The 144,179-nt window shown below is 37.1% G+C and overlaps 2 protein-coding genes across 2 annotated transcripts; one reads left to right on the top strand and one right to left on the bottom strand.

Moving 5' to 3' along the window:
• Positions 1-2,307: 2,307 nt before the first annotated feature.
• On the top strand, positions 2,308-67,514 carry slc25a26 (solute carrier family 25 member 26). The gene is made up of 9 exons (XM_048173697.1): positions 2,308-2,379; positions 2,582-2,842; positions 3,991-4,095; positions 4,285-4,332; positions 33,427-33,471; positions 43,535-43,604; positions 47,949-48,013; positions 52,285-52,358; positions 67,027-67,514. Exons 1-9 carry the CDS (start codon positions 2,308-2,310, stop codon positions 67,121-67,123), a joined length of 837 nt encoding a protein of 278 aa, XP_048029654.1. The 3' UTR covers positions 67,124-67,514.
• Positions 67,515-71,592: 4,078 nt separating this feature from the next.
• On the bottom strand, positions 71,593-113,953 carry lrig1 (leucine-rich repeats and immunoglobulin-like domains 1). The gene is made up of 18 exons (XM_048171917.1): positions 112,768-113,953; positions 101,327-101,398; positions 99,876-99,950; positions 91,479-91,616; positions 91,222-91,365; positions 88,866-89,009; positions 88,552-88,695; positions 86,947-87,090; positions 83,724-83,804; positions 81,106-81,177; positions 80,653-80,724; positions 79,512-79,675; positions 79,094-79,414; positions 78,293-78,574; positions 76,669-77,100; positions 76,407-76,538; positions 74,914-75,192; positions 71,593-74,638 (listed from the first exon to the last, which is right to left on the bottom strand). The coding sequence occupies exons 1-18, from the start codon at positions 112,956-112,958 to the stop codon at positions 74,451-74,453; spliced, it is 3,075 nt and encodes a 1,024-aa protein (XP_048027874.1). The 5' UTR covers positions 112,959-113,953; the 3' UTR covers positions 71,593-74,450.
• Between the last annotated feature and the right edge of the window lie 30,226 nt (positions 113,954-144,179).

A 144,179-nucleotide genomic window follows, 5' to 3' on the forward strand; every position in this document is an offset into this window, starting at 1 on the left:
AAATATCTTTTATTTTCGCTTTTGATTAATTCAATGCATCCTTGCTGAATGAAAGTAGACTATCAATTTATTTTAAAATTAATAATAATAATATAATAAAATAAAATACCAAATTTTACACTTCTGGTAACACTTTACTTGAAGCTGTATAGATAATTTAAATCATAAAATTATTAAAATGAATTACTAATGCGTTATAATATGCATTCTAAAGTGTTATATCTTTTCCTTTTAACCACAGTTATGACAAATTACAATCTATTCTCAGTCACACCTTTAATAATGCAATTTGTAACACATGATGTAACACATTAGCATGTTTTTTTTTATTCATTACAGCCTTTAAAGGCATAATAGATAAGTTTCATAATTTATTATAATGTAAAATCATTTTAACTATACAGTAAAAAATTAATCATTGGTCTTGTAATTTTCATTAAAACAATGAAGGTGATAATTAAAATAGTGTGTATATTTTATTAATAAAATTGTGGTTCAGTGTTGTATAGAAAATATTGAGAACATTTCACTAATAAAACCAAGAGATACATTTTCTTAATTTTTTAACGAAATTTATGCAGTTTTGAGACTTGAATTGAGGAACCAACTAAGCTAATAAAATAAGGAAAGAAGGCTACTTATTTATTTTAAGAGAATTAGTTCAGTTATGCGGTTTTAATTTGAGACACCATTGTTAGTTCCCAGCACGCTTTGCATATGGCTGGAAATGGAGTGTAAATATTGAAATTAAGTGTTATTTTATGTGTTTTTATGTGTGTGGAAATATGTTTAATGTTCAGTTATGACATTTGAATGAGTTTCTGTTATGTTCAAGTTTTGATGACCATTGTGCAGAAGAGCTAATGGTTAGGAGAATAACTGCATATACTAATAATATGAAGCATGTTGCTTTGTTTAGTGAGCAATAACTTTGCTATTGCCAGTGCAATAACAAGTTTTTTCTTACTTGTTATTGCACTGGCAATAGCAAAGTTATTGCTCACTAAAGAAAAAAACATGCTTCAAATTATAAATATATAAACGGGTAATTTCCATTCACTCTAAATCACACACTTTTGAGCCAACTTAAAAAAGAACATTTCACTAAAAATATTAAATGAATTGTGTCATAGACTAAATAATTTAGGAAATTTTACATGATTTATTCAAGTAGATTCCCTTAAAGAAATCCAACCTTAAAAACTACTATGTGTAATATTGTTACCATAATTTAAGTACAGCACATAACATTTTTTTACAGTGTATAGTTGAAATTGTTAATTAAAATATATGACTTTACCATCTATTTTTATGGCAGGATATTAGAATCATAATTGTAAACAACTGATTATGTGATGTTATTGCATAATGCATGTTTTATAGTGATTTCTATGAACCTTAAAAATTGTTCATAAATAATAGAACTAAAACTAAATGTTTTTTTTTTTTTGTTTGATTAAAGTGTCCGAGGCAAATGGTCAGTGTGTATTCAGTGTGTGTGCTGTAAAGAACAGCGTGAGGACAAGACAAACGGCCCTGAACTGATTCACCCAGTGCTAAAATAAGCGATGTTCCTGGCTTTAATTGCCCCTGCTTCTTCACCGACCTTCCTGCCGTGGCTGAGTGCTGGCCTGTTCGTCGTGTTGCCGTGGAATTGAGACTTTCGTCCTCAGAGGGGTTTGTTTTTCCACCTCAGCGGCGCAGAGCGGGAACGGGAAGCGCGCGCTTGGATCAGAGGCAGCGACTAATTAATGCCACACCCTCCAAATGACTCGCAAATAAAGATAAATGGTGATGGGAATACAAAAACACACATACAAAATGTATCTCACAGCAATGATTATAACCATTACTCTTTCCAGCAAGGAAACCAAACGTTAATTAGTACAAAACTGCCTTTAAGTCAGCGGCAGTGCCTCGATAATCGCCTGACTGGTCACATACAGGTACGTCCATAAACACCGCGAAACTGTAAAGACTTCGACATCCACTTATTTTAAAATGTCCTCAGCTAGTTTTCCTCCTCACTGCTCTCTGTAGATTACCCAGAAATACACAATGTCGGTAATTGATCTGATATAATCTCTCGCCAGTCCTCCATCAACTCCCCTGCGAGATGATACGAAATTGCGCGGCGCGCACTCGCGCCCACCAATTCAATTACTGCACGAATTACTTGTCATATCCACTTCCCTCTCTATTTAGTGCAGTAATTTTGATCCTTTTGAGAATTACACGAGGGGACGTGATGTTTAGCGTTTCATAAATGTTAACCCAGCAAAAAGAGAATGTAATGAGCTTAGTAAAATGGGCCCTGTCACTTTCACTAAGAGACCGATGGTCGCAGGTCGCGGGTTTCACCGCTGGATGGCACTCTTGGTACACGTTTTTGGCTTGTTTAAAATTCTAAACCTACCCACTGATCTTACTTTTCTCAATGGAAATAACAATCGCAGAGCTGGATCTTGCACAATTGTGTCATGCCATACAGCAAAGTGTTGCACGCTGTTCTCTGTAAACCAAGTGTCCATTCATTCGGCAACTTCAGTGTGATGCTCTGCCGCCCGCCAGACTCATCTAGGCGCAAACTACCGTAGCTTGTTCACACACACCGTGCCTGCAGGCTGTCAGCTGGGCTCAGAGTGGTCCTAACCTCTCTCATAGTATAGTAGCACCCCACGCCCGCTCTGTCATTCAGGAGAGATTACTTCTAGCACCACAGATCCAGTGTGAGCCTGGGGGTCTCGTGGGGGGCCCGGTAAAACTCCCCGTGGTTGCGGAGATTGCTTTCCATCCTCGGTTCGCCCTGGTATTTCCGCCCCCAGCATGGAGAGGATCAGAAGTAATGCACCACAAGTGTAGTTTAGACTGAGGGGGGTGCGGCCGTGAAGAATGAGCTTGAATAATGCCACACTTCAGCTATCGACAAAGCATGTTTGCTGGAATTGACTGGGTCGCCATTTCAGCTGTTGTGCGCGCGCGCGCGTGTGAGAGAAACCGCGTTTTTGTGACTTGTATGATACGTGGACATGTATTTGTCATTTGTAATGGGTTGTTTATTAAGTCACATGAGCATATTAAATAATGAATGCTTAGTTGTAACTGTGTTAATGGTTAGGTGTGTTATTCTGATAAGTACAAACAGTGCAGTAGCCACATTTGACAATTAGTTTACATTTTCTGAAATCATATTCTTATTCTGTATTTTGGGGGGTAAACATTAGAAAAAAGTAAAAGAAAGTAATCTATTTCTCTTTCTCTGTCTCTCTCATGTTAAATTGTTCAGATTTTGACCAGGCTGTCATACATGTCAACATAGAAATTATGAACACATGCAAAAACAGGAGAGAACCAATGAAATATTAATAACTGATTTAAGTTGTAGACAGTCAGTGTATGTTTTTATGCATATTTTTTAAATTAAACCTGTAGCTGCTTGCATTTTTAGCCAAATAATTTTTCAGATGAATAAATTAGCCAAGATTAGTGTTTTGTTCTTCCCTCATATTTAAAATATTTAAAATATATAAAATATATTCTGTGTATTTTTATGGTTTAATCAAACTTGTAGGGTCATTAAAAACAAATATCCCTTCCGGACATCACTTTTGGCCACTACTGTATATAATTTCTCATTTCAAGCAGTACTTTAACTAAATTCTTGCATTTTTAACTTAAAACTTAATTTTTATACACATTTTATAATAATTGTATATATATTATATATTATATTATATATTATTTTTTATCTTTTTTTAATTCAAGTGCTTGGTTTGGAAATCTTACCTTTTTTTATCTTATTCCACTTTTTAAGTTTTTTTTTTCAGTCATTTTATATAAATCTTGTCTTTTAAACTATGAATTTATTTTATTTCCTGTTTTCAAACAGCTATATTGTTCAGTGTTCTTGAGTATTATTATTTTTTTTATCCTGTTTGTGTGAACAGTACTATTTGACGTGTTGATGAGTGTTCTCTTCCACTTACACAGGTCGCCTGTCTGATTCGTGTGCCGACTGAAGTGGTAAAGCAGAGAGCACAGGCCAATCCCTCCCTTAGTACCTACCGGGTACTGCTGAATACTCTACAAGAAGAGGTGCGTGTATATCATCAGCTTGACTTACAGTGAACAATGCACTTGAGTTCACTTGAGCTGTCGTGTTAAACACAGATGAACGGGTGGATTGACGGATAAATAAGTCATTTTGTAAAGCAGTCAGTCATGAAAATGCCATGTCTTTTTGTTTGCACAGGGATGACAACCCTTTTTGATTTGTCATTGCAGGGTTTCAGAGGGTTATACAGAGGTTATGGCAGCACAGTACTTAGGGAGGTAGGCTGGTTTTCTGTATACACAAAGTATTGGTACTCAATTATTTTACATAATTATAGAAATACTGTTGTATTAGCGTTTGATTTGAATATCTCTTAAAGGGATCGGACCCAATTTACATTAACTGTCTTTAACTATGTGCTAACACTTAAATTAATCATTTGATGCAATGCACACTTATTGCATACTTGTGTTTTTACATTATACTTATATTTTACCTACATGTATATAATTTCTGTAATTAGATATATAATTACACTGTTGACCCTTCCCTTACACCTTAACGCACCCTTATACCAAATCATACCGCCAAACCTGTCCCTAACCTACCCGTATCCCACCTCAATAGCAGCAAACGTGTTTTGCAATACAACACGAATACTGTAAGTGCATTGTATTTTTTATGTACAGTAAGTATACATGGACCAAAAGTTTTAAAAAATTATGTCAGCATTTACTTACCCTCATGTAATTTTGGTAACACTTTACACAACGGTTTCAATAGTTCACACAATTAGTTAACTAATTTATTATGAAATGAGAATGAACAATACTTTTACAGCATTTATTAAAGGGATAGTTAACCCAAAAATAGGGCTGCCCCCAATAGTCGACTAACCATTAGTCGACAAGAAGAGGCTTAGTCGACCAATAGTAGTCGCTTAGTCGCATGGGGGAAAAAATCCAGAGGAAGTGGCAAAGTCACGCAGTCTGTGACGAACAGATCGTTAACAGCTGGTCTGTGTGGTAAACACAGTACATCGGGCAGGACATCCAAGCGCTCGCCTATCATTCATCGACCTCAAATATGGCTTATCGTCTGAAACATGTAAGTAGTAGTAGCAACTTTACATGGCCGCTCGCTTTAATGTTAACGTAGATAAATGTGGGCTATTCAAGTGTTTGTGCAGAGTGTGAAAGCTGAATAATAGCACGCGTACTGCATGACAGCTAACATGGAGGCTCTGGTGCGATCACTTGCACTTTTAGTCATACAGATAAAAGTAATACATCTTTTGAATCTGTGAAGTCTTCTTTTATTTGTGTGCACTCACAATAACAACAAAACGTTGTGCAAATATTGAAAGCAAACAAGGTGCACTTTCTGCCATCTCTCTCTGTGAACTTGCGGCAAAAAGAAAGTGCACCAATAAAGAAAAAAAAGAACCGAAACTCCATGTAAACTTGCCTCACAGACATGAAAAAAAAAAAAAAAAAAAAAAAAAAAAAATATATATATATATATATATATATATATATATATATATATATATATATATAGAGAGAGAGAGAGAGAGAGAGAGAGAATACGGATTATGCCTATAGGCATGCATATAGAACGACTACTAGTTGACCAGAAAAATCTTTAGCCGAGTAGAGCCCTACTCAAAAATAAAAAATGATCCCATGATTCACTCACCCTCAAGCCATCCTAGGTCTATATGACTATCTTCTTTCAGATGAACACAATCAGAGATATATTTAAAAATATCCTCTTCCAAGCTTTATAATGGTAGTGAACGGGGACTGTTTTGAAGCCCCCAAAAAAGTGCATCCATCCATCATAAATTTAATCCACATGGCTCCAGGTGCTGACATAAATAAAATAAATAAATAAGTAAAGGCCATAAATAAAGGCCTTCTGAAGCGAAGCAATGCATTTTGGAAGAAAAATATACATATTTAAAACTTTATAAACTAAAATAACTTGCTTCCGCCAGACGACTGTATGCATTGATCTTAATTTTAGTTAGTTAAAGCTGCTGTCCGCAGTTTTTCCTCTTTGTCGCCATCTCTGTTTGAAACATGCGATTGCAGTCATATGTGGAACAGTTATCTGTACGTGCATTGTGCCTCAGCACAGCTCGTCAGCGCGGATGAATCTAATGCTTGCTGTCAGCACCGGTGTGGATACTGAACTTCAGAATCACAGACTCTACGTCTTGAAAGTATGACCAATATAAGAATTTTCACTGGAAAATATCATCTGAACAAGTAAGTAACATGTCTGCCACTTTTGTTTTGACCAACTGAGGAAAAAAGCATTAGGCTTACAATAAATCGTGCTGCCAATGATGATTAAATCTAACGATCGCTTAGCTCGGATCATGCCAAACCATGCAAATTATTATTACTGTTATATTGTTCTCAAATTGTTAATGTTAACAACATCAGCACTGCGTGACTGTGTATTTAGTGTGTATTAGCGTTACCTGTAGATTTCAATTTCTGTAGCCACTCCACAGTCCAAAGTCTTTTGCTTTTTGTCTACGGGTGAATCTCCAATTGTCACTGATGATTGTCATTTGGTCCTTTCTGGATTACAATCCGCCATCAAAATGATAAGTTTAATTATTTCAGCTGCTGTGAGAAAAGGCTATAAATGTGCCGCTACCGGCAGCATCCTCACATGATATAACTGACTCGACGGGACTCCTTCCTTTGTTTACGGACGTGACGTAATGACGCACAGAGGAACTGCTGCATGCTTGAATTTCCCGCAGAAATCCGCCATGTCGCTCTTATTATAAAACATTATTACAAGCTTACTGTTGTGAATCGAGACAAGATAATTAGATAGTTTTGAACACTGGCTGGTAATGTACTTGTTCAAAAGTTGACTTTGGATAATTTTTAACCAAAAAAAGTTGTGGACTGCAGCTTTAATTTCAACATTTATTAATACATTAATAAAATCAAACATTGTATTTGTTAACATTAATTTAATGCACTGTGAACTATACATGAACAATCAATGAACGATTGTATTTTTATTAACTAACATTAACAAAGATGAACCTGTTTGTTTTTGTTTTTTTGTCCATACACTGAAGGTTAAAGGAATCCAGTGTTATTTTTAACCTCACTTACTTTCATCATACACATAAAAAAAGTTGAAACATTCTTAAAACATTTTTTGTGTGTGTTCCACTGAAGAAAGTACGGTTTGGATCGACATGGTGATAGCCCTTTAAGCAAGACTTTGACCCCTTTCTTTTTTGTTCTGAATTTCAGTTTGCTTATTAAAATATCTTTTTTTTTGTATTAACAATTTATCTAGCTAATTAAACTAATTAGCAATGGAACAAGCGGCAGGTAGAGGAACCACAAGGTGAAGCACACTGTAGCCCTCCGACTCTAGAGAAGATGCTTTTTTTTTTGCTCTTATTCTCTTTGATTAATCATCTGCTTCCTCACACACCTGCATTGTATGATAATGCTTATTGAGTTCAGGCAAAGCTCATATTTTTTCATTTGTTTTCCAAATTTATTTTATCCTCCATGTCACGAAGACAAAGATAAAATGAGGGAAATATTCGAAATCAAAGAAAACTTGTCTGCATGAAGGTGACACTCATTTTTTCGTGAGGTGATATCGTCTCTCATCCGCCGGGCAATCTTGTACTTATTTTCCGCCTCACTTAACTCCCGTTATTCACGCAAACTCCATCTGGACATAAAGAAAAAAAGAACAACAAGCTTTTTCTGATTTCTCCAGGGGCTTCTGAATAAATGAATACATTTTGGATTCGAGCGGGCGGCTCAGGCGGAATACTAAGGGCCAGATAAAATAGAGGTGCCGAGAGGTGCCCCGCTTCTTCCTTGGGATTGGCTTTGACGTGTGTCAGGAAGCTAATTCATTTTCTCGGCCCGCTATCTTATCCAGCGCTGCAACCCTGTCAGGGTAAGTTTGTTTACCCTGGATGCCGAGTCCTCCTCGCGCAAGGATTTAATTGGGGTCTTCTCCATTATGCAGATTCATTAAAGAACCCCGGACAAGAGGTTGTGATGAGATACAGCCCGATATGCGCTAGTAGAAGAGAGAGAGAGAGAGAGAGAGAGAGAGAGAGGATGGCAAGCAGTTAAATGAAAAACAAAAAGGCTGGTGTAAAAAGTAATCCTGCATGCATGATACATGATGTCAATATAAATGAACAGTAGGTTTTAGTTTGATTATTACCTTTGTGACTAAAAAAATACAGATTGGGGTTGGTAAGAGGTACGTTTTATAAAATTGAAGTCTCTTATGTTCACCAAGTGTGCATTTATTTGATCAAAAATACAGTAAAAATTGTAATATTGTAAAATATTACTATACTTTAAAATAAATGTTTTCTATTTGAGTATATTTTAGAATTCAACTTTGCAAACACAGAAATAAATTGCATTTTCAATTTTCAGCAGCCATTACTCCAGTCTTCAGCCACAATATCCTTCAGAAATCATTCTAATATATATAATATATATATATATATATATATATATAGGGCTGTCAAATGATTAATCGCGATTAATCGCATACAAAATAAAAGTTTGAGTTTGCCTAAAATATGTGTGAGTACTGTGTGTATATTATTATGTATATATAAATACAAACACATTCATGTATATATTTGAGAAATACTTACAAGTATATGTATTTATTTATATTTTATGTAATTTTTATTATATATAAATAAAAATATTTTGTACATAAATAACAAATTTCTCTTAAATATATACATAAATTTGTGTGTATATATATATATATATATATATATATATATATATATATATATATATATATATACATAATAATTACACACAGTACTCACACATATATTAGGCAAACTCAAACTTTTATTTTGTATGCGATTAATCGCGATTAATCGTTTGACAGCCCTAATATATATATATATATATATATATATATATATATATAAAATCAGGATTCTTTGATAAGTAGAATATTCAATAGGACATAGTTTATTTGATGATATATATATATATATATATATATATATATATAATATTACTTGTAAATGAACTTACTTTCACGTTTGATCAATTTAATGCTTCTTTGCTGAACAAAAGTATTAGTTTATTTTTAAAAAAAATCTTATTGACAGAAAACTTTTGAGTGGTAATATATTTTAGCCATTATCCTTAAAATTTGTAGTTTCCTCAACTTGAGCCTACCAAAAATGGAAATTATTTACCCACCATCATGTTGTTCCAAAAACATATGATTTACTTTCTTCCGTGAACACGAACTTCCCAGCTGTTGGCCACTGTTTTCAATATTATAAGGACTGTGGCTATCATAAAAATATTGTAAAATTGGTTCATAAGACTCATTCACTATATTACAGGTCTTCTGAAGACATTCAATAGCTTTGTGTGGTGAACAAGCCAAAATAAAAATCATTCATATCTGACCGAATACAGCTCTCTGTAGCTTTGGTAAATTCTTGAGTGTTTATGAGAAAAACACTCAAGAACATTCAAGCACAAGAACCAGTTCTGAAGTTATCCAGTTACACGTTGTTAACAGGAGAGGATTTTCAGTAAAAAAAAAAAAAACATAAGTCATAAGTTTGGCAGTTTAATATTATTTTATAGAGTGTATCTTTGGTTTCATCCACTAGAGGGCATAACAGGATTTGGGCAAATCTGATAACCATCTGCATGAAAGCTGAAAAAAGACCACAGCACTCAGATTACTATAGGAACATCAAAGAGTACAACTTTAATCAACTTTATAAAAGCTGAATGGAAGATAAAACCATTTTCTCTGGCTAACACTTTTGTAACCTATCCCTGTATATCTTGGCCTATTTGCTGCAGTGAAACAGTGGTATTAAAAATGAATAATATGGAATTTGTTAGAAAAGTTTCTGTCATGTTGTCGGAGGGATCCGATCATAGCACTTTCTCATGGTCTGTGACACTCGCCCGAGAGAGAGCGTGAGAATGAGAGAGGCAGACAGACAGACAGAAGAAGAGTGCTGTTGGAGATACAGCTCACAGTACTGTTGATTACCATCTGACAGTACTCATTGTACATCAGCACAGATGTGAGAGCGGAGGGAAGGGGAGGAGAGGAGAACTGGCAATCTTGTAAGAATGTAGTTATGAAACACCTACGCCTTGAGCCGCGCTTCTGCATTAGTTGTTGCCGAGATGTCAAAAAATGTTTTTCCCTCAGCATTTGCTCAGATTCAGTCACTGATCTTAAGTAGGGCTAGGCGATAAAAAAGGGCCAAAAAAGTTATTGTGATTTAAAGTTTAAAAGAACAGTTAATCATCCATAGTGTCATATATTTAGATTGTGATAACCATAGGTAAAACCACGCATATGGCACATCACTACCATGGTTAAATGTAACTATATGGTTTCTATAGTATTTGTTATGAAAAACAGTAGTCTAAATACATTTAGTATAAATACAAATGCACAAATGCTGTAGCTTAATAATAACAAAAATATTTTCTTCACAATACCATCATGCTGTTAGTGTTACTATAGTAAATCCATGGTAAATGTTGGTGATTTGTAGATTGAAAAGCATTCTAACTGGATCAGTTGTGGCACAATGCTTCTCCTGTCTTCTCGTCAGTGCTGATGAGAATGTCAATGCTGTTTCATCTGTCTTTAAACTAGTTGAAATCACCGAGACATTTGTTTTCTTCACAGAATTCAAGCGTTTCTCACTGGATCTCACAGCACTGTTTTGTGGTCGCGTGAGTAATATTGGTTCTGCGAAACCAATATTACTCACGTATGGAGTAGAAACAACGCAACATCAGCATCAGTTTTCAGGTCTTCCCACTTAGGTCACTCCAGTGCTGGAAAGCTTTTCTAATATTAATGCAGGTCTTAAAGGGTTAGTTCACCCAAAAATGAAAATTCTGTCATTTATTACTTACCCTCATGTTGTTCCACACCCATAAGTCCTTCGTTAATCTTCAGAACACAAATTAAGATATTTTAGTTGAAATCCGATAGCTCCGTGAGGCCTCCATAGGGAGCAATGGACCCTTCCTCTCTCAAGATCCATAAAGGTGCTAAAAACATATTTAAATCGGTTCATGTGAGTACAGTGGTTCAATATTAATATTATAAAGCGACGAGAATATTTTTGGAGCGGCAAAAAAAACGAAATAACGACTTATTTAGTGATGGCCGATTTCAAAACACTGCTTCAGGAAGATTCGGAGCACAAATGAATCAGTGTGTCGAATCAGCTGTTCGGAGCGCCAAAGTCACGTGATTTCAGCCGTTGGCGGTTTGACACGCGATCTGAATCATGAGTCGACACACTGATTCATTTATGCTCCGATGCTTCATGAAGCAGTGTTTAGAAATCGGCAATCACTAAATAAGTCGTTAATTTGTTTTTTTGGCGCTCCAAAAATATTCTCGTTGCTTTATAATATTAATATTGACCCACTGTACTCACATGAACCGATTTAAATATGTTTTTAGTACCTTTATGGATCTTGAGAGAGGAAGGGTCCATTACCTATGGAGGCCTCACGGAGCTATCGGATTTCAACTAAAATATCTTAATTTGTGTTCTGAAGATTAACGAAAGTCTTACGGGTGTGGAACGGCATGAGGGTAAGTAATAAATGACAGAATTTTCATTTTTGGGTGAACTAACCCTTTAAATCTTCCTTTGGTCCCATTAGAAGTTTGCTGAACCCCCCTGATTGAGAACCAATGGCTTAGAGAGAAGATAACAGGATTCTGGAAACATACTAGCTGAAGTGACACTGTTTTGAAACTGTTTATTTACAGTAAATGCATTTTTACTGAATATTTTTATGCTTGTCAGAGTGTTTACCTTCATTCTTTTTTATTGCATTGTGTCAGTGTTTGACAGAATGCTAAACACATTTCTTATCAAATTAAATCAAATTCTTCTCAGTTTCTGTCCTCTCATTCTCGCTCCACCTTCTTCTGATCTCTAGTTGACACCGAAGCCAAAGAGCCCCAGAGGTCTTGGACCTGCCCGAGATCAATTTGTCTGACTTATCCCTGTGTTTATGTTGCTGTTGTTCATTGGTCACAGTGGACTGTGTAGCTAACAGGTGGACGTGTGTATGTTTGACCTTAGTTCGTTGTGGATTCACTTCTCTCTACTTTATAACGCAAGCAAAGAGAGGATAAGAGGCGGGGGTGTGCGGTTTCTTTATTCTTGTTCGGTGGATTTATTCTTCAATCAATTTCCTGTCAATTTTTCACAGTACTTTGTTCTCTCCATTTAACTATTAACTGTCATTTCCAATCTTTTATAAACTGAGAATGAGAATGTTATTTTGACCCTTTCAACAAAGTCCCTTTAAACAGGGGCTGTAAATTATTCAACCCTCAGAAATCCAGCAATAATATTGCAGGTCACGAAGAGGCTTTTAAATATTTTGGACACTTTGGGTATGTTAATGTCAGAACAGCCCTATTACACTGCCTAAAGGTCAAGTTCTGTTGAAACTCATTTGTAATTTGACGATGATTTATGAATGACTGTTGACTCAACTTAAAAAATAAATAAATAAATAAATAAATAAAGACTAAAAAGTCAAAAATCATTAACTATACATTTGGTCAAAATTGAGATCAAATCAATCAATATTCAATATAACATTATATAAATATTATTTCTATTACTAAAAATGGAAGATTCATACTAAAAGACTGAAGTTATGAATACACTGCTCTTCAAGAGTTTGGGGTCAGTAAGATGATTTGTGTTTGTTCTTTTGAACTTTCTGTTCATGAAACATTCCTCAAAAAGTGATCAGTTTCCACAAATATTACAGCAGCATAACCATTTTCAAATTTTATAATAAGAAATGTTTCTAAAGCACCAAATCAGCATATTAGAATTATTTCTGAAGGATCATGTGACACTGATATATATTAAAATATTCTAATAATATTTTACAATATTACTATTTTAACTGAATTATTATTATTATTATTTTAATAAATGCAGCCTTGGTGAGCAGAAAGACTTTCAAAAACATATAAAAATTCTTGCCGAAATGGTTATTGCTGCTGCTTAATTTGGTGAAAAATAGCTATCTAATTGCTTTAGGCAACTTTAGCTATGCTGCAGTGGGTCTCTGGGGGTTAAACTTTATTCATCAGGCCTGGATTTAATATAACTTCAATCAGATATTTTCAGAGTTCAGCCATCCAGTTCGTTAGCCCTGCCTCATTACTCTGTGATCCTTTCTATTGTCTTTATCTGATCTGATTAGCAGACATTAAACATGCTCGCCATGCACATTCCTCAGCATATTTCACAATGATGTGTGTGGATGTGCGTGTGTGAGCACATTATGTATATATGTGTTAGCGTTAATCCATACTGGTTTGTATTTATTGTCTCTCAGCTAGTTGGCTGACTGGCAGAGTTTCTGTTTATTTTACCTGTGGCACATACTGTATGAGTGAATGATTTATAGCACACGTGTGAAGGCACGAAGGCTTCGTTTCTATCCTCCACCTGAGCACATCATGCCTCCAGCTGAAATGTGAGAGTTTTGAAGAATGTGGTGTGGTGTCAGGATAAAAGTGCTGTTCCCATACTGGCTGTGTATTAACGAGGGCTGGTGCTGGCATGGAGGGTTGCATGTCAACCGTGACGCAGCAGACCAGCTGTTGCCGAGGCTGTTGGTGAGAAAAAAGCTTCAGCTCTCTCCAAACCTCAAACTAAACTGCTAATCCAGCTCCCACTGCGGCAATGAGCCTCATGTTCCATATCTACACCACTGATGACACTCTCACTCATTCAGCTGACTTAATGACAGCTGCCAGGTTCGGCACCATTCACAACCGAATAGAAAATGCCTTTTCAATTAAACTCATTTACACAATTTGAACTGAGGTAGCAAACAGGATTTGGAATTAGAATTTGAGTTGAAATTACAGGAAGTTGAATTAAAACAAAAAAACACAAATAGTTTTACCCATTAATATTATCCAGAAAACAGTACTTCCAGAAATATTAGGTGATATTAAAGGTACACTATGTAACTTCCTTTGACTCGTGTATGGCATGGGAGTGGCATAAGTTAGCTGTCACAACGAGCAAGAAAGGTTGACATGGAGCACGCTATATCCTGAATCTCTGGTGAATTATCCATTTCAAACAAAAGCAGAATAGAGGAGAGTCTGCTGGCAAAAAGAGTATGCGACAGAGCTTGTAATAAAACAAGAATCAACATTGACTGGGCTTTTCGGACATGGCGAGAACTGAAGGATTTAAAATGCTGTAAAAGCAATGCAGAGATGCGAGTTTTATTACTCAACAGGTGAGTAAGGTATTTTATTGAACAGATAAATTCCCATACAGTATGAAGCTCTCTAACAGAGTTCATTATAAAGCATCATCTATTGTGAAGGGTCATATTCATCCACAGAGTCACGCAGAGCCGAAGCACAACCATAACTATGTTTTTCCGCAAAAAGGGCCAAAAGTTACATAGCGTACCTTTAATAATGTTAATAACTTAAATTATAATGTAATTCAAACACTGTATTAATAAAGTGTTTGAAATGCTGCAATTAAGTTTAAGTATAAAATTTTTAACACCATATATTTTTTATAATAATGTTCAAATTTACCCAAAATTTATATATATAATGAGTAAAACTATTTAAATGGTCAATATTTATTTTTATATTGTTAACCCTTAAATGCATACCTCGGGTCTTTAGTGACCCGGGACGTCATTCACTACCCTCCTCCTCCTTCATTTTTTAAAGTTAGACATCAACCTTCTTGGTATTCCTCAATCAATTCATTATAAAATTATAAAATAATGCCTACTTTTGTATTCATTTTTTGTAAAAAATTGTATAGGGTCGCAAACGACCCGAGGTGTGTATGAGTGTACGTATATTTTTTCTGCACAACAATAACTGAATCTTAGATGATGGAATAAGTGCAATTCACTTTTATTCCACAAGGTGGCGACTCATTCAAACAGAAAACGAAATAATAAGCAAAACATGAAATGGCTCAGGGATTTACTGCAGAATAAGTACTGAATGCAATCAAATATGACTGTAACTGTTACTGGATGGATCTGGTGAAGCTGTTAGCGATCGAAATATTGATTTTGAAGATGTTGAAAATTATATAGTTTAGAGAATACGTTTGAGATCGCGAATGGGCTCATATTCGTGACCTCAAACATAAAAATAGCCTATTATTTGCTGAATTTACTTGGAAATGAGCTCTGACGAGGACAGTGATGATGGCAATAAACATCTGCTCAAACTGAGCCCTTTCAAGCTCCAAAAGGTAACAAAATACGATTTATTTTATTCTTCTGTAATTGTTACTCTAATATCAGAGGAGTTTTATATTATCGCGACAGGTAGAGATCCTTCCGTGTTAGATATAGATACGGGTCGATAAAGACCCGAATATGTAAGAATGATTGGCGAAACAGTCATGCATTTAAGGGTTAACTGAAAACAATGTGGAGGATGTGTTATTGTTTGACAAACAAAAACACAATTTTCTTAGCTTTTTGCCCAACATGTTGCCTTTTTTTATGAAACTTATCCATATTCAAGTCTTGATGAAAAAAGAATGCATGAAACTAGAATAAAACGTTTTTTGGTTTTGTTTTTTTTAAAGTTTAAAAGCAGAAGGTCTGTTTGTTTGTTTGATATATTGCATGTTTAGATATTCATTCAACAAAATATTCAAATGTTTTTGAAAATGATCAAAAACACTGGCGGTGGCTGGCAACTTTTTAAAATAAAAGTGGGGGGAAAAGAGTTAATTAAGTAAGCAAAATTAGTAAAAATGAATGATATAATTAATTATGTTTTGTTTGGTAAATGTTTGGTACTTTGTTAGATGAATGTAATTCCTGTTTTGTTACTTTGTTTGTTTGTTTTTGTTGTTGTTTTTGTTTCCTTTTTCAATTGCAATTCAGTAAATTCCACTTCTGTTATTCCAATTAAAATTACAGTTCAACATCCAGTGGTACAAGCTCAAAAATGGCCACCTCAAGTCTGATTGGTTGGCTTTATATGATTGGCTGGCTTTCTAAAGAGCTAGTCATGAAGTTTACAAGGTTTGTGGCATTGAATCTTAGATTGAATTTTAGTAGCAAGAAAAATACATATTCTTGAGCACACCTTTAAATGTTGTTGTAAGTATGTTTTGTTCTCTAACTAGTGGCCGTTTTTATGCACTTAAACATAATTTTGCATATTTTTTACATGTTAGTCATACAGAAACATCTTCTCTAAGTGGGCGGCTCAGTGTGGACCAGACTTTATGTCGACAGTCAGAAGTCTGGCTACGTGAGACTATTTGCAGCTTAAACAAAATGACCCAAGGAGAATTCTGTCTGGTTTGCAGATGGTGCTGATGTAGTGTAGAGATGTTTGGGCCAAGGTGTAGTGAGGTTTTGTGTGTATGTGTGTGTGTGTGTGTGTGTGTGTGTGTGTGTGTGTGTGTGTGAGATGAGTAGACTCTGTATGAGTCTTGTCCACTCTTTCCTCTCTCCGAGGGACTGTTTTTGGCAGGTCTTCTCACAAGGCTGTTGATCAGCATTAGAGGAATCCTCTTATGTGATAGCGCTGAACAGGACACTTCATTTATCTGGGTTTTCCTGAGGATTTGAATTGGATACAGACCTTTCCATGTGTAGAAAAGTCCTGGTTCACACGCACACACTCATGAACACTTCAGGTAGCGGCAGAATATACAGAGATTAATGTATAGTTCATGTTGTTGGTGTGCAGTTCAGACTCCCATTCCTGCTAGACTTCAATCTGTCATCCTTTTGATTCATATCTCATGCTGGGACTCCTGTCTAGCACTGCTGTTAATTTATCATTTTACCCACAATCCACTGCAGTGCATGTTACTCTTACTGATAGCGTAACAATCACAAGACTAGCTCCTCTAGGCTAGCTTTCTGGAATGGGAGGGACCCTCAGAACGGATTGAAATGTTGATATTTCTGCCCAGCGTCATACCGATCAGCTCAAGCACATAATAGTTTAGTCAATAAATATTTAGACTGCTTTACTCAGATGACTCTCCACCTGATACTCAGCAAGATTTCAAACATCCATGTGCATGTGGATTTCATGAGTTAGACAGCTGTGATGCTTCAGTCAGAAATAATCACTCAATGTTAACTTTTTTTATATCACATGGATACAGTCATCTGATCGCTGATTTTTGAGTGTGTTTAAAGTAAGTTCAAGTATCACTCACAGCCTCATGATATGATACAAGTTGATAGGATTGCATTTGAAATGGCAGAAAATGCACAACAATGAATCTTAGGGATGCGTTTTGGATAACACTTTATTTTACAGTGCCGTAGTTACTACATGCACTTACTATAGTAATAACAGTAAATTATACATAATTACAAGTAACTAACCCTAAACCAAACCCTAACTGTAACTCTATAGTAAGTATATTTAGGTATTTAATAGTACCCAGTACTTATTTGAGTAATTACAATGTAACTACGACACTGTAAAATAAAGTGTAACCGCGTTTTGAAATGCATAAATAATTTTGTTTGTAAAGACTCGTATATGCTGAGTGAGGATTTTTTTTTTTAGCATAATATTATAAAGACAGTACCTATTTAAATTTAATAATTGCCTAAATAATAGCCTAATAATTTTATAAATATTATCTGGCTAATACTTTTTAAAGCTGACATTATATTTTTTTGCGACCTGCTATTATAACCCTAAAGAGAAACCTTTTTAAATAAATTCATATATATACAATTCACATACCTTCAATTTATTTATTTTTTTAAAATTCCACAATGTATAGATGACTCTCAATAGAATAAATAGTTTTTTTATTGTGTAAAGACAGTTCTACTTAATACATTTTATTTATAAATATTGTTCTGGAATGAAGTTAATATTCTTATTCAGCAAGGATGCAATAACTTGATCAAAATTGACACTAAAGTCATTGATATTGTTACAAAAGATTTCTGTTTCAAATAAATGCTGTTCTTTTGAACTTTCTATTCCTCAAAACGATTCATACAAAAATATTAGGCGGCACAACTGTTTTCAACATTTATATTAAAGGTGCCCTAGAATTAAATATTGAATTTATATTGGCATAGTTGAATAACAAGAGTTCAGTACATGGAAAAGACATACACTGAGTTTCAAACGCCATTGTTTCCTCCTTCTTATATAAATCTCATTTGTTTAAAAGACCTCCGAAGAACAGGCGAATCCCAACATAACACCGACTGTTACGTAACAGTCGGGGTGTACGCCCCCAAAATTTGCATATGCCAGCCCATGATCAAGCCATTAGACAAGGGCAGAACATCTGGATGTGCACAGCTGAATCATCAGACTAGGTAAGCAAGCAAGAACAATAGCGAAAAAATGGCAGATGGAGCAATAATAACTGACATGATCCATGATAACATGATATTTTTAGTGATATTTGTAAATTGTCTTTCTAAATGTTTTGTTAGCATGTTGCTAATGTACAATTAAATGTCGTTAAAGTTACCATCGTTTCTTACTGTATTCACAGAGACAAGAGAGCCGTCGCTATTTTCATTTTTAAACACTTGCAGTCTGTATAATGCATAAACACAACTTCATTCTTTATAAATCTCTCCAACAGTGTAGCATTAGACGTTAGCAACGGAGCACAGCCTCAAACTCATTCAGAATCAAATGTAATACATCCAAATAAATACTATACTTACATGATCCGATGTATGCAAGCAGCATGCATGACGAACATCTTGTAAAGATCCATTTTGAGGGTTATATTAGCTGTGTAAACTGTGTTTATGCTGTTCAAAGCAAGCGCGAGCTCCGGGGGAGGGGGAGCACGAGAATTAAAGGGGCCGCAACCTATATATCGGTGCATAGTTAATGATGCCCCAAAATAGGCAGTTAAAAAAATGAATTAAAAAAAATCTATGGGGTATTTTGAGCTGAAACTTTACAGACACATTCAGGGGACACCTTAGACTTATATTACATCTTTTAAAAAGAAGTTCTAGGACACCTTTAAGAAGAAATATGTCTTGAGCACCAAATCAGCATATTAGAATGGTTACTGAAGGATCATATGACACTAAAGAGTGGAATGGCTGCTGAAAATTTTGTTTTGCCAGGAATAAATTGCATTTTAAAATAGATTAAATTAGAAACAGCTATTTAAATTGTAATAATATTTTCACAATAGTGCTTTTTTTTTTTTACACAATTTTTTCTCTCAAAGTTTCTGATGACCCCTTTATGTCCCCCTTGAGGATCCCTGGACCCCAATTCGAAACCCCTGATACTGTATGTAAATGATTGTGTCTGCACAGCACTAGTTTGAATTAAGTCAAATGAGACTTTTTTTTCCTAGGGGACCTTTGAAGTTCAGAGAAGCAAGTTTTTATTGTATTTATTTATTTTAACAGTAACTCAGTTTTCAGATTTTGTCGCTGTGGGTTTGTGTGCACGTTCTGATTGCTGGTGAAGTTGTTTTAATTAGTGTATTTCGCTAGGTCTTGGGGTTATGTTTGCTTCCCACAATTTTCTGCATGTTTGCCTCAATCCGAGCAGAAAACCATCTCAGCCCCTCACATATGGTTTCAATAAGGGCCGTCGGTCTGGCTGTGGACCCAGAGAGAAAGAAGGGCTGGGATGGGGGTAGGGAGGGGTCTTGTCCCTCTGCTGGCCCACAGACCTGTGACCTGAGCTTGAATATGCCTCTGAGCAAAAATGAACTAAGACGTTCACACTCACCCGAACAGTTTTTTTTTTTTCTTTTAAAATACTTTGATCCTCCGCACAGTGTGTGATTACATTAAAAAAACAACACTAAATGAAACTGCTTCATGTACCAAAAAAACCCCCCAAAAAACCTAATATAAAGATAATCTAATAAAACTTGCATCAGAAGGCAATAAGGGAAGGGAGTAAGTCATCCCTCCTTGAGGGTGATATGCATTGCCCTTTTCATGAAAGAGCGGTGCCCTTGTAAAACAAGTGTGAGGTTAACCTCTAATTGTAGGGTGAGTTTCGCTGTCTCATGCTGTGATTTATTTCCTTCGCACCATCTCTCCCTCTGTCCTGCTCTAAACGCATTTTCATCTTATTTCTCCCTCAATGTTATTTTCAAAACACTCTCTGCTTTTAATTCTGAAGACATCTTTTTCTTTTCTGGCTCTCCCCCGCTCTCAGTAGTTTATCTCAGGGGCAGCGATGCTTATGTGTCCTGGAGTTGTGTACTTAACCCTAGTCGTCTCTGGAGAAAAATGGAGTCTGAGCACCGAGCTGCATGATAATGGGAGGTTGAAGGTGAACGGCTTTGTGGGACAGTTAATGTTATTATTACAGCTTGAGAGAGGTTCAGACCGGGAGCTTGTTCCGATCAATAATTATTCCAGGTTTGGTTGTTGCATTTGAGGTTTTAACCAATTAGCATGTCTCAGATGTGAAACATTAAATAGCTCGCTGATTATCTTCCACATGTTTGACCCAACTATCAGCATTGACTTCAGTTTCAGCTTTTCCTGTGTCCAAATTTAAGGTCAACAGATGTTGAAGTAACACATATCTCATGCCAGATTTTATCTGGCAGGACAATATGAATGAACTCCCATTGTTTTAACACATAATATAAATCACGGAACACACAATGTCGTCTATTAGCGAACAAGTAATCATGGCCAATTCTACTACACTATTGCTCTCCTGAGGGATAGTATTGGACTAAATTGAATGAAATCATGGTGATGTCATTTCAAAGTGCATGCTGGGAAGGCCATAAATGCGGCTGTGATTAGTTTGCTAGGTAGAAATAGTTTTTATAAGTGTAAGATTCATCACGATTTCTAACCGCAACCATAACTAATATCAGATAAAAAAGCAAAAAACGATATCTGTGCAATGTAAAAGGGCTGCGTAGATGTTTGGTGGGTTGGGAGGACGCACCTGCTGAAGCACTGACTGCTGAAAGCTGAAGACTGACTGTAATGTTTAGTTAAGCTCACATAACAGCAGCCCACGGCTGGAAACATCTGTAGGGAGCCGTCAGGTTTGGGGGTGAGAGGATGATGTCACTGCTTCATGTCAAATACTGCACTTATTTAACCCTCAGAGTGGAGGAAAAGTCTTTCTTGAAGCCCTCGACATCTTCTGTTTCCATTGTCTATAATTTGGTTGTTTTGCTCATGCTTGGATACTTGACTACATTGGTTCAACCTTAATGTTATGAAACAACGAGAATACGTTTTGTGTGGCAAAAAACCAAAATAACGACTTTATTCAACAATATCTAGTGATGGGCGATTTAAAAACACAGCTTCATGAAGCTTCGAAGCTTTACAAATTTTTTGTTTCGAATCAGTGGTTCGGAGCGTGTATCAAACTGCCAAAGTCACGTGATTTCAGTAAACGAGGCTTCGTTACATCATAAGTGTTTCGAAATTTCAGTGGTTCACCACTGGGGGGCGTGACTTTGGCAGTTTGATACACGCTCCGAACAAAAGATTCGTAAAGCTTTGAATCTTCATGAAGCAGTGTTTTGAAATCGCCCATCACTAGATATTGAATAACGTTTTTTTTTTTTTTGGTGCACAAAAGGTATTCTCATCGCTTCATAACATTAAGGTTGAACCACTGTAGTCACATGAACTGTTTTAAATATGTCTTTAGTAGCTTTCTGGGCATCTGAAAGTGTTAATTATCTTGCTGTCAATAGAGGCCTCACTGAGCCATCGGATTTTATCAAAAATATCTTAATTTGTGTTCTGAAGATGAACGAAGGTGAGAAGATGAGTAATTAATGAATTTTCATTTTTGGATGAACTAACCCTTTAAGCCTTGTCTCTAAAACCGGGGGATATACTTACATTGAAGGACTTGGGCCAGTAATCAACCAACTAGTTAACACGACATGTTAACAATCACTCAGAACACCTTAGCAACTCCATAACAACCACCAATTATAATCAAAAAACATTGCTACCATTGCTTCTGTAAAGTCACCCTCATTGAATGTATTTTTATGCAATGCCTCATGTAGTAAAAACAGTTTGCTAGTGTGATTTTATTCTTTCAGGAGAATGTTTTGCTTTGTATAGTTTACCAGTACCATTATCATTCTGCATGATGGCAAGTTGTTGATCTGTTTTTTATCTTGCAGTAATTATTATTAGCCCAATATCAAATATGCTTCAAGTCTTCGGCTGTCTCCTTTCTCCAGATATGAAGAAGGCTTTGTAGAACAAGAACACTTTTACCAAAACTGGAGAAGTGTTTCATACTCACCTTCTGCACAGTGTCTTCCAGATAAGGTTCCAAACATCTTTATCAGACTGAGGTCGCTGAGTTTATACACAGTATTTATGCTAGTTAGGTAATGTCGGTGCAATTCAACAAGTGCGAATGCACCTCTCAAGCTCTCTCAAGTCTGGTTCACATGGCAAATTTTCTTGCCTGAAGATTAATATATTACATTTACATTACATTAATTTAGCGCTGTCAACCGATTAATCGTGATTAAAAAATATTTATATGTATATGTGTGTGTGTGTGTGTGTGTGTGTGTGTATATATATATATATATATATATATATATATATACACACACACACACACAAGTACATAATTTATATTATATATAAATATAATAAATATTTTATATATAAATGTATTTTTGTTAAATATATACATGCATGTGTGTGTATTTATATATACTTAATACAAAATGCCTACACAGTACTTCACATATATTATATAAACACAGACTTTTATTTTGGATGTAATTAATCGCGATTAATCATTTAACAGCTCTAATTATATTATTTACACTAAAGCAAATTGTTAAAATGTTATATGGACAATATTTCATGTTTCACAAAACTTTAAAAAATGCTGTAAATAGAATAAAGTAATCAAAATTAATCTTTTGACTTCTGATCTTTAGAAAGCAAAATGAAGTAGTCATTGGACCCCAGTGAAAACTTTTAGTAACCAATAGGAAAGCTCTAAATTTGAAAACCTTCTGTATCTCTCTCTCTCTTTTCCGGCCCATCTTTTATTTTCTTTCATTCTCCCTCTGTCTTGCTCAGACTTTCCGTGTTCCCCCAAGGACCGCTATCCATCTCGCCGCTGCTGTCAGCACCTAATTGGACCGGCCAGGGGGCATCCAATGTCACATACACACAGATTATAAATTGACTCACTTAAAGATTTCCTCTGACATCATGCCCTGCGTGTGAGGCCCCGCTCCACACTTTGGTGTCTCGCGTGAGAGGGCCTCCATGCCAGTCGGACAAGTTTCTGTGGTTGTTCGTGTGCACGCAGGCACCTGTAGCTTACTGTGGTCACTGTTGGACTTGAATTTCCTATTTCGTTGTCGGGGCATTCACCTGTTTGAAAGCGAACAAAGGAAACAAGCGGTTCGGCCGTAGACCCGGTAGCTTGTTGATAGGGGTGCGGTCTATGTTTTCACTGTTCTTTTGTTCACTTGTTGCATCAGCCTGGCACACTTGCTGCGACGGCACAATGCAACTCCGGCCAGAAAATCCCCCCACAATGTAAATATTATGTGACGGTTCTGGGAAGCGTTTTTGCTCATGTCTATGGAATTGCACTCTTGAATATTTGCCAGCTCACTGATTCCAAACAGTCCTTAACCACATAACCCCTCCCTCGCCTCTTCATTTTTTCTCCTTCTTCCCCCCTCCAGCCTTGAACAAGTCTTAATTTGTTTAGAATATTATTACCCAAAACTTTAACTTGCTTGTCCCTGGTGCTGATGGAAACCAGGGAGCTCCTGAAATCTGACTGGCTGGCTGCATCATTCCACACCTTCTGATTGGCCGATCGGAGCATTCTAGTGCTCTAGGCTTGTCCATGCACAGTCAGTGAAAGTGTTCATGTGAAGCATTCAGCCTGTCAGAATTCCACAGCAAGTGGATTCACATATCCAAACACAAAAGAGTATTGAACTCTTTAGCACTGCTGAGCTGATTCATGCTTTCTCCATACTTATGAGCCAGAAATGTGCAAGTACTGCGCCAAACATCTTAGATTTACATTCAAAATTTTTAAATATATGCCTCTCTTAACAGATTTGACTTTGATTTTACTATGAAGAGCGTGTTTTAGTCGTTGGAGTTATGCGTGTGTTTTCTGTATGAGGGAACAGGCCTCTCTCTTCTCAGCCAAGATTATATGACCATAGGGATGTGTGAAACATAACACAGCTTCTCGCTCACTCTCTCTCCTCTGATAAAGTGTTTGGGGCATCCCACTGGCTTGCTTTCAACGCATTGATTTTTCCATTATTTATGTGTTTATTTATTTTCTAAACTGGTTCCCAGAGGAGTTTTTATAGCAATGGGGTTTAAATCACATTTTCAAGCCTCACAAAAGATCAGTGATACTGATCCTGCTCCATTAATATCAACCTCTGAGAAAAAGTTGTGTAATGTCCCCAATTGAATTAGGGGTGCAAACTAGGTTTTTAAAATTATGCAGTTTTTATATTATGTGGTCCAAGACCACATTTCATTTATATAAATTGAATTAAAATATTAATTTTTAAAATTGTATTTAAAGTGCTCCAAATGTTTGGGGAATTTTTAAGATTTAAGCCTCTAATGCCAAGGGCGTAGAATTTGGTAGGCGCTCTATGGACATGTCCCTACTAATATCCAGCAACTACTGAATTGTCCCTAGTAATGATTTTGATAGGTTACCCTTTATTAAGTGTATGTGTTACAGTGTAATTATACATTTAAGTACTGAATAATGATAATTAACTAACTACTTTGTAGAGTTAGGGATTGGTTTAAGGGTAGTTGCGTGTAATTATGCATAATATATATATTTTACTACAGTAACTACAGGTACCGATTAACAAGGACACTGAAAAACAAGACACGTTGTCCATCCGTCTTGTATATATTTACCTTTATTTAACTAGAAAAAATATTAATAATCTCTTCTTCAAGACTACATTGGCTCAGATCTCGTTCTCCTCGCAACCCTCCTAATTAATGATATACGGCTAATAAGGCTTGGCCGCACCTTAAATAGGTCTTGCTATTGACATTAGTACCCGAGAAGTTAAAGTGCCCATAATATGGTATTTTAAAGGTTCCTAATTTTGTTTTGGAGGTCTCCTACTATTTTTCCTACTATGGTAGTAAAATGGGGTGCGAGACCTGTTTGGTTACAGACGTTCTTCCAAATATCTTCCTTTGTGCTCAGCAGAACAAAGAAATTCATACAGGTTTGGAACTACTCGAGGGTGAGTAAATCAAGCCAACACTGCTCTGATTGGACAGACGGCCCAGTCTGTTGTGGTTGGTCTACCGCTTACAATGCATGTCGGAAACAAAACGCTCATTACCATATCTGAATTTCAGCTCCAGAGGCTTCCTCAGCATACACAGTGATACAAAAAGTAATGACGGTGGAATTTCCAGTATCAATTCCAGCCCTATTACTCATCCTTTTGAAGTGCATGCAAAGTGGATTCGCAACGCTGAAAACATTGGCTTCTCGACATGTCGACAACATGAACCAAACTCTTGCAGGCCTCAGCTAGAGCTACAGTGTTTGAGAGTGGATCAAAGTAGATGTTGTTAGTGGGCATTACGCAAATTTGTTACATTGTTACGTAGGTATGTAACAGGAAGTAAGACTGGAATTACTGACGACTCCTTTCGGCAGTTCAGAATCGATTCTTTCTTTTAGGAGACATATATATTTGTTGTGCACTTACAAATTTACAAACAGCTATATTACACCATACATGAAAGGTAATATTTGAAAGAGCATAATAGGAAACTTTAAAGGAAATGCGCTAGAAAAGCCGGACATCCATTTATTGCATAGACGGAGCAAAAACATAATGCAAGTGTTTAAAATGCACATGCACTGTTAAAATGAATGAAGTTTACCCTTTTTAACATAATGTTAAACTGAATATACAAAGCAAACTGTTAAATTAACAACACTAAAATAATAAGAGCGTGCGGTTTATCTGTCAATCAGATGCACATGAAAGTTGCGTTCGTTACTATTGCAACAGTAGACTTTTGACGTGTTTTCTTTCTTTGAATGAGTGACTATACATATTTCATTTAAATGTATTAATATGATTTTTTTTTATATTAGCTATTTTATGTTTTTTATTTATTTATATCATATAATTTGTAATGGGGAACAGTATATTAAATTGTAGACTCATTTTACCCAGTCTATATGTTTATATTTATGTATGTGCTCTAATGGCGATTGAGAGAGTGATTGAGTTATCCGTTTCAAATTTATGTGTATTTTAGAGCTAGAAAGATTTTTTTGGATCCTTTCCATAATTACGAAAGTACTGTAAAGATAATAGATCTTATGAGGGGACTCTGCACTTCTGTCATGTGTTGAATACATATTCACACACACACATACACAGAGTATCGTGACAGTGGTGAGCAAACATGCCTGAACAAACACAAATGTGTCACACACACACGCGCGCAGACACCTGTGAAGAGGCTCATAAATCACTCAAAACGTAAACAGGTTTAGCGACATGTTTGACTTTGGCAGATGGCTTTGCATAATAAAACTGTCTTTCTCTCAAGTTTTCACCCCTCCTGCTCTCCACCTCCAATTTGTTCCTGTTTGTTCCACATCACAAGCTATCAATTAAAAGCTTTGATAAATATGCTTATGTTTTAAGTTCCTGCGTCAATGTTTGTTGTGTGTACACTCACAGAAAATCACAGGTTGCTGTTTGTACTTACAGATGCTTTCAGTATGCATTGCTACAATATGCATTAGGCGTGTGTGTGTGTGTGTGTGTGTGTGTGTGTGTACGCGGCCTTATGTCTCACACGGGACGAAAAGGATTAAGTAAGTAGTAAGTATGTGTGTGTGTGTGTGTTAGGAAGGGCCTGTAAGAGTGAGTGCTTTCCGCAGCTCTCAGTAATAAATGAGGGTTAGTCTGTGCGTTCCTCCAGCCCGTCTGCTGTTTTCATACCCAGTGCTGCTGAATCACGGCTCAGCTGATGACATATCCATCTGGCCCTCATCTACTTCCTGTCACTCTGTCTCACTCTCTTTTCTTCTTTCGCTGAGTGTCTCTGGAGTGGTCAGTATGTCGTCCCTCTAGAGTTGAGAAATATCCACTTTCCACTGTGCTTTAATAATTCTTCTTTTTATTTCATTACTGTACAGATGCTGTCTTCCCTCACATTGTAGACAGAACTGCAATATTAAAACCATTCTTATGTTTTTCCAATATAACTCTTTCCATTAGACAATATTTTCAATTTCAGTTTTTATTTTCTTTAATTTGAGCCTTCCGTACTTATTTTTTTCATTTTAACAACTTCATTTTACGATGAGTATTTCAACTTTTAATGACTATTTCCTCTTCCTCATTTATTTTACCTGTCTGTATCTCACTGTCCTTCACTTTTCAATTGAATATTTATATTTTTCTCTTAGTAAGCTGTTAGATTACTGTCTTAGTATGCTGCTACTTACAAAATATATACATATATGGATGCACTGTAAAAAAAAAAAAAAAAAAAATCCTGTAAAATGTATGGTAAAAAAAAAAAAAAAACAGCAGCTGTGGTTGCCAGAACTTTACTGTAAAAAATACGGTAGCAACATTTTAGGTTTTATGACACAGCACTTAGTATTTTACAGTTCAAAACAGTATAATTTAAATGTTTATGTTGTTATAATTATGGTTCATAACTGTCACCGTAAAAAAAATCTGTTAAATTTACGGTAAAAACCTGGCAGCTGTGGTTGCTGGAAATTTACTGTAAAAAATACGGTAGCAACATTTTAGGTTTTACAGATTTAACTTAAATTTACAGTAAAAAACATGTTTCATTAACTGATATAATGTTAATTTACCATTAATTTACAACAAAAATACATCAAATGTGAAGTGTCACGCAGGGAATTGTGGGATTGTCAATTTACAGTTTTTCACTGGAAATTATATAATGACTTGTTATTTTTCACTTTCAAAATCTGTAAATATAAGGGTATTTTACTGTAGAATTACACTTAAATGTACGGTTAGATCTATTACAGTTATTCACCGTATATAGTATGGAAACTTCCTGTAAATCAACTGTTTTTCATCGTAGCATTTTTACAGTCTTTTACTGTTCAAATCACAAACATTTTTTACAGTGTGGAATAAAAAACAGTTTATTATTAAATATTATTATTATTATTATTTATTAATACATATTTATTTTTTATCAAACAAGCTTTTGTTTTCTTGTGTACCTCTGTCCTTCTTTTACATGCCAATTATATTGATATTCAAATACATTTATGATACAATACATTTATGATTCTAAACACTTGTTTTACTGTTATTTGTTATTTATATTTTATTTTTTTCAAACAACCTCCTTTTGTTTGTGCCTTTGCTGTCTTTTTTTTAAAGGCCACATGGCTTGACATTAATTTAATGCAAAGACATTTATATAGTGTATTATTATTAATTATTAGTAATATTTTATTTATTTTATTTATCACATTATTTTATTTGGTTTTCGTGATTTTTTTTTTTGTGTGCATTTTCTTTAATGCTTCATAAAAAGTACATAAAAAGATGACAGACAACACTATCAGACATGCTTTCATACAAATTATAGATAAAGTCCAATATTTAATTAGCATATTTAATTTAGATTGAAATGAAGTAAAACGCATTGCATCGTATTTTAATCAAGGCAGATTAAAAATGAATGTGATTTGAATGAATCCAATCGAACTGAATCAGATTTCAGATTGATCTCTATCCCTTTCTCCTCTCATTAGTATGCATTCCAGTACTTTATGACCTATTAAAGCCATTTGTCAAATAGCATGCAAAGCACCAACCTTCCAATCAAGCCTCATTTAAATGCATTTTGACATCTGTTTTCCCAGATATCACACTGGCGGCCAGGAGCCTGACAGTGAAGAGCACTATAGAATACTAATATTCCCATGGGTAACCCATCACAAACACACAGCCAGCCCTATCTCTCAATGATAATGTACCTGACAGTTACACACTGAGAGCAGAGAGAGTGTTTGATTCACATCAGTGTGTTTGTTGTTTGTCTATCATCTCTAAATCGACAACACCACACAACACAAAATCTACCTTGAGCAGTTATGGCTTGGTTTTTGATGCTGGAAACCTAACAACATTATAAATGTACTTCAGGGAAAATGTGTGATGTTAATGTGCTTAAACTGATATCGGTACAGCTGGTCAGCAGTCAGACCACACATGTTAAATGTGCTGTCATCCAGTGGACCGACTCGTTCTTGTAAAGAAGCTTTCTGGCCTTTGGTCAAAAACCTGCTTTCCATCCTTCTGTCTTTCCATATCCGTCATCCACTCTCTTCTCATCCATTTTGGCCTTATCAATATAAATCTGACCATCTGTGTTGCTCAGGCGCCCCGTCTCTGCCATACGTGTTAAACTTATGCATAAATCAGCTGTGCCTCGTTTCTGTTTGCAGATTCCTCTAAGCGTTCCGCTCTTCCTGAGCACGGAGAAGCTGAATTTATCATGTTGGTAATAAAAGACAGGTGGCTGATTTAGTTTTTTGAAAAAAACACACAAAGACACTCACACTCCCCAGCATCGGGTCACATTGGACCAATCTGTTCTTTGCTTTGAAATCAGAGATGCAACATTTTGGCAGTGTGCATGATGCCCACGCAGCGTTTACAGTGCTGCTTCATTGTGTTCGTTATGTTAATTTTTGTCAAAACTTTGGAAGCTTTTCCAGCTAAAGCCAATGAGGGCTTTGTTTTCACAATCAGCCATTTTTATTGTATTAGATTACACTCTGTTTTTCCAACGAGATGTTTCCAATAAAGAGTTTTGTATGGAGCTTAAACTGACCTTAGTGTGTTCAGTATGAAGGTCTTAGTGAGAAAAGAAAGTCCAAATTAGGGAATTTGTCATTTATCAATTAGGGGGGCATGCTCAGTATCAGTATGCATCAGTATGCATCATGCATCAGCATTATTATTTATCATCAGTGGCGTAACTGTGTTTTAAAAAGTGGGTGGGTTTGTTTTAAAACAGGAATGTGTGTGATGGTTGGGGGGTGGGGGGTGTATTGTATTTGTATCATTACAATAATAAATGCACAAAATTTATTGACATAGACTTCATGTTTAATATGATAGTTTCATCCTTACATCTAGTATATACAATAGAATTCTCTAGCATCATAGTATGAACTACTCACTCCACCATAGTGATTGCCTGGCAATGCCCTAGCAACCACTCTGAACACCTGAGCAAATGCTTGGCAACTAAGAATCACTTATAACACTTTAGCAACTGCCTAGAAACACACCAACACCACCCAGAATTTCCTACCTACACCTTATCAACTCCTCACACCACCTTAGCGACTGCCTGGCAACACCCTAGAAACCACTCTAAACACCTTTTTAAATGTTTGGAAAAAGCCCTTAAAAATACCTTAGCAACTGTCTAGCAACCACTCTAAACACCTTATTAAATGCTTGGCGAACCCCCTAACAATAACCCTTAACACTTTAGCAACTGCCTAGAAACACACCAACACCACCCAGAATTTCCTAACTACACCTTATCAACTGCTCACACCACCTTAGCGACTGCCTGGTAACACCCTAGAAACCACTCTAAACACCTTTTTAAATGTTTGGAAAAAACCTTTAAAAAATACCTTAGCAACTGCCTAGAAACACACCAACACCACCCAGAATTTCCTACCTACACCTTATCAACTGCTCACACCACCTTAGCGACTGCCTGGCAACACCCTAGAAACCACTCTAAACACCTTTTTAAATGTTTGGAAAAAACCTTTAAAAAATACCTTAGCAACTGCCTAGAAACACCCTAGCAACCACTCTAAACACCTTATTAAATGCTTGGCGAACCCCCTAACAATCACTTTTAACACTTTAGCAACTGCCTAGAAACACACCAACACCACCCAGAATTTCCTACCTACACCTTATCAACTGCTCACACCACCTTAGCGACTGCCTGGCAACACCCTAGAAACCACTCTAAACACCTTTTTTAATTTTTTTTAAAAAACCCTTAAAAATACCTTAGCAACTGCCTAGCAACCACTCTAAACACCTTATTAAATGTTTGGAAAAAACCTTTAAAAAATACCTTAGCAACTGCCTAGAAACACCCTAGCAACCACTCTAAACACCTTATTAAATGCTTGGCGAACCCCTAACAATCACTTCTAACACTTTAGCAACTGCCTAGAAACACACCAACACCACCCAGAATTTCCTACCTACACCTTATCAACTGCTCACACCACCTTAGTGACTGCCTGGCAACACCCTAGAAACCACTCTAAACACCTTTTTAAATGTTTGGAAAAAACCTTTAAAAAATTCCTTAGCAACTGCCTAGAAACACCCTAGCAACCACTCTAAACACCTTATTAAATGCTTGGCGAACCCCCTAACAATCACTTTTAACACTTTAGCAACTGCCTAGAAACACACCAACACCACCAGAATTTCCTACCTACACCTTATCAACTGCTCACACCACCTTAGCGACTGCCTGGCAACACCTAGAAACCACTCTAAACACCTTTTTTAATTTTTTTTAAAAAACCCTTAAAAATACCTTAGCAACTGCCTAGCAACCACTCTAAACACCTTATTAAATGCTTGGCGAACCCCCTAACAATAACCCTTAACACTTTAGCAACTGCCTAGAAACACACCAACACCACCCAGCATTTCCTACCTACACCTTATAAACTGCTCACACCACCTTAGCGACTGCCTGGCAACACCCTAGAAACCACTCTAAACACCTTTTTAAATGTTTGGAAAAAAACCTTAAAAAATACCTTAGCAACTGCCTAGAAACACCCTAGCAACCACTCTAAACACCTTATTAAATGCTTGGCGAACCCCCTAACAATCACTTCTAACACTTTAGCAACTGCCTAGAAACACACCAACACCACCCAGAATTCCCTACCTACACCTTATCAACTGCTCACACCACCTTAGCGACTGCCTGGCAACACCTTAGAAACCACTCTAAACACCTTTTTAAATGTTTGGAAAAAAACCTTAAAAAATACCTTAGCAACTGCCTAGCAACCACTCTAAACACCTTATTAAATGTTTGGCGAACCCCCTAACAATAACCCCTAACACTTTAGCAACTGCCTAGAAACACACCAACACCACCCAGAATTCCCTACCTACACCTTATCAACCACTCACACCACCTTAGCAACTACCTGGCAAAACCCCAGCAACCACAAAGCATTTGTTGCATCACTTTTGTCGCTCATATACCCTCAAATCAACAACTCTCATTGGAAATAAATGACTCTATTTTTCCTCTCTCTCTCTGGTGCATGACAGCCAGCCACATGATTTTGGGATTTTGTCAGCCCACTTTTCAGCAGTGCCATCGATTTCCTCTCTTTTTGTTCCATTTGTGCCTGATTGGGTGAAGAGGAAGATTTCTGCCACCTCTCTCTCTTTTGTGCTCTGTCTTTTTTCTCTCTCTGACCACAGACTCTTCATTTATTTATCGTCTCGCTCTCTGTGTCTTTCACACACACACTCTATCTCATATAGCTCACTCTTCCAGACGTACAGACATCAGTATTAAAACAGTTTGACACATGAGATAAATGGGCAATGCTTGTGGTTTAACATGTTACCACAAGTCATCCATTTTCTTCTACAGAAGAAGAGTGCGCTAACTTAGAGATTTATTTATTATTATTTAATTTTTTTTGAACATCATAATGGCATTATTTTGGTTGTTCTGAAGGCAGTTTTTCATTAATGTCAGAACCTTTGTTTTTCCCAAAAAAACTGTGTGTAATCTATCATTGTACAACAGTCTTTGTATAGAGACTTGAGAGTTGTATTAGTTCACCCAAAAAAAAAAAAAAAATGAAATTTATGTCATTATTTATTTACCCTCATGTCGTTCCAAGCTGTATGACTTTCTTTCTTCTGTGGAATACAAAAGGAAAAATGTTAACTAATGATGATGATACTTTTATGGTGCTTTTTGTCATTTTGGAGCTTGACAGCCTGGATCTTCATTCACTTTCATTGTGCTGTAAAGTGCAGCTAGTGTATTCTTCATTTCTCCTGTTGTGTTACACTGAAGAAAGAAAGCCATTCAGATTGTGTGTATATTAAAAGTTAATTATACCTTTAACTCGGTTCTTGCCTATATTATAAAAAATATTTCTTTTAATTTCAGATTCCATTCTCTCTGGTGCAGTTTCCACTCTGGGAGTACCTAAAGGTATGAATCCACTTTTTTCTTTCACTTGCTCTCATTTCGCTCTAATTTGGCCTCATAATTTCCCTCAAATGAAGGAATAATGGCCTGGTAATGGTCTGACACATTTACAACTCAAACTACACACACTTTGCCTCCATATCGGTTAATAACTCTCTTTTTTAGGTGCTCTCAAAATGACGATGCATTTTATTGGTCGCCCTCACCGGTGGTTAAGCGAAATCGTAATTTCTCACAAACCTCGAGTCTTGGCCAAATGTCCATTTCCTTCTTCATTGTCTGGTCTGGGCCACATAAAAGTCATTTTTCTTCAAAAAAAGGCCCAGTTTGTGAGGATGACATCATGTCTCCAGGGCGAGAGCAGAAAATTCCATTAGCGCTCTTGGCCTAGCGACCAAAGTGAAGCAGAGAAGGAGAGGCATCGGAGGACAATAGCACGTGCAGCTGTGGGCGAGCGTTAACCGCGATTCTCCACCATAATAAGGAGTGTCATTCATGGCCGCCTCTTTGTGACACGTTCAAAGGCATTTTCTCACTCCTTCATTCTTCCATGTTTTCAGCCTCTCCGGCCATCTGTGTGGAGCTGCTGGAATGTGAGAGTCTTTGCTAAACTCTCTTTCAAAAGAGCATGGCTTTGAAAAGCAAGAAAGCGTAGATGAGACAATGGCATTGGATGCCAGTGTTGGTTTTAAACGGCTGCTTTCGCTTCATTGATTATTTCCAAGAATACCACATTCTTTCAATTGCATTCAGTTCTAAATGACCCTGGAAACTAATTTTTGTGACAAAAAAAAGTGTAGGCTTAATTCAGCTAATGTTTTTTTTTTTTTTTATTCAAGACACAGATTTTTTACATTGGACATTGAGGGGCAACCAGGCACCACAGGTACCAGTGGTTTAAAATTAAATTTCAGTGGATTTATATTCTTGGCTATGGATGAGTAGGATTGTCAATTAAAATAGCAATGTATTCAAGGGACGCTTCATCAAAAAATGAAAATTGTGTTATCACTTACATGTATACTCATGTTGTTCCAAACATGTGTTTAGACATTTTTTCCTTCTATGGAACATAAAAGAAGATATTTTTGACCACATAATGTAAGTCAATGGTCACCAAAACTGTTTAGTTACCAACATTCTTCAAACTATCTTATTTTATGTTACACAGAAGAGAATAAGTTATACAGGTTTGGAATGACATGAGGGTGAGTAAATGATTACTGATTTTATATTTTTATTTTGGGTGAACAATAGAATAAAATAAAAAATCCTTTTTGTTTTTGTTTTAAATTGACAGGAAAATGACATAAATTACACAATATTTAAATTATTTAATTTGTGTTTAAAATGTACTTAAAGGTGCCCTAGATTATGTTTTTAAAAGATGTAATATAAGTCTAAGGTGTCCCCTGAATGTGTCTGTGAAGTTTCAGCTCAAAATACCCCATAGATTTTTTTTTAATTAATTTTTTTAACTGCCTATTTTGGGGCATCATTATAAACGCGCCAATTTATGCTGTGGCCCCTTTAAATCCCATGCTCTCCGCCCACAGAGCTCGCGCTTGCCTTAAACAGTGCCTTAACAAAGTTTACACAGCTAATATAACCCTCAAAATGGATCTTTACAAAGTGTTCGTCATGCATGCGTCGGATTATGTGAGTATTGTATACTGTTATATTGTTTACATTGATTCTGACTGAGTTTGAGGCTATGCTGCGTGGCTAAAGCTAACATTACACACTGTTGGAGAGATTTATAAAGAATGAAGTTGTGTTTATGAATTATACAGACTGCAAGTGTTTAAAAATGAAAATAGCAACGGCTCTTGTCTCCGTGAATACAGTAAGAAACGATGGTAACTTTAACCACATTTAACAGTACATTAGCAACATGCTAACGAAACATTTAGAAAGACAATTTACAAATATCACTAAAAATATCATGATATCATGGATCATGTCAGTTATTATTGCTCCATCTGCCATTTTTCGCTGTTGTTCTTGCTTGCTTACCTAGTTTGTTGATTCAGCTGTGCACATCCAGACGTTCTGCCCTTGTCTAATGCCTTTCATAATGATAATGTTGGGAACATGGGCTGGCATATGCAAATATTGTGGGCGTACACCCCGACTGTTACGTAACAGTCGGTGTTATGTTGAGATTCGCCTGTTTTCCGGAGGTCTTTTAAACAAATGAGATTTATATAAGAAGGAGGAAACAATGGAGTTTGAGACTCACTGTTAACTCTTGTTATTTAACTATGCCAAGATAAATTCAATTTTTCATTCGAGGGCACCTTTAATGTAGCTATAAATAAGAAATTGATACTTTAATTTAAAACATTTTTTTATAAAGCATTTACAAATTTTGTTTCTTTATGCTTTTGCTAAATGCTTTTCTTTATTAATTTGAAGGCAAGTTAAAAAATGCAGTTCACTGGTAGGACCAATCAATGAGCTTACATTAAAACATTTTAAGCAACTACAATGAGTAATTAAACAGTTTTAAGTATGCCTATTTATTTGAAAAGTAATTTACACATTATTTTATTGTCACATTTATCTACCTTATTGAACATGAATTTAATAAACATTTAAAGGTGCCCTAGAATCAAAAATTGAATTTACCTATAGTTGAATAACAATAGTTCAGTACATGGAAATGACATACAGTGAGTGTCAAACTCCATTGTTCCCTCCTTCTTATATAAATCTCATTTGTTTAAAAGACCTCCGAAGAACAGGCGAAATCTCAACATAACACCGACTGTTATGTAACAGTCGGGATCTTTAAAATGTACGCCCCCAATATTTGCATATGCCAGCCCATGATCAAGGCATTACACAAGGGCAGCCAGTATTAACGTCTGGATCTGTGCACAGCTGAATCATCAGACTAGGTAAGCAAGCAAAAACAATAGCGAAAAATGGCAGATGGAGCAATAATAACTGACATGATCCATGATTACATGATATTTTTAGTGATATTTGTAAATTGTCTTTCTAAATGTTTCGTTAGCATGTTGCTAATGTACTGTTAAATGTGGTTAAAGTTACCAACGTTTATTACTGTATTCGCGGAGACAAGAGCCGTCGCTATTTTCATTTTTAAACACTTGCAGTCTGTATAATTCATAAACACAACTTCATTCTTTATAAATCTCTCCAACAGTGTAGCATCAGCCGTTAGCCACAGAGCATAGCCTCAAACTCATTCAGAATCAAATGTAAACATCCAAATAAATACAATACTCACATGATCCGATGCATGCATGCAGTATGCATAACGAACATATTGTAAAGATCCATTTGAGGGTTATATTAGCTGTGTGAACTTTGTTTATGCACTGTATAACTGCACTTATAGTCGAGAGCTCGGGAGGGCAGGGAGCGCGAGATTTAAAGGGGCCGCAGCCTGAATCGGCGCATAGTTAATGATGCCCCAAAATAGGCAGTTAAAAAAATTAATAAAAAAAAATCCATGGGGTATTTTGAGCTGAAACTTCACAGACACATTCAGGGGACACCTTAGACTTAAATTACATCTTTTGAAAAGACGTTCTACGGCACCTTTAAATATGTGTATTATATAAAAAGTGATTTCTATTTTTATTTCTAAATTAATACATAGATAATTTTTTTATTTATAAAGTCCCTTCACTGCAAGAATAACTGCAGTGAAAACTATTTATGGCCAACGTATGATAACATTCTGTTTATTGCTAGTGTGCTGCCCTTATGTCGGATTCTGATTGGCTTTTATTTTTCATTAGCTGGAAAAAAAATCATTCTGAAAGTGGGTTCCAACAATATCATTCCTCTGTGTCGTTATTGTTATAGCTGTTGTGTGGACTTCCCTGTTCAATTAGAGTGAATTTTCAAAATTTAGAGGTAACATTATAGTTATCGTCACTGGTGTGAGCAGGCCTTAAGTTGATTTCCTAATCAACCATAAATAGTGAAGTACAAAGTATTTTCCAAACTGAGAAATTTGAACCATTACACCTCTGTTTTATACAGCCATCCTTGCGTCTACATGTGTGTATATTTTCTGCTTGTCACATTCAAAGATCTTTGAGCAGCTGAATCCTTTGCCAGCATTGTAATAATAGATTGTAAAGCAGTGAAAAAATCCTTCAAGGGACCATATCAGGATTTTCTTTTCTTTTTTAAATTAAAAGATTTGGTGTACTATGTTTGTGTATCATGTGCATGTTTTTGTTTTTCAGCACATTGAATGCAATAAAGTGCAGTGGGCTGCACAGGATCCAAAAAATCCCGCAATCTACAAGCTTGCCAAGCATTTCATGTTGAGAAATCAAACCCCAAGTATCACCAAACCAGTTCTCAAGTCATTCGCACCAAAAACAACTTAAGCCCCAGCATCCGAGTGGCAGGCCGCGGTAAACCATCTGTTCTCTCCAGCGTATCCCACAATTCCCAAAGTTTATCTACCAACAATCCCCTAAACTCAGTGCTGCTCTGTTACAAAACCACTGAGCAGCTGTGTCATTACATCAGCTGGCCATTTATTTCCCACCGTGCCCACTCAACTCGACATTTATGTGTCAGTGGATCAAACTTTTTCCCATGATTAAGTGCAAGTGTGTCATGAGTAAGTCTTAGTTTGCTTTGAGTAATTGAAGCTGAAGCGCACATTTGGAGTAATGCCTGGCCAAGGTGGTGTATTCCGGAAAAAATAGTAAATAAATCTTACATTTAGTGATTAGCATGATTAGAAAGAAGTCCATTTGTCCACATAAATGTTTTTAAATTGATCTCAGGCATGTCTGAGGTTAAACAAAAGAGTTAGATGAGTCAGTCTTTATTATACTTATTATCAAATGAAAAGTTCAAGTGACGGTGGACTCAGCTGTGGGTTTAACATTGCCAGTTGGAATAATTAAGCAAGTCAGGCTCTTTCTTTACCGTTGAACTACCCCATTTCCCATTTAGGCCCAAAATATTTCACAACTACCTGCAACTCGCTCCTCATCCACTGCCTACTGCTCAGAGCATCTTTAACCTCTAGAAATCCTCTCTCACTACACCTTTACTCGCATATCTTCCGTAGCTGCCAGAATCATATTAAACACACTGTTCCTGTCACACAAGGCTGCCAGTGCCTGGCTCGCTGCTTCTCACAGTCCTTTATTAAAACATACAACCCACCCGGACCATGTCAGTTTATCAAGCTCCCCATCTTTCCACATGAAAGGAGCCCACCTGCTTGGGTCTACAAATGTCTCCATCCATGACCTTTCAGTGGTGAAACAAACTCATTCATATGAAGACCCATGCATTTCAATTTTTGTTCATTTTGATTTGAATGTGACTAAACGTGGTGTTGTTCACAACAAGGATAGTTTTTACATGCTGTTTTTTTTTAAATCGGCATGAAATTAATGTTTTTTTTTTTTTAATGCATGTTATTGGTCTTATTTTGAACAAATTATCTGTTTTTTTTTTTTTTTTTTTTTTTTTTACCTCACCTCAATTTTTAATCAAAATATCTTAATCTTGCGATGATATGCCGGACTTCTCTCTGGTGATGTATGCCAAACTTTTGCCCGCTTAAACTCAAGCTCGCGTTTATCTTCCTCTGTTTTTGAGAGCAATAGCCACACTTCAAAATCCAAAACAACCGATATATGGGACCAAAGCCCTCTCTTACTTTATTTTTCTTTTTCGCTAATGCGTTACATCACAATATGGAGGAAAATCTGCCACTACTTCCATTTCATTGTGACTTTAAGGGCCCTATCATGCACCCAGCGCAATGCGGCACCAGGCGCAACGCATGTGTTTTTTGCTAGTTTCAGCCCAACGCAGTTATCATTTTCACGTCCTGTGCCACGTTATTTAAGTAGCAAATGCATTTGCACCCATCTGTTCGCCCATGGGCGTGCTAGTCTGAAAACTAGGTGTGTTCAGGCGCATTGTTGGCGTGTTGCTATTTTGAGGCAACTGAAATAGACTGCACCATTGACCAACTGAAACCTGGTCTAAAGTCAATGCCACAATATTTTTTTTTTGTTATTTAGAGTATGTTAGTAATATGCGCCTATAGGTGGGTGCACAACATGCGTACACTATGCTTATTACACACACAGAGACGCACAGCAGCACGCAAACATTTTTAAATATTAATAAATATTCCTCTCTGGAGAAGCGTTCAGCTTTTTCGCTTGCAAGTTCTGCCATGTAAATAGCGAATCCACCATGGCGCAAGCGCAACTGGCTTTTAAAGGGAATGGGAGATGAGACTTGGATTGGTTTATTGCACATTACACCCAAAACACACCCATTACTCATTAAGAGAATAGAGACAACCCTTGTAGACCATGCGCCAGACACGCTGACCATTTTTCCCATTGTTAAACTAGCAAAAGTGGATTCAGACATGCCCACCATGTGCTTAGATTGATAAAATAGGGCCCTAAATGTTGAATTTTAAGTTAGTAACTAAAATGTTTTGTATTTTTTAGTTTTTCATTTAACTCTTTCTCATCAACAATTTTTTTTTCTTTGACCAAAATTATAGATAAAACACTAAAATGAATGAACATGACTTGACAAAATATTTACTATATTTGCGTCAATATAGACTCATCAAGCTGTTTCTCTTCCATGAAAGTAGTTGACATAGAAGAAGACGGTAGACATGCTAAGAAGATTTCTAAGCAGTCTAAGAAGAATACACGCTAATTTCCACTATAGTGCCCACATGTAGCAACATTGAGATGGCAACACATCTCATTGCATTATGAAGGGATTCTGAGATATTTTGGAAGGCAACGACATGATTTTGATGTCATTTTAATGATAGAATATAATCACAGTTAAATGTAATACCTGTCTTAGTGCCAAATGTAGTTCATGTCAGGTACATCCTGGCATGTAGTGCAGTGGTCAATCCGTTTGTTTTGAGGACAACTTGCTTCCAGTTTGTTTTCAGTGAGTGTGACGAGGAGGAATGGATGTTCTCCAGCACAAGCTCTTTGAACTTGAAAACAAAGACTCTTCCTTAATCTGACAGCTAATGAAACACACATGATGTACTGACGAAGAGAGCATTTATGTGTGTGTGTTCTTGTGCACAGAGTTGGAGTGGATCATTCATAATTACTTCATGCTGTGCTTCAATTGTTTTCCTTTCTTAGCCATCAGATGCTCCTGGTCTGAGGCTGTAGGAAAACTCCAGCAATTATTTGCAGCCTGGCTGCATAATAACTCCCACCAAACACAACATTAAACCAACAAACACGTGAAACTCCCTCCTCCTTTCTACAACAGTCCTCACACACACATTTCTCTTTAACTTACCACATTCCTTCCCTCCTACTTCACCTCTTTAAATACTAAGTTCAAACAACAATTAGCCATCCTAAAATTAGTACAAATTGTGCAAATGACTGAGATCCTGTCAAACCTGTCTTACCTGTCTCAGCAACACAGTAGCTCTGTTCCAAAACATAGTTAGCCGCATGACAGCTTTGCAAATACTCTTCTAAAAGGCAGCAACATTGTTTTATAATGTTGGCTATAACGAGACATATTTTGTATATCTCATTATAGCCAAACATGAAGGCAGCATTAGATGTATGATTTCCAGAGAAGACAATCCCAGAATGCATTGCAACTAAAATATGCAAAATGTAGTATCATTAAAAAGTTTGAATTCTTCCTTTTCTTCCCTTTTTTTAACAGTCCAATACTTTTATTTAGCATTAGATGCATTAAAATGTTCAAAAGTCACAGTAAAGGCATTTTATAATGTAAAAAAAAAAAAAAAAAAAATAAAAATAAATTTTTGAAGTTTCTATTTATCTGTTTCCACAAAAAGGATCTGAAGGATCATGTGACACTGAAGGCTATGGTAATGGCTGCTGAAAATTTAGCTTTGCCATCACAGAAAAACCCCCCACACATTTTAAAATATATTAAAATAGAAAACAGTTATTTTAAATTCTAATATTTCCACAATATTATTGTTTTTACTGCATTTTTGATCAAACAAATATAGCTTTGGTCAGAATTAGAGACTTAAAAACATTAAAGGGGGTATCACACACAGTTTCTGCCAATCTCATGTTAATCTTGAGTACATATAGGGTAACAATGCATCTTTCATATCTCCGAAAAGTTTTTAGTTTTGTCATATTTATAAAAGATAGATACGCTAAACTGAGTCTTTTCGAAAAAAGCCAGAGATCCTGAAGGCGTGTCTGCTGTTAGTGCTGTGGGCGGAGCTAAAGAGTCACGAGTGCGCGCAGCTTCTGCCTAGAGATATCGCATGCTAGCTGCGACATCATTATAATAAAAAGGGAACAAAAACATTTGTGTTGTTTACATTATATGCACTTGCATGGCGATTTCCAACAAAACACAGACATCGGTGACAGGAGCTGCGTCTCATTTTGGAGGCTGTGTCCTCCGGAGGTCGCATTTGAAGGCTGCATACGTCATCAAAGATGCCTTATTTAAAGGTCCTCTAAGTGATGTCACGCGTTTTTAGGCCAAAACATTTTTTGTCACATACTGCAAACATCTCACTATCCACTAGCTGCCTGTCCCCTGAACACACTGTAAAAAAACGGTCTCTGTAGTCGCTACAAGCTCCGAAAACGGCAACAAAAACAAACTGGTGCAGCCTGGACCATGAAACATAATAAACATGCTCCGGCCAATAACCGTCAAGAATGATTTTAAATGCGTGTTAATGACTGTTTCAGGAAGCACGGATGGGAGGGGAGGAGGAGGAGGGAGCTAGCTTACAACACTTCGAACGTCAACAGGAAGTTACTCCGCTCAGGATAGAGAACCTTTAAGAAAAGTTACCGTAATAAAATTGACTGATATTCATTGTGAGGAGTAAAATACTGTAATTTCTTTCTAACGTTGCAATCTAATGCTTATTTTTGTAAATGAGACTGCCTCAATGATGTATGCAGCCTTCAAAGGGTGCAGCTCTGAATTGGGACACAGCCATTGTTGAAAAATCTCTCGACTTTCGTAACCAGAACGAAGAGCGTTGATGGGCGTGCTCTCGCTCTTGTGCTCTGGGTGATGTGTGTGTGCGCGCTTATCAGGGAGAAGTGCCTATGCAAGGAATTCCGCTCTTTTTTGACGTCATACAGTACACATTTGAAAAAAAACGAATCCTGTACCGAAACCGGAAGTAGTGGATTTGGCACAGAAATACTCCGTCATACGTCCAACTCATGTTTTGAAACTTTGGCCATGTTTAGCATGAGAATGCAACTCTTTTAACAGTGTAAATAAGTCAGAATGCATGAAATAGCATTACACACCCCCCCCCTTTAAAATGTTTATTTACCCCAAACTTTAAACAGTAGCATAGAAAGAAACGTTGATTATACACATGCTTATATTTTGTTTAATACCAAAAAATAATACAAATACAAAATAAAAACTAAATAAAAATTGACCAGTTTGCTTTATATTCTGTGTGCTGTGTACTTTTATGCTAGATTTTGTTTGTTTTTTTGTTAGCTTAGCAACATGCTAACATCAAAGTTAATTGCATGCCACATGAGATGCACTCGATAAAAAGTTATCTTTGATCAGCTTTATTTCAGTTAGGAACACTTCTTTAGTAGACATAACAGTAGATGACAGATACGCAGCACACTAGGTTTTGGAACAGATCTAATATCTTAGCCAGCACTAGTATTTCCCCTTTTCACCATAATCTTCCATCTGTGACACTCATCAAAGCTCAATATCATTTTCCCCTTGTTTTTTGGAAAACTCTGAACCAGCATGAAAGACAATGTTTTTTTCCAGGGATTGATAGAGTTAACATGTGTGTACAATAGCACTGAGCTGTGGAAGTCAGGGAAGATTTCTTTCTTTGAAATTTTGTCACCGTTCCTTGTGTGGAAAATGAGACTTTTGACATCATACTGGAGAAGTGGACATTAGGATAGTTGTTCTGTTGAGTTCCCATACATGTAAACCCAAGGGATTTGGGTGTTTTTTTTAATGTGACTGATAAATGTAATAATCCCCAATTCTCTCTCCCTCTTTCACTCTGTAGGCCGTGTGGTGGAGGAGGCAGGGGGGACGGCTGGACTCTTGGCAGGCAGCAGTGTGCGGAGCTCTCGCAGGTGTGTGGGATTAGCCTCGGCACAGAGGTCTGGGAAAGAGAGCGAAGGAGAACGAGAGATAGGGAGTTGGGATGGGGTCCAACGCCAGGAATATCCAAACTTTACCCAGCCACATTCCTTTTTAATTCCACAGAGGTCAAGATGGTGACATCAGGTTGTTCATCAGCTGGTGTGCACCAACAGAGAGGCACAGAAATTGTAATTGTAGGTGGAGAGTCAGTAGAGGAAGTGTGCAACATTGACCTTTTATTGCCCCTGCATCATGCTCTGTAACTTTTGTAGCTGTGGTCAGCAGTCACTGAGTCAGAGTTTACTCTAAAGGAGCTCAAGTCTGGCCCAGGGGCCCTTGCAGCTGTCTAATTCCCCAGTCACCACTCAGGAAAACATCTTCGTGATAACTCATCAGGTACTGTGACACAATGGAGGGATGAGGATGCTTCACCTAAAGGGGAAAGATCATGGCTGCCAGCCACGCCACCTAGAGAGTGATGTTGGATTCGGATTGTGTGTGCACATGTGCTGCTTTGGCACAGATATATCATTTTAGGTGGATTGCAGTTGTTGGCGTCATTGTGAAATCACCCAAACAAATGTGAATTGTGACGCTTTGTATGGTTGTGTATGCTTGCCATCACTGCCACAGCTGCAAGCCTCAAGAGAACAAGAAACGCTTTATTTTCAAATCTTTCTCAATCCCCATTATTGTGTTCTTCTTTTACTTTTTTAAAGAGTGTTGTTCTGGGTTCAGTACAATATTGGGCGTACAATACAATTTCACATGTGTGACTTGCTGTTGATTACCACTGAAGACAATTTCATCTCTTTTCATTACTCATCTCGTCCCTCAGGAAACAAGCAAAAGCTGCCCCTACAGTAATTTGATTACAATGAAAGGCATTGCTTTTTTGAAAGTATAGCCATGAAACTTAAAGGGTTAGTTCACCCAAAAATCACCTTCGATCATCTTCGGAACACAAATTAAGATATTTTTGATGAAATCCGAGAGGTACAGTGGGTACGGAAAGTATTCAGACCCCCTTAAATTTTTCACTCTTTGTTATATTGCAGCCATTTGCTAAAATCATCTAAGTTAATTAATTTGCAGATTTATTTAAAAAAAAACTGAAATATCACATGGTCCTAAGTATTCAGACCCTTTGCTGTGTCACTCATATATTTAACTCAGGTGCTGTCCATTTCTTCTGATCATCCTTGAGATGGTTCTACACCTTCATTTGAATCCAGCTGTGTTTGATTATACTGATTCGGACTTGATTAGGAAAGCCACACACCTGTCTATATAAGACCTTACAGCTCACAGTGCATGTCAGAGCAAATGAGAATCATGAGGTCAAAGTAACTGCCTGAAGAGCTCAGAGACAGAATTGTGGCAAGGCACAGATCTGGCCAAGGATACACAAAAATTTCTGCTTAAGGTTCCTAAGAGCACAGTGGCCTCCATAATCCTTAAATGGAAGACGTTTGGGACAATCAGAACCCTTCCTAGAGCTGGCCGTCCGGCCAAACTGAGCTATCGGGGGAGAAGAACCTTGGTGAGAGAGGTAAGAAGAACCCAAAGATCACTGTGGCTGAGCTCCAGAGATGCAGTCGGGAGATGGGAGAAAGTTGTAGAAAGTCAACCATCACTGCAGCCCTCCACCAGTCGGGGCTTTATGGCAGAGTGGCCCGACGGAAGCCTCTCTTCAGTGCAAGACACATGAAAACCCGCATGGAGTTTGCCAAGATGGTGAGAAATAAGATTCTCTGGTCTGATGAGACCAAGATAGAACTTTTTGGCCTTAATTCTAAGCGGTATGTGTGGAGAAAACCAGGCACTGCTCATCACCTGTCCAATACAGTCCCAACAGTGAAGCATGGTGGTGGCAGCATCATGCTGTGGGGGTGTTTTTCAGCTGCAGGACGACTGGTTGCAATTGAGGGAAAGATGAATGCGGCCAAGTACAGGGATTTCCTGGACGAAAATCTTCTCCAGAGTGCTCAGGACCTCAGACTGGGCCGAAGGTTTACCTTCCAACAAGACAATGACCCTAAGCACACAGCTAAAATAATGAAAGAGTGGCTTCACAACAACTCTGTGACTGTTCTTGAATGGCCCAGCCAGAACCCTGACTTAAACCCAATTTCTCTGGAGAGACCTAAAAATGGCTGTCCACCAACATTTACCATCCAACCTGACAGAACTGGAGAGGATCTGCAAGGAGGAATGGCAGATCCAGGTGTGAAAAACTTGTTGCATCTTTCCCAAAAAGACTAATGGCTGTATTAGATCAAAAGGGTGCTTCTACTAAATACTGAGCAAAGGGTCTGAATACTTAGGACCATGTGATATTTCTGTTTTTCTTTTTTAATAAATCTGCAAAAATGTACATAGACAGCAATATAATCAACACTTTCAAGGTCCAGAAAGGTACTAAAGACATCGATAAAAAAGACGATGTGACTTCAGTGGTTCAACCTTAAAATTACGAAGCAACGAGAATACTTTTTGTGCACAAAAACAAAACAAAAATAACAACTTTATTCAACAATCGCTTCTCTTCCCTGTCATTATTCTTACGCAGTTGCCACAGTAAGCACATTGAAGGTCTTCCGTGTTTACGTCCGAATGCTGTAGTATTTGCCAAAGTTGCACTCGTGAGCTACACGACGCATGCGTGTGATGCTGAAGCAGGAGCCGGGCAATAATGAGTCCGTGTTCTGACGTAGAACTTGGAAGCGCTGAACTTAAACAACGTATTAGAATGACACCAAAGACGAGTCATATACCTCTCCGATTTCATCAAAAATATCTCCGAAGATTTTGTGTTCCGAAGATGAATGAAGGTCTTACGGTTGTAGAACGACATGATGGTGAGTAATTAATGACAGAATTTAAATTTTTGGTTGAACTAACCCTTTAAACATTATGTGGGTTAACATGAATCTAATGAAGTAGAATCGCATGTTAACCTTGTCTGTCCAGAGTTATTTCCTATTATAGATCCTCCTTCCATTACCATGATCATTTAAAGCTGATAAATCTGGTAACTTCTGCCCTATATGCACAAGAAAACTTGATTTTTCAATGTAGCAGATGCTTTTGAATTGAGTTTGTTCGGGGGAAATGAGTTAGAATAGTCAGGAAAGAAAGAAATTGTAAGAGAAGTATTTTTTCCCCCTTTTATTCATTTTTTTTTTAATTTTATGTATTTAAAATATTTTATTTATTTACAAATTTGATATATTACATTTAAATTGTATTTATTTATTTGTTTATATAGAGGATTCAGTCAAGTGCTCAAGAAATTGCAAAAGAAAATGGTGAGATACTCGGCTATTTGGGTAGGATTGAGAAGATCTTTCAGCCAACAAGGAACAAAAGAAGAGACCTCAGTCAGGGAAGCTCCATATTTATTTTTGACAGGAATGAAATACAAGTGCATTCAGTGGATTGTACTTTTGTTGTTTAACAACATTTGTTCAATTGTTCACCTGACGAAACGTCTTTAGAAAAAAACTTTCAGTAGACATGAACTCCATAAAACAGTTTTAAAAGTTGAGTTGTGAAAATTACATGATCTAGGACCTTTATACAGTGAGTGCCATTGTAAAGACTGTGCGTCTTTCCGTCACAGCCTCATATTCATCTGCGTTAAATTCGATATGGTGTCCAACCTCACTAAGGTCTACACCAGGGTAAAACTGTTTATATTTATATAATTATGTTGGTAACACGTAACCATAATTTATGCCAAGAAAATAATCCCAACTGCTACTAATGGTGACAACTTTACTGCTCAAAATATTACATTATATGGAAGAATTAACTTCCATTGTATACAAGTTTTTGCTTGTTTTTACAATCCGAGTTACGACTCAAAATTATTTTCTGTGGTAATTGACAGCCTGTTACTGGAAATTTCTCTAAAACACATCACTTGCATTTGGGACACCTTTAATTGTTGGTTAATGAAGTGAAATTAGGCATTATGGGGAACTAGTGGTTTATTTCAGTGTTGAGAAGAGCATGTTTAAAGTTTGATGCTGTTGTTTGTCCGAACCCTTTTAGAGAAGAGAGAGAACCTCTTTCTGTTCTCATTCACGCCAAAACAAGTTTATGAATGTGCATGAATGTTTACCGGTTCCTGACAGTGCCAGGCTAGTTTGAAAAATTCATCCGCATTCGCTCTTTTTCTCCAGAACGTTTCCATCGGGTGATCAGTGCTGATGTCATGCCACATATTTACATTTATGCTCGGTGGTAATTATAATATGATTAACACTGTAATTAGTGCTTGTTTGTGTTTATGTGCTGATACATATGCACAATATGTCTCTCTCCAGGTGGAGTAGCAGCGTTCGTCACAACTCCATTGGATGTGGCGAAGACTCGGATAATGTTGGCTAAGGTGAGACTCTGAAACTGTTGTTTAAATCTGTCTCCTGATGCCTCCCAGATGGAGTGCAAGGTGAGCAAACAAACGGGCCTAATGTAGACAAAAGCAACAGAAGAGAGAGAGTGAAGAAAAAGCCTCAGTAGACACACAGCTTGATCCAATAGCAGGGTTATCCAGGGACGCTACTGACGCACAAATGCACTCCCTCTTACTGTCTGCTGTCCAGTCGAGACTCAAAACAGACAGAGCTGTGTATGTGCATGTTAGATGTCAGAAGACGTTTGTATATTCAAGTGTAATTTCCAGTTGTCTATGGACTGGAACGGAACTGTACTTTAGAGCTGCAAGGCTGCAGACTTCGTATCTGGTGCAGATGCTCTGTTCCAAAATCTAGGCAGCATTATAGTTTGATGCAAAGGCTGTTCCAAAAGCTAAGCAACTTCAGCTTCTGCCAAATTTTGGCAAAAATCTAAAGCAGCATTGTATGTAACAGAGAAGGTAATCCCAGAATGCACTGTGACAAATAAAGTAAAAAAAAAACAAAAAAAACAATAATATTGTTGGCGATTAAACTTACTGTGTAGAAAAAAAGTGTGAAGTCGGCACACCACGGCTCCAAAAATATAGAAATGTATTAAAAGACTCAGCTGACATCCGAGCATACAGGCTCTTCATCAGACAAAGAATACCCTTTTGATTAGACCAGTTACCTCCCAGACCAAACCACCCACCACACCTTAGCAACCACATGGCAAAATCTTGGCAACACTCTAGCATCCGGACTGGGTATCAATAGAGATTTCCTGATACATTTGGATTCTGATGCACATGCTCTCAATATGATTGAAGATTTGATTTCTATTCATTTTTGTGTATCTATATATACTTACCTCCATACTATTTAGTATGTGAAAAACAGTACACAAAAAGAGTAGTATGTCCAAATTCATAGTATTCAAAAAACTGTAGGCGAAAAGTACCTGCATGACCGATTAACATACCATGATATCCGGGAGAGGACAGTGACATGGCAGTGACAACATGTCAGATTTAGTACATCCAAATTTCATCCATACTACACACATTCATACAATAGAACATACTTTTTTAATGGCCAAAAAGTTTCAAAACAAATGTAGTACCTACTAGACAGTATGCGATTTCTGACACAGTTTTAGACAATTTTGCCCTTAACATGCTAATGATAAGCAATGTAGAAATCAGTTGAGAACTGCTAATTGCTGCTTATTTAGAGCAGATCCCAATCTGTCACCTATGAGGTTCCATAATAGTTAGGATGCTGTCTAGAAATCAGCTGTCTATGTAGGTCAGTTTTATAACAGAGCTATAGTGGTGGACCCAACTCTAGAGCCATATTTAGCATTTGAATTTTTAATACAGGAACATATCATTAAAACAAGATTTTTTTTTTTTTTTTTTTTAAATGGGAAGGTGCAATGTTATTGTGAAGATACAGATAGATACATAGTCTTTGCAATGAGGGGAACCACACTCAGACAAATCTTCTGAAATGGTCTGAGTCTCTGTTAACATAGTACTCTGCAACTTGGCCCGGCCTCAGTGAAAAAATAAATAAATAAATCTGTGACATTTATGGTGAAAAATAAATAAAAATATGTGGTTGCCAGAAATTTACCATAAAAATACAGTAGCAACATTTAAAGTTTTACAGGTTGACATTAAATTTACAGTAAATTACTAAAAATCTGTAAAATATTTTTTCGAGCAACTAAGCTTTGCAAGCTTTATTTAAGCAGAGTTCGTGGTCAGATAGGCAATGGTAGAACAACAGCAAACAGGTATGGCAGAGAGCAGGCAGGATCATAGTCAAGGAACAGGCAATGGGTCAGGGCTGGCAGATTACAATCAAAAATCCAGGAAACAATAAACAGTCCAAAAGGGCAGGCAGCAGAGTATCGTACACAGGGGAACAAACAGGATCAGAAACAGGCAGACAGACAGGGTAGATAACGCTTAGAATTGTCACAGAAGTAAACAAGACCTTGCAAAGTATGACAGGATGTGAGTGGCTTAAATAGTCCAGATAATGTGCTGCAGCTGAGTGTGGTGATTACTGATTGGTGAAGTGAGTGCAGGTGATTGCCAGGGAGGATTGTAGGAAATGTAGTCTGGGAATGACTGGGAACGTGACATAAGCGATGAACATGCCTTTGAAGAGTGCAAATTGTTGTGCAGCGCCAGGTTGAGGAAAACCATGTACAGTCGTCTTTGTCTCAGAATTGTTTATTGTTAGTAAATCAAACCAGTGACTGTCACAGTCAACTTCTCATTGTTTCTCCTAGTAGGATGAAAATAATCTTATGTAAACTGTCATTAAATTGCACATAGAAAGCAATCAAGCTATCGTGAGTTTATCAGTGACTGAGTTCTGGACTCGCACCAAATCTCTTATTGACATTATGTTTGCACTGATAGTTATAATGAAAGCATTCGTTAGGGGCCGTTCACACAGAACGCGTCTTTGCGTCTAAAAGCGCGAGACGCAGCGCTCAGGAGTGGTTTTAAAAAAAGCGCAGCATAGAACGCGAGAGTCTCGAGACGCACCTTTGAGACGTGATGCAATAACGACAATAACGGAAATAATAGAAATAGGCAAACTGCAGAATTTACAGATACAAGTTTTGACATGGAAAAAAAGAAAATAAGATAATAATGAGCGCCTCCTCCGCCATGTTGCCATTATATAAAACAGTTGTCATGCCAACTCGCAACGCTTGCCCCGCCTCCAAGTTCTTCTGATTGGTCCACTGTTTTGGAACTGACATTGATGAGCGGCACTGCGTGTAAAAGTTGAAATTCTTTTAACTTGACACACCGTCTTAAAAACGCGGCGCTCATGTGTGAGGCGTTGCAAAAGACGCGAGACGCGAGCGTAACGTCATGCACGTCCGTCAAGCACGTGTTTACATAGAAAAACAATGGGAAAGTAGCGCATTGGAATAGAAAAACGCGTTCTGTGTGAACGGCCCCTTAGTGTGCAGAAATCGAGTTACAATGATGAGATCACTGCTTTCATGCGCTCAACATGCTACATGCTCATCACTGCAACCTTTCATACCACAATCTTTTCTTGAAAACACTTTTCACAATAAGTAAACATTGAGAGTTGTAATAGTAAAAACGTGCTAAAAGTTTTCAAGAAAATTCCACGTGTAATACTTAGCTATTTCATATGCAAAGATGTTAGCCAATCACAGCAGTGGGCGTTTACACTGAAGTCTCACAGCAGACACGCCCCAAAACAGCGTTCAAATAAGAGGACTAAAATCAGGGTAGGAAAAATGCCTTTTATTTCTAAATTATGACAAATTTTTGATGTAAAAATCATACTAACATTATAAGTGCACCCCAGGAAACATTATAAAACAATAAAACAACACAGTTTATGACCCCTTTAATATAAGGAGGTGCAGAGTAATATACAAGTGTAATATTTTTACATATAGAATTTTAAAGATACAGTAGCACAAACGGTTTAATTCTAATGGTCAGAGAGAGAGGATGGGAATGGTCAAGAAAAACTACATTTATACTTGACAAACATTATAAATGGAGTTGATTTTGCATTTGAATAAAATGTTGGCCGCTTTAAGAAGTAGAAGTCTGAGTGAAGGGTCTTTTTTGCACCTGTCTCCTCACGCCATTGGCTGAGAACAATGATGTGTTTCGCTGAAGGTGTTATGGTTCAGGTCATCACTTCAAGTTGCCTTGTGTTTGCCCAAATCTCTCTCTCTCTCTCTTTCATTTGACCAATCAAAGAAATTGAGACCTCATGTTCAGGCATGTCTGCTTTACTGTGTGTTTTGGCCTACAGACACTCCAGGCTGTTTTCCAAGCCCTGTGGGGAACTGCAGTGCACTGGTCTGCTCAATGTACAGTCAACTCATCAACTTAAACACTGAAATATGAAAAACTAACCCAGTCTAAATATAGAGCTATCGAAATTAGCTTCAGAAAGTGGTTTGTGCCAGAGTAAAACACACAGTTGTTACGTTAACTCTCCTTCACAGTTTCCTGATATAGATGGCTGTTTTGAAGAAGGTACTGTGAGTTTGCAGAAGAGAGACTATAAATATAGATTGAGCAGAAAGGGGAGCTGTTGAACAGGTGGAGATGGGTAATGTATACCAGGGACATAGCAGAATCGAAAGGAAGACAAAACACAGTGTGTGTTCACATGTTTGACAGGAAGCTTAACGACAGATCATCAGTCATTGCTGTGTTTTGTCTCTTTTTGTCAGGCTGGGACAAGCACAGCCAGTGGAAACATCCCAATGGTTTTGTATGAAGTGTGGAAGAGCCGAGGAATACCTGGGTGAGTGTAAATGACTGTGTCCTAATACTGCATTCCTCAGTCAACAATGTTTTTTCCCCCGTTCATTATAAGCTCCTTTTAAAGGGTTATTTCACAAAAAATAAAAATTGTCACAAATTAAGATATTTTTGATAAAATCCAATGACTCAGTGAGGCCTCCATAGACAGCAAGATAATTAACACTTTCACATGCCCCGAAAGGTACTATGGAATACTTTTTGTGTGCAAAAAAATCCCCAAAATTATGACTTTATTCAACAATATCTAGTGATGGGTGATTTCAAAACACTGCTTCATGAAGCTTCGAAGCTTTACGAATCTTTTGTTTGGCAGTTTGATACACGTTCCGAACCACTGATTCGAAGCGTGTATCAAACTGCCAAAATAACGTGAACTATTGAAAATTTCGAAACGTCGAAGCCTCGTTTACTGAAATCGCATCACTTCGGCAGTTTGATACACACTCTGAACCACTAATTCAAACAAAAGATTCATAAAGCTTCGAAGCTTCATGAAGCAGTGTTTTGAAATCGCCCATCACTAGCAAGGTTATAATCGTTAACGAAAACGAACGAAAAAACGAAAACTAGGTGGGAAAAAACATTGTCGTTAACTGAAATAAAATAAAAACGAGGCATTACAAAAAACGTAACTAACTAAAACTTAATTGTGTTTGGCAAAACTAACTAAAATAAAATAAAATTATAGATTAAATGTCCTTAGTTTTCGTCTTTATCAATGTCTTTCATAGAGCAAATATTGTTCAGCTGCATTTCCTTTCCCTGCGTCTCTCACATACACGCGCGCCCGCACGCGCACACACACACCCACAGCCCCTCCCCTCAGTGCACACCGCGTCTCCAAGAGAACGAGTGTTCAACTTTGAAAGCAAGTTCGCCAAAGGTGTTCTCGTGAAACCTAACAAACACACATTAAAAAGTGGTATAAAAATATTTTGAGGCCGGCGCGATCAAACAGCTGTCTTTGCAGGGGACTTGCCTCATCGTCATGGCAACGGTTCGTAGTCAGGTCAGATTACTTCAGAGTTTGTAACATGTTCAGTCCAGTGAAAACCGACTCAGACCAACGCCAACAGTGGTATCACACCGATCCAACAAACTCCAACAGACGAGTTTGTTGGCGTTTGTCGGTGCGGTGTGAATTGGCCTTTACACTGAATGTTTGCTGCTTCAATCCAGACGAGTAGGCTATTGTAAATTTAGTATAGGGTGTGAAAATTGTACAGCTGTGGTATTTGTATAGGGTGTGAATTCTGTATAGAAGATGTGTAGATTTTTGGTAGATTTTTTTGCAATTTTGTGAAGGTGTCACACACACACTAAAAAAATTGAAAAGCTGTATTTAAAGTTTTTTTTTATTTTTTATTATTATTTGTTATTTGTCATGTTCTTTTCTCAGATTGAGCTCCCTGACAATCTGACAGAAATGTCTTGTTGTGGCTCAAAAATGGGTTGAATACATGCGGTTCATGTATGTCTTCTTTAGTCTGTTGGCTCTTTAGGTTTTTTACTGGCACACGTCACTTACACATTTTGCACTTACTGCGGAGTGTTGAGACTGTTTACATATTTGTGCCCATATGTACATTTTCTGTACTGGTTTTATTTTTGAATGAATATTTTCTAAAATTATATGATGTTTTTGTTGAGTTATTATTACACAATACTTTTTCTGACCTTTTTGAATCTTGCCCCTGACAAATAACCCAAATTACAAAAAAAGACTAAAACTAACACTAAAACTAATAAAAACTAAACTAAAACTAAGCATTTTCAAAAAATAAAAACTAAACTAAACTAGCAAACCCACTTTAAAAACTATTAAAACTAAACTGAATTTGAAAACAAAAAGTCAAAACGAAATAAAAATAAAAACTAATGAAAAATGCAAAACTATAATAACCTTGATCACTAGATATTGTTGAATACAGTCGTTATTTTGTTTTTTTGGTGCACAAAAAGTATTCTTGTCGCTTCTTAACATTAAGGTACTCACATGAACAGTTTTAAATATGTTAAATAAGTACCTTTCTGGGCATTGAAAGTGTTAATTATCTTGCTGGCAATGGAGGCCTCACTGAGCCATCGGATTTTATCAAAAAATATCTTAATTTGTGTTCCGAAGATGAACGAAGGTCTTACAGGTGTGGAACGACATGAGGGTGAGTAATTAATGACAGAATTTTCATTTTTGGGTGAACTTACCCTTTAAGAAACACACAACTGCAATGCCTATTTTTTTTTTTTTTTTTTTTTTTTTAAGAAATTATAATTTTATTCAGCAAGGACACATAAAAATGTACCATAGCTTCCACAAATATGTTAATCAGCACAACCGTCTTCAACATATTATATATTATTAAGAAATGTTTCTTGAGCATCAAATCAGCATATTAGAATGATCATGTGACACTGAAGACTAGGAATAATAATGCTGAAAATTCAGCTTTGCCTTAAGAGGAATAAATTAAATTTTATAATATATTTAAATAAAAGTTATTTTAAATTGTAATAATATTTTACTATATTACTGTTGTATTGTATTTTTGATAAAAATAAATGCAGCCTTGGTGAGCATAAGAGAAAAAAATCTTACTGATCTTACTTGAGCACTGGCCACACCCTAGGACCCACCGGTGGGTCCGCGGGGGGGTCATACTGACCCTATAAAATATTTTTTAAAAATCTATAAACTGTGAAGCACAAAACTAGTCATACATGGTATTTTTTGAAAGCGTAGAACCTCTGCTTTCTTGCAAGTCCCATGAATTTGCATTAATTTTACATAAAAGAAAATAATAAGGTCTAAATTCGTTCTTCCGCAACAACGCCCCCTTGAGAAAATCAGATGAATAATGTTCATATTTCATATTTCTAGCACACAAACTCACCAAACCTAGACAAGTCACACATCAAATGAAAGCTCTCACTCTCAGGAATGTTACTGTGTACTTTATTTCACAGATCTTATACATTATAGTGACATAACAAAGAATAATTTTCAAAAGAATCACGAAAACTGAAATGACTCCTGTGAACAAGCAAACTTATGCATCATTTCTGCGCTGATAACTACATCTGTGCTCACATACTAGCCTAAAATATCCTATATCAGCTTTTACTTTAGGTTGTTTTCTTCAAAATGAGACCATTCTCGTGTGTCTGTGAGCATGCATGGCTAAACTGCACTATAATATGTCTCAGATGCGCAGATCAAAACACGCGATGCAGAGTAAAACATTTATGACAAGTATTTGACTCTCTTTGATTTCTGTCGACTTGCAATGACGTCATCACGCAGTGATGTCATGAAAGCTGACGACCCCCCCTCTCCATAGACACATCGATCAAGCTTCTAGACCATTCAGAGCCCGAGTTTTTCCTTTCCAAAGTTGAGGAGGTGGGACTAAAGAACACGAATCGCGTGCGCGCCATCAAACGGGTGCAGATGATGGATTTGATTGGAAGTTGGTTTGTGATTTTGGATGGCGTTTTTAGCGAATTATTGCGTGCTTTTATTATCTTGCACTTGTGTTAAACTTCTGAGAGTTTTCTGTAAAATAAGACCATTTTTATCAATTTATTCCAAAGTATGTGGGTAGGGCTGTCTTTTAAGTTCAGGTATGCCTACTGGTTTCAGAAATCAAAAATGGTGACTGTAAAAGTACACTTGGAGAGTCTAACGCCTCCTTTCGATTAAAGCTAAATAACTTTTGCTTAGAAGATGTTATCAAAAAAATTCTTTTTTCTCCTGTTTATTGCCACCTAGTGGAATCAAAAGAGATTGTCTGAAGCGACATAGACCAAACATGTCCTAAATTACAGACTCTTAAATAAAAACTTAATAAAAAAAATAATAAAATCTGACTTTTTGTTAGTGTTTATCACAGTATTGTAAACATATAAAATCCAAAATATGCAATATTTTACCCATGATTAACTTTTTCTGTAAAATGAGACCATTTTTATCTATTTATTCCAAAGTATGCGAGTAGGGCTCTCTTTTAAATTCTGGTATGCCTAATTCTGTAAAAAATTCAAAATATGCTACAGAGCTGAAGAGGTTAAAATCTTTATTGTTAAATAATTTTGTATTTGATTACACATTTTGCATTGTGTGACTGTAGTTCATTCATAAATATATTAAGTATTTTTTCCTCTGGTTTGCATACTTTTTTTGCTTCAAATATTGTATTTCCATGAAAAATACACTAAAAGGTCAGTGGAAAAAAGTGGGCAGTCACTATTGTTCTGTGCACAGATGCCCATTGAGTGATCCTGTGAATCTCTCTCTTCATAATAAAATTGTCTCTCTCCATCTTAAACTTTTCTGAAATTTCTTCAGTAAATGATTAACTTTTTCAGGCAGCACAAACAATAGGCTGTACAACTTCAAGGAATTCCTAAAATCCCTTCCCAGATTGCAATATTTAAAACTCTAAGAAAAGCTGGGGCTAAAAAAACAGAGAAGGCAAAGGGGCTCGGCTATGCTTGCATAAAGGGCAACAACTCTGGCAGTTTCACTACTGCATGCCTTCTACAAATTGCCTGGCTTTAAAGCTGTAATTACTGTAATGGCTCCAATTGCAGACTAGTGAAGCCAGAAAGTGCTTCCATGTGTGTCAGAGCTCTGCAGAGAGCTTCTAACCACACCAACCAAAACATCGGCAATCAGTGAAGCCATGTGCTTGTGAGCTAACCTTCCTCAAAGCTTTGAAGTGTTGCTACCCCAACCCAGACTACAGCCGCATACGGATCCCATGTCCGCAAGCAAGTAGGCCAGGATGATGCAGCAGCCCATTGATGGAGTAATGCTAGCAATGTTTACAATGAGCATGTTGCAGTGAGCTCATAATGACCTCCAGTTGCAGTGAAATCAATTGGAGCTTTGGTTAGATATAGTGTATGTTGCCTCCATTTAGAGTGTTGCAGTGGTGTATGACCAGCCTCTGATCACAAATCTACTTTAGTAAGCTTCTGGTAAGCGTGCAGTATTTTTAGAGCCATAAATAGGGGTGTTATTAGACCCGTCAACTGCTGACTAACTGGTGATCATGGCTGGGCAAGGTGATGTTGTCACAATGACCTCATCTGACTGTGACATACGGTTGGATATCGTTTAAATTTTAGTGATTTTGATTCCAATTCTGATTCTTATCAATTCTCAGTTTCGATTCCAATATGGTAAAAACATTTAGATGTTAAACCTATTTATTCTGTTTCTTTTTGCAAAACATTGTTGCAGCTGAATACCATGAGCAAAATCAGCAGCCTAAGGAACAACTAACTAATAAAAAAGACTAATATCAATTTCAAACATTATTAAATCAAGTATACAGCCTGTAATACAATAAGAACAAATTAGCAAATACAACTGAACGTAGTTTTCTTTTTATAAATAAAATATAGAATAATCCTTATATATATATACGGTTGTGCGTTTTCTTTCTCAATTATTAACGTTCACTTAAGACATAACCAACTGTGTTTACGAGGATATTTTAACAAAATTGTGTCTGTATTTGTCTGTTAAAGTGCAAGAAGATGTGAAAGAGAACTCAATTCAGTATTTGTACACTATATGAGAGGAGGTTTTTTGTGCGCGCACTCTGGGTGTGCAGAAAATGAGTACCAAATTGAATTCTTTCGCGCCTTCTCGCGCTTGAATGGTTTAAAACCACATTAAAATGCGCACACAGGAATCAATAAGTGGGATCGAAAATTTTATTGTGAAAAAGTGGGAATCGATTTTTGATTCCCAACCCTACTGTGACATAACTGTTTTGTCTTAAAGGCCCCGATATACTTCAAATGAAATCGAAGAACGAACTGAATGTGACGTCATTTCAAACAAAATCAGGCCAAAACGAAGTTCGTTTTGTGTTCTTTTTGGAAGTTCGAGGCGGCTTGCCAAAGCGAACTTTCAGGAAGAGTTTGCTCCAGCTGCAAAACACCTTCACCTTCATTTCGTGTGTTTGAGTTCGTTGAGGTAAGATCTCCGCGGGTGAAAACATGAACACACTGGATAGCCACTTTATAGTACAAAATGACGTAGTGCTTCTGATAAAATGAGGCACTAACACTTTTTTTCATTTTTGATACTGTAAAGCTGCATGATTTTAAGCAGTCTATTGAATAAAGTGCTATATAAACGTGACTGGAGTGCTAATTTGCAGAGCTCGTGCTAACTAAACATATCAATGTTGTTATGATCAGACACTTTTCTTATGCTTTCTATAAAAATGCTTGCAGTTTTCTCATTTTTGTTGTGTTTATTTTGTTACTGAGAAGAAAGTGCACTCCACATATTTATATATTCATCTAAATGGCCGCTTCTCAGCAGTGTGGGCGGAGTCAGGTGTTCGTTTACAGTATATCGCTGGTCACGTATTTCGAACTTCGTTTTACTCCTGAACGAAGAACAAAAAAGAACTTCGTTTGAAGTATATCGCGGCCTTTGTTTAATTTCCTGTTAGCAGATTGGGATGGTTTGTGGTTTGCTTGCAAGATAATAGGTAATAAAATGCATGGCATTCAAATTTTTATTACTATTGGTGTTGCAATCAGGCTTGTTTACATGCTGGATGATACAACAGAATAAAATCTCTCAGATGGACCTGAGCCATATGTATAGATACTTGAGAGTGGATTCTTATTATTGGACCAGTTAGAAACCACCCAGAACACCCTAGCAACAACCTGGCATCAACCTACACTCTTGCATCATGACTAGGGCTAAAGATTTCTTTATTCATTTTTATTCTAATTTATGAAGACTTAATTTGATTCTTTTCAGATGTCTTTTCGATTATTTGTGAATAATGCCAAAGATGTTATATATAGAAAGATGGTGCACTTGTATTATTATGAATGGGAGAAAGTGCAACGTGCAAAATGGCGGAATAAGTCCGCCTTCTAAATAAGAGTCAATCGCTAATTGGTAAAGTCATCGCGTCACTGTAGCGGCAGAGACGCGCACTTCCGATAGAGGCGCGCATTTAAGACTGCGCATGCGCGGTAGCTTGATCCAACCTGAAAAATATATTTATTTATTTTTTTGTTTTTTTGTCATGGTTTAAGCGGTGATTTCAAATGTGAAATTTAATTGAAAGCTTGGTGAACAGCTTTGGAGAATTTGATGTTTTCCCCATTCAAAGAGATAGGAGCTGCCCTTACATGCCCGAGAGGCGTTTCTAAGATGGCCGCCCAGTGAAATGATTTGTCTTAACCCTTATGTGTTGTTGGGGATGTTTTCATATATATTTTGGGAAAATGCTTTGAAAATTTTCAAAACCTCAAAAATACACTGTAGGCAAATTCACTACCCTTTCGTTATGTTCGTGGCTGAAAACATCCACTAAATTAAACTGCTGTAAAAATGTATCAGATAAATATTTTTTTCAAATTTTTTTGCATAAATCTGTTAATCAACCTCAGTCCTGATCAAAACTACTAAATGTTTTAAAAAAATCCAAGATTTTTACTTTTTTATTGCCAAGTTTATAAATGATGTCACTGATTTAGGTGAAAAAAAGTCAAAAAATGACTTATTTTCAATATAAAAAGTGATTGTGGACTGGATTTTTTTTTGGACATGTAACAACGTCTTGGACATGTCAAAGATTAGTAACAACATTGGTTTTTATGCATTGTTAGTTTTTGTGCAGCATCAGATTTTAATTTTTTCTCCCTCATTTATTGTTCGTGGCTGTTTTTGCCCCATTGACTTCCATTATAACGACATTTTTGATTGCAAAGCCATGACACCATAAAATCATGCATTCTTGATTGATGGTGGTTTTCCCTGTTGGGACGAGGTAAAATTTCTCATTTTTACAGTTGATCACCAGGTGGCGCCATTAACACTTTAGATAGGCCTGTGCAAAAAAAAGCTTAGTTACTGGCTTTTATATGGAATTATATGGAGTATAACAGCATATTATAGTGTGTGTGTGTGAGAGAGTAAGACCTTTGCGCACTTACCTTGAAAATATGACTCAAAATATGCACCTCAGCTCTCAGAACTACATGGAGTAAACAAAAACAAAGTAAGTGTATTTATACACCTGTTGCCTTTTGATGGTGAGAATGTGTGAAATGCTTTGTCTTTTCTTGATGGTAAAGCCAGTTTAAAACCATAAAAAATCCTTCAGTGATACACTTTTCCATTTTTTTCTGTAAAAAATCTACTCTGCATCAAATTTATGAACATAATTTATTATGAACCAAAGTGGAACAACTCCAGTTTCTCATTGTGAGGCGCCCATGGAGGTCAATCATCTCCTCTGTAAAAAAAAAAAACAGATTGAACACAGAATCCACGTTCTGGACCCTTGCGATGGCATAAAGGCAGGACCACACCAAGTCGACGGTCAGCCGTTGGGCAGATTTTGTTCCTCAGCCGACTAAGTTTTCTCAGTGTGTTCCTCACTGTCGGCTGAAGTTGGTCCCTCTCAGCTTTTTTTCGGCCAATTCGACATGTTGAATCGGCATCGGAGCTCGTCATCCGTGGGGTCATCTGGTCATTCTGATTGGCTGTTTAGCTACTGCCACCTGCTGGTACGGAAAGGCATTTCATCTTATGCAGGCGCTAAATGGACGTGCTACTTGGCCGTCAGCTGTCGAGCGTCGGTTTGGTGTGTCAGGGCAACTTTGGACCCAGACCTTGCCGACGTGAGCCAACCCCGCAGTCTGCTTTCCTCGCCACTAGTTCGTCGGTGTCGGCTTGGTGTGTTCCTGCCTTAATGCTTTGGCCCTGGAGTCACGCAGCAGGATGGCATGCAAGTGTTTAAATCCACTTACCTTGTTTTTGTTTAGTCTGTACTTCTCACCATCAAAAGGCAGCAGGTGCATAAATACACTTACTTTGTTTTTGTTTACTCCATGTAGTTCTGAGAGCTGAAGTGCATATTTTGAGTCATATTTTCAAGGTAAGTGCGCAAAGGTCTTACTCTCTCTCACACACACACACACACACACACACACACACACACACACACACACACACACACACACACACACACACTATAATATGCTGTTATACTCCATATAATTCCATATAAAAGCCAGTAACTAAGCTTTTTTTTGCACAGGCCTATCTAAAGGGTTAATGGCGCCACCTGGCGATCAACTGTAAATATGAGAAATTTTACCTCTTCCCAACAGGGAAAACCACCATCAATCAAGAATGCATGATTTTATGGTGTCATGGCTTTGCAATCAAAAAATGTCATTATAATGGAAGTCAATGGGGCAAAAACAGCCACGAACAATAAATGAGGGAGAAAAAATTAAAATCTGATGCTGCACAAAAACTAACAATGCATCAAAACAATTGTTGTTACTAATCTTTGACATGTCCAAGACTGTGATAAAAGGTAAAAAAAAATCCAGTCCACAATCACTTTTTATATTGAAAATAAGTCATTTTGTGTGTTTTTTTCCCCCAAATCAGTGACATCATTTATAAACTTGGCAATAAAAAAGTAAAAATCTTGGATTTTTTTTAAACATTTAGTAGTTTTGATCAGGACAGAGGTTGATTAACAGATTTATGCAAAAAAATTTGAAAAAAATATTTATCTGATACATTTTTACAGCAGTTTCATTTAGTGGATGTTTTCAGCCACAAACATAACGAAAGGGTAGTGAATTTGAACAATGCACAAGGGTTAAAGGGACTTTGATAATGCTGCATTCTTGTCATAATTACCATACTATGACATAGTGGACAATCTACTCTGAGCTTTTTGTGTCCTCAGAATTGTACGTTTCCATTGCAACACTTGGCTATACTGACAACTATGGCAAATTATTCTTGCTTGGTATACGTTAGAGCTCTCAGAAAGATGTAGGTCTAATTACAAGCTGTATAAAAGATTAAACAAAATCTTGTAATTGCAGTGATTTCAACATGGCTTGAATGCACCTCTACAGTGTGTGCAGAATTATTAGGCAAGTTGATTTTCTGATCATATTTTTTTCCCAAGCACATTTTACCAATTCCAATCCACATCAATCTTAATAACTACTATTAATATTGTTTTTAATCATTTATAAGTGATATATAATTGTTCATGAAGGCTGGAAATGAAAAATGCCTTATATTTAGGTGTGCAGAATTATTAGGCAGGTTTTCTTTTACAGGCAAAATGAGCCAAAAAAGAGATTTAACTCAGACTGAAAAGTCAAAAATTATTAAATACTCATGAGAAGGATGCAATACTAATGCAATATTAGAAATTGCAAAGTTAAAGCATGACCAAGGGACAGCAAAATGCTCATTGGGTCAGCGGGGTCAGACAAAAACAGGTGGAAAAGAAAAGACACATGTTAACTGCAAAATAATTAAGAATTAAGGTGAAGAATTAAGTGTGAAACCATCAGGAACCCTTTAGTCTCCAGCGCCACCATTTTCCAGAACTGCAACCTACCTGGAGTCTCCAGAAGTGCAAGGTGTTAGGATCTCAGAGACTTAGGTTAGCTAAAGAATCCTAAAAAATGACCCGCACTTGATAAGAATCACAAGCTGAAGTGTTATAAAATACATGAAGACTGGGTTTTTATAGGCCTTATAGACAGACAGCTTGAGAGTGACTCCTGATGGACCAGCACCACATCCTCTTGTACCACTGTTTGAAGAATTTATCCAGAATCTGGCAGTAAGGTGTTTGAGTTCACTTTTAGTCCATCTCTTATCCTGAAATGTCTGTCTTGCAGAGATGGACTAAAAATGATCTTCCAAAACTTACTGCCAGATTCTGGAAGATAAATTCTTCAAACAGTGGTACAAGAGGATGTGGTGCTGGTCCTTCAGGAGTCACTCTCAAGCTGTCTGTTTATAAGGCCTATAAAAACCCAGTCTTCATGTATTTTATAACACTTCAGCTTGTGATTCTTATCAAGTGCGGGTCATTTTTTAGGATTCTTTAGCTAACCTAAGTCTCTGAGATCCTGAGACCTTGCACTTCTGGAGACTCCAGGTAGGTTGCAGTTCTGGAAAATGGTGGCGCTGGAGACTAAAGGGTTCCTAATGGTTTCACACTTAATTCTTAATTATTTTGCAGTTAACATGTGTCTTTTCTTTTCCACCTGTTTTTGTCTGACCCCGCTGACCCAATGAGCATTTTACTGTCCCTTGGTCATGCTTTAACTTTGCAATTTCTAGTATTGCATTAGTATTGCGTCTTTCTCATGAGTATTTAATAATTTTTTGACTTTTCAGTCTGAGTTAAATCTCTTTTTTGGCTCATTTTGCCTGTAAAAGAAAACCTGCCTAATAATTCTGCACACCTAAATATAAGGCATTTTTCATTTCCAGCCTTCATGAACAATTATATATCACTTATAAATGATTAAAAACAATATTAATAGTAGTTATTAAGATTGATGTGGATTGGAATTGGTAAAATGTGCTTGGAAAAAAAAATATGATCAGAAAATCAACTTGCCTAATAATTCTGTACACAGTGTATAGTACACTGGTTGCTTTGTATTTTTATGCTATTTATCAGAAAATCTATATTTTTATTCAACTCTAATCGTATAAGCAGCACTCACTCTTTCTTCAGAAAGTATAAAACAATATTTTAACTGTACAAAGTTCCTGTGATGCATATTTGTGTTTTCCGTTGCTGAAGATAGGGCCAGAACTGACTCAATGCATGCATGCAAGGTTTCACATTTCTCTTTTAGTGCATAGTCTGAAATACCAACCCCACGCAGCACAGACAAACTGTCAGAATGCGTCCTTGCTAATTCGTTCCAGGATGAGTGTGTTTGCTCACAGGTCCGCACACACATGCTCACTCTCTCTGTAAAACACATGATCCCAGCAGAAGCATGCTGAAACGTCGAGTTCTGCGAATCACTGGAATAGTCAAGAGATCCCTGACATGCTTGGCACCTTGTACAGCTTTGCAGTTGACAAAATTGATGTATTAGAGGTTACACCACTCGTGACCTTATTTCTAATTTTAGATCCATCCCACCCCCACTTTCCGACCACCATTATCCCCCACAGGTGTCACACTGAAGGACTTGAGGAGGCTGATCCCAAATCAGTCTGTTTGGATGGCTCGACAGGGCATGAATTTGGTATGTAGGGTGAGCAAGACATGGATTTCAGCAACTTTCAAGAAAGACTAAAAAGAAACAGTAAGAAGAGTTGAGGAAGATGAAACAAAACGAGAAAGGAAGCAGAGGGAGCCGAAGCAAGAGAGTGTTGGGGGTGTGCTGGGAGCTCGAGGGACGTGTGTGGATGTCATCTGGCCATCAGTCATGCGGAGAGGCCCCGGGGGCCAGTGCTTATACCAAAAGCAGCTGCATGGAAAAGAGCCTTAGGAGACTACAGTACTTTCATGGCCTGTCGCATCCTCTAACCTCTCCAACATCAACAACCCCTACACTGCACATTCCTGCTCAAACGCTCCATAATCTGTCAAACAACACACTGTCAGCTGAGAAATACTGAATACTTGTGTTATTGAGCATGGCTAATGTTATATTTTATGCTGCTCTGTGAAATGAATCTAAAAAAGATACATCCAAGCTGATGTTGCTGATGTAGCATCTAGTTTACAAAATGTTCTATGACTAGCTGTCAATTTAACATGAATTTGTTAATTATATACATACATACATGTATGTGTGTATATATATAATGTATGTGTATATATATATACACAGTATCTCACAGAAGTGAGTACACCCCTCACATTTTTGTAAATATTTTATTATATCTTTTCATGTGACAACACTGAAGAAAGGACACTTTGCTACAATGTAAAGTAGTGAGTGTACAGCTTGTATAACAGTGCAAATTTGCTCTCCCCTCAAAATAACTCAACACACAGACTTTAATGTCTAAACCACTGGCCACAAAAGTGAGTACACCCCTAAGTGAAAATGTCCAAATTGGGCCCAATTAGCCAATTTTCTCTCCCCGGTGTCATGTGACTCGTTAGTGTTACAAGGTCTCAGGTGTGAATGGGGAGCAGGTGTGTTAAATTTGGTGTTATCGCTCTCACTCTCTTCATACTGGTCACTGGAAGTTCAACATGGCACCACATGGCAAAGAACTCTCTGCGGATCTGAAAAAAGAGTTGTTGCTCTACATAAAGATGGCGTAGGCTATAAGAAGATTGCTGGGCAAGACCATACAGCGGTTTAACAGGACATTAATCTACCAAAGAAGTTGAGTGCACGTGCTCAGCGTTATATCCAGAGGTTATGTTTGGGAAATAGACGTATGAGTGCTGCCAGCATTTCTGCAGAGGTTGAAGGGGTGGGGGGTCAGCCTGTCAGTGCTCATACCATACGCCGCACACTGCATCAAATTGGTCTGCATGGCTGTCGTCCCAGAAGGAAGCCTCTTCTAAAGATGATGCACAAGAAAGCCCACAAACAGTTTGCTGAAGACAAGTAGACTAAGGACATGGATTACTGGAACCATGTCTTGTGGTCTGATGAGACCAAGATCAACTTATTTGGTTCAGATGGTGTCAAGCGTGTGTGGCAGGAGCGTGTGTGAGGAGTACAAAGACAAGTGTGTCTTGCCTACAGTCAAGCATGGTGGTGGGAGTGTCATGGACTGGGGCTGCATGAGTGCTGCCGGCCCTGAATAAAATTAAAACAGTTCTTGGAAAAGGTGTTTACAAAGATAAAAGCAGTCCAATAATTTGCATTAACTATACATTTAATAACTGTGCTAAACAAATTAGATGTGTTTACATATTTTAATATGTTTTATTTTATTAAAATACCCCTGACAAAACTCATTTTGTGTCTCTTGAGATACGTTGTCCTATGAACAACTACACTGTAAAATGAATTGTTGGTTTAACTTAAAGTTACGTGGTTGCCTTAAAATTGAGTTCATTAAAATTAAAAATTTGAGTTAATACAATGAAGTCAATTGGTTTAATCAACAGAAACTGACATTAATTATCTAAGTTGATTTGACAAAAGAAAAAATGTAATAAATCATGAAAGTATTTTTTTACAGTGTAGTCATCTACATAATTAAACAATGGACAACATAACAGTCAGTGGTTAGCATGTTTGTTTTGTTTTTTTATTGGCTAAAAAGAACCGCTCATAAGAGTCATTCGTTCAGTAATAAGTTAGACAACACTGTTCACGGACTATATTGGTTGTGCTGTATGTTTTTATCCAGTAAAATGAAATTGCTCTTTGTTTGGGGATCGGACTGGTTACACACTTTGTTTATGATTCACTAAAAAGAAAAAGTTAAGAGTTCGGGAATAGTACTATACTTACCACTTCATTGGCGTCATTGGGTTCCAGTATTTTTTAAAAATGGAACCGGTTCTGAATAAGAGCAAGTTTACATAAACCAACAATTAAAAAATAACGCAGAAGGAATACAAAAATGTCCTCAGAAATCCAAAATGAATTGCTGTGGACTGCAGACCAATGATATATGAAAATGTATGAAAGCAAACAATATCAGTGATTTACTCCTGTGCCATAATAATGTCTTGGAATTATCTTCATTCAGGGGCTTTTCTCAGCAAACATTGACATGTTTTAATCACAATTAATCAATTAATCAATGTGTAATTATTAATAGCCTGAAAAGCTATTTCTAACTCTTGCTTTTATATGTTTTGTCATCATGTCTAAAGGCTGTTCGCCGGCAGCATCCCCAGAGTGACGTTCATCAGCATGGGAGGCTTCATTTTCCTCGGCGCTTATGAGAAAGTGCGCCGTACGCTTTTATAAACTCCATCTTCATGGAACAGTGTGGGTCGGTTTGTACTGGACCGGTTTCCTCAACCCAAACCCTGACTGTACGGCCAAAACTGCAAAACGAGGTCACAGACCAGCAAAATCAGCACTACAGATGAGTGGAGGTTGGTCAGAATCTGACTGAGAAACGCACCCTCTGTCCCAGTTTGAACCGCTGGTCTTGAGGGCCATGGCTAGGACACCTGGTGCCTGGATAAAAAGATCACATAACACATGGGTTTGCATTCCTGCTCATCAGTGCACAACAGATTGAGTTTAACTGCCTGAATTCCACTTATATTGCACCACAGATCGGGTTCAAACTCAAATGTCATTTTTGCAAGCCTATGTGAATCGATTAAAAAAGCTTTTTTACAAAAATGAATTGGCTATTTGTATTACAACACGGCCGAGTTAGTCTTTTATGTACCGAAGTCATATATGCGCTAATTGGTAACGGGTTAAAATGCGTAACCAGCATTATTCCGGTGGATTATCATTACATGTTGAGTCTAGACTTTTTATCCCCAAGCTTAAGCTAGTTGCTCTACCTGCTTCACTATTATTAGCTGAAAAAACACACACAAGAGTCGAGCAGAATGCAGAGAAAGACAGATTAGTCCACAGGTGTGAATGTTTGTCTGACCTGTCATGAAGCTTGGGGCACAAGTACAATACAGCGTGTTTGACTGAAGCAACAGTGGGCCGTTCCAGCCCTGTGGGCTCTCAGTCAACAACCACCTTAAACTGGTATGTGCTTTCTGTCCAAACACAAACTCCAACAATACAGAAGAATGAGCTTAACAAATCACGAGAGAGATTTCTGTAGCAGTAAACTGATCCATTCAAATCACAAAAGTACAGTGGAATGGGTAACAGGGTTGCAAATTTAAGTTGAACATAAGCTTTAACTATTTGAGTACTAGCAAGTTTGAGACCACTTACTTCCCATAAAAATTGTATCAGTTTTTCTTTCTAATCTGCTGTAAAAATAATTTACTGAGTCACAACTTTATTAAACATTACATTTAAAAAAAAAAAAAAAAAAAAAGGGTGCACACAATATGGGTGCTACAGCACCGGGTATACTTCATTTTCTGTGCTCTGCTTCATCTCGCACACAGTTCCACAGCGTGCAAAGAGGCATTCAGCATGTGCGCACTAACTAGTGGACTTTTGTTTTCAAGTGCTCAAATCACTTGCACATGCGGCGTTGTGCGTGCACTGTTTGCACGGACGTCAGCAGACCCCCCTGATGATGAAAACTGTTGCATGGACCGTCTTGCGAATGCCCTGAATATACATTGGGCTTAAAGTTAAATATTAGATTGATAAAATATATTTCAAAATTGTATTTTGTTTTTCTCAATTAAATACTTTTAACATAAAATTATGATTATTTTAATTGTTAAATACAATTGACAATTGAGCGATATGAGGCTAAAATCAGGAGAGTAAATGAAATTTGATTTAGTTAAAGCTTCACTAAAAAAAATTGCTGGTAAATTTCACAAACAAAGTATTGACAAATTTTATGATTTGTTTCGATTTCGATTCACAAGCCTGCGATTTGATTCAATTCGATTCAGTATTGATTGTGTTATGTATCAGGTACAGTACATGGAAAATTTTCTCAGGAACAGAAGAAATCTTTCAACTAATGCTGTAAACCAGTGTTTCTCAAACTGGGGTAGGCCTACGCGTACCCCTGGGGGACGTCAGGTGACAAAAGGGGGTACGCGAACAAAATGCGGAGTAGCTAGTTCATTTAACTCTGCCATATCTTAAAATAATATTAAAACCGAGCATGTATTTCTAACTGGCAAAATGCCGTAAATCCAATCAAATTACCTCATGTTTTGCAGTCTAAAATGACTGCATCCACAGAAGCAGCATGCATATGATACATTGCATGCAGTCTGCTGCCTTAAATCGCGCTAAATTACTGCCGTTCTCGACAATGCACCTTTGTAAAAGTGGGGATTTAGCACTTGCATGAAGAATATACACAGATAGTGGATTGATATCGATTTAAGACTCAAACTTTCTTCGATACAAAAACATACCTTGTGTGAGTTCTTGTAACGTTAGGCCTATTTAATGTTGATAACGAGGAAAAATGCAATTGTTCCCAAATATCCACGACTGCAAACGTGCATTATACAACAGGTCAAAAAACAAAACGTACATTTTAAACACAATACTGTCAGTATTTACCCTATTTTGCAACGAAAAAATATTTCTAACAAAAACCAGAGCAGAACTACAACACACATCTGTGTTTAGCGAACAATTCTGCGGCTTTGAACGAATCGTGAGAGTCAATGATTCAATGATTCATTCACAGCCACTTGCTTCATTACTGAATGAATGACTCGATGACTCACTCATAAAAACAGTGACTTTAAAAGTATCACTTTGTTTTACCATCATTGCATATTTCTCTATTAAACATTTTTTATTTAAAACATTTATTTTATAAAGTTATTTATAAACGTAAAAATATGCACTGGAAAATCAATTTAGAGGGCAAATATTGTGCCTTAATGGAAAAGGTGTGACTGCAGTTGAAGTGGAAGAGAGGGGGTACACAGAAGGATGGGAATCCCTTCAGGGGGTACTCCACTCTAAAAAGTTTGAGAACCACTGCTGTAAACTATAGAGAACTCCAGTTGGTATATTGCTATAATATTAAAGGTTAAATTAATTAAGTGAATAAAAGCATAAATGAATCTGTTTTATCATATGAATTGAGTGGTTTAGTCCAAATTTTCTGAAGAGACTCAACAGCTTTATATGGATTAGTTTTACAATCTCTTTGTGAACTTTTTGAAGCGTCAAAAGTTTCAGTTATGAAGGCAGTCTATGGATCTCTCAGATTTCATCAAAAATATCTTAATTTGTGTTCCGAAGATGAACAAAGGTCTTACGGGTGTGGTATGACATGAGGGTGAGTGATTAATGACAGAATTTTCATTTTTGGGAGAACTAACCCTTTAAAGAGTGGCAAAATGGTATTTATTATTTGAATTTCATTATAACAATTTACAGAATTTGAAGGCTGAGACGGTTTCATTACAAAAGAAACAAAGCTTATTGTAGTTTATTGGATGGGAGGCACTCTATAATGTTTTGTTCATTCATCAACTGAAAACAGAATAGACTAAAAGATTGATTCTTGGGATTTAAGAATTGATGTCGGTTCATCAAAATGAGAATTGATTAAAAGCCAGCCCTATTACAAAGCAACAGCAAGAAACACATTGAATTAAAATTACCTGAAATTTTGAAGTAGAAAAACTGAAATGGTATTTTCTTAAAACGTACTCCAATAATCATTTCTAACTTTGAAACAATTTATGACATTAATTTTAAAGGTGCCCTAAAACTTTTTTTAAAAAGATGTAATATAAGTCTAAGGTGTCCCCTGAATGTGTCTGTGAAGTTTCAGCTCAAAATACCCCATAGATTATTTTTTATAAATTTTTTTACCTGCCTATTTTGGGGCATCATTATAAATGAGCCGATTCAGGGCTACTGGCCCTTTAATTCTCGTGCTCCACGCCCACGGAGCTTGCGCTTGAGCTTGCCTTGAACAGTGCATAAACAAAGTTTACACAGCTAATATAACCCTCAAAATGGATCTTTACAAAGTGTTCGTCATGCATGCGGCATGCATGCGTCGGATTATGTGAGTACTGTATACGGTTATATTGTTTACATTGATTCTGAATGAATTTGAGGCTGTGCTCCGTGGCTAACTGCTAATGCTACACTGTTGGAGAGATTTATAAAGAATGAAGTTGTGTTTATGCATTATACAGACTGCAAGTGTTTAAAAATGAAAATAGCGACGGCTTTGTCTCCGCGAATACAGTAAGAAACGATGGTAACTTTAACCACATTTAACAGTACATAGCAACATGCTAACGAAACATTTAGAAAGACAGTTTACAAATATCACTAAAAATATCATGATATCATGGATCATGTCAGTTATTATTGCCCCATCTGCCATTTTTCGCTATTGTTCTTGCTTGCTTACCTAGTCTGTTGATTCACCTGTGCAGATTCAGACGTTACTGGCTGCCCTTGTCTAATGCCTTTCATAATGTTGGGAACATGGGTTGGCATATGCAAATATTGGGGGCGTACACCCAAACTGTTACATAACAGTCGGTGTTATGTTGAGATTCGCCTGTTCTTCGGAGGTCTTTTAAACAAATCAGATTTATATGAGGAGGAGGAAACAATGGCGTTTGAGACTCACTGTATGTCATTTCCATGTACTTAACTCTTGTTATTTAACTATGCCAAGATAAATTCAATTTTTCATTCGAGGGCACCTTTAATAGTTTATCTGTTGCTTAAAAAAAAATGTAATAGGGTACTAACTTACCCTATTCATGCAAAGTATTTGTTGTTCAAGTGCATCAAAATAAAAAGACACAAACCAGAGGGTGTAAAAGAGCAAAATGTGACTTTAATAAACACCTGCCATTTTGACACTTCAACAGTTTTAGCCATATGGGTGAACAGCTGTGATTAGAGTTCATTTCAATAAATTAATCTGGTATGAAACATCTGTAGAGTTAACATATATGAGCTAGTGGGGTTCTTCACAGAGCTAGATTACACAATTAACCAGTTACCCGCAGTATCAAAGTACTGCTATGGTCGAACTTTTGGGGGATAAACTGGCATTTGCTGTAATCTAACTTTACAAAACATTCCCCAAGTTTAGTAGTAGAGATGTTTCACTATTTGGCCTAAAAAACAAAACAAAACAAATCCTTGGCTTGTTGACATGAACCAGTTTGGCTCAGGATAACTAATAAAGACAATATGTAGCTTAGCATTAGCTGCTTTATTCCAAAGACAACGAGAGATTAGCTGATGAGGTGTTCACTTATTCCCGCTTTTTCCCTTTACATGAAGACATTATGTGTGTGGTTGAAGGAAGACCCTGAAGACCAGCACACGCAGCTTGAGTTTTTTTTAGAGACATTCTTTCCCTTTCGTGATTTGGCAGCATTCGGCTTTTCTGTTAGCTTAAAGTCACTGTTAGACCAAATCTCTCTACATGTTATTTTTTGGATCATTTGTTATTTTCCCAAATGTGTTAAAAAAACAAAAAAAACAAAGGCGGTCAACAAATACATTTAAAAATTCAGTTCAAATACCACAGGTATCGAAGGTGAGTGAAGCAGCTTTAGGTGAAGCGTACATTTGTTAACGGAAGAGCCTCGATTGCATCAGAATTTCAGGGTGTAAAAATGTTATAAGAGTACTCAAAGTGCATAAATTTCCCTTATGCCAATATTTGTCATTTCTGTACCATAAAGGACCTGAAAATTCAATGCAGAGCTTTTCCATCATCACAGACCAGAACATAAATATATTCTGACAAAGGAATATTCCAGGTTAAACAACAGTCAGTGAATGACAAATACATGACTTTGCTATTGTAAATGCCTTTCTGTACACACATTTTTTGCAAACTCAAGTATGAATTTAAATTAATTTTGTGGTAAATGACACCAAGCCATATATGTTGTGGGGAGAAATTAACTTTAGAGTTCCCATGTGTTTTACCAGTGAATTTCCATGGTTTTTCCAGTCATAAATATTCAAACATAATTTCTGGAGATGGAACTCACAAAAGAAAGAGAGAATTTCTAGCCAATTAAACCTTTTAGATATATATATATATTTTTCCCCAAAAATAAATTTATGGTGTATGTGGTACGACTCGGCTTGCTTTACTTTGGCTCGGTTTGCTTTTCCACTGCAGTTTAGTACCGCTTCAAAGTGGGTGGGATGATCGTTGCGCCGCTTCTACTGCCGTGGATCCGCTCCTCGGCTACCAACGAGAGGAACGTCTGCACCTCGTCTACTGACCACAATTAATTAAATTAGCTTGTGTCGGAAATCCAATGATGCTGGTAGTGACAATTTTCTCTGTCCAATCAGTGATCTGCAGTGTTTTCAGTTATTTTTTGGCGATTTTTGCCTTTATTGTGAAAGGACATTATAGAGTAGACAGGAAGCGAGGTGGCGTGACCGGTAAAGGTCCACGAGCCGGGACTCGAACTCGGGTCACCCAAAGTGCAACGATGCTACATCTCGGCGTGCTGCCCACGAGGCTACTGGCACTGACGTTTACTTGTCACATTTTAGTATCGGTATGGCTCACTTGGAACCTCACCCGAGGTGGTACTATTGCCGTACCATGCAGTGGAAAAGTGCCCTTATGCTACCGTTCAAAAGTTTGGGGTTCGTAAGATTTTTAAAATCTCAACGCTTACCAAGGCAAATAAATACAGTAAAAACAGTAATATTGTGAATTACAATTTAACTTTTCTTTTAATATACATTTTAATATATTTTGAAACTGATACATTTTTTCAGGATCCTTTGATGAATAGAACCTTCATAAGAACAGAATTTTCTTGAAATACACATTTTCCAACATTATGCATGTCTTTACTGTCACTTTATCAATTTAAAGCATCCTTGTTGAATAAAAATATTTTAAAAACAAAATATTACTGACCCCAAAAACTTTTGAACGGTAGTGTTTGTTCAGTATAAAAAGTCTGTAACGTTTTTATGAATTTTAAAGAGTTTGATAAAGTCCATGACTATTCTAGGCATCAACAAAAATTTAAAATTTTAAAAGTCCCTGATATTTCCAGGTTTTCCCTGACCATGGGAACCCTGTATCTTATTTAACCTAGAATATTCCTTTAAGATGGCCTATTATGATTATTGGGCTGTTTAAACTTCAAGTGCATGACAAAATTCCCATTTGCGAAAAAAACACGTGAAATCTTTGATCTTGCTATAAGGCACTGCTTATAAACTGGGAAAAGCAGGAGAGATCTGTAAAAAAAAAGAAAAAAAAGAAAAAAGGCAAGAAATAAAAATAAAATATAACCACTCTGATCTCACCATGCACCGAATAGAGTTAAGCACTCTTTTGTAAAAGTTCTAGAATACATACATTCATATATTTATATATGAAAACTCTTATGTACAGCTCAAAGCCCAACGTTATAGCACTCTGTCATACATTTTGCATGCGTCAAATGCAAGTCACATTTCTGAAGTGTGAACGAAGCCTCCCTGAGGAGGATTATATCTATATACATCATTAACGCTCGCATGGGATGCCAACATCCCACTCAAGCTTCGCCTTCAAACTCCGGACGCCCCTGTTCTGCATTCAGATAGATGGGGGCAGCTTTGTCTGTGCCCCTCAGTGTGAGGTAGCAGTTCTCAGTGCAAAAGGATAAAAAAAAAGAGTGATGGTGCGGTGTTAGTCACTGGCCCGCTCAAAGGATTCACTCTCGCTTAGGGTGGCATCAGGCGTATGTGCATGTCCGTTGGGTAATAGAGTCTGTGTAAGCTCGGACCCAATGTCACAGTCCCCAGACAGGAGCTTTACTGGCCGATGGTAGGTCTCTTCAAGTGAGGGAGGTGTGTCTGACCTATTCACCAACAATCCTGAGAGAGGATGAGAAATTAGAAGTGAAGTCAAACACTAATGTAGTTGTGAAAAACAGGAATATTATCGCTGTATTAAGTCAATGTGAAAGTGAAGATCATCAACCTGCTATAAATCACTCAGAACTAACATGACAGATAAACTGTGTTTTCGCCAAGCGATGATAGTAATAATGATTTATGGGGCATGAGTGAGTCTTATTAAATTTATGGCTATCTAAAGCACAGCCATCATGAAGCAAGGATTAATGAATCCGTTCCTTCATCATTCTCACCTTTTCGGTCATTGTATTGGTGCGAGGAGGGTGATATTGACACCCTGTCATGGTTGGTGGGAAAGATGGGAGTTTGGGAACTGTCTTTCCTGACCCCATTAGGTGTGCCATTGCAGTGTGGTTCACCAGTGTTGTGGCTGGTGAAAGTTGATGTCTGGTGTGTCTGCTGATACTCCAGGCCTGAAGGGGGTGCTATCCCATGAGGGAGGTAGTTGCAGTGTTTGGAGTAGCTGGTACCATTTTCCAAGCAGTCTGTACACACGACCGGCCCATCATAGCCTGAAGCGAGAGAAGCTTGTTAACCTATTATGTTTTGCGAAGATCATTTTAACGGACACCTTTCAAAGTTGGCGTGACATGAAAATTAACCTATTTATTCACCTATTCATCTATTTTGTAAATGAATGTTATAGATCTTATTGTGAACGATTCATACATTTCTTAAATTTGACCATGTAATGTTTAGTCAAAACTTGATCACTGGATACAGGACTTTTAGTCGCTTGAACCCTGCCCCTTTAAGCTCGCATTTATTTTTGAGTGCAATCCAATCAACACCCGACTGATAATTCCAAGTCCAAAGACTATATATATATATATATATATATATATATATATATATATATATATATATATATATATATAAGACGGTGCACTCATATTATTATGAATGGGAGAAAGTGCAACGCGCAATATGGCGGAATAAGTCCCGCCTTCTAAATAAGAGCCAATCGCCAATTGGTAAAGTCATTGCGTCACTGCAGCTGCCGTTAGAAGCTCCGGTTGAGCTTGATCCAGCCTGAAAAATGCCATTTTTTTGTCATGATTCGACCATTTAGAAACTAAATTTATGAGTTTAAATATGAATTTAAATACGAAAGCTTGGCGAACAGCTTTGGAGAATTTGATGTTTCCCCATTCAGAGTGATAGGAGCTGTACTTGCATGCCTGAGAGGCGTTTCAAAGATGGCCGCCTAGTGAAATGACTTGTCTTAAAGGGACTTTGACCAAGTCCCCACACTAGATTTTGTACACATTTTATAGAAGCTACATTCACAACGAGAAATTTCTAGTCATTTATATTTTAGACATGAGAATCACTACAAAAACTTGAGATTTCCATGATTTTTCTGGATCTAATATATTTCTACAACTTTTACTTTTCAAATTCCTTGGGATTTCCAGGTTTTCAGTGACCATGGGAATCCTGTATTAAATGATTGTTCATATTTGTATGACTTTTTTGAATCTCGTATGAAATAACTAACACTTTGATTGTATGTTTTAGCTAAAAAACTGGAATCCCAAACAAAATCTGCAATAACAGCAATTCCGAATAATTCTCAATTCCTAAAGATCTACATATTTTTGACTGCAAGTAGAATATATTACCATTGCCTTTACTCTCCATGTAACACATTTTGCATAGCTTAAATATATTCCACAATTTATTTACTCTCAAAATTAGCTTGGAAAAAGTCTTTATACTGTACCATTGTTTTCTATGCGTCCGTTGGGTTGAGATCCGCCATTGGACTCCACTCGTATACACACATCCTGTCTCTCTGATAAAGTGCCCTGAGAGGACAGGTAACTTGGGACATCAGGAGGGACAATTGTCTCATCTGTAAAAGGCAAGAGCAATGGTTTTAGGTAAAAGTATTGCAATGTAAAAAAAAAACAAATAAATTCCTTCTGCACAACATGCTGAGCCTTAAACAAAACAAAAAACGAAATCTGTGTGAATAAAAGCACCTGTGTTTACACTGCACTCCTCGCTCTTCTTCCTCGTCTGGTAGATAATACACACCCAAACTAGTGATGTCACCACAATACTGGTCACCACAGCTATGACAATGATTCCAACAGTAACAGTGCTGGGGCTTGTAAAAGGAGCACAGTCCTCGAAGCGCTCGTAAACATTCAGCTGGCAGTGAGCGCGCTCTGTGCCGAGGGTGTTGGACATGACACACGTGTAGCGTCCTGCGTCCTCTAAAATGGTCGTGACGATCACCAAGAGCTGATTCCCTGGAGTGAAGTGGTGACGGTCGCTGGGGCGAAGAGGCTCCTCCCCTTTTAGCCAGGTGATGCGAGGAGGTGGGCTGCCTAAAGCCTTGCACTGCAATGCAACAGTTTCACCCACCACCACATTTCGATCCTCCATTTCCTGTGCCAGATGAGGGGTCTCTGCAGGAAGTTTACAGGGAATAGTTATTGAATTACATACGGACATTGGTAGAGTTGCCCAAGTACAAAGAATCCCTTTAGGACCAAAAATTCTCCTCAAGGACAAGAGGAGTCTTTTTGGAAATTAATTCAATTTAAAATTTGCTTAAATTTATTTTGTAAACTTTTAGGACTACACTAGCATTATGGTTGTTGTTTCCATAAAAAAAAAAAAGTCTATTCCTAAACAAATTAGTATATTTTCTAGTGAAGCAATAATGCAACAGGGCCCACTCTATAAAAAAAAAAAATATATATATATATAAAAACGTGACCAGTGTAGTTCGATTCCTGAGTGAATGATTTCTATGAACTGATTCTTTTCAGTGAATAAAAAACACAGTAGAACCAGCATAGTCCAATTCCTGAATGCATGACTCTTTATAAATTGGTGTGTTTTAGTGAATCAAAAACATACATCACCAGTGTAGTTCAATTCCTGAATAAATGACTCTTATAAGCCTGTTCGTTTTCATTGAATCAAAAGAATACAGTGGGACCAGTGCAGTCTGATTTCCAAATAAATGACTCTAATGAACTGGTTCATTTTAGTGAATGAAAAGCATGTGTGACCAGTGTAGTCCAATTCCTGAACAAATGACTCATATAAACTGGTGATTTTTAGTGAATCAAAAACATACATCACACCAGTGTAGTTCGATTCCAGAATGAATGACTCTTATGAGCCTGTTTGTTTTTAGTGAATCAAAAACATACGGTGGGACCAGTGTAGTCTCATTTCCAGATGAATGACTCTTATGAACTGGATTTTTTCCAGTGCAAGTAGTATGAAGTCTGATTCATGAAACATTCGACTCTTGAGGCAATTGTTTTTAGTGAATCAAAAACAAAGCCCAGTTTAGGTCGACTATACCACATGTTATCTGACTGTTCCTGCCTAGCAATTACTCAGTTGAGAGCTCAAAAAAAATACCACTATGTGAGCCCTCAGCACTTCCTCTACTGCCTGAGACCTCTTTCTTGACCTTTCACCTTCAAACCAGCACATAAAGCCCAGCTGCTTCAGATGGGGAAAGAAAAAAAAAAAAAAAAAAACACTCTTACGTAGAACTAAGCAGCGGTTAGCAAAACTCCCAACAGCTTAATAAACAAATCTGAATTCCATAATGTAAAATTATAAAAATGACCTTACCTAGCACCGTTAGTGTGACATTGGCGGAGATCATGCCCGCCGTGTTTTTGGCCGTGCAGCTGTACACGCCCATATCCTCAGGCTTCACGTCCATGATGAAGAAGACATCATCATCAGGCATCACGCGCATGCGGCGCTCTCGGGCGGCAGGGAAATCCGTACCACCGTCTTTCTGCCACGCCACCTGGGGAGTCGGATGTCCTTCGGCCGCGCACTCCAACCGCGCCTTCGTGCCCGTGCGGATCGTGATGTCGCGTGGGGTCTTGACGAATGAAGGCAGCACTGTGCGCATAGAAAGGCAAAGGGAAATTAGCCCTAGCAAGGATTATTCCCATAATGTTGCTGCATCAGCACCAAACAAGCCCAGCATTCATAGCTGTGACTAACTCAATTGGCAGTGGGAAATGGCTTGATTTGGACGGGCATGAAACCAAAAATGCCTCAGGACAATCAATTTGCATCTGTTGCTTGAACTGACAAGGCATGTAATCCAAGTGTACTGCTAACAGCAGAGAAGCTAAAAAGTTCCCAAATTCTAGCAGCACAGTTTGGTCTGAATGTTGTTATAGTTCAGCCAATGCTATCACTGAAAGAAAAGCTCTGAGAAAATGTTGCATGATGAGAACTGGTGTGATTTGTATGTTTAAAGAATTACAGATAAGACGGCCTTAAAATTGCTTTTAAAAGATGGCCATTTTGTGCAAATGGTATGATTTACAACTGTAGATGAACCAATCACATACCCGGCTAAAGAAGAAAACTGAAAAGTACAGCTAAGTAGTTTAGGTTTGTGAAATGTACCGTTTACAGTGACGCGGGCCTTGTTGGAGTAGGAAGAGCCAAAGTGGTTACTGATGATGCACTGGTAGCGGCCCTCGTGGTTGAAGGTGACGTGTCGGAGGTGGAGGATAGTGGTGTACTCCATCACCCCTCCGTCACTGGCCCGAACATGGGCGAAGTTCTCCACCTCAGCTTGGCGTAGCGTCTCCTGGTCCTTGCGCCAGGTGAAGGTCATGGGTGAGCTGCTGCTGCTGGCAGCCGTGCAGGTCAGACGCACATCTTTGCCCAATACTGCTGGCGTTGTGACAGGGTGGACTGTGATCTGGGGTTTGGGAAGATCATCTGGACGGAAGTGAATGCATAGACGCATTTTAACACCTTCCTTTTTGCGACTGGTTTGTTTGTCATAGACTATGGATTTGGATATAGCACTGCTTACCACAAACAAAGCTCTGTGGTGGGGCCTGGTAGATGCTAGTGCCCTTTAAGCTTTCTGGGTGGGCACATGTGGCCTGAACGCCAGGCTGCAGCCCTCGTGTTACCAGCCACTCCGGAAACCAGTGCAGCTGGCAGTCACACAGAAAACTATCACTCTGAATATGACTGAAAAAGAGGGATCGAAAGAGAGAGATCAGGAAAAGCCAGTTGGCATGATTAGACAGAACTGAATTACTGTGTGCTTTTATGCCGTCACATAGTAGCGTCCAAAAAATGGCTCATTTAATATTAGCATAATGTCAATAAATATGTCAATAAATGCACTTTTAGACTGAAATATAATAAATAATAAGTTTTTGAAATCTTATGCTCACCAAGGCTGCATTTCATTTCTTCAAAAATACATTGAAACAGTAATACTGTGAAATATTATTACAATGGAAATAAACAGTTTTCTATTTCAGTATATTTTAAAATGTAAATTTATTCCTGTGATGGCAAAGCTGAATTTTCAGTATCATTACTCCAGCCTTCAGTCACATGATCCTTCAGAAATCATTCTAATATGCTGATTTGGTGCTCAAGAAACATTTCTTATTATTATCAATGTTAAAACAATTTTGCTGCTTAATATTTTTGTGGAAATTGTGCTGCATTTTTTCAGGATTATTTGATGAATAGAAAAAAATTGGAAATATAAATCTTTTGTAACATTATATATGTTTTACTGTCACCTTTGATCAATTTAATGCATCCTTTCTGAATAAAAATATGAATTGAATCTTAAAAACCCAAACTTTTAAACAGCCTTATATATAAAAAGAAAGTATATTTAAATAATAGTATTATTATTAATGAATACTCAGGCACATGGGTTTAAAAAAATCAGTATGAATTGAAAGTAGACTAATGTTCACTTAAAATAAATATTTGAATATTTAAATTGTCATTAGCGATGGCATTCTATGATTTCCTTTAAGCCTTAAAAGGAAACTAAACTTTTAATTCCTCAAGTATTCGTATTAATCACAATTGTCTGTATGACTGTTAACCGTCAGCCAAATATTCATGATGTCAAGAAGCATTATAACCACATGAGTGGTGGTGCGTGTAAAAAGGAGCATGTGTTTAATGGGACTCACAGGTAACGCAGGTTCTTCATCTTACTGAATGCCTCTGGTTGGATGGAACGGATGGCATTTTCCCCCAAGTTTCTGTTGAGAGATTAAACAAGGCCCTCAGGCGTGACAGAAAGAGGACACGAGAATGTTCACATACAGCTGCTCTCGCATGCAAATCCGTAGCCTATATTTATATGGGATAACTCCGAACAAGGTGGAAAGACCCTAATATCAGATGTGGAGTTACAGCGTCTGCAGAAGTGCTTAAAAATTCCATTTCTTCTACGAAACTGACCATATGCTCCATAACTGTGCAAGTTAAAGCTGGCTCTAACGAGACAAGAGCAGCTGGCCTTGCAAACCACCCCGTCCTCTCCTTTTACAAAGACACTATTAAATTGCTAGCAGCCCTCTTAAGCATTTACTTTTGGCAGCCACTGCTGTAAGTGCCGAACGGCATTGTGGGATACTCACAGGTGCTCCAGAGCCTCCAGGCCCGAGAAGGCTTTCTTGGCCACCGACTTGATCTTGTTTCCAAACAGAGTTCTGCCGTTTCCAGACACGCAGGGCGAGATAACCGAGTGGGGAGAGAGAGAGAGAGAGAGAGAGAGAGAGAGAAAGAGTGCACAATTAGTTGGGCAGAATCTGATAAGAGAGGGGGATTGTGGGATTGGAAATCCGAACTGTGTAGAGATTAGGAGGAGGGCGAGGAATCGGGGCCCGGCGCAGCTCTTCAAAGCTTACTTTTATCTTTATTAGAATTTAATAGCGATGACAAGGTGGAGCCCAGAGCTCGAGGTCACATGAAAAGGAGCTTCAGTGGCTGGAGGACGACACGGCTTGTAAAGTAATAAAAGTGGCCTTGTCAAGGCTGTGGTTCAAACCCCTTGTAGGGGCTAATCCTGCTCGCTCTTCAAAAGCAGCCGTACACACACACGCACCGCGGGACGGCAAAGGGGAATGGGCTTTTTCGGGGATGTAAACCCACCCCCAGATGACACGATTTCCATTCTTAAGCATGTTGGACCAAAACAAGCCCCTGATCAGTGCACTTCCTGTCCAAGAGGGCTCAAGTCTACTCAGTCAGCACCATGAAAGCCAGCACCTCCTCATATAAACCAGATTTGACACCTGACAATGTTGTCGTTTCAATCAGGGGATGATCTTCCTGACCTTGGATGGGTGGATATTGGCTCACAATCTTGAGGCGTGTCTGGGGCTGATGCATGCTGTGATAAACAAGACCTTCACAGCAGCAGAATGTTATTTTCATGTTATGACTGATAAAAAAAATAAATAATTAATGTTAAAAATCTATATAAATCTATAAAAATCATAAAAACTAAAATAATTTTAATGCTACAAGGCATCACAACATTATAATTTTAGATTTGTTAGACCAGTAGATTTTTCTCAATTGATTTTGAGATTTGCTAAAGATTACAATTTTACCTTTGTTATTATATTATTATATGATTCTAAACATTAACGATGACTGCAAAGGTAATCTAAATGTAAAAATAGGGGAAATTAACATGCAGAATTTATACTGATGGATATCAATAAATAAAAAATAAATAAAAATAAGAAAATGGTAAGCACCATTTTAAATAACAATGTGCAATACATTTGGTACAATATTTATTAATCTTTGTTAATGTTAGTTAATAAAAATACAACCGTTCATTATTAGGTTATTTTAGCTCAGGTCCATTCAAATTAACAGATAGGCCTAAAACTTTTGATTTTTGGAAATGTATTAGCAAATGTTGAAATTAACATGAACTAAGATTAAGAAATGCTTCAGAAGAAGTATTATTTGTTGTTAGTTTATGAGCTTATTTTAAAGTGTTACCAAATAATATATAAATAGTTTTATAAAGTATACAAATGTACATCCTAAAAAAGATATTATGCCATTATAAATGTGCAAAAAATATTGTATATTCAGTAATGGCTCTATTAAATAAAGCATTCATTTAATTGTCAAAAATGATGATAAAACTAGAAAAATAAAAAAAAAATCTCACCACTATAGTAAAGTTTCATGACAGTTACCTAGTTTATTCAATACGTGAATTGGGAATCACTGCAGAAAACCCAGCCCTTGCCATGTCTGTCAGCAGACTGATGGTCTGTGTGTGTGCGACAGCATCTGTCATCTCCTGAAAGACTAAGACATCACCTCCACTCATCTCCTCAGGCCCCCCCACCATTTCTGAAGCAACCACCCATCTGCAGGTCACCCTCTGGGCAGCCTTGAGCCCTGAGCTTCCATACCAACCCCATCATTCAAAAGCTCTATCAGTTCGCTCCGACAAAACTGAGGTTCCAAATAGAAACCATTGAAATAGATGCTAACTGGATTAACATCAAGAGCAGGTGCACACAGAATCTGTACATGAAGATTTGGAGCGTACAAATGATTCGCAAGCAAATTCTCAAAGAAAAATCTACTAAAACTTAAGTCATTCTCCCATTTTGAACGATAGGAATGGCTACGTCCCCGTCTTGTGGTAACAGAACAATGGAAAAGACTTTGATGTTGTGCACGTCGCTCTCTAATTCTCACTCGCATGTTCCCAGGATGGGTGAATAGGCTTTCTGGCAGGGTGGCTGTCAGGATTTGGCCAGGGATGTGCATCAACAGGCGGCTTCCGCAGATTTGCGAACCTCTGCTCCCGTAACAAAAGGCACAGAGCCGGGCGTTTGATGTGTGTGAATACACCCCCTCCTCCGCCTGACTCCCGGTTTACGCCCTTGCTGATTCCATCACAACAGCAAATCCAAGAGCTCATCTCCTTTTGGTCAATGATGAAAAGTGTTCGCCCCAGTACTCAAATTCAATTGACCTTCCTTTACCAAATCTGCACTGCATGAAATATGAGCCTCGTGTAAGATGCGGGTTGAGGTTACCTGCGCTTCCTATTCTTTTTAACTTAATATAAACAGAAAATTTTCTTGGAAAAGTGTGGCCTGATTTTGTACTATGCAATTTGATGTTTATTGTGAAGCAGGATTTTGGGGATGTCACTCAACTGGTTTAAGAATATCCAGAATTGAAGTGCAGAGGGAAAGAGTACGATACTCACAGTTTGTTGAGGTTTTCGAGGCCAGTGAAGGCCCCATTGGTGTCCTCTATAGTGCCAGAGATGTCATTGTGATCCAACTCCCTGCAGAGAGAAAAAGAAAAAGGTTAAGAAAGAGAGACAGAGAATAAAGAACAATTGACATTTGCTAAGCTCCGCCCACCTTGGTTAGTTTTAGCTCTTCCCAGAAATATACTGGAAATGATTTTTAGTAAATATGTTCAAAAAATGGAAAAATAATTTTTTTGGAAAGATATGTATTCTTTTGTGGGCTGGAATGAAGTGTGAAGCACTTTTATCTGCACTGTATATAAAATAAAATCAGTTTTTTCTGCAGAAAAAAAAATGAGGTAGGATTGGTAAGTAATGTTTTAAAGGCGGTGCTTAGCCGAGGGTCAATTCCTCGTCCATATACCGCTGACAGATGTTCAGCAATGGCACAAGCTGCCCTGGACACCTGGTTGAAAACGAGAACGTCCAACAACACTCTCTTTCTTGCTTTCTCTCCCTCTCTTTCCCTCTGCCAACCAAGCACATTCTTTTCTTTGTGAATTGTGACATTAAGGAGCACAGCAACGCACAGGCTAATGCATGAATAATGCAGGACAGCTGAAAGCGTCTTGCACAAACACAACTCTTTCACACAGTTGCGCACATATACTCACTCTGACAGCCGTTTGAATCAGTCACCGCACCAACCATGTTGGCAGGTAAAGGCATATGGGCACATCACATAATACAACTTCAGACGAATCTCAAACAAGCCTGTACAGTGCCAGCGGTCTGCCTGCACGGCCCAAACTTTCTGATGCAAATTTCTAAACATGAAGGATGTGGCTGGCTTATTCCTCTAATTTAATTAATCATGCTTTTGAACACATTTCAGTGAAACCTGTCAGTTAACGCCTAAAGTATACTTTCAGTTTTTGCATGCAACCGCTACAAACAATAGATGACTGTTTGTTTGAGGGGATAAAGATATACTCACAACGCAGACACTAAACAAGAACGAAACTTTCTAGTGCGCATGTGTCGAGCGCCTGTGTTCGCACACGCTCTCAAATAGAGTATACTTTGTAAGGCTGTGTACGCATGTGCTTAGCATTTGCATCAAATCTCATGTATACTTTAGGTTTCAGATGGTATTAAGGTGGGGTCACATTTACCATTGTTCTATTAATTTTCGCAGGTGAAATCCAGTCATTTCGATAGGAATCCCCTCACTTTGGAACGTCATACGAAGGGCGTATGATTTAACTACATAGATTTTGCATTGTAAATTTGCGAATGCGCCACAATTGACCAGCAGAAAGCTTGCTTGATTTGAAAGTGAATTCTGTATCACAACTTTACACTGTTTTGGTAGACTTTTAATGGAATTCTTTAAAGTACTATGGTATATGAATAGTAAGTGATGTGACGTGTAGCCAAGTATGGTGTCCCATACTCGGAATTTGAATATGTGCTCTGCATTTCACGCATCCAAGTGCACACACACCCGGAGCAGTGGGCAGCCATTTTTGCTTCGGCACCTGGGGAGTGATTGGGGGTTAGGTGCCTTGCTCAAGGGCACCTCAGTTGTGGGTTAATGAGAGTGGAAAAAAGTGCTGTTCATTCACTCCCACACATACATTTCCTGCCGGTACTGAGACTCGAACCCACAACCTTCGGGTTAAAAGTCCAACTCTCTAACCATTAGGCCACAACTGCCTGCCTTATCATCTCAAAGTACCATGGTATTACCATCTAATGCAATTTTTGTAAGGGGTCCCTTTGTTTCTACGCCATTAAAAAAAGATTATTGTTGCTGAAAAAGAATAAATGTCTTTTTGAGGTGAAAGAGTGGAGGGATTGTGCCCATTCCCTCCAGGCTGACAACCGCCCCTTTGGCTCTTTCTGTTACTTTCCCTCCATGCCTGGCCTTTGGCTGCCAATTTCCTATTCTTTCTGGCTGGCTGCTTGTGAATGGACCCTGGCTTGTTAATGACAGTAGGGGCGGAGGCCCCCAGGCCTGACCCCCACCTCCTCGGCTCAAAGACGGTCCGGTTCTGGTCTTTCACACCCGACCAGGGCTTCTCTCGCCCGGCCAGAAGCGCGTACCAATTAAAACCTCCCCTGCTTCTTTTCAACGGGAGCCCCAGCAAGGCACTAAGGCCATGATTAGATTAGAACTGGCTCAGAGGAGAGCGAGAGAGAAAGTGAGGGAGAAAGAGAGAGAACGATATAAAGGAAATCAAGCAAGTAAGACATAAAGGAAAGAAGGAACAAAAGAAAACAGAGGCCCTCACAATCGCACTTCACAGGCCCCTTCCCCCCACACTCTGCCCACTGCCAGCAGCGCTGAGGGCCGTGTTGTGCCTTGGCTTGTCACCCTACTGTGAAAAAGCCTTCATCTAAGAAAGTAAAGGCAGAATTCTTCTCTCTTTTCTCTTTTGAGACACTGAAAGAGGGGGGCATGAAGTGGCGGTTGAGACTTTGTGCGTCTATAGAAGTCAGGCAGGAGAGTTGGTCTCCCATAATGCCTTTCACTGTGCGGGAAAAAAGAGGTTGCCTCTTCTAGGAGGCCTTGAGCAGGGTGCACATGTTGCATCCAACTTTGGTGGGAACCAACATGGAAACAATAAGGAAAAGAAACCAAAAAGCTTTCTCACCAGACTTAATGGCTAACGGGTACTTTAGCAAATGCCACTAAATCAATCAACACGTTCTTCTGCCACAGTTTTAATTCATTTAGAAAATAAGACTGTTTTGTTTACCCATTTCAAAAAGCAAAATTCTGTCTAGAACAATTGATTTCAATGGGGATGGTGTGTTGCCTTATGTAGGCACTCTTTTTTTATTAATTTTTGACAGGCAGGTCTCTTTTTTAAATTTAAATCTATGTATTTTTTACTATTTTAATTATATTCTATTTGTTTTTCTTTACTTTTTTTATTATTTTAATTTCTTTTATTTTCATGGACTTTTTTTTAACATATAGTAGAGAATGACTTTTGGGGTATTATTGGGTAGAAAGAAAAAGAAATGTAATCAGAGCAGATTGGACTGGAGCCTGCTTACCCCATATGAGCACCATGACTCAGTGTGACAGATCTGTGGAATAATGGTTGGCATGTAGACTTTCAAACCACTGTGCCACAGCTTTAACACAATCAAGAGTTTTTCACATGCAGGATCACTCCCATTATGGATCCTAGAGGCTTCCTCACAGAGTAAGAACACTTACAGCGTACGTAGGGAACTAAGGCCTCTGAACGCTCCCTCTGTGATGTGACTGATGGAATTGTGTCCCAAACGCAGCGAGATCAAATTCACCAGCTTGGCAAAACTACCCTCGGACAGCTTCGTCAGGTTATTATAGGACAAGTTCCTGAAAAAAATGGAAAACAAACAAGAACTGCATTCAACTTTTGCATTTGCATATTACGTTATCCTCGATTAGCATTTGAAAACTTAGGCTTTTTCACTGTTTATCACAGAAGGTTGACGTCCCATCAGGCAGTCTTGTCCAGAATGCAATAACAGCCGTGTCATAAACCTATCTGCAAAATCACGGCGGACCACTCAGCTGATACCACAGTCAACATGCCCTACCAATAAAGCCCTGTTACCTCCACAACGGACAAGAGTGTTAGCTAGAGGAAGATATTGCAAAATACGCTTGACAGGACTGAGCAGTGTATACACACATTCACCCAGATAAGATCACTTTCACTCAGGTACAGATCTCTATGTAACACTTGGCAGACATATACGTGGAGGATTACGCTGTTTTCTTTAACTAGCATCAGGAGAGATGAGTGAAAATGGGGCTGAGCTCCTAAGCGCTGGCAATCCCGTGCATCATTAGGGGATAAACAGAGCTTATCTACAGCAAGACGAGGAGTGCTGTGCGTTTAGTGCAGTAGGTGATACTGCGGACAAATGCTTCCGTGTAATGTAAAGATTGGGCGCGATTACATTTTGACCAGGTGTTAAATTTGAACATTAACCAAGATTATATTTTATGTTATATACACTACCGTTCAAAAGTTTGGGCTGAGTTAGATTTTGTTTCAAGAAATTAATACATTTATTCAGCAAGGATGCATTAAACCGATCAAAAGTGAAAGTAAAGACATTTACAATGTTACAAAAGATTTCTATTTTTTCTATTTCTATTCATGAAAGAATCCAGAAAAAGGGTTTCCACAAAAATATGAAGCTGCACAAATGTTTAATAAAGTTACTTAAGCACCAAATCAGCATATTAGAATGATTTCTGAAGGATCATGTGACACTGAAGACTGAAGTAATGATGCTGAAAATTTAGCTTTACCATTACAGGAATAAATCACAATATATTAAAATAGAAAACCATTATTTTAAGTTGTAATAATATTATACAATATCACTGTTTTAACTGGATTTTTGATCAAATAAATGCAGCATTGCTGAACATAACATCTTTCAAAAACATTTTTTTTAAAAATCGTACCAACCCCAAACCTTGAATGGTATATGTACAAACATCTGAAAATCAGATTAAAAAGAGCAGATTTACATAGATTCTAAATCATAAATGTCATTCTAGCATTCATCAAACAACGTTGTAGCAATGTATTTCAGAGAAAAACTACATGAAATGCACAATCTGACTGATATTTAAAATAAATACATATTTTAATATAATAGATCATTAAATAAAATGTATTATTCTTTTAAAGAAGAAATGAATGTACATTTTTTATTTATTATTTTAAATTATATTTATGGTTTATTAAAGTTGTATTTATTTATAAAGAAGAACGAGGAGGAGATGGTTGAGGAGAGGAAGAGAGTGATATCTCACAGTTCTCGCAGTCTCTCACAGAAGCCCCAGCCCTCAGGGTTAAAGTTAGAGATGGAGTTGTTGGAGAGGTAGAGCTGCACGAGCGACTCCAGACCGTAAAGGGAGCCGCTGTTCACCTCCTGCAGACTGTTATAGTCCAGGTGCCTACAGATGACAAAAAAGAAAAGCCAAATGCTTCACTACATGTGGTGGATGTATATTTTATTGCAAGTCAATTTGGTAAGAAATGTCAGTTACAAATAGTCTATTGTGACAACAAACAAGAATTATGTAGCAGTTGTTTAGGTTGTGGTAATACGAAAGTTTGGACTCACAGAACCCTCATCCGGGCCAGACCCCAGAACGCCCCATCCGTCAGCTTGCTGATGTTGTTTCTCTGAAGCTTGAGAACTTCTAAACTGCTCAAACCTTGGAAGGTGAGTCCCTCGATCAACCGCAACCTGTTCCTGCTTAGCTCCCTACAAAACAACAATTAAAATGTGAATAAAATATATTACCAAAAAGGTACTTGAGGAAATGTAGTTCACAGCATGATATTCTGAAGACATTAAAATAATGTTTTTTTATTGGCATCTGTGGTTTCAAAAACAACCTTTAACATCCAAGGGACCTTTCCATTGCACAAAAGGTTATTCATAGTGGAAAAAGGTTATTAAAATATTCTTCACACTGAGGAAAAAAAATGGTTCTTTTACTGCAAGGTTCTTTGGGAACCCAAAATGATTCATATATGGCATTGCTTCGAAAACTCCTTTTTAAGAGCGTAGAATTGTAAACTGATAGAATGTCCGGCTGACCATCAGGTCAAATAAAGCAGCTCTGCTCCCTCTTCGATGTCATTACTAACTAACATATTGTTCTCGCTCACCAACATAGCTGTGGCTTTGTGGTTGCTGAAATGCGCTCCAGGTGTGTGTGCATGTGTGTGAGAGGTTTAATATGAGCTTATGTTGCCTCATACATACATAGATTCAGTATCACTCTGTCCACCTGAAGAACAAAGCATATTTTTGATGGAAGTCTGATATGAGCAGAAACAAAGAGCTTAGGCACAGATGGTTACGCTTGGGGCACAGAGGTATCCATGGATCTGCAATGGAGTGAAAGAATTGTCCTGCTCTGATGTTTATCAATGGTCTTCTGATCATGAATGCTGATACGTTTAATATAACATGTGGAAATAAGTGTTAGGGAAGGTATTTGAAACTGTAGCTTCTAAAGTTGCTGAATAATTTAAAATATAGTTTAAACTACTCAACTAATCATAAATTAAAGGTGCCCTAGAACGTTCTTTCACAAGATGTAATATAAGTCTAAGGTGTCCCCTTAATGTATCTGTGAAGTTTCAGCTCAAAATACCCCATAGATTTTTTTTAATTAATTTTTTTAACTGCCTATTTTGGGGCATCATTAACTATGCACCGATTCAGGCTGCGGCCCCTTTAAATCTCGCACTCCTTGCCCCCAGAGCTCTCGACTATAATACAGTGCATAAACAAAGTTCACACAGCTAATATAACCCTCAAATAGATCTTTACAAAATGTTCGTCATGCATGCTGCATGCATGCTTTGGATCATGTGAGTATAGTATTTATTTTGATGTTTATATTTGATTCTGAATGAGTTTGAGGCTGTGCTCCGTGGCTAAAGCTAACATTACACACTGTTGGAGAGATTTATAAAGAATGAAGTTGTGTTTATGAATTATACAGACTGCAAGTGTTTAAAAATGAAAATAGCGACGACTCTCTGGTCTCCGTGAATACAGTAAGAAACGATGGTAACTTCAACCACATTTAACAGTACATTAGCAACATGCTAATGAAACATTTAGAAAGACAATTTACAAATATCACTAAAAATATCATGTAATCATGGATCATGTCAGTTATTATTGCTCCATCTGCCATTTTTCACTGTTGTCCTTGCTTGCTTACCTAGTCTGATGATTCAGCTGTGCACAGATCCAGACGTTAATACTGCCTGCCTTTGTCTAATGCCTTGAACATGAGCTGGCATATGCAAATATCGGGGGCGTACATATTAATGATCTCGACCGTTACGTAACAGTCGGTGTTATGTTGAGATTCGCCTGTTCTTCGAAAGGTCTTTTAAACAAATGAGATTTACATAGGAAACAATGGAGTTTGAAACTCAATGTATGTCTTTTCCATGTATTGAACTCTTGTTATTCAACTATGCCAAGGTAAATTAAATTTTTGATTTTAGGGCACCTTTAAATATATATTAACTACCCTTTTAAAAAGCATTTGCGCAATAACATTAATTGAACAAATGAGTCCAAAATCAGGAGTAGTATAGAGATTTTGTCACATTACACTTTGGGTTCACAGTGGAAATGTTCTTGTGTTCGAAAACAGCTGGACGAAGTGCAATTAAAGGGAGAAAAACTTGGGGGTTGAACTATTGAAAACAGTTGTGTTGCTTAATATTTTGGTGGAAACTGATACTTTTTTCAGGGATTCTTCATTGAATAAAGTTCAAAAAAGCAGCATTTATTTCAAATAGAAATCTTCTGTAACATTATGAATGTTCTTAACTGTCACTTTTGATCAATTTAATGAGTCCTTGTCCTTAGAAAGTACTAATTTCTTTCTTTCTGACCTCAAACCTTTAAAAAGTGTATATGGACAGTATAGTGCACTCACAGTTGTGTGAGCTTGGGCAGCTCCAGGCCTTTAACAGGAAGGTGGGTCAGTCGGTTCCGGCTCAATCTGAGGATCTGCAGACTTCCGGCGAGGTTCTTAAACGCCCCAAACTCCAGATGAACAATCTTATTACTGCTCAGGTGCCTACAGAGATGAAATATCACACTTCAGATTATGACAGAATACAGTGTTACATGAAAACGCAGATGTTCACAGTTATATCTATTTGAAAGAGAGAGAATGAGAGTGTTTCTTACAGGTCCTTGATTTGTAACCCCGAAGGGAAGCAGTTCTCTCTCAGCTCTGTGATGTCATTATTACTCAGATCTAGCGTCTCCAGAGCAGAGAAGTTCTGCAGCAGGCTCCCCTCCAGTCTGCGGATTTTATTATGGTGCCTAGAAGGGAAAAAAGAACACATCTATTATAACTAACTCTATACACAGCTGTACAAACCTTCACAGAGTGTTTAATATGGTTTCACGTGACACTCTGGACAGATTACATACTAATCTATTGTTTAATGTCTACAGAGATCAGGCAAACAAATGGAATATCCTGACAAAAAACTAAGACTGTAGATCTGTCCTTGGTTACTCTAGACTTATAATTCTCACGTCACGTTATCGCAGTGTTTTTCGGTATATTAGTGTATAGGCAACTATGTGAAGCCATATGTTGACCCACATATCCGCGCTGATAGGCGGCTGGCTGCTCTAACCACATGAGGCTCTTTCGGAGAGAATGTGTCAATAGGGCTTTGAAGCCCAATGGAGGCTTGTTTCCACACACGCCTTTAGAAGTGCCAAGTGACTGTGGCTTGATACGGTAACTTGATTTGTCAACACACACATGCAAACGCACAAACACATACAGGCCTGGAATCCCAAACAAAAACCCAGCAATGGTGACAAATATCAGTCAGATGAAAGATTCATCTAAACCTGTGTATGTCTGTTTCTGTACATATAGCTTTGGGTGCAACAGAAGAGATTAACAACTGACTAAATATATTGTGACTCAAATAACTTTTGAATGTTAAAATACTTTCACCCTATTCCAGTTTAAAGTGAAAAGACAACTATATGCCACTTCATTTCAGCTTTAAAACAATTTTTCACACCAAAGATTTTAAACCAAAACAATGCTTTTCTATGATATGCATCACACCTAGTTTTTGCACTGGACTCTGTGTTAATACTTTTGGTGCAAAAAAAAAAAATGTTATGTTTGTGAATATTTTATACTTTAGTTTTGTTTAGTCAGACAATAGTGTGACTAAACAAAAGGCCTGTTCAAACCAAGAACGATAATGATAAAGTTCTAAAAATCGTTCTAAATATGAAAGAATAGCACTATCCACACAATATCGATGGGACCACTTTCAGAACAATTTTTTTGTCAGCTGTTTAACGATAAAACACTGACAACCAATCAGAATCCATTCTAATTTAAGTGGTCACGCATTTAAAATGGCAGACGACATTGCGGAGAAGTTAATTGCCGAGGTCCAGAAAAAGCCACCACTGTCTGACAAGTCAAACCCCCTTTTCAAGGATACTTTAAAGAAAATGGATATATGAAAAACAATCGGTCATAACCTCGGAATAAATGGTGAGAAGTATTAACGATGAGATCATTATGTCAGGCTAACAAACAGTCTAACATAAAAATTACCTCAGATATCCAGCGCTAGTTTGACAACATTGTCTTGCTTCCTTTGAAGTTGCAGTGAAAAAGACTAGGCATTGTTTTTATTCCACTATATTGACTTTGTCAGCTAAATTCACTGTTAGATTAGACCAATTACACTAGCTATTCACTCGAAACATAGCATGCTGAAGACATCTGCTGGTTAAAGCCATGTAAATGCAACAAGAACTGCAAAAACTGTGTACACACTTGTACACACTTTTTCACGTCTACACCAGACGTGAACGATGCGACGTGACGCGTAAAACGACAGTAGAACCCAATATAATCAGTGATATTGTCTACACTGCAACAACAAATTACCGACAGTAAACGGATTCTCCGTTCTATTTTAGACATAGTCCAAGTGCTTTGCAACGGTCGGTTTGTCGCATTCAGTGTAGACAGCTTTTAGCTGTTGCGGCGCGGTGTGATGTAGACACGGTGTTAGTTATCTTTATAGTTACTGTTCTTGGTGTGAACGGGCCTTAACAAATCCGATATTTAACTTTTTTCAAATCTTAAATTATGCATTGGATTTCGAGTAGATTTAGTGTGAAGTGTTATGGCTAGTTTGTAAATATTTAAGTTTAGTTTTGTTTAGTCAAAGAAGTGTGTAATAATTCGGTATCCAACCTTTTTCAAATGTTAAAAATTCTGCATTATATTCAGATTAACACTTTCATTTGATTTGAAAATATTTCATATTCTCGTTTTGTCAATTCAGTCACGCAACCTTTTTCAAAGAATAAACTAAAATGAATACGATTTCCACACAGGCCTTGTTTTTAGAGTAAACATTTTGTTTTGTTTGTGAATATTTTGTGTTTTCTTTTCGTTTAGTAGGAAGTAAAGACAAATCAATAACAGTTTTCTCTCAAGGGGGCTTTGGATTTCTGTCCTTTCCCCTTTTTTCTTTGCTTCTATTTCTCTTTAGGGTTGAGGCATGAGAAAGCAGCTGACTTAAGAATCACACTTGTTTTTGCCGGCCACGGAAGGAATGGCGAGGTCAAGCTCTCCACATCTGGAATTTGTTTTGGTGTAGTTTCAGAGTAAGCCATCCCCGGCACTGGAGGATGGGACAGTACTAAAGAAAAAAAAAAAAAAAAAAGACAAAATCTCCCTCTATGAAACTTGCTACTAGATAACAAAAAGAAAGAGAGTGGGCTTAAGGAAATGACGGTGCATAAGATGAAAGCTTGGGGTACAAGCTATTGGGCAAATACCATGGGATATTAATACGGTTTATTCAATACCAAAATATATATCAATGAACCCAGGTATTACTATTTGTTACCATTTCTATCTCAAAGTACCGCCACAGTACTTTTTTGCAAGGAGACAGTGGGCTTACTGAACCTCCAATTCAAATATTCACCATACTAAATAAGACAGATCTTCGGTCGTAGCTGAAACAACCTCCACTGAGGCTAACTAGTCATGCTCAATGCTTCAGCACCTGCACTATGATCAATACTAGCAGGAAACCCTACAAAGTCCAGGCAGACAGGCCCATACAGCAAAGGCGAGTCTGTGCTAGAACAACAAAGCCTCCTTATTCGGATTCCCAATTCTGCGTAAATCTCACGGTAAACACATGGTCCGCTGAGACCAAGAGGGGATTTCTGCTCTGGTTGTCTGCTGGCAGGTGTTCTGTGGGAGCCTGATAGACCAGCAAGGCCTTTCCCAGTGAAGACGGGACCCGGCCGACACGCAGATGCTCCCTGGGTTGACCGTTTAACTGGAATTCTGGGTGGGAATTGTGAGGGGGGAAAAGAAAGAGGAATGGAAGGACAGAAGAAAGAGCGAGTGAGAACGACGGAAGGAAAAAGAAAAGGAGGGAGTACCCCCACTGTCCCACCTGAATAAACAGACAGAGGGTATGGATAAGGACGAGCGCTGTGCTTACCGCCCTACAGGATGTTCCTGTGACTAACAGAGCACTGAGACTCCACTGAGTAGCAGGTCAGCAGCTGGTGACCTTCTCCGGGCAAAAAAAAACATGCTGACGTTAACGAGAGAAACGGTCCACTCTCATGCGCTGGCTAACCCAGGCCTGAATCCACAGAACATTTTAATATGGTACTGCTGGGATCTGCTCGGATCTAGGATCAGACTTACCACATCTGGGTTACAGCAGATCCTAAAACAGACCCAAGCCAAAACGACATTTTACAAATAGTTTACAAAGACTTTGCTTGTGGTTTAGTTGTTTTTTTCTAGCTTGTTTGAGTTAAACTGAAATGCTGTAGCTGGGTTCCAGACCAACGTCTGGATTAGTGTCTGAATCAGTTGTTGTGGAGAGAGAGAGTGTGGGAGCTGAATGTCTTAGCCAGTTAATCCTACCAAAGCAGCACCACACAAAGGATTAGCAGGTTAGCTGCTTTAGGCAGCATTGATTGGCTTATCTGCTTGATGAACTCCAAAAATAAGGAAAGGTTTGGGAAGGTTTGTTGGGAAGGGTGTTCTGAGCCCTCAGAGACTGTTTCAGGTAGGGATGGATTGGAATGGAGGAGTAGACTATTTAGTCCAACAACCAACTAGTCTAAATTTGTTTATTTTTTGTTTGTTTTAAAGGGATAATTCACCCAAATTACCCATCATGTCACCATCGCCCATTTATGTACCACAAAAGAAAGTCATACCGGTTTGGAACGACATGAAGGTGAGTAAATGAATGCAGAATTTTAAACTATAGGTTCAAAGAATATAATTCCATACCCTTAAGGCCCTGATATACTTATGGTGAAGTTCTTTTTTGTTCTTCATTCAGGGGTAAAACAAAGTTCAAAATACGTGAGCAGTGATATACTGTTATCTGATGCCGCCCACACTGCTGTGAGCGAAGTTTAGATGAATATGTAAATATGTGCTGCACGTTTTCCTCTCAGGAACAAAATAAAAAAAACAGCTAGCATTTTTGTATAGAAAGTATAAGAAAAGAATCTGATCATAACAACATGGGTATGTTAGCACTCCAGTAAAGTCACGTTTATTTTTATGGCATTTTATTCAATAGATGATTTAAAAGCATGCAACTTTACAGTATCAAACATGAAAAACAGTGTCAGTGCCTCATTTCATCAGAAGCACAACTTAATTCTCTACTATAAAGCGGCTATCCAGTATGTTCATGTTTTCACCTGCGGAGATCTTACCTCTACGGTCGGTAGAGGTAGTCGGTACTGAAATTTTAAAAATGTGACGCTTTGAGCACTGTTGAGCGGATTCATAACACCTCTGGCCATTGTGTCAACGCACTCATCGAATATGTACCAAATAGGTACCTAAGTCGGTACTTTTGACAACTCTAGCGCTCACGTCCTATTACGTTATCGTCATGGACCAATGGTAGTACGAAAGTGTTTTGCAGCTGGAGCAAACTTTTCCTCAGAGTTCACTTTGGCAAGCTGTTTCGAACTCACAAAATTAACTTTGATTTGGCCTGACCCTATTTCGAAATGACGTTACATCAGTTCGTTCTTCGATTTCATTTAAAGTATATTGGGGGCTTTATAGGTACCACTGCTATAGCCAGCAAAAAAAAAATAGATTTTGCAACAAATTCATTTCAACAATAAATTTCAACAAATACTTCAGAAACATGTCTAAATTACCAGTTCTTCAAATAACCCACCAGTTAAAGGTGCTATAGAGGATGTTTTGATTTATACATTTTTGCAATATTACTTGAAACTGTCTTTACTAACTGATAAAAGACTGCACTTAGGTGCACTGAAAGGAATAATATCAATATACATCATCTGTGTATGAGGTAGGGCCTTAAAAACATAGCCAATCGTTTGTGCGATCATCGCATAAACGATTGGCCCTTCTGGCTTGTCAATCACTGCCATGACGTTCCTTGTGAGAGACGTGCGCTGCAGCGCGCTCCAGTAACTTTCCACACTCCACAGGCGCCGCATGCAATGTTTTTGTCAGGAGTAACAACTGCAGATTATGAGTTACCTGCGGTGAGTCCGACATAATGAATCCACTAACACGACACAGCGAATGCCGGTGGTAAACAAACACTCCTGTTCCAATACTCGTGCACGAGTTTTGGGAGGCGTTCCCTCGAAATGGAAGGAAGGGGGTTGTTCTTACGCATGCGCTCATTTCAAAAACTCAATAACAGTCTTTGGTTTCTCAGTCATCGAAAACATCCTCTATAGCACCTTTAAGTCAAATTCTAATATATAGGGAAGCCAAACAATTGGTTATTGGTGGGTTCATAAAGCAGAAATAGTAACAGGTCTGGCCAAACCAACAGAAAAAGACACATGGTCGTTTAAGCGTTGTCACACACTAAAGGCCTGCACACACTGGGACTAATATCACACGCGATTATCGCTGACGTTTAACGCCTTGTGACTAAACAAAGGGCGCCAATGTGAGTGTGCACACCGACGCGAAAAACGGCAGGCATAAAAGCGTCATTAAAAAAAAAAAAAAAAAAAACGCATCGGGTTCGTTTTTTTGGTTTGACACGCTGCATTAAAAACTGGCAAACCAATGAGAGTGGCGCTTTTGTTCACGTGCCTGGAGATGCTGAAAGAAAACACGACTTGGTGACTCAAGTTTTTGTCTTTTAAATTCAAGAAATATAGTTGAGAATGTCTATTTCATAAATATGTTTATTTGCACTACCGTTCACTTGCACTAGTCATTGTGACAACCGTTTCTGACTACCATCTCTCATATATCATATATATGCCATATATGCCATTTTATATCTGCATTTTTATCTTCTTTAACTTTATTATTATCATAAATATGTTTTTTGCACTACTGTTAAGCACAAGCTCCATATACTGAATTTGCACATTCTCTGCGTATCGCCAGTGAAAATCGCTTGGGTATGAACACAAAAAACGTCCCAGTGTGTAGAGGCCTTAAGACTCACTAAGATATGAAACTTTTTATTACTTATTGGCAATTTAATATTTAAGAATATAACTTTTACCTTCAAAACCAACATTTTTAATATTTATTGAATTTGGCTAAATCATATAAATATATAAATTCTTTTTTTTTTTTTAAAAGATGAAAAATATTTAGGTTTCTTTCATATATCAAAAAATCATCAAAAGATATTATTAAAAAATAAAAATATTTAGATATATCAAGATAAATGTGTCAATCAAACGTTTTAACGTAAATAAATGTGGGCTCTGGATACCCCCACCCTCAGCCGTGCCATACACCTCACACAACTAGCAAGAGTAACATCTGTTAAACACTGCCCAACAGCTGACAATCACAACGAACTAAAACAGCACTATATTTCAGTGTGCATTTGTACTATATGGCCTGCATTGCTGTAGCAGTAAAACGTGAGACCGGATGTCCCACATCTCACTGTTTGAATACGACTGTCAGCAGCCGAAGGAAAAGATTAAAATCAGTAGAATGCAGACTCTGCTGTTTAAACACTTCACTAGAGAGAGAGGGGGAAAGAGAGAGCTACTGTTTAAATGGCGTACTCAGTTCAGATGAAACGGAGCATTGAGGAGTTTGGTGTTGGTGACAGACGAAGCAGTATTTTAGTGCTGGCTCTGTGGCCGTATCACAGGGGGCTGCTGTCCGACAGCATTCCAGCTGGTGAACTCAGAGGGAAGGAATTCTGCAGCGTTCCGAACAAGAGCCACGAGCAGGAGCAGGGTCAGGTGTTCCTCACAGGTGGAAATCGAGAACTCTCGCTCTTTCTGTTCCTACCCCTATCTGTCTGTATCAGTAACCATCCGATCTCGCCCCCTTTCCGACTGACCCCTCCCCCAATTTTTTTACAGTAAACCATTTGATTGACAGCTACAGCTGGGCGTTCTACTGCATTCAGCTGTGCGGCTCAAAAAAGACGAGCCCTTCACGATATGCAGCGGCCCTCCATAGCAACAGGCCTCGAACCAAGGCCAAATAAAGAAGCGCCCTTCCATTTGGACCCACATTCCCTGATCATCACCCCCCATTCCAACCTTTCCCGATATCCTCCAAGCACAGCTCGGCAGTGTAATATCAAACGTTCGAATCCTGTGAAGTGAACCGAGCAGTCGTCAGGTTTTTCATCATTTCTGGGAGATGGTGATTAACTGTGAATCAATGAGGTCACACCATGACAGCACAACTGCCCGCTATAAAGACACCGATCGCTTTACCGCTCAAATGAATGACACATTTGGTAGTGGAGAGATACATTACAGATGGGAATGTGATCCATGCAGAAGACAGATTAATGCTGGGATATCAGTCTGTGTGAAGGAGATATAGGCAAACTGGTTCTCTGAAACAGGGATATACAGACTTAAGTCTATAACCAAGCATTATTTAAAGCGTGTAAAGGTAAAACGTGCACTTTGATATTTTGATACTCTGATGTAAAGAAATCAATGCTTGAAAACTTTTTTAAATTCTTCAATCATTTTGCAGTTCTCTTTGGTGACACTTTAAAATGACGCGCTTCGCCTTTGATATTAGTTTAAGTATAAACCTGATACTCATTACTAACATTTGTATCTTGTGCAAATCTATCTATGTTACTATAACACAGTGAAAACTCATATTCACAAACCATAAATGTGTACCTGGATGCTGAGGAAGGAATGGGCTTAACCGCCAAGAAACAAACACAGATACACATGATCACCCCAAATAAGGTAGTAATTCTCCAGGGCAACGCTAGTAAAGGCAGTCCCACCATTCTGAGTTTCACTACCACAGCCAGCAACACTAAACACCGTCCAGAGGTGGGAATTTTTAGGCTTGCACAATCCGATTCAATAACTACAAAAATATTAAACGAGTAACAAATGGAAAGGATTTACTTGAAACATGTTTTCACTAAAACTAAAAAAATCCCTGAAAGAAAATACAACAGCTCACACTGTGCAAACATTAATTTGTCTCATGTATAGAAAGTGCCAACTCAGCAGCAGGAGTCATCATAGCACACACTGATGTTTACTTACAAGAACAGTGTAACGACTGTTGCTGCTGCGTCTCCAAATGAAGGGATGGATGTCAGCTCATTGTGGTCAAACCTCCTGTCAATCAAAAAAACAGGACAAAATCCAGATTAAACATAGCTTAATATAATTTATTGGTAACACTTTAGTATGGGGAAGACATATTATTCACTATTAACAACAACTTTTCCCACAATAAACTCCCAATTTACTGCTTATTAATAGTAAGTTAGTTCTTAAGTTTAGATATTGGGTAGGATTGAGAATGTAGAGTAGAAAGGCATTAATATGTTCTTAAAAATAAATAGCCAATATTCTAGAAATATGCAAGCTAATAAGCAACTAGTTAAAAGACCCTAAAATTAAGCGTTACCAATTTATTTATAACATTTTTAATAACATTTCTTATAATAAACCTCATAGATGTCACATTTGAAATATTGTATGTAGTGTATATTTTTGAATATGTATTTTGTGATAAACATATTCATAAATAAAATAAATTTGATATAAAATAAAATATAATATAATATAATATAATATAATATAATATAATATAATATAATATAATATAATATAATATGCTTTTACCATGGGAACAGGATTCAAGTAATATACAAAATCTCATATAGAAATAATATATTTAATAAACATTTCTGAAAATGTTTTAATGTATTTTGCATTACGAAAGTATTAAAGCAAAGAATTATATTGATAAAATGTGTGTGTCTGTGTATATTATAATTTTTTTTTTTTTTTTTTTTTAAATTAATTAAATTACAAATTACTGACAGTGACCATCCACACATCGAGAGAGAAAGCAGGCCCGTCTGGCTGAGGGCCAGACACAGTCCCTCGATGTATTAAATATTTACAGCGCAGGTTAGTGGCTGGTGTCGGGTGATGATGGAAGGCGCTTATAATAGCAAACCTCTTTATTCCCAATCTCCGCCACTTTCAGGACAATAGCCACCAGCAAAAGTACTTAAATATCCAATAGCACTGACAGCACGCTTTAAAATGATTTATGACCGATTGTGGCTAATGGCTGTAATTAACATTATTACACCATTTAATGTACTTCATTCAATTGCCTCTCTCTGTGGGGCTTTAGCTGTGGGAATGTTTTCTAGCCGGGATCAGAAGTGGTTTATATATTGCACATAAAATTAACCAGCTCTTCAATTCAGAAACAAAGAGCTGTCTATTAAATTATATGCTTAAAGATGGGAAATAAATGAACACGAATTAAGATCAATTTAAAAAGACATCAATGTCCTGAAAACAAATGTTGGCCATAAAGTTTGTGAACACCCTAGAACATTCTGTTACAGCCCTGGAAAAGCTGCTAGCATGCTTATTGATTTCATTAAACAGGGACAGATTAACAGATGACGTTGGGCAGATCTACAGGAGGTTTAGACATGACAGGGACATGGGACTGTTCTACTCACACTTCTCTCAGGTTGGGCAGATTGGAGAGGATGTCCATATCAACTGCTGTCAGCTTGTTGTGGCTCAGATTTCTGAGTGAACAAAGAGAGGGAGGGGAAGAGAGAGAGAAATTTATTAAAGCACTTTAGTCAGGCCCTCATAACGGTGGACAGGCTCTACTTCTTCAGTAAAAAGCGGCGACGTGAAAATGATCGCATTTCTCTCATGAGCAAACCCATTCAAATGTCCTAAATCTCTCGCCTCGCTATATCTACTTTGCCAGCAGCAGCTTTCAACAACACACCGAACAGTCTATCAGTCTGGTTCATCACTGAAACGTGTCATATCGACACTTATGGCCCATAAATCAGAAACATCAACAGCCTCCTTTAGCGGGACGTCATCTTCATTTCAGCGCGGTTCAGGCGAGCACTCATCCAAGGGCTTCGGATTGGGCTTGGCAGAGCGCTGACCTCCTGCTCTCCCTGCTGAAATGTCAGAGATTGATGGCGCTGTGATCTATAAAGCTCCTGTCAGCTCTGTGGTTTCTTCCTTCGCTCCTCGGCTACTGCATGCTAAGATTTTCCTTTCGGATGGGCTGCACCATTCTGCATTGTTTATAGTTGGAGTCATTGATTTAAAAAGGGACTGTTTGAGTGAATTGATATTTCATTTTAGAAGAGTATTGAAATTGACATTTTTTCCATTTTAATTTATTTTTAGAGAAAACGAGACAACCACAAATTATGAGCAAAGAAAGCAGGAATGGTATTAGAAAATGATGCAGGTGAGCTGGATTCGAAGTGGAATTTCCCAAACAAACACCAAGGCTCAACATGTACGGATCACAAAAAATTTTTTATTTTTGAAAGAAGTCTCTGATGCTCACCAAGGCTGCATTTATTTGATCAAAAATACAGCCAAAAAAAAATATATATATTTGTAAAATATTATTCCAATTAATTTTTTATTATTCCTCTGATGGCAAAGCGGAGTTCTCAGCATCATTACTCCAGTCTTCAGTGTCACATGATTCTTCAGAAATCATTCTAATATTCTGATTTGGTGCTCAAGAAATATTATATATCAATGTTGAAAACAGTTGTGCTGATTAATATTTTTATAAAAAACTTTGTTCTTTTGAGGAATCCTGAAAGGAATGATCAATGTATTTCAAATAGAAATCTTTTGTAACATTATAAATGTCTTTACTGTAACTTTTGTTCAATTTAATGCATCTGTGCTGAATAAAAGTATTAACTTTTTTTTTTCGATATATTTTACAAGAATAGGTCAAATACTTATATTTTAAAGGACTAAGCTAGCTTTAAATGTATCATATATTTTGTAAAGGAATATTGCCGATTAAATATTGCACTATATTTTTGTAAAGGAATTTTCCAGGTTGAATTCAAGTTAAACAACCGACAGTTATGCACTTAGAATGGAAGTCTATGGGGCAATAATTAGTGACTGGGCTTTTGGAAGTTCAGACTAACAGAAAGTGTAATAAGAAGTATCCACCTATAAAGTCCGTTTAGAAAGCTATTTGTTCCCGCAAACACAAACTATTGACTTTCGGATTATCTTCAACTCCCTGACTAACAGATTCAATGACGCACCCATCTAGTTCCACTTATTAGAGTTAGCCGTTTTAATCGGCAGCTCATCTGTGCTTGTAAAGAAACAATTGGATAATTGTTTTTCCATCTGCTGAGTTGAAAGTGAGTGAGGTTTTGTGGAGCTAGCTGGTTGTAAAGAAGCGGAATTACACCTAATGTGTCTGTTTTTCACTCAGAGCTGTCAACCGCAGACCATGATGTTGTGTGTATTCAAACTTGAGATAGAAAAGACATGGAATATAGTTAACATTTAGTATGGTTGTTCTCAATGTAGCATTGTGTACCGAAAAAGGAATAAACAAACAGGAAAAATATTTTAATGATGCATTGCAGACATAATAAATCACTTTAAGTAGCTCAACCTGTCCCTATTCAAGCAGTAAAGTTAGCAAAAGTAATTTACTCTAGTACTTTATTTGGTCTGAACAGGAAAACTGTCACAATGCTTCTGTGGTGCGGCTCATGTGTGTGTTTGTGTGGAGATAATAACACAGGGTGAGCTGCCCTGAAGGCAATCGTCTGACGGGGTGAACACAGCAAAATTGCAGTCCTGTACCATGAGGCAATTACCTAATTATACCGAAGCAAAGTGAAAAATTACAGGCTTTCTTAAAAGAGCCTCGCCAGGGGCACGAGAAAAATCATGTACGGCGTGTAGAACGGCAGTTGCTAATCTGCTTTAGCCGTTTCCAAACTGCAAATTGCTGAAAGTGAGCGTAATGAAACAGACAATCTCGTCTTTCACGCACCGATTACTGACTGATGTTCATATTAGTTTCCACTACAGAAATGTAAGGGCTGAAAAGGAGACCAAATACAACGTTAAACAACTCCACAATTATATGAGCTAAGATATAATGTGTTAACAGCTCTGTCAATCATTAGTGGGTGGAGCTAATAAAGAGGTGGGAAGTATTAGAGTCATTTAAGTGTTTTAATGCCCATTAGACTAGATCACCTCGGTCTTCATGGGGACCTAATGTTTGGAAAACTGACCTATTCCTAACCAGCCAAAAAGGAAATGAGAGTGATTATATAATCACAGTGTTTAATTCTCAGTCACTCCACTTTGTTTAAGCCTCTTTATCTTATCAGATAACACTAACTTTCACACCTTCAGGCTGACCTTTGGGGGTATAAATCACATGGCCGTTGTAACCGTACAGCAGGCTTAACTAATGCTCCAGTTTTCCAGTGAGGGTTGATTTAAATGTGAAGTCCTTAAGACTTAAATCTTTTGTGACTTCTGAAGTCCATAATGTGAGGTTTGTGGTTTTCAGACCATGTTATCTATATGAAATTTTGTAGTCAAAGAAGCTTATTATGCTCACCAAGGCTGCATTTATTTAATGAAAAATACAATAAGAGCAGTAATATATTAATATATTTTTAAATAAATAAATGTAATTTATTCCTTTAATGGCAAAGTTGAATTTTCAACAGCCAATACTTCAGTATCTTCAGTCTTCAGTGTCACATGACCCTTCAAAAATCATTCTGATGTGCTGATTTGGTGTTCAAGAATCATTTCTTATTATTATAAATGTGAAAACAGTTGTGCTTGTTAATATTTTTATGAAAACCAAGAAAGTAAATAAAGAACAAGCCCTTCGATATCTCACTCCAAGTTCTTGTTAGAATAACAAATATTTCAAGATGGACAAAACATTGAGTTGGTCTTTAATGATTTCTCTTACTAGGTTTGAATGTTTCAGCTTACTGCAAAAAAAAAAAAAACTACTTATGAATGAAAAAGCTTAAATTCATACAGAAATATTATACTAATAAAATATTGAAAATTATCATTCAGGTCTGACATAAAATCAACAATGATGATAAAGCTATATGAATACAGCTATAACTTTATATTATATAAAAATATATTTTCATATTTTTTATCATTATATTTTTATCTTACATATAACATTTGTATATTTGTGATTACCCCTATATTATCAGACTAAGTCAGAAAGGCCAGAAAACCCAAGAAATTAATTAGTTTAAATATATTTGCGTAACCTATTTGCTTTAATGACTACTATGATTCAAACTATGAACAAAGCCATTGCTCTTAACTCTGAACTAAACAAACATCTCCTCTTCCTCAGAGAGTCTTGCTGGCCAACTAGACCTTTAAGTGAAAACCAGAAACACTGTTTTTGGATCACTAAGAAACTAGTTAGTGCAGCTGAAGGTGAGCGCATGCTCATCTGCTTTTAGATTCACAGAAAATTTCAGAGTTAAATCAACTCTGCTCGGAGTACATATGGTCCCTCTCTAAATAGTGTTAAAGTAACACTGAAGCAGAGTTAAAGTTATTGAGATAATTAAGTGATTATGTGATGAATGAGCATTAGTGATGAACACCTGCTGTTAACAAGCAGAATCACTGAAGAAAAGATAATCCTCCTCTACTGAGATATTGAGAGATATAATGTCTTTTATCTTCAGTTGATTTCATCTAAGATTGTGGCTGAAGTCTGTTGTAGTTCTTGTGTTCTCTTTTTCTCAGACAATAATGACTTCTTAATTATTTAATTAACAACCTAACCACTATTTAGAGAGGGACCATATGTACTCCGAGCAGAGGTAATTTAACTCTGGTGAGGTGTATCTATAAATTAGTATCTTCAATTCAAATCTTCCTCTAACAGCTCTCAGATCAGCTCAGAAACTTGTACCCACTTCAGATTCAGAACAGAGAGCTTACACACTTTTACATGCTATTCAATCATTTTATAGTCATGTAGACAATAATGATTTCCAACCTAACCACGCTAGTACAGGCTAGTAAATTCAGCTTCAACTAACAGGCATTGATGTCTATTTTTTCTCTTTTCCATTAAACCTGAAGGCAAACGGCCAATGGCTTCCTATGCCAGGAAACCAGGCTGAGAGAACATTCACACCTAACAAAGGTCAAAGTCATTTAGGAAATGACCAAAGGGGGAAAAAAAAGCAACTAGTACAAACAAATTGGCAACAACATACTGAATTGTGCAGCTTTTGATTTATGCCAGAATATTATCAAATTATTAAGTTTTGTTTTGGTCACTTAATGACATTCTTTGGTCAAGAACCAGTATATATGTTGAAACCAAGCCGAGCTCTGATATGCTGGTTCAGATATAGAAAATAATATCAATGTTATAGTTATATAAACAATAAAAACAACTGTTATATCAGTTTTTTCCCCTCAAAGGGCCATATCATGAGTAGAACGCCATAGAGACAACTTTTATCTATCTGTCTATCTTTATCACTGATAAGCAGAGTGTGAACTTTGGTCTTTGGAAGTGTGAAATGATGTCAATGATGAAGCTTTATGATGCAGCTGGAAGACAGAAGCATCTTTAATGCACCCTGTTTTAGAGGGCCATAAACTAGTCAAAGAATAACTCTTCTGTCACAGCACTGAACGAAGGAGAGCACGAGAGACCAGACGGACAGACACTTGCTTCTCTAAAGCCGCACAGCTTGTGCTCCTCTCTCTCTTTTTCCTGCCATAAAGACCATTTACAGCCGAGCAACACCACTGATAGTGAAGCCAGGAGCTTTTGCCGACAGTCCAAACAAAGCAGAGAAAAGGGAGCGAGAGTATCAAATCTGGAGTGAAGATCATAAGATAAAGATCATCAGGAAGTGAACGCTACACGGTGGGAGAGAGAAAGAAATTAAATATGAGAAAAAAGGCAACAAACAAAAGAAAACGAAGTAACATGAAGCTCAAATCCAAGACAAACCAGACACATTTTAAAGACATGTGACAGAAATTGGGCCCAGGAGCTTGCCCTGGGCTGAGCCAGAACCAGATCTACAGATGGAGGGCTCACATTTGATTACATACACATTTGTTTCAATTGATCGTTTTCTATCGTTTAATGAAAACCCTGAGTTTAGACAGGGAGTGTAAATGTGTCCTGCGTAGTTACAGACCAGCTTGTTCCAGAAAACTTCAAAGTGAACAGAACAAGTGATTGTTAGATTACAGATTTACCCTGCATATGGTTTATTATCTTAACAGAAAGGAAAACACTTGTGTAATTGCACTACTAAATCAACGGAAACATCAGAGTGGTCAACATCAGCAGTATATTCATCATGTACAGTATATAGCATATATTAAAATTAATTTTGTGGAACTGTATGACCAGCAGGGTCAAACTTGCAAATGTATGAGAACATTCAAACTCACAGAAAGAGAAATATTATCAGTGTCAGGGGTAACATTACAAGTAACTTGAGTTATGTAATCAGATTACTTTTTCAAAAAACTAGTGTAGTAACGTATTACTTTTTCATTTTACAACAAAACATCTCATTACTTTTTCACATTTATTGACTGACAGCTCTCCTGTCCAAATGCTGAGAGAAATAAAGTGCAGAGGTGTTGTGTGTGCTGTGTAAACATGAAGGTTATTGTAGATCTAGATTTAATGTGAACAAGCATTTACTCATTTCACTTGCAATAAAACATTCATTATTCCTCAAAATGAATAAAAACAGTGAAATGCAATCTCAGAATTTTACGCAAACCTGTAGTAATTAACTATATTAAATTACACAAATATTCTTTATGCATTTTAATCTCATTTTATAAACCAATGTCTTTACTGCTGACCTTCAATGATCTAATTCAACCATACAAATAAGCAAAAATTACTTTAGATTAGATTTAGAAATAAGAGTGTTGAACTTCCTACTCCTGTATCCTATTCTTCTTTAATCCAGAATGGCAGTTTGAGCTGCGCCCTCTACTGTACAGGCATAAATATGCTTTTCCTTCAGCCTGAGGGTTAATCATTTCACTTTTGAGTGAAAGAGCCTTAACATTTGCCAAAAATACAACTTTTTTTGTTGTTATAAAAAAAACAAAAAAAACAAGCAAGCTCTTTTTCTTACCTGAGCTGTAACGCAAAAGTATTGTAACTAGGGCTGCAACGATTAATCGCGATTAATCGTTTGCAAAATAAAAGTCTGTGTTTACGTAATATATATGTGTGTGTTCTGTGTATAATAATTATGTATATATAAATACACACACATACAGGTATAAAGTTTAGAAATATATGCATGTATTATAAATATATATATTTATATATATTTTATATTACATATAAACAAATATTTTATATATAAATATAACATTTTTCTTAAATATATACATGAATGTGTGTGTATTTATATATACATAATTATTATACACAGAACACACACATATATATTACGTACACAGACTTTTATTTTGCAAACGATTAATCGCGATTAATCGTTGCAGCCCTAAATGTAACGCATTCCTTTTCATAAAAATTAACGCAATTAGTTACTTTTTTAGGGAGTAACTCAATATTGTAATGCAGTACTTTTTTAAAGTTACTTTCCCCAACACTGATTATCATTACCACAAGATAGCAGCAGGGCAGTTAAACACGGGAAAGGTGAAGAAAAAAAATATATATATATATATCGGCGAAAAAAAACAAAAGCACTACATTAATTCTCATGATTACAAAAACTGCTAAATCCTGGATCGACAGAGTATACATCTACCTATATGCCTGCACATTAAGGTATAATGCCAAAAAAACTTAGAGGGGTTAGTAGGGTAGTTGTCAGTAACGGTTCCACAGAATGTTAAATGGTGATTTTAGTCTCCAGACCAAATGTGCAGGGGGTGCTCTATAAGGCCTGTTTCTCTCCAATTCTCTCACCCCTCCCCTTTCTTTCACTCTTTTTTTTTTTTATGTCTTTTCCAGATCTCCAAACTCTTACCAGATGTACAGAATTCACAGATGAGTCATCAATCACTTCGTAGACACTTAAACAAAGGAGGGGAGAGAAGGAGGTGCTCAAATGTGTCTCAACAGAAAGAGAATCTGGAATATTTGTTTGATCCTGTTGGAATTTCAATTCTGGTTCTAGTGTGGCTGCCATTCCCCCAACCGAGACATAACAAACACTCATCTTCATCTAAACTAGTCCGAATCGCAATTACGCAGTGTTTTAGAAGATATCCGCTCCTAGTTTTATGTTTTAAGCCCGTTAACAGACAAAAAAACGACAAAAAAAAAAATCATTTAAAAAAGGCCAGGGCATAAATCAATGGATAAAAAGTCCTTGAATTCATGGAAACTCCTCATGAGCGGTGCTAACGGAAGGTGCCGTTAACCTCTGTGCCATGCAGGCCAAGCTAAACACGGCAAGGCACTCCTTTAACTCACAATCCGATAACGCAAGCAAACTCCGCTCCAGGCTACTGCACACACCTGGAGCAAACCAGCTCAGCTTTTACATATGTTCTGTGTTATGCTGTCAAAAATCTAGAATGTGAGTTGCTGTATTTGAATGCAGCCCAAGTCTACAGCAACGGGATTAATAAAGCATACTGCTCAGATAAAGAAATGAACAAGCATCAAAACGAGTTCAACTGCTGATGACATACTGCTGACTGGTTTCCACACGTTGAAAGAATAAACAATGGGTTGGAGAAGCAGATCAAGATCTAGAAGTTTCGTCAATGGAAAGCAATGGACCGTGGCATTGAACTAACTCTTGTAGCCTGGCCAAAGACACACCGCACCCTTAACATACAGGTTTACGCAGCGGCTCCACAACAGGTGACAGGGACCACAAAGAAAAGACACAGGGTGGTGAGAAAAATCGGGCGGGCTGTTTACCAACCCTAAAGAGGGGACCAAACTAACCCAGGTTGCACATACAAACCAACCACCCCCTCCGCCTTTTTATTTTTTTTTTATTTTTAAACAATCAGGAGGGCCACCAAAGGGTCGTTGTAGTTTACTTTGAGAAATAAGACTCATATGGCACGTTATATCGAGCCAAACTGTTTCCATCACCTCGGTCTTCACAGCGCACTAAATAAACAGACAAAATCAAAAAGCTATTTAATCAGAAATGAATCTCATTTATCCTGAATGTTAAACGGTCAGTACAAAATTGCTTAATTTTTTGCCATTTCTATACTTCAGATGAATCAGATGCAGGAAACATTTTTAATGGAAAATAATTCACAAGTTATTCAGACGACTTTTTCAAATTCGCAGATGGAGAGTTTGGAGGACTCTGTCATGCAACAGTGAAGCCAATAAGATTACTCATAAAATTCATCAGTTAATTCAACCGTCTCCTCCACTCTCAGATTAAAGAGATAGCCTAGTTCATCCAAAAATGAATTGTGTTGTTTTAAACCTATAAGACTTTAATTCCTTTGGAACATAAAAGAAGAGACAATGGAAGTCAATAGTTTGGTTACCAACATTCTTCAAAATACATGTTCTGCAAAAGAAAGTTTGGAACAATATGAGGGTCAGTAAATGATGACAGAATTTTCATTTTGGGTGAACTATCCCTTTAACCCTCACCTTGAGTAACTCCATCAGCCTTTATCTTAATTGAGTCTTAACGCCCATATGTCAAAGTTAACTTAAATCCATAAAGGCTCGTGCGCGAGTTGGTGATGCCAACACCTCGCTGCTTCCTACTCGCCATCAAGGTCTCTGCGAGCCACGGGGGAACCATTAAATAAAAGAAAGAAAAAAATGGGCAGTATGGAGAAACTATTTGGACAACTGGAAGGTATTAAAGCTTGATTTTATACTCAGGCTATGTCCACAGGGTTTTTTCCAACCAAAGCCGTTTCTACTCTTGATTGATATATTGCAGATGGACAACCCAAAAAATATCTCTTGCCTATAACTTTAAAATCCAGCTTCTGTTGGATCTGTCAACATGAAAGCGGATTAAGATGCTGGAACGTGCCTTTTTTGTTCATGGAAACGCTGTTTGACGCTACTTGGGAGTTTGTGCCACATGGTTATGCAAGCAACAGGTTTGGATGTCACAAGCGCCTTGACTACTTGTGAATTGCCAGAGAGGCGTACAAAAGCTCTGAACATGAATAGTGACATGTGAATAGGGATAGTTGTAGTTGTTAATCAGCATTTATGACAAACCACAGTTGCTCTACGCTTTTGAGAGAAAAGCAGCCACTGGTTAACAACACAAGCCAGTTGTTTGGCTTAATGCTGTTGTTGTCAATAAGTTTTGATTATTTAAAAAAGGTTATCACCTGTAGAAATAAAAGTTTTCATGAAATCAAAACTGAATTTGAGACTTTACTTTCCTAAAGCAAGTTACTGGTCTTATGATGAGAATTCCTATTTCGCCGACGTCACCAAACCCTCTTATTTTTCAACCCATTCCCTCCAACCACCTGTCAAATAGAGACCACTCCACCAATTTACTCATTGAACTTCTAATTTTGCTCAGAAATATGTCACATTAGCTTCCCACCAAAATCGCTTTATGCATTTTAATGGTATATTCGAGGGCCACGGACTGAAGCACTCAGGCAGACCGAGTCAAATTACTCAGCAGTAGGTTAGACAGTCCTTGAGGCAGAACATCAACAGAGCTACCTGCCCAATCATTCCCATCTAAAGCCTGATATCATGTGTAATGAATGTTTCACAGTCCTATCAGACAAAGAACGATTATGCCAACCACCCTCGGTAGCCTTTTCGTCTTCATTAAGTTATCTGTGTTTGTATTTGTCTTCATAAATTTCAAATAAGGCCCAACAAAGTATCTAAAGCACCAAGCCTGACTAAAATTTGACAAATCGGATCATATACAATGCAAAACAGATAGCTTGTGACTTCAGTTGATGCTTCCGTGTTGAAACTTGTATGCGATAACCATCTTTTAAACCTGAAAGAAACAGTAAGGGAGCTGCCTTTGTCAAATTGACAGACAAACTATCTTTGCAGCGTTGAAAAACAGGCAGTAAAGGTGTTAAAGATAATACTGGGCAGTAAAATCTTTCCCTTTGAAAATGATATGATTGCGATCTTGAACATACAAACAGATAAAACCTTTGTGACTGTCTAGGCTGTAGAGATACATTAGACTAAAACCGAACACCCAAAAAGACATCTTTAAAAGTGATGTCAAGTTTGTAGAAAAATGTTGAAGAGATATGATTATTAAAATGAAGTTTTCTGCATGATGTTTCCAACAAATATAATTTTTTTCAAAAAAAAAATAATAAATAAATAAAAAATCTTTAAAATATATCTGGGAGTTTAAACTATGTCAGATAACCATAAAATAGCTACTGCTGCTGATCTACCATCTAGTTAATATAGGGACACTTTTGAGAAAAACAACTAAATTTTAAGTTATAATCTATAAATCAGATGAAATAAAATGTGATAAATCACTAAATTGTATTATTATTGCCACATGACTAAACTGCAAAGTATAACTGAAGGTAACATCTTTCAAAGATATAGACAACTGAAAAAGAAGAAACAGAGAAACAAACTTTCGGAGCGCAGCCATGGAGAAATATTGAATTATTATAAGCTTTATCATTTGTTTCTTAGTACAAATCTGTAAATATGACTTCAAGGGCCATAATTACATCCCAGAGCAAATGCACAACTGAATATATTGGTTGCTTCATGACTTTGACTCATGATATCAGCAGGCCTCCCAAAACTATCTGTCAGAGTTTCCAAACTTATGACAGTAACTAGCAAGTCATAACCTGGCAGACCACAACCAAGTCGGAGACTACTAATACCTTCTTATGATTTTAATGAAAAGCAAAAACCTCTGTTAGTACTTAAAAGTAATTTAAATACGTATGTAACATTATATATAAGACATGAGACATGTCATTTGTTATTCTCTGACTTTTGAGTCAGTTTCTTCCCTGGACAACTTCAGTTAAGGGTGTTTAAGAACTTAAAGCGTGTTAATTTGAAGAGAATGTGATTTGAACTAGTTATGGACCGGATAGTTTGTGTACTTACAGATGCACAGTGCTCTTAGGCAAGTCTTGAGGGACATCAGTCATGTCCAAACGACTGCAGTCGGTCGTATCAAGCGTACACGTACAGTTTTGAGGACACGGTGCGCCATAATTGATTAACAGTTCCAGCGTCAAAAGCCAATAAAACACATGATATGAAAGTGATCCCATCTGTCCCAGCCACGCCGCCATTTTGTATCCAGTTGTCTCAGCGCTTAACGACTGATCTCTCTCTCATCCACAAACGGACAGCTCGAGCTTATTGAGTTTCTCACAGTTCGAGTAATTCGCCTTCATTAAGTTGTTTGTTTACCCAACGGTAATATCAAATTATACTGCGTTGTTTTGGGGCAATGCATCAGTCCTGGACTTGAAAACGGTCTCCAGTAAAATTTTATCTCCCCTGCTGCACCACGCAAGTAAATCAAAGGTGAATCACGACGAGGCAATAGTAGAAACTTGTCCAGAAGCCAAAACTAAATACAGTTGTCCTTAAAAGGGTGAAAAGTGGGTCTGGATCGGAGATCGACAGACGCTTTGTTTTGGCAAGAGAGATCCAATGTAGTTTTAGGAGTTTAAATCGTCAATGGCGTTTCTAAAGTTCTTATAATGGTTTGATCCCAAGTGATTCATTATTATGAAAAGTAAAAACATAGTAGATGGTGTCCATTAACTCCATACGAGCGTGTTGAAGGAAAATCTGGGATCATCGGCGCTTTAAAAAAAACTTTTCCTCAAGGAAAACCGCACTCTTTAAAAAGTTTGAGGCTCTCGCTTCTTCGCGGATTTGATATAAAGTTTCCGAACTGCGAATGCAGGGTTTTGGATCACTGTAGTGAATTATAATAAACCACTTTTTAAGCGTAGCAGTTCCAGTAAATCCATCCGACTGTTGTGAACTTTGCGGCTCGCGTTCGTTCACTCTCTCTCTCTCTCTCTCTCTCTCTCTCTCCAGCAGTCCTGCTCGCGGTTAAAGGAACTGGGAAGCTTTTATCTTGATCTCGTTGTACGGTCTGAAAACTCCGATAATTCACAATTTCAGTTCGCACTTCTGACCGCTTCCACCGCTTGTTTTCCCCTCCCGGACTTTACTTTCTTTTTAGACGTTCTTTCGTCCCACGTTGGATACATAAGAAATGATAAAGATTCCCTCATTTTGCTTCCCGATTGGTGCTTGGAGGATGATTGACGGCCGAGCTCCGGATCTCATTGGCTGCTTTGGAGCGCTCAGGCGCCACGATTTTGGACGTGCCAGAGCCCAGCTGTCAGTCACCTTGCGTTGGCTCCGCCCATCTTTCCCACCCTGAGTGCGAAACGGCACCGCCTTCTTTCATTCTCATCTCTTCTTAAAGGGACAATGTTCAGAGCGAGATGTCTGTTTTAATATAATATAATATAATATAATATAATATAATATAATATGAATGCATAATATAAAGCAGGATAGTGAAACTTTTGTTTTATTTATTATTCAAATACAATTAACATTTATAAATATATATATATTTTTTATAATTAAATAAAAATACTTTGTCACATAAAACTTCTATTTCATGTTGAATTCCTTGTCAAATAGGCATAAATGATGTTGCAGCCAAAAGTTACCTCAGCTATGGTGACAAAAAGATGTAATATGAGAATATCCTTACTTTAATACAAATTGCTGATAAATACATCTATTCAAATAAGTGATTCTACATTTTGTCCTCTTTAACCCAAATGGTATTTGACTCGGGTATTTTGGCTTTCTATTCTGAGGGAGCTCTTGACATGGTTTTACATGATTTATCTGTCAGTGTGTCGACTGTAAATCATTTGCTTTACAAATAACTTGTGACACAAGTGTCAAGAGACCATAAAGAGCCATAAAGAGACACAGGTTAGTGCTTTGAAGGGTATCAGTAGCATAAGTGCACTTGGAAAAACATCAATACTGCTATATTTCAAATCTAAAAAGGAGAAAGACAGTGACAGCATGTGAAACTTTAAGGTCACATTATAGTGAGTATAGAGATAGTGTTGTTTGTTTCTACTGATTTTATGGGACATAACTATGAATTCTCTGCAATAATTTGAGACAAATAATTAGTCTAAACTACCAACCCTTTAATACATAACATTTCATTCAGAATCGCACCTGAGAATTCCAGCAAACGCTCTCTCTGGGATCTTTTTGGATCAGCTATAGTAGTGCCAGTAAACTAATGTGCGTATCAGATGAGAGATCCTTACTTCTCTTTCTTGTTCACAGTGCACATCCACAGCTGGAAAAAGATAAAAGTCCTTGTGGTTTTGAACAGATGGTGCAACACATAAAGACGTTTGATTTGGTGCTTCTCCGAAAGAGAGAGAACTTAAGAGAGAGTGACGTGAAGTGGGCCTGAACCAGTTTTCCAACGGTAGAAACTTCAAGGTTTGAAAGGATGCCGTTCCATCTGCATGAGTTTGGTTTTGTGTGTTTTTGTCAGTGTGTCTATGTGTGTTGCAGTCCACTGCCAATTTATCACGCTGGCCGTGCAGGAATCTTCAAAGATAACGAGCCCATCTGCTCAAGCTATTCATCAACAATAAAACAGAGAAGCGTGAAATGAAGCCAGCACGTTTTGTGCTATCTCTGGATGTTTAACGGGTGTGGAAATGCCTGGGTTAATAGGAAGCAGAGACACGTCTCATCATATCTCTGAGTCCTGGCTAAAAAGTGAGAATCCCTTGTACATTTACATTAATACATCCTGAGAAGTACATTTTTAGACAATTATAGTTGCATCACATCTTCAGTGGCTGGGATTTTCCAGCAGTGCTGGCTAAAAAAATGTTTTACTTTGTCAAAGTGACCATAAGTCATGCATTTTTAAAGACACTTGGTTTTTCAGTGACATGGGCGACAACAGGGCTTAACCTTTTGCGAATGAGCAATGTGATGCAGAAACTGGGTCAATAATGTTCATTAGCACAAACATTAATCCAAAAACATTATTTATGTTGTTCATGGAATGTTTTTGCCTGAAACGTTTCTGTTGGATGTTTTGGTGCATTCAAGTCCTACTGGGAAGTTTGTATTTAACAGGTGGGAAGTTGTGTTTACGACATCAGGAGCAAGATGGCGGTGTATGTTCTCTTCATTAACTACACAAAAATACAGCAAGGTTTTTGAAATCTACTTCTAGAAAATGAAGAACAAAGAATGTGCATCAGGTGTGTTTTGCTTTTTCATGTTTTTAATTTATCGTTACATATTATATTGCTATATTACAATGCTATTATATTTTGAGCAGGGAATTCACTTATTTTGTTATAAATAAAAAAGCCTGACGATGTTGGTTTCATTTAAAATTTTATAAAAATTTATACAAATTTTCAAAAAAAGTTTACATTTAATTATGTGACCAAAATATATAAAATTAATATAGCATATTTTCCAAGGTTATATATATATATATATATATATATATATATATATATATATATATATATATATATATATATATACACACAGACACACCAAATACAAAATTATTCACATTGTACAATTTGACCATTGGCAAAGACCCGACCCCTTTAGTTACTGTTGCTATGTCCGAGAAGCCACACGTTCTCATGCTGTGAAAAATACAACGCGGAGCAAAGAGGAAGCTGACAATGCGTCGACAGACAAGGCAGAGCAGATTACTTTTGATATGAAAAAAAGTATATGTTAAAAATATGTAATTTTTTAAAGAAATTTAAACAATAAATACTGTTTTGTGGCTCTTTAATGTGTTGTGACAGATTGCTGTAGCGCTTCAGATCAAGCGGCTCATGGACTGGTCATCTCTTAAAGGGCACCTATTATGTAAAATTCACTTTTGCATGGTGTTTGGCTATAAATGTGTGTTGGCAGTGTGTGTACACAACCACCCTATAATGATAAAAATCCTTTTTTTTTTTTAAATCCCCACAAATCATAAGCAGTGTCTCAGAACAAGCCGTTTGCAGGTTCCTGGCAGTATGATGTCACATTAGCCACAGGCCCCGCCCCCAAATGTTGACAGACACTGCCGTTTTAACATAGAACGCCCTGAGCGAGTTCACAGCGAGTTGTACACAGTCCACCATTGCTGCACTGACGAGAATGTCTCCCAAGCGTTTTAGGTGTTCTGTAGCTGGATGGATTAATCCACATAGCTCTCTCCATTTACTCCTGAAATCTGAGCCGCTGAAGACGAGGTGGATTCATTTTGTTTTTGAAGAAAATGCTCCCTCAACTCTACCGAAATTTGTTTATTTCCACACGAATCATTTCACACCGGACGGCTTTGTGAACAAATGTTAATACATAGGGACAATACAAAGCAGAGGTTGTGCTAAAAAGTTGTTACTCAAGGATATGTCAGTACAAACTGTTCGTGATCCAGCTTACAGCCTCCAGAGTGGTACTGGATACGGCAGTAATGAAGGTGAGAGCACTTTATTACAGTTCATTGGAGTTGTTTTACGGATATAAAGTTTACCAGTTTATTAAGCACCACCCGAAAAGGCGTAAGGTCTTTATATATTTGTTTACTGTAAGGAGTGTTTCTGTGTACTTTGCTGTGTATGCTGATGATAATGCTAGGGAGAGAGAGAGAGTTTATGGATAATATTTGAATGCACACTTGCACTGTTTTTTAAGCTCTTACAGTGATTTTCTAGAGTGAAAACAGACGATTCATATTTTGTATGAAGTACAATAAACATCATAAAACTAAAGTTTTAGCCATCATTCGGACGGGGTCCGGTACAACAGGCTTGTACTAATATAGTGGAAGAAGACAAGATAAGTTATAACTGTAATTGAACTAAACTATACCTGTTTTATCTCCAAGCAGCATATATTCGCAGTTTCTGACATTGTAGTGCATCCTGACTGACTCTTGACACCAGAGAATCAGCTCTTGAAGCTCCGCCCTCTTAGGCCGAGCGCAGCAGCTCATTTGCATTTAAAGGGCACACACTGAAACAGCGCGTTTTTGCTCAACCCCAAAAAGTGGCAATTTTAACATGATATAAAAAATTATCTGTGGGGTATTTTGAGCTAAAACTTCACATACATACTCTGTGGTCAACAGAGACTTATTTTACATCTTGTAAAATACAAATGCCCTTGTAAAAAGGGCATAATAGGTCCCCTTTAATGTATATCATCAAATAAACATGAATGACCCACATTTCAACCACAGAAAGATGTCAGTGCACATCATTTTTCAAGTTCAAGTCCACCAAATCTACTAACTGCCCTGACTGCTTTGTCAGACAAAATGGCGGATTCGGCGATATGATTGGTTAGATTGCCTGTCAATCAAACTCCCGGCGAAGGGTCAATTGATCTGCCATGTCATAAAAAGATCAAATGATCTAATATTACAAAAAAAACGTATGCCAATAATAAGGTACTTAATAAGGTTAAATAAAGAAAAATGACCTTTCACATCATTCTCCCCACAACCAATGGGAGTCCAAATAGTCCTCAGTCTAGCTACTACTAATCAACATCTGAGAGACCCTGCAGTGATTTAAATGTTGTCAGTATGAACGTCCCTTCTGAAACACTTTATCTCAGGGTGAGTGACATGAGTCAAGCAGACCTTTGCACAGCCTCTCTGCAGGTGTCCAAACAAGAAGGTAGATTTTTTTTTTATTGTGTGTGTACACTAACATTTACATTTCTCACTGTTGTTTGTTTAATAAAGTGAGTGGATCTCACCCACTTCTGCCAAGTTCCTTTCAATTCCCAGAGCTCGACGCTTACCGGCCAAAACCGTGCATGTTGAAAGATGTCTCCTCCTTGACCTGTTCTTGAGTGTTGCACAGAGTGCCCATCACTTGATGTCATCCCTGGAGAAGGCATACCTTGTTGCAACAGCCTTGTGTTAACAGCTTGCTTCTTTTGAAGTGTTTACCTGGGCAACGTCTCCCTGGTGTTTATACGTCCTCAATCAGCACACAAATTCAGGTGAGATGTAGCCTATAGACGCTGCCTCCCATATGCTGGCAGGGTGGAGAACACAAACCCTGCACAAACGCCGTGAAGCTCTTGTTTATTTGAGCAGGAGTGTTTTAATAGGGCCAAGTACAGAATATGTGATAAAAGAAGCGATGGTCTGGAACGGGTTTTTTGTGTGGTGCAGGGCAGGAATGCAGCATGTGAAAGGTGACTTCTGTATGGCCTAGCTTAAGAGGTGATGCATCTTTTGTTTAGTAGGATTCTTTTGTTACAGTGTTTTTTTTTTTTTTAGGTTCCCTTGTAAAATGAGACAAGGTGAAATCAGTTATTTTTAGTATTTTAAACTATAATCTTATTTGTGTAGATAATCTAATAAAATTGTCTTTTAATTTAATTTTAATTTAAATATGTTAAATGTTTAAAGATAGTTTAACATTTTAAATGATCTTTTAATTTAATTAAATAAATAAATACAATATTTTATTCAATTGTTAAAATACCAAGGTGAACTATATGTAAATGCACAGTCAGGGAAACTGGGATCAAATGTAAATTCATGCAGCATATTGGAAGAAAAATGGTCTAACATGACATATGGGTTGATGACAAAACTTTTCAGTGTAACTTCAAAACCTTACACTGCGTGTACATAATCTTATCAAGCTGGTAAATCTACAGAAATGCCAGTACGTATATTAAATTACGTCTGTTGAGCATGGAAGCCCAGCCGGGGAAATTCAATTTATTTAAAGTTACATGATCCTCATTCTCATCCACTACAAATGAGCGCATGGCACATGCTCGGGGCAGAGATTTATGGGTAATTTATCAACGTCATTACATTATCTTAAGTGGCTGATGAGCTGTGGGGAAGTGGTCATTATGTCTTTGCAAGGGGGTTATGGTGAACAGGGGCACACTGATTCACGTAGACTAAGAAAGTCTCTCAAGAGATAAAACTGATAAAGTGGCCTGCTGGGGATTGAAATGAAGGCAAATTCAGACCTCACTTAAAGGTGCCCTAGAATCAAAATTTGAATTTATCTTGGCATTGTTAAATAACAAGAGTTCAGTACATGGAAAAGACATACATTGAGTTTCAAACCCCATTGCTTCCTCCTTCTTATGTAAATCTCATTTGTTTAAAAGACTTCCGGAAAACACGCGGATCTCAACATAACACCGACTGTTACGTAACAGTCGGGAACATTAATATGTATGACCCCAATATTTGCATATATGCCAGCCCATGTTCAAGGCATTAGACAAGGAAAGGCAGCATTAACGTCTGGATCTGTGCACAGACAAGGTAAGCCAGCAAGAACAACAGCGAAAAATGGCAGATGGAGCAATAATAACTGACATGATCCATGATAGCATGATATTTTTAGTGGTATTTGTGAATTGTCTTTCTAAATGTTTCATTAGCATGTTGCTAATGTACTGTTAAATGTGGTTAAAGTTACCATCGTTTCTTACTGTATTCACAGAGACGAGTCGTCGCTATTTTCATGTTTAAACATGTGCAGTCTGTATAATTCATAAACACAACTTCATTCTTTATAAATCTCTCCAACAGTGTAGCATTAGCCGTTAGCCACAGTGCACAGCCTCAAACTCATACAGAATCAAATGTAAACATCAAAATAAATACTTTACTCACATAATTCGAAGCATGCATACAGCATGCATGACGAACATCTTGTAAAGATCCATTTGAGGGTTATATTAGCTGTGTGAACTTTGTAAATGCACTGTAATATAGTCGAGAGCTCGTGTGGCAGGGAGCAGGTGAATTAAAGGGGCGGCGCGCTGCCAAAATCAGTGTATAGTTAATGATGCCTCAAAATAGGCAGTTAAAAAAATTAATTAAAAAAAATCTATGGGGTATTTTGAGCTGAAACTTCACAGACACATTCAGGAGACACCTTAGACTTATATTACATCTTGTGATAAAGCATTGTTACAACCCCTTGACTCGAGGAGAAGCAACATGAATGGAGAGGCCATACAAGTAATCAAATTTGCAAAATAATAAATGTTTAATCACAAAGACAGACATAACTACATTTAAGGATTAAAATAACAAGGTTTACAAAACATCAAGCCTTGGACTGGAGAGGACGAGAGCCAACGGGATCACCAACTTCCAGGAGCAACAATCACGCTCCCAGCCTTTTGTTCCAACACAGCATATCCCAACCCTTGTCAACTCTCAGACTTCTTATAAGCAGCATGGTCAATCACCGTCAATTCTCCACACCTGTGTCACAGCGCTCAACCTGAAAACACACACAACATTTACCCAGAGACCCCTACTGGACAAATTAACGTACTACACCCTGTGCGTCGTCACAGCATTCTTAGGCACCTTTAAAGCTCCAGTCTGTAAGTTTTGCCTCTTTGTCGCCATCTCTGTTCAAAACCTGCAATTGCAGTTATCTGTGGAATTATCTTTACGTGGGTTGTGCATCGGCAAGGCTCCTCAGCGCATGTGAATCTTATGTTTTGAGGAGAATGTGTGGCTGTCAGTCACCGCACTGGTGGATACTGTACTTCAGAATCACAGATAGTCTTGGAAGTATGACCAAAATAAGAATTTTCACCTGAAAATGTCATCTGAACAAATAAATCTGCCACTTTTGTTCTGACCAAATGAGAAAAAAAAAATCATTACAATAAATCGCGCTGCCAATGGTGATTAAACCTAATGATCGCTTAGCTCATATCACATCAAACCGTGCAAATTATTATTATTGTTATACTTTGTTCTGAAATTGTTAATGTTAACAAAATCAGCATTGCGTGATGTGTATTTAGTGTGTATTAGCATTACCTGTAGATTTCAATTGTATAGTCTAATCGCTAACGTTAATTTGTCATACCATAATCCGCAATCAAAATAATGTTTCATTATTGCAGCTGCTGTGAGAACAGGCTATAAATGATCCGTCACCTGCAGCATCCTCACATGTGAAATAGCCTACTAGCTGGGACTCCTTTTTTATGTAAACAGACATGACGTAATGACGTAAAAACGAATGGCGGCATGCTCTAATTTCCTGCGGAAAGCCACCAGTACCACTCAAATTAGTACAAGCTCACCGTTGTGAATCGGGCTAAGGTAAAGAGATCGTTTTGAACACTGGCTGGTTATGTACTTGCTCAAAAATTGATTTTGGATAATTTTAACCAAAAAAAGTTACGGACTGCAGCTTTAAAGGCCTACTAACTTCTCTCACAATCTGTGATTAACAGACATCAGTCCAACAGAAATCGTATTTTTAGATGTAATGTCATATACCAAGTTCTGTCAGTAAACTCTAGATGGCGAAGAATGATGAGTCCTTAATGCAACCTGATGACATTTACATCGTTTACTATGTGGTACAAGCTGATTGGTTCCTGTCACATGTGCAGCCAATGAGCTTGCTGCTCAACATTAAATTGCTGGTAAGCGTTTACTATATTATCCTCTGAACCCCTCACCTTCCCCAGCTCCACCTGTATAGATCTGCTATGGGTAATTTATATATGCTATTTGTGCAGCAGCAGCATCTCTTACATGCTACAACAACACATCAGTGTTTGTATTGGCAGTAGCAAGTCTCGTACTTGCTCTGCAGCAGCAGAAATAATCTACAACAGAAATAATCAGTAGCAGCAGTGTACCAGATCTATTCCCCCAAGACCAAATACATTAACATTGTCATATCCATTACCATGCTATAAATATTTAGAGAGTTTTTATGATAGAAATAAGGGTAGCACTTTATTTTACAGTCCTGTTTCGCATGAACATATATATATATATATATATATATATATATATAAAACACTAACTAGATACTAACCATGAACCTACCCCAAACCTTAATTTAACCCATGTAGTTACCTTACTCAGTACTTTTATGGGGAAGAACACCGTAAGTACATTGAAAGTGCACGTACTGTAAAATAAAGTGGGTTACACTGTATTTTAAGGTGTCTTTGTTACACTGTAATTATACATTTAAGTACTGAGTAATATTAAATAACTATGTACTTACTATAGGTTTAGGATTAGGTTTTGGTTTGGTTTAGGGTTAGTTGCATGTAATTATGCATAATTTATAGTTATTACAATAGTAACAGCATGTTACATATGTAACAATTCCACTGTAAAATAAAGTGTTACCATAAAGTGCAACTGAAATAAGTACAATATTAAATTATTACATACCATGTTCAAATGACAATGTCTGACTCATGGATGAAACATTCTTTTGAGTTGGATCTTTTCAATGAATGCTTCATGATTTTCTGAATGATTCATTCACTAAACAGACTGGCTGCATCCGAAATCGCATACTTCTCTACTATATAGTAGGCGAAAAAGAGTATGTGACAAAAGAAGTATGTCCAAAGTACTCATAAAAGAGTAGGCAAAAAGTGATGAACTACTACTTCCAGCGAGATTCTGAAGTGTGCATTTGATGGACACTTTACTATCCCACGAGGCCACGGGTGAGGGTTTATGAATGGCAGTGAAGCGAACGCAACTGACGCAGGTCACATGATAAAGACAGCATGGCGGATGTAGTACTCACTCATACTATATGTACTTTTTTAGTGGTCATGAAGTATTCAAAATAAGTACCTATACTCAAGAGTGTGCGATTTCAGACGCAGCCACTGTTTTGGTACTTGAGTTTGGTGATCTTGAGTGGACCATTTCTCTCTTCATCCCAAAGCTATTGATTGATTTCAGAATACTTGGAATATGTCACATAAGTCTTATGGACTACTAGTATATTACTTTTATTTTATTACACTCTCATTTTATTATACTTTTAAGCTGATTTTTAAAGCTTGAATACACCAGGCCCCATTCATTGTCAACTGTGTGGAAAAGAGTGACTGGCACATTTTTCAAAATTTCTTCTTTTGTGTTCTATGAAGAAAGGAAATCATACAGGTTTGAAACAACATGAATAAGTAAGTAATGACCAGATTTTCTTTCTTTTTTTTTTTTTCTTTTTGTGAACTATTCCTTTAAAATAAAGTTGAACTAAGAAAACCCCTATTCAAATGACCCAGAACACCATGTTTCTTGTTTTCTTCCTCTTCCTCCTCCTCATTCTTCTCGTCCTTTATTAGGCACAATAAAGGAGGGAAGGTGAGAGAAAGAATGAAGAGGGAGATGAGAAGCTGGGGCCAAAGCCCTTTAGAGGTCTAAAAACCCACGCATGCTCCGCAATCCCAAACCCTGCGTTTAGCAGCTGCAGCTGTGAAACCTTTCTTTCTCTTCCTTTTTCTCCTCTCTCTCTCTCTCTCTCGTTCTTGCTGGCTCTCTTTCTTTTCCCAGACCTGAATAGAGCTGCGCTGAATAGATTGGGCCAGGTCGGCTGAATAGTTGCACCGGAGGGAGGGGTGGGAGTGGAACCCAAATGAACCGGAACCCCTACAGAGAGCTCTGCTCCTGGCGACGGCTATGATAGGGAGGAGGAGGGAGCTGCGTTTAATCGCTCATAATAGAAATTAGCATGGTGTAATGAACCCGTTTCAAAAGTCCATTATTTGCGCGGTTCAAAGAGAGGGGTGACTTTGTAGTTGGAATCCGTGAGCTCAAGCCAAATATCAAAAGGAAAGCATTTGTCAAAACTTTGTACAACTTTGTCAAAGCAAACAGCAAAATTTCTTTTTGCTCAGGAAAGAGCGTGTGCATTAATCTTGTTCGGTTTAAGGAAAGAAATCTGATTTTTTAAGTTCTGTGTACACAAAGCAAAGTGTCACTCGGTTACGCTGACTAGGAGAACATTGCTAAAGCGATCGCATCGCTCTGGCATGTACATCCGACGTGATTCTACGTATTTATTTAGCAATCTATCAAGTTGCACAAAGCATATTTCAAGTTTGAGCTGTAAGTTTTCATCCAAGCAGATCTGTCATGACGCCACATGTGTGCAAAGAAATCAATTTTGTTAGGCATGATTCTTTTAACCTTTTGACCTGGTTTACACCTGGTAATCATATCACAAGTTGTGAGCTGAAACACATTGCTGTTTACTCCTGGTATTTACATGCGACCAAATTGTGACAGCTTGTGAATGAATTTTGAGGGGAGGGTCTCTGATTTTGTGACCCCAGTGTTTTTGGAACCCCAATTACATTCAATGGACAATTTTTAAAATATCTTTTGTGTTCCACTGAATAAACACATTTACTTGTATGCATTTGGCTGACTCTTTTATCCAATGTGACTTATATTTCATTTAAGGTGTATAGGCCTACATTATAATTGTTTTGTTTGTTTGTTAGTTTGTTTAAGATCAAATCATGATTCAAACAGTTTGGGAATGACATGAGGGTGAGTAAATGATGATAGAACTTTCTTTTTGGGGTGAACCATCCCTTTAAATCTATGAAAAGATCAATTTTAAAAAGCCTATTTAAAAAAAAAAAAAAAAAAAAAAAGTTCAAAACGGACATTTTAATAAAACAAAAAATATAAAAATATATAAGGAATAAACATAAATTCACAAAAAAATAAAAGAACATTAAAAGACTTAGAAATAAAATATTAGGAAAATGAAAATTTATTAAATAAATGAATAAACAAACAAACAAACAGTTCTTGTATCTTTACAATGAGTCATTTTTTTTTCAGTTGAAAAGATCTCAAGTTTCTATGCAGGAATGAAAGATACTTCCCAGAGTGCACTGCCTGTCCAATTGCTTGACCTCTTCACCTCATAATCACGGCACCTCTGACAAGACAACAAGTTTGGCCCTCCCTTTTCACCACACTGATCTGAGACCTGTTACCCTGTTGATACCTGTGATCTGGTAAAACACTCTCAGTAGTTGTGATTTTGCCATTGATTGCTGCAGCTGCACAGCTTATGGCCGTCTAGCCCTGAGGCCCCTGTTCTAGATAATGGGATAATGGTTGCCACCTTCTCAACACTCGTGGCCCACAGCGGTGTGAGATCGTGCACGGATCACAAACATTTGCTGGAAATTGGTGAATAGAGAATATGTGTAGGTGTGTTTGGAATTTATTCTGAGAATGCACATGCATAAATATGTTCTTACAAAGAAGTTTTCTCACTATCTACACTGGTTTTATCTATACTGTAATTTCCTTTGTTTTTAATTTTTATATTTATATATATATATATATATATATATATATATATATATATATATATACAGTACAGTCCAAAAGTTTGGAACCACTAAGATTTTTAATGTTTTTAAAAGAAGTTTCGTCTGCTCACCAAGGCTACATTTATTTAATTAAAAATACAGTAAAAAACAGTAATATTGTGAAATATTATTACAATTTAAAATAACTGTTTTCTATTTGAATATATTTCACAAAGTAATTTATTCCTGTGATGGCAAAGCTGAATTTTCAGCATCATTACTCCAGTCTTCAGTGTCACATGATCCTTCAGAAATCATTCTAATATGCTGATTGCTGCTCAAGAAACATTTAATGTGTACAATTGTACAAAATATTTGTGTACAATATTTTTTTTCAGGATTATTTGATGAATAGAAAGTTCAAAAGAACAGTGTTTATCTGAAATCTAATCTTTTGTAACATTATAAATGTCTTTACTGCCACTTTTGATTGATTTAATGCATCCTTGCTGAATAAAAGTATTAATTTCTTTCAATTTCTTTTCAAAAAAATAAAAATAAAAATTCTTACTGACCCCAAACTTTTGAACGGTAGTGTATAATGCTACAGAAGCTTTGTATTTCAGATAAATGCTGTTCTTTTGAACTTTCTATTCATCAAGGAGTCCTGAAAAAAAAGTTTGACTGAAAAGAAAACTGTTTTCAACATTGAAAATAATCATAAATGTTTATTGAGCAGCAAATCAGCATATTAGAATGATTTCTGAAGGATCATGTGACACTGAAGACTGGAGTAACGATGCTGAAAATTCAGCTTTGCATCACAATAAATTACTTTGTGAAATATATTTAAATAGTACACAGTTACTTTAAATTGTAATAATATTTCACAATATTACTGTTTTTTACTGTATTTTTAATTAAATAAATGTAGCCTTGGTGAGCAGACGAAACTTCTTTTAAAAACATTAAAAATCTTAGTGGTTCCAAACTTTTGGACTGTACTGTATATTCTTCATACAGTGGACTACCAGTACAATTTATAAAAATTTGGAACCAAAAATTATTCAGACACTTTGACCTGACCATGTTTTGCTTAAGTGTTATCTGTCATAATTAAGATTTTTTTTTTCCTGACAGAGTTTAACTCTGAGATTATTTGTGAAATAATGTTCAGCTTTTCTTTTTAATAGTCAATTTATTTTCAGCAGTCATCAAGCTTGTACACACTGGTCAGTGTTTACAGACACGAAGATATACCTTTAATTTCACCGCACTGATTGCTCACTAAAACCCCCCGGAGTCATCATGTTTTCTGCCATTTCAAGTTTGGTTTTGACATGACATAAAGCGGTGATATCTAAGTGACAGTTGTTTACTTACTTTTTAAGTAATCTTGCCATTAACACCATCATTGTCTTCACTCAGGCGATTTGATGAGATCGCGCACAAAAACAAGAAGCGGAATTTATCGCACAAACCAATCATGTCCAACCATAACCAATCATATCCAATCATAGTGTGATGGAGGCACTTTCTCCTCTCGCGTGACTTTCCCCCATTCACTCTCAATTACCCCTACCAAACCCACCGCACGCTTTAGGGATTCTGCTTTATTTCTATATGATCAAGGGAGGCACGAGAGACACGGACTCCCCACTGTAACTTCACCTGCGGGTGTCGCTGTTGGACAGAGTTTCTTTAGAAAAATTTGTGACTTTTACATTTTTTAATGTCAAATTTTGTAATATTTATGTTGTTTTATTTTTGTAATATTGATTATTTTCTCATCCAGTTTTTTTAAGGAGGCACTGCCTCCCTTGCCTCCTCAGAGGAAACGCCCCTGATATATATATATATATATATATGTGTGTGTGTGTGTGTGTATGCTAATAGATACACAGACAAGCATGTAAGATATACTGCTGCTGCATAAAGAGACATACAAAAATCACGTGACAGATCTTGGCAGGTGGAGCTGGGGGAGGTGGAGGATTTCAAAGAAACTCTGATAGCATGCTACAGGACCAACTTAGAGCAAACAATAAACCAGACTATTATGCTCAACTATGAATGTTGAGCAAGCAATCTCATTGGCTGCAAGATCAGCAGAGGCCAATCAGTGCCGTGCCATGTGGTAATGATGTGATTGCATGCGCCCTCTAGGGTTTCATGACTGAGCTAATATATATATATATATATATATATATATATATATCAGTAGATATATTATATGGAAAATATAAAGAAGAAAAATTACAAACAAAAGAAGTTACAAAATGAAACTTTCCAATAGAGTAAGAAATTTTGATAGAGTAAATAGAGTAAAAAAATTTGTAATGTACTATAAATATAATATTTTTAAAGTATAAATAATATGTATGAAATGTTTATTATATCTGTGGCATTATTATTCTTACAAAAAGAACACACACACATGCACACACAAATATATATATATATATATATATATATATATATATATATATATATATATATATATATATATATATGTGTGTGTGTGTATGTATGTGTGTATGTATATGGAAATAAAAGTATTAATTTAATGAAAGACTGAACTGTGGGAAACCAATCACAGCTAATTAATTTTTAACAATGCCAAAGAATATGACAAAGAATCAAGCAAATAACCAATTTCCAAGAACGGGATGAATGGCTTTAGTCTTTCTTCATCCAGCCATGCTCAGGTATGCATCTCAATTTGAGCTCAAACACAAGAGGTTCCAGCTCGCGAGTAAATAAGGACGGAGGCCTATACAGCGAAGCCTATTCAGTCTCCTGTCACAGCTTCAGTTCACCAGTCTTCTAGAGCATCCAGCTGTGAGCACTTGAGACAGGCCAGGGCCTCACACTGAATACTCAATGCACCAACTGCCAGAGGACTTTCCAGAAACTTCTATTCCTTTGGCTGACAGCACTCTGAAAGAGCCATTATCTCCAAACCCCCAATTAGGCAAGCCATTTCATCTAGAATCCATGTGAATAACTGAAATAGAAATAATCATTTTGGCTGAGAAACACTCTAATTTGTACTGATATTCTGATGCTTATCTCTCAGAATAATGGAGGTTACTTGAAATGGCATGCTTTACTTTTCGGGTTTAATTTGTTTTGAATAGAATACAAAGAACATGGAAGAAAATATTTTTTTCCTCAGAAATACCTCTGTAGGACTGCACACTTGCCAGAGAGAGAGAGAGACACTTTTGGGTTTTCACATTTTTTAATTTAGTGTTACATGAGCTAGAGTGTCTGTATATAAACAACAGACTGCCAAAGCATGCTTATGTGAAGCGTCCAATTTACTGGCCAAATAAAAGCTTCTGTAGATTCAGCTCTGTCAAAATATGCTAACATTAACTCTACAAAACCACAAGGCAAATTGCCCCTTGTTTAATCAAGGGGGAAACTGAGCCATGTTCATTCATTCATGACAGAGTAAAACAAATGTATGAGAGAGAGAATCAGGGAAAGAGAGAGTCACAGAAAAAGAAATAATTCATTCTCATCCCAAAAAACAGAATACTTACTAAGTTTGTCTAATTATTCTAATGTTGCTCATATTTCATGAAGGGTAGACCAGTCTAGTTGTCACACTTTTTACTCTAATGAATATTCACAGTGGGTTTCTGAAATGTACATACATTTAATGCAAAATGTATACATTTAGACCATACATTTTAAATGCAAAAATGTGGCCAAAAAAAAAAAAAAAATATTTATATATATATATATATATGGTAATGTGCAGTGTTGAGGAAAGTAACCTTTAAAAGTAATGCATTATACAATATTGTGTTACTAAAAAAGTAACTAATTGCGTTAGTTACTTTTTATGAAAAGGAATGTGTTACATTACTTTTGCATTACGTTTTCTCACCTGGGCTGGGCTTGCTTATTTTTTTTTTTTTTTAATAACAACAGAAAAGTTCTATTTTTGGCAAATGTTAAAGCCCTTTCACACCAAAAGTGAAATGAATAACCCTCAGGCTGAAGGAAATGCATATTTACGCCTGTACTTTAGAGGGCGCAGCTCAAACAAACCTTTCTGGATTCTGGATTAAAGAAGAATAGGATACAGGAATAGGAAGTTCAACACTCTTATTTCTAAATCTAATCTAATCAAGTATTTTTGCTTATTAGTATGGTTGAATTGGATAATTGAAGGTCAGCAGCAAAGACATTGGTTAATAAAGTGAGATTAAATACATAAAGTATATTTGTGTATTTTAATATAGTTATTTATTACAGGTTTGCATAAAATTTTGAGGAATAATGAATGTTTTCGTGCAAGTGAGATGAGTAAATGCATGTTCACATTTAGTCTAGATCTACAATAACCATCATATTCATACAGCGCACACAACACCTCTGCACTTTATTTCTCTCAATATGGGGACAGGAGAGCTGTCAGTCAATAAATGTGAAAACAAAGTAACTTGCGTTACTTATTTGAAAAAGTAACTTAGATATTTTGTTGTAAATTGAAAAAGTAATGCAATACTTTTCTAGTTACTTGAAAAAGTAATCTGATTACGTAACTCAAGTTACTTGTAATGTGTTACCCCCAACACTGGTAACGTGTTACTATATTTACATTGTCTGCAGCTGAACATTTTAAAGAATGACCGAAAAACACTGGAAATGTAAAAAAATAACAAGAATGAAATATTATATAGACACCGAAATTGTTTCAGAAGACATAAAACTTCTAGATTTCCAAAAATTAACCCTAGAAACAAGCATTAGTATGAGTATGAGCAATGGAGAACACAGTCACACAGGAAACACAGTAATCAAAAAATAATGACTTGTCTTACATGCACTGTACAGTAATGCCAGGTCCTGTTCTTACTAAAAATGATTCCAGCATGATGCATCAACCGAAGCCAAAGCTGTGCTATAGCTGATTTACAAGGGCATGCTGTCAAACAAGAAATCTGGTGAATAATGGACCTTGTTCTTACTTCCAAGAGAGCGGAAACATACAGACCAATAATTCAGCCGGGGGTGTGAAGCACAAGTGTGATGCGTTATCTGAAGTCTGCATTGGGTTTTCAGGGTGGGACAGTGGATTCGTTCAGGGTGTTCAGAGGGGGGCTGACTGACAGTACCGTGACAGGGTAGATGCACTGCGGTTCTGCATGTCTAACTCCCAACAGCTGCTGGTGCAACAGTCAAGACTGTACTTTCATCAATGTCAGCATTATCATCAATGTGTTGTAGTCATTAATATCATGCATTGCAATATCATTCAGCATTCATACTAAATTCATCAAATCTATCTATCTATCTATCTATCTATCTATCTATCTATCTATCTATCTATCTATCTATCTATCTATCTATCTATCTATCTATCTATCTATCTATCTATCTATCTATCTATCTATCTATCCATCCATCCATCCCAGAATTTTTGGCAATAGCACATTCATAATGCCACCAATAAAGTCAGTGGCCCAATCCAGGCGAAAAAAATGAGAGGTTACAAAAATGCAAACTGAGTAACCTATACAACATATTTAGTCCTGGTTCTCAAATTTGATTGGCCAAGGAGCGACTTTTCACTTTTTGAATCACTCCGCTTGCTTGTACATCAGTTAAATGGCGACATCTGTTTCTGAGTGAATCATTCATTGACACACGGATTCATTTTGAAACCAAACATCTCTAAGTGTGTTTTTTTCTGCTTTGACTTTGTTTGGAAATATTTTTGTTGACGGATCAAAAACAGACCAAGAAGCTGGCCATAATTGTATTTAAAATGTAAGTTACTCAATATTAGCTTCTTGCTTATGAACTGTTGTATAAAAGCAATATCACACTTGCAATGGTGCTGTTTAATTGAACATGTAATATAATATTGGAACTGCACTCGTTTTCATATGATATTGTGATATTGCTGACATTCGTGTGATATTGCTGACAAGTAGCTTGAATATGTGCTGCATAATATAGTATTTCCTACTAAATGTCTCTCTAAAGGAGTAAATTAGTGGATCTTTTGTCAGCTGTTGGATGGTTTGTGTCACGCAGGAAGGTAAGATGACAACGATGCATTGTCCTCTTTAAATTGTACACTTCATTAAAAAAGTAAATGTCAAAAATTGATCTTCAAACATTGGAACCACGTTGCATCTGAGCACTGCTGATCTTTTCATATAGTTAATCATGATACAAACCTCAGTCACAGGACATTGGCTTTTAATAAACTAACTTCATCTTTTAGTTTTTTCAGTAGAGAGTTTCAATGTATTTTCCATACTTGTTTAGACATCTGTGAGCATGTATGAAATGTCCAGGGTCACTGCTGGCTGGAGATGGCTTGTGTTCTCTGCAGCTTTGTCCTTGGAGATGAAACACAGATGGACGTAAAGCTGAATTTAAAACTGCTGACTTGTGGCTGCTTGTTATTATCATGGTCTATCTTTAAAACAGTAAAACGACAGGACAGATATGTGTTTGGGGACTTTTTGAATGTTGCAAGTTCTTTACCTGTGCGATTAATTTTATCCATAAAGGATTTTTATATCAGTTCTCTTTGGTAGACAATAATGACAAATCCAGATACTGTCCCGCATACCCCCTACGTCTTTCACTGTCCCTGCCTTCCTTTAGCTGTTTATATATTATATTATATTATATTATATTATATTATTTATAAGCTTTTTTAAAGAGACTTTAGAAGTGGCTCCAAAAAAATATCACTTTTAGAAATGTATGAGTTTGTATGTATGAGATGTATTCTTAAAGGTGCCATAGAACAACTTTTTAAAAGATGTAATAAGTCTAAGGTGTCCCCTGAATGTGTCTGTGAAGTTTCAGGTCAAAATACCCAATAGAGTTTTTTAAATTCATTTTTTAACTGCCTATTTTGGGGCATCATTAAATATGAGCCGATTCAGGCTGCGGCCCCTTTAAATTCTCGTGCTCCCCGCCACAGGGCTCGCGCTTGCCTTATACAGAATAAACAAAGTTCACACAGCTAATATAACCCTCAAAATGGATCTTTACAAAGTGTTCGTCATGCAGCATGTCTAATCGCGTAAGTATGGTATTTATTTGGATGTTTACATTTGATTCTGAATGAGTTTGATAGTAGCCTATGTGTGGCTAACGGGCTAAAGCTAACATTACACACTGTTGGAGAGATTTATAAAGAATGAAGTTGTGTTTATGCATTATACAGACTGCAAGTGTTTAATAATGAAAATAAGGACAGTCTTGTCTCCGTGAATACAGTAAGAAACGATGGTAACTTTAACCACATTTAACAGTACATTAGCAACATGCTAACGAAACATTTAGAAAGACAATTTACAAATATCACTCAAAATATCATGATATCATGGATCATGTCAGTTATTATTGCTTCATCTTCATCTTCATTTTTCGCTATTGTCCTTGCTTGCTTACCTAGTCTGATGATTCAGCTGTGCACATCCAGACGTTCTGCCCTTGTCTAATGCCTTGAACATGAGCTGGCATATGCAAATATTGGGGGCGTACATATTAATGATCCCGACTGTTACGTAACAGTCGGTGTTATGTTGAGATTCGCCTGTTCTTCGGAGGTCTTTTAAACAAATGAGATTTATATAAGAAGGAGGAAGCAATGGAGTTTGAGACTCACTGTATGTCATTTCCATGTACTGAACTCTTGTTATTCAACTATGCCAAGATAAATTCAATTTTCAATTCTAGGGCACCTTTAATCATATTTATATACCCTTACTTGAATCAAAATAATAATATAGCTACACTACCATTCAAAAGTTTGGAAACATTACTATTTTTAATGTTTTCAAATGAAGTCTCTTCTACTCATCAAGCCTGCATTTATTTGATCAAAAATACAGAAAAAAAAAAACTGTAATATTGTGAAATATTATTACAATTTAAAATAATGTTTTTTTATTATAATATACTTTAAAATATAATTTATGTCTGTGATGCAAAGCTAAATTTTCAGCATCATTAAATCCAGTCTTCAGTGTCACATGATCCTTAACATTCTAATATGCTGATTTATTACAAATGTTGTGCTGCTTAATATTTTAATATTATAACGTGATACTTTTTTTGTGATTCTTTGATGAATAAAAAGTTAAAAAAGAGCAGCATTTATTTAAATTAAATCTTTTGTAACAATATACACTACTGTTCAAAAGTTTGGGGTCAGTATTTTTTTCTTTCTTTTTTTTTTGGGAGAAATTAATACTTTTTTTCAGCAAGGATGTGTTAAATTGATAAAAAGTGATTGTAAAGATTTATATTGTTAGAAAATATTTATATTTTGAATAAATGCTGTTCTTTTTGACTATTTATTCATCACTGAATCCTGAAAAAAGTATCACAGTTTCCAAAAAATATTAAGCAAGTTTCCAACTTTGATAATAACTCAATCAAATCAGCATATTAGAATGATTTCTGAAGGATTTTTTTTGACACAAAAGACTGGAGTAATGGCTGATGAAAATTCAGCTTTGCATTACAGAAAAAAATATATTTTAAAGTATATTATAATAGAAAACCATTATTTTAAATTGTAATAATATTTCACAATATTACTGTTTTTTTTCTGTATTTTTGATCAAATAAATGCAGGCTTGATGAGCATAAGAGACTTCTTTCAAAAACATTAAAAATAGTAATGTTTCCAAACTTTTGAATGGTAGTGTAGGTCTACCTAAATATATAAATGATATAAATTAAGTACTAACAAATACAATAAATAAATACTAGCTCATGGGCAATGGCATGTGAAACAGTTTTTTTTTTTTTTTTTTTTTTTTTTTACAAACTGCTTGTACCAGTTGTGCAAATGAACACACAAACCTTTGCACAGATGGGAAGTCAGCCATTATTATATATTACTGCTCATTTATTTTCAAACTGCAGCATTTAAATGCAATTATCTCTAATGCTCAGCAAGGTAAAACATCTGCAAGCAGCGATGGAAAAACCTACTTCCATGTGTCTTCATTTAAAACAGTCTTGTGTAATTCATACACATGCACCTTTAATAATCAAATAGTCCTTCTTATGATAATGTTGAAGCTGTTTCAGTCTGTATGTGTTTTAAACATACATTATCATGCAAAGTATTTTTTTAAATGTTGCTGTAAGAAGTCTCTTATGCTCATCAAGGCTGCATATATTTGGTTAAAGATACAGTAGCAGTAATATTGTGAAATATTATCACAATTTAAAATAGCTGTTTTCTATTTTAATATATTTTAAAAGGGAATTTATTCCTGTGACTGCAAAGCTAAATTTTCAGCATCATTACTCCAGTCTTCAGTGTCACATGATCCTTCAGAAATCATTCTAATATGCTGATTTGGTGTTCAAGAGACATTTCTTATTATTATCGAGATAGAAAACATATTCTTTATTTATACATATTAAATTGTGGCATTAATATCTTGATTCTATTTTATTCAACTGTCATATCGATGACATTATGTTTTCAGTCGCATTTATTTTACTCATGTAGGCTACTTAATATGAATCTACTTAATATTCTGTGACTTTTGCTTTAAACTCGTTTCAAAGGATCACATAAATGTTAAAAAAAGATTACACTCTAAAACCTTATGAGTAGCATTTCTGTAATAATTTAACCATTATTTATCATGTAGTAATTTTGTTTGCCGTAGAACACAAAAGGCATTTTCTCAGTATAGTCTTATGATGTGTCTGACAATAGAAACATACAATACACCGAAACTGCAACATAAATTCACAGAAGTAATCCATTTTATTTGTGCGCTGTAATCTAAATCTTTAGAATCCATATGATTGTGAAGAACAGACCCAAATTCAAACCTTTTATTTAGCGATCTTCATCTCCATTCTCAGCAGCCAGCGATTTGAAAATATTTTACTTTTTTTTTCTTTTCTTGTATGTATGTTGTGTACGTTGCTCGTGTTGTAAAATCACAGGACTGGAAGTCAATAAAGTAAAATTAGCACATCACCCTTTTAATCAGAGATTGGGCTCTGAATAAGATAAGTTAATCAGACCACTACATGATGATTATGTCATTATCAAAACATAACCAACAACACATGTGTAACACAGTTCGTAAATACGGGAAGAAGGAGGCGGGAACCGGCGAACGTTGAACACAACTTTAATTCAAAATAAACAAATACAAAACGAAAGTAATGCCGGCAGACCCTCGCGGACGTCTGTCGGCCACACAAACATAAAGGCTGGAACACACCAAGCCGACGGTCGGCCGTCGGGCAGTTTTTCTTCGTCGGCCGACTAAGTTTTCTCAGTGTGTTCCGCACCGTCGGCTGAAGTTGGTCCTCGTCGGCCTTTTTTCGGCCGATTCGAAATGTTGAATCGGCGTTGGAGCTCGTCGGGACGTCGGGCCATCTGATGATTCTGATTGGCTGCTCAGCTACTGCCGCCTGCTGTTTCGGAAAGGCATTTCATCTCACACAGGCGCAGAACTGACGTGCTGCTTGGCCGTCAGCTGTTTAGCGTCGGTTTGGTGTGGCAGGGCAACTTTGGACACAGACGCTGCCGACGTGAGCCAACCCCACAGTCTGCTTTCGTCTCCGCTAGTTCGTCGGCGTCGGCTTGGTGTGTTCTGGCCTTAATACACAAACGGCGACTCCTCCGCTCCCTCTTGAACGGCATCCACCCCACCTCGTCCCAGGAGCATGGTAGCGAGCTCTCCGTCCCACCTGTTGATAGGCTCCAGAAACACCGCCTCGGGCAGCCTCTCGCGGTCTTCACACTCCCACGCTGCCCGAACTCTGCAGCACCGCGATCCCCCTCAGCAGCGAGGGCTCTCCAACAGCATGTCCCTCCTTCCTCCCGGGTTTCGTCACCAATGTAACACAGTTCGTAAATACGGGAAGAAGAAGGCGGGAACCGGCGAACGTTGAACACAACTTTAATTCAAAACAAATACAAAACGAAATGCCGGCAGACCCTCGTGGACGTCTGCCGGCCACACAAACATAATAAAACATAAAATAAAGTCCAGGCCTGGTCCTCTCTCGTCCTTCACTGTTGTCGCTCCTCCTTTTATGCTTCCGGAGCTCCTCCGTGAGAGACTCGAGCCGTTCCCTCACGTTCCCTCACGGCTCTCGCCCACCCTGCTTATCACAACCTGCTTACATTTTCTCTTGACTTTACTTTTATAAACACAGAGTTGCAGCATCCAGAGGGAAACTGTTAAAAAGTCAAGGATCAAGAACCCAACTGGATACATTTACCGACAATAATGTACTAAAAAGAGAAAAGTTTTTCCTTCATGTTTTTCACGTACAGACGACAATATTGTAAAAACGATCCCTGTTCACAAGGATCTGCAAAAACGAGTAAAAACGCTGTATTATTCATGCCAGGCCAGTAGTTGGCGATGTCAATTTGTAAAGAAAAACTATGCGCATATAGACTGAACATGTAATATGCATGTACATGACGTCACCGTTTTCACAAATTCACGTTTTTGTAGTTTACACGATAATGAGACGATAACGGTATCATTTTCAAAAGTTTGCATTTTAAAACCCGTTTTCAGAAGTTTGCGTTTTCAGGCCCCCAAAATGTTGTTGTTGTGTAAAAATCAATAGAAAGTTCTCAGTTTTTAGTTGAAAACGGTATAGTATAAATGGTCCCTTAAGCAAACACTGACCACCATAAAGGTGACTCTTTCCTTTAGTTTTTCTGCTTGTTGACTTCACTAATGGTCAGTCATCTGTAAATTAATCCCTTAATTATCTCATTAACTTTAACACTACTTCAGTGTTAATTTTAACACTCTTGAGTCTGGATTCAAATAAACTTAATTTAACATGGAAAATGTTTCAAAAATTCACTTGTTAAAGAATCTTCAAAAAATCTCATCTCAAATGAAAAACGTAACCAATGAAAGAAGCAAATAGTTCAATGAGCTTAAAATCACTGCATTACATTATTCTTAAAAGTTTCCAGGAAGTATTGATGTTTTGAAAAGAATAGCATATGTATTCCAGAACAATTCTCCACCGCAGGTGTGCTGCTCTGTGCACCCTACAGAAATACAACACTGACAGAGAAAACAAACAAAGAAAAGAAAGAATGACAAATGTTATTTTCCTTTATTTTCATTCCATAGTTATGGGCAAGGCCTCACTCACTGGATGGACAAAAGCAGTCAAATGACACATGCGTATGTGGGTGCATTTGTGTTTTGGTGACCGCAGTGAATCATCACTAGTTGTTGTGATATGTGTGTGTTGAGTGAATGTGTATTGTTGGAATGGCAGACATTTTCTCTTTTCTTTTTTTCTTTGTTTGCTGTTTTTTCTAGATGATATGCTTTCATAAGATTTGGTGTTTCCCACCTTCACCTGTTAAGCTTTGACAACAAAACTAATCGGCTATCTTTGAGGCTGCAGTTGACCTTTGACCTCAGCTGTCAGTTGCCTCCTGGAGATGTGGTTCGAGACTCTTGAGTTCAATAACACCTCTAACCAATCAGAGTACATACCCAACAAACACACACACACCTGTGTGACAGTCTTCAACAAACACATCCAGATACATGCTGGGACACGAGTACACAGACACGCAGGTTTACACAGCTATCTAAATGGGGACATACCATCGACTTTATTGTTTTTGAATAAATAGGATATAGATTTAGAATATATCACATGGGTTGCATGAACTACTTTTTATGATGCTTTTCTGATGCTTTTCTGTCATTTCTGGAGTTTAACATTATCATTATGAACTGTCATTGTATGAAAAATACCTGTGTGAAGATTCTTCAAAATATTTAATTCTTTGTTCTACGTTAGAAAACCATATGGATTTGGAACAAAGTGAGAGTGAGTAAATGATGACAGAGTTTCCGTTTCTTGGTGAACGATTCCTTTAATACCTGTTTAGAACTATGCTGGTGTGGTGAGAAATCGAGTCCCCCCAGGAATCGGTTCTCCTTTAGGACCCCAAGTGATCCCATTGGTTCAACAGACTTTTAATGGGTAGTATTTTTAGAGCCTGATTACAATTCCTGTAAAATCACGTTATGATTTATATAGTTTAAAGTGAATTATAATGACCATTAATGTCTTTTAAATTACATGGTTCACATAACTAGTATATAACTGAAGCTGTGATCTTAGATCAGAAAATATCGACTACAAAATTACACTGGTATCCAGGGACAGGCATTAAGGTGGTTTAGATCGTACCAGTCAGACCATTACCATTTTGTATATTTAAATGGAAAAATCTAAGATAACATCAGTAAATTATGGAGTGCCGCAAGTATCTGTGTTAAGCCGTCTGCTATTTTCAGTATATACACAGCAAAATCCCTAGAGTTAAATCAACTCTGCTCAGAGTACGTATGGTCCCTCTCTACATAATGTTAAAATAACACGGAAGCAGAGTTAAAGTTAATGAGAGAATTAAGCAATTAATTAAGTGATGATTGAGCGTTAGTGATGAACACCTGCTGTTAACAAGCAGAATCACTGAAGAAAAGAGAAACACAAGAACTATTTTAAGAATTATTTAAAGACATAAAAGGGTCAAGAGCCCAACTAAAACAAACCCTGACCACCATGATGGTGACATATTTTTTGACCAATAAAACACCAACATCTAAACCTCTGTTAATTCTCCATAAGAACATTCTTTAGATGTGTGACAGAAATAAAGTCAATCTGGTTAGTAATAAGTGAATCAGATCTTTTAATCAGATCTTGAGAGATTTAATGTAGTTTATCTTCAGTTGATTTCATCTAAGGCTGTGACTGAAGTCAGTTGTAGTTCTTGTGTTTCTCTTTTCTTCAGTGATTATGCTTGTTGACAGCAGGTGTTCATCATTAATGTTCAATCATCACTTAATTAATTGCTTAATTATCTCATTAACGTTAACTCAGTTTCAGTGTTACTTTAACACTATTTAGAGAGGGACCAAATGTACTCTGAGATGAGTTGATTTAACTCTAGGTTTTACTGTGTATGCTGCCACTTGGTAATATTATACGAAAACATGGAATTAGTTTCCACTGCTACGCTGATGATATGACCAGATGAAATCTCTAAATTATCTGAATTGACAGAGTGTATTAAAGATATAAAACATTGGATGACCTGTATTTTTCTTCTATTAAATTCAGATAAGACTGAGGTATTACTCATTAAACCAAAAACCTGTACACAGAATCTCTAAGACTACAATTTGCATTTAGAAGGATGTACTGTTACTTCTACACTTAAAGACCTGAGTGTTATATTAGACTGCAACTTGTCCTTTGAAAATCATATTTTATATGTTAGAAAAGCAGCCTTCTTCCACCATAGAAACATTGCTAAGCTACTGAATACAGTATGTTATTAGTTTCTGACTCGATTTCTCATGACACCGTCATCTGTTTAGTTTTTGACCTAAAAATGTCATACAGTTCATGATATCATTTATGTTTATGCATAACATGAACAAGGTTAGTCTGGCTTCTGTAATAATGCCTTAAAAAAAATTTTTTTTTTTGAATGATTTCATGAAATGTTCCTTGGTTCAAGTGTTTGAGGAAGTTGGGTTCACATATGGCTCAAATTGATCTCTCTCTGTTTTTCACTGTGACCCAGACCCCACTTCCTTACTGCTACCCAACGATCCGTGGAAGCGTAAACACATCCGGACTCAAGGTGCACGGCGTAATCAGACATGTGCTGTTCATCAGAGAGCCCCAAACGTAGTGCTCTCTGAAGAGCATGGCTAACACACACAGGCACACACTCCATGTGTGAAGCCATAACGGTGAATGCCCTCACTGCTCAATACCGTGAAGTGCTTGTTTGTGTTTGAATACGCAGATTTGCAAGGCAGCAAATCTCAACGTTAAGCAAATAAACACAGCAGACACATCAGAAGCTTGCAGTACAGTTTCATTTATCCCTGTTCCCCTTACCGTAGACACTAAATACACACTTGAACTCGATCTCTAACAGCCAGTTTGTCTTACTCATACACACATACTGTAAACAAACCAGAACTTCACAGTTTGGCATAAGGACACAAACACGGGCAGCTAAGCATTTTTCCTTAGATAAATGGTGCAGAAGAAGAGATTGTGCTCTGCAATTTTCTCATGATTTATAAGTTATCTCTTTAAAAGAACAAGCAAATTATTTATTTATAATTTGCATAATTTGTGTATTATTTGTATTATTAATAATATAAAATTATTTATGTTTATTAAAATAATTGAATTAATTATTTAAACAATATCTCAATAAAATAAGCAATTTATTATTACTGTTACACTACTGTTAGATTTTTTTTGTTTTTGTTATTATAAGTATACAATAAAGTACTTACAAATCATTTGCAAACTAAAAGTTTATAGTTAATTCATAGTTTATATATTGTAGTCTCTACACTGTTAATATAATAATAGGCTATATACAAATAGTGAGTTCTTTATTTGTCACAGTAATAAACAAAATTATTATTGTTTAATTAGCTCTTATGTAAAGTATTAGATAATGTTGTTTTTAAGTTTAGATAACCACTTATTAACAGTAAATAGCTTTCACTTTAGATTAGGTCATGTAAAATCAGAAAATGTTATTTATTAAGAACTTGTGCTTCTGTGTTTATGTCCGAACGCCGACTCATTATTGGCCGGCTCCTGCGTCAGCATTACATGTACAGGTGCTGGTCATATAATTAGAATATCATCAAAAAGTTGATTTATTTCACTAATTCCATTCAAAAAGTGAAACTTGTATATTATATTCATTCATTACACACAGAATGATATATTTCAAATGTTTATTTCTTTTAATTTTGATGATTATAACTGACAACTAAGGAAAGTCCCAAATTCAGTATCTCAGAAAATTAGAATATTAGTTAAGACCAATACAAAGAAAGGATTTTTAGAAATCTTGGCCAACTGAAAAGTATGAACATGAAAAGACGCACTAAACTTATTTGGATCCTTTTGCAGTATTACTGCAGCAATGCGGCGTGGCATGGAGTTGATCAGTCTGTGGCACTGTCAGGTGTTATGAGAGCCCAGGTTGCTCTGATAGTGGCTTTCAGCTCTTCTGCATTGTTGGGTCTGGCAAATCGCATCTTCCTCTTCACAATAACCCATAGATTTTCTTGGGGTTAAGGTCAGGCGAGTTTGCTGGCCAATTAAGAACAGGGATACCATGGTCCTTAAACCAGGTACTGTAGCTTTGGCACTGTGTGCAGGTGCCAAGTCCTGTTGGAAAATGAAATCGCATTCCATAAAGTTGGTCAGCAGCAGGAAGCATGAAGTGCTTAAAACTTCCTGTTTACGGCTGGTTGACCTTGGACCTCAAAAACACAGTGGACCAACACCAGCAGATGACATGGCACCCCAAATCATCACTGACTTGGAAACTTTACACTGGCCCTCAACAACGTGGATTGTGTGCCTCTCCTCTCGTCCTCCAACTCTGAAACCCTGTTTCCAAAGAAATGCAAAATTTACTTTCACAGAGAACATAACTTTGGACCACTAGCAGCAGTCAGTCCTTTTGTCTTTAGCCCAGGTGAGACGCTTCTGACGCTGTCTGTTGTTCAAGAGTGGCTTGACACAAGGAATGCGAACTAAACCCATGTCTTGCATACGTTGTGCGTAGTGGTTCTTGAAGCACTATCCAGCTGCAGTCCATCTTTGCGATTCCCCCATTTTTTGAATGGGTTTTGTTTCCCAATCCGACCAGGGTGCGGTTATCCCTATTGTTTGTACACTTTTTCCTACCACATTTTTCCTTCCCTTCGCCTCTCTATATGTGCTTGGACACAGAGCTCTGTGAACAGCCAGCCTCTTTTGCAATGACCTTTTGTGTCTTGCCCTCCTTGTGCAAGGTGTCAATGGTCATCTATTGGACAACTGTCAAGTCAGCAGTTTCCCCATGATTTGTAGCCTACAGAACTAGACTGAGAGACCATTTAAGGCCTTTGCAGGTGTTTTGAGTTATTAGCTGATTAGGTTGGCACCAGGTTCTTCAATATTGAACCTTTTCACAATATTCTAATTTTCTGGGATTTAATGAGATTTTCCTTAGTTGTCAGTTATAATCATCAAAATTAAAAGAAATAAACATTTGAAATATATCAGTCTGTGTGTAATGAATGAATATAATATACAAGTTTCACTTTTTGAATGGAATTGGTGAAATAAATAATTTTTGATGATATTCAATTATATGACCAGCACCTTTGCGTCATGCTGGTCACGTGAACAGTGTCAGCCAATACTGAGCCGGCGTTCGACGTAAACTGGAACCTGCACTGCGTTACTACATCAACTGCTTATGACAACAGTTCAAATTGTTAAATAAAGTTGTTTTTTTTTGTTTTGTTTTGGTGCACAAAAAGTATTCTTGTTGCTTTATAACGTGAAAGTTGAACCACTGTAGTCACATTGACTATTTTAACTATGTATTTAATATCTGGATATTATCAATGACGTTGCTACTTATATGTGCTTCAGAAACCCTCGGATTTCATCAAAAATATCTTAATTTGATTAATGAAGGTTTACGGGTTTGGGACGACATGAGGCTGAGTTATTAATGACAGAATTTTCATTTTTGGGTGAACTAACCCTTTAGTCCAATAATGATGAAGAGCAATGCAAAGATGACAAACAAGGTTTATTAAATAATTCAACACCAGTAATCCAAAGAACAAACAAACTTCATGAAACAGTGTGCTGTGCACAAGCAAAACTGGACAATGAGGAACTGAAAACAGAGAGTTATTCATTTTTACAGGATTCTTTGATGTATAGAAAGTTTAAAAAACAGCATTTCTTAGAAATACAAATCTTTTGTAACATTATAAATGTCTTTCACTTATCAGTTTAATCCGTCCTTTAAAGAATCTTACTGACCCAAACTTTTGAATAGTAGTGTAATAAATAACTATGATTAATAATAATAATAATAATAATAATAATAATAATGTATTAAATTATATGCTTATTGAAAGTTAACTTACCTGTTTGCCTTCAGTCTTCAGTCTCACATGATCCTTCATAAATCATTTTAATATGCTGATTTGATGCTCAAGAAACATTTCTTATTATTATCAATGTTGAAAAGTTTTGCTGCTTAATAATTTTTGTGGAAATTGTGATGCATTTTCCCCAGGAAAGTAAAAAAAGGTATCATAATAATATAATATATAACAACAACAACAACAACAATAATAATAATTCATTCAATTATTGTTAAAGTTGCAAAATAGGCTCACCTGAAGTTAACTGATCTGTTTGCCGCCCAC

Source organism: Megalobrama amblycephala, linkage group LG21 (genome assembly GCF_018812025.1).
Source record: "Megalobrama amblycephala isolate DHTTF-2021 linkage group LG21, ASM1881202v1, whole genome shotgun sequence".
Taxonomy (NCBI): Eukaryota; Metazoa; Chordata; class Actinopteri; order Cypriniformes; family Xenocyprididae; genus Megalobrama; species Megalobrama amblycephala.

What these genes read in the sequence shown, in the direction of transcription:
- slc25a26 (XM_048173697.1), top strand. Translation starts at nt 2,308, where the DNA reads ATGGGCCCTGTCACTTTCACTAAGAGACCGATGGTCGCAGGTCGCGGG. An exon ending in TGAATACTCTACAAGAAGAG is followed by an intron (nt 4,096 to 4,284) that starts GTGCGTGTATAT and finishes TTGTCATTGCAG; the next exon opens with GGTTTCAGAGGGTTATACAG. An exon ending in CACTCTGGGAGTACCTAAAG is followed by an intron (nt 33,472 to 43,534) that starts GTATGAATCCAC and finishes TTCACTCTGTAG; the next exon opens with GCCGTGTGGTGGAGGAGGCA.
- lrig1 (XM_048171917.1), bottom strand. Translation starts at nt 112,958, where the DNA reads ATGGCGGCGTGGCTGGGACAGATGGGATCACTTTCATATCATGTGTTT. An exon ending in CTTAGTTCCCTACGTACGCT is followed by an intron (nt 83,805 to 86,946) that starts GTAAGTGTTCTT and finishes TTCTCTCTGCAG; the next exon opens with GGAGTTGGATCACAATGACA. An exon ending in GGCCCGCGTCACTGTAAACG is followed by an intron (nt 78,575 to 79,093) that starts GTACATTTCACA and finishes CTATGCGCACAG; the next exon opens with TGCTGCCTTCATTCGTCAAG.